This window comes from Bombina bombina, unplaced genomic scaffold (genome assembly GCF_027579735.1).
Source record: "Bombina bombina isolate aBomBom1 unplaced genomic scaffold, aBomBom1.pri scaffold_368, whole genome shotgun sequence".
NCBI classification, from domain to species: Eukaryota; Metazoa; Chordata; class Amphibia; order Anura; family Bombinatoridae; genus Bombina; species Bombina bombina.
Window position 1 is genome coordinate 23,382 of NW_026511248.1, and position 144,179 is coordinate 167,560.

At 39.1% G+C, this 144,179-nt stretch overlaps 2 protein-coding genes across 9 annotated transcripts in view; both read right to left on the reverse strand.

Annotated features, from left to right (window-relative positions):
- Positions 1 to 12,783: 12,783 nt before the first annotated feature.
- Positions 12,784 to 80,449, reverse strand: LOC128643666 (SPRY domain-containing SOCS box protein 3). 2 transcript variants are annotated; one of them, XM_053696494.1, is made up of 7 exons: positions 79,994 to 80,449; positions 73,879 to 73,967; positions 72,941 to 73,094; positions 66,421 to 66,590; positions 65,570 to 65,701; positions 25,500 to 25,690; positions 12,784 to 15,868 (listed from the first exon to the last, which is right to left on the reverse strand). In XM_053696494.1, exons 3-7 carry the CDS (start codon positions 72,964 to 72,966, stop codon positions 15,638 to 15,640), a joined length of 750 nt encoding a protein of 249 aa, XP_053552469.1. In that variant the 5' UTR covers positions 72,967 to 73,094; positions 73,879 to 73,967; positions 79,994 to 80,449; the 3' UTR covers positions 12,784 to 15,637. The 2 variants fall into 2 exon arrangements, with proteins under 2 accessions (XP_053552469.1, XP_053552470.1); XM_053696495.1 differs by lacking the exon at positions 73,879 to 73,967.
- A 57,652-nt stretch (positions 80,450 to 138,101) lies between these two features.
- Positions 138,102 to 144,179, reverse strand: part of ATG13 (autophagy related 13) — a 177,307-nt gene continuing 171,229 nt past the window's right edge. For all 7 annotated transcript variants that reach the window (XM_053696497.1, XM_053696500.1, XM_053696498.1 and 4 more), the window contains one exon: positions 138,102 to 142,348. In XM_053696497.1, the coding sequence (XP_053552472.1) occupies positions 142,271 to 142,348 (78 nt within the window). In that variant the 3' untranslated portion in view covers positions 138,102 to 142,270. The remainder of the gene's footprint in view (positions 142,349 to 144,179) is intronic.

The following is a 144,179-nucleotide window of genomic DNA, read 5'->3' on the forward strand; positions in this document are numbered from 1 at the left end:
TCCCCTGATCTGAAGTTTACCTCTCCTCAGATGGCCGAGAAACAGCAATATGATCTTAACTACGCCGGCTAAAATCATAGTAAAAACTCAGGTAGATTCTTCTTCAAATTCTACCAGAGAAGGAATAACACACTCCGGTGCTATTATAAAATAACAAACTTTTGATTGAAGGTATAAAACTAAATATAATCACCATAGTCCTCTCACACATCCTATCTAGTCGTTGGGTGCAAGAGAATGACTGGTAATGGCAGTTAGGGGAGGAGCTATATAGCATCTCTGCTGGGTGAATCCTCTTGCACTTCCTGTTGGGGAGGAGTTAATATCCCATAAGTAATGGATGATCCGTGGACTGGATACACTTAACAAGAGAAATCTTAGATTTCTGGGGGGCCGGGCAACTCTGTTTAGGTGAAAGTCTATCTAGTATGGAATTTGGTGTAAGATTAAGATCGCCAGCTAATATTATATTTTGTTGTGTACAAAGACACAATTTAGCAATGATATTTTCCCAAAAGACGTGGTCTGTCCTATTAGGGCCATATATATTACACATTATATAATTAACTTTCGCGACTTCAATTGAGAGAATTATCCATCTATCATTTACATCTATGCGAGATTCCAATATATTATACTCAAAATTTTTATTAAATAAAAACGCAACACCTCTTTTCCTTTTAGAACAGTCTGAGGCTATAACTTGGCCAACCCAATTACACTTAAGCTTGTCTGCTTCTGTTTTTTTCAGATGTGTCTCTTGTAATAATACAATGTCTGGACGAAACTTCGCTAAGTGTTTAATAATCTGTTTTCTTTTTTTTGGTGATGTAATTCCCCCTATGTTCCAAGAGATAAACTTAATTTTCTTCATAGTCTATGTATAGTCAACTACCGACCATTAAAGTGGAGGGTGAGGGAGAGAAGAAGGCGAGAGGGTGGGGAGAAAAAAAAAAAAAAAAAGCACATTTCTCGTCTTCACTCCCACCAATAATAAATATAATAAGTGTACATTTTGACCTTTACATAAAATTCTATTTTAACATGATCCAACACTTCATGAATGGAAAAAGAAAAACAAGAGGGAAGAGGCGAAAACAAATGAAAAAAAAAACAAACATAAAACATTCAGATCCATAAAGCATTAATACTTATAAAATCAAAGATGTGTTCTCCCGATAGCAGACTAGAATGCCCTTATTTTTTTGCAATATTCTCTTGCCTCTGCCTCATTGGTTATATTTACATTGCCCTCTGCTTCCTCAACAACAATTTTTGCTGGATATAATAATTTAGCTTTGAAACCTGCATTAATTAATCTTGTACAAAACGGGGCCAGCTCTTTCCTTCTGTAAGTGGTTTCGCTAGAGTAATCTTGAAAGATTAATATTTTGGTTTGGCCTATATAGAGGCTTCCCATTTTCCTGTAAGATCTTAATATATTTATCTTATCTTGGTAATTTAGGTATTTAACCATCACTGGTCTATTATAATTTTGGTCTTTTTTGTCGTCGCTACTTCTGCCCAGCCTATGTGCCCTTTCCACTAAGATTGGGGAGTTGTTTGGTAGTATACCTAACGCTGTGGGAAGTGTAACACTGGCAAAGATTATCAAATCCGTGAACTCACCGTTATCCGGGAGGCCAACAATTTTCAAGTTATTTCGGCGTGAACGGTCTTCCAGTTCAAAGATTTTATCTTGCAATCTTTTTAATGTTTTATTACTATCCTCTATGTTTTGCTCTTGTTTGTATATTAAATCCTCATTAGTTGACACTCTATTTTCAAGTTCCGTCAGCCTACTAGAAAATTGTTTAAACTCTGTCATTATGTTAGACATTTGTGACTTAAGTAATTCAAATTGTGGAAGAAAAATTTCAGAAATCTGAGCTATAAGTGGTCGTGTATCTATTTTATGCATTAGTGTTTCACTGGGATTTTCTAATTGAGTTTCAGATATACGTGCCTTTCTATCCTTCTGTTTGGGTGGCATGGCCGGAGAACTAGCTTTAGTATTAGTGATATATCTATCCATGTGGCATAGGATATTACCCCCACCTCTTTTTTTTTTTTTTTTTGAGTTCTAAGTGAATCTATACAGAATTTTACAAAACCCATTTAGTGAGTATTGTGCGCTATGAGACAACTAAGAATCTATCTACGTTGTCTAATCTATTTATCAGAAATAAAAGAAAGAAAAAAAAAGGAAAAAAAAACAGAGCAAACGGCTCTAATAGAGTGTAGTAAAAGAAAAAAAAAGAAAAAAAAACTTTGTGCAACTTTATAGTGTATATTGTGAAACATAAGACAACTAGGAATCTGTCTATGTTGTCTAATTTATTTATCCAAGGCAAATAGAGAGCCAACGGCTCTAATGACGTGTATCAAAAATAGAAAACTTAGTGCAGCTTATTCCACCGTGGCATGCCACTCTAAACTCTTTTAATTTGAGAAAATCCAGGACACCTGTGCTAGGTACACACCCCTAGCACAGTAACTTTCTGCAACAGCGTGCAGAGAATAATACCCTGCTTAAAAAAGGTGAAATAACATACAGAAGCTTATAATGTGCTTAGAGTATTTACTTCTGCAATTAAAGAGCACACTTTTATTTTGTTTCACCCATCTTATGACTTTTTTACCTTTACAAAGCATTTATTAATAGATGACAACTCCTTTGTAGATCTTTGTACTCATATAAATTCAGCAGATCTTATGCTTCACAGTTAATTATACTAGATAACAAAAATCCTAACACTGCTACTCAATATTAAACATCAACACTCTCAGATCATAGAGGTAAATGGTATCAGAGGAAGAGGCCATACAGCGTTAATCATAACCTAATCATAGTAATAGAAAAAGCTGTTGATTTCTAAAATCCATTTTTCCTCGGCCTGATACACATAGTTCTTGGGCATCTGTCATTAAATATAGAGGCCTTCTGGCTGTAACTTGTCAGGTCTGTGTTGGAGTACCATATAAGGGAGAGAGGGCCTGAAATTCACAGTACCGTAGGATACTACAATTTTACACACAGTCAAATCCCCTCACAGCCAGAACGATATGACATAATGACAAATGGGTATACTTGCAATAACAGTGGCAGACTTCTTGCTTCTTTGCCGTCGCATACACTTTCGCAAACACTTTCTCCCCGCTTACTCTGTATTGAATGGAGTGTATAGGGCAGGATGGCAAGACCAGCCGTAGGATGAAGAAAAAGGAAACTGGGGTAACAAACCAGCGGGCGTAGTAGAGACCTCCTCCAGATGTTTTCTTAAGGTAACTGCATACAGGTACTTCAATTCCAGTGGCAGCGATATTCAAAATGCCCAGCGTACCCCAGAGAAAATAAGGCCATAGCAGCCCTCCTGGCGGTAGTGGGTTGCAGCTTTATCTTTCTCGTGCAATCCGGCAGTACTCAGGGTCTCGGCATCTCAGCTCATAATACCCGATTAACTTCTGATATCCTTTGTTCCAGCCACTACAGGCTTCCTGCGGGCAACTCTCCGTCAACGGTCAGGAACTATGCTCCTCTTTGCTTTACTCGTCTGGCTCAAGTATCCGAGCCACCAGACCTGTTCCAAGGTTCCCATCCATGTGCACCTAACAGCAGATGCAGTCGCCCTAGGAAGGTAGGAGACCTTCAGCAACGGGCAATTCGGCTGGGGAAGTTTTTTCTGCGAGCTACTCCAGCACCGGCGTTCACCATCCACGAGTGCTGCTCACTCCTCCCACAGGAACCGGAACCCAGCTCTCTCTCGCGCGCAGAGAGCAGTTTAAAAGACCCTGTGGGTTTTAAAATTCGCCTGCCTATTGAAGTCAATCGTGGTTCGCCCGTTCGCGAACAGTTGCGGAAGTTCAAGTCCGCCATTCGCGATTTTAAGTTTGCCACAACACTAATGAGTACATGTCCTTTTGTAATACCAGTATCTGTATAATAAACATTAAGGGCTAGATATCAAGTGGTGCGCTTAAGTATTGCGCTCCCGCAAATGGGAAACATGATAATTAACCAGCCTTTACAAGTGGCTGGTTATTGCTACCGCAAGCTTGCGGTAGCAATTAGCGTTTAAAAAATTAACCAGAGGTCAGACCTCTGGTTAATTTTCTAAAAGTGCCCCAAATGCCCTCAAAATAGGACGGAATTATAGTTTTTTTATTTAAAAAAATAGCTTTTTTTTATTTATATATAGAGAAGTTACAGCTGGTATATTTTCTTTTTATATATATATAATCATTTTAAGATATGTACTCCTCATCCATTAGTGATTGCCACGGTGCTAACAAATTTAGATCCAATTCTCATTATGCATTTTTTCTTGTATCATTTGACAAAGGGTCCGGTCCGGTACCCGAAACGTTATGACAACTTTGGAATAAAAGTTTTTTGGATTATATCTTTACAAGTCCATTGAGTGCTTTCTTTACATGAGAATTATATATATATATACACACACACAGAGTATATATATATATATATATACATATACATACACACAGTATATATATATATATATATATATATATATATATATATATATATATATATATATAATTTCAAAGGTCAAATAAGCAGTCACTGGGCTTCAGTCATCTGTGACAACAAGCTTTATTCTGTGACGTTTCGGGACAACACACAGTCCCTTCTTCTGACAAACAACAAACAAAAATGGCAGCCTAATAAAGGCTAGTAAGACCCTCCCCCAATTGGTGAACCAATGAAACAAATGAAAGTGTGAGGACAGAAGAGACAAGACTTCTGATAGGTCTGTGATGCTGTTAAAACCCGCCTGATAGGCTAAGGGCAAAAGTGTTTGTAGTGATGAAATAATGTGACTATGTGTAACTAGAATGTGCATACAGATAAAATCAACTCCACATTCTGGGTCCACCCAGTGTCAATAGGTAGTGTATAGAACTAAAAATAGAAGTACCAACACGGAACATAAACTTATATATATGGAAAGCCTCATTGGCCTATCAGATCCGTGTATACAAAATCCATAATAAAGTCACCAATCAAAAAAAGCCAACCTAAGACCGGTTATTAGTCCAGCCCCCTTTGAATAGCAACAGCCTGTAGCGCTTCATGGCCCATGTCATAAAATAACATCATCGGCCCACATCGCAAAATAAAATAACATACCCAAATCGTGAACAATATGCAATTATCAAGTATACCAAATGATGACATTTAGCGTGATCAAATCTAATACGTCTATATGAAAACAAAACTAAACCTAATCTGACAGCGGCATCCACGGCCAATAGAAAATCACTGCAGTGACACACCCCCTCAGGGACCAATCATGGTGTGTATAGGGAGAACCCACCCATGTATCAGATAGGCAGGATGTCTCAGCCAACCAACCAATAAGGTCATCACTAAACCGGCCGGTAAACTCGTCCAATCAAATGGCAATGTGGAGCCACATACCACTAATTCACCAATCGCGTGTCACCCTCCTTGCAAAGAAAACAACCAAACGTAAGCTGTTGTATACCACTCGGGCTATAAATATCCGAACACATCCGCATATGGCTTATCCTGTCACAAATAAACAACAACAACATATAAAAATAAATATAAATGTAAACCAATCAGAACACCGCATCACCCGATGACAGGTTCAGTACAACACCGTGAAATACAGTCAAACCATATCTCCGCAAATAACGGTACCAAAATAGCAGTTTCAATCCACATCTATGTGTGTACACAGGCATTATCTCTCAGAAGTGTGCATATGTCGAAGAGCATGTACAAATACCTACTCAAATCAGCCCCAACAAAATAAGTACACAGTCAAAGTAGTAAAATTATATCCCAGAGCTTCATTACAATACAGCGCTACTCAGAAACAAATACCTGTCACATGCATAAAGCAACACATCCAAACAGCAAACAAGCAACCTAACCAGTGAATAGATCGCATCTGCAAGAGCAACCTGTCAAAAAGACTCAAAGACAGGAACATCACCCATAGCGGAGACAGCTAAAGACCCCCAAATATAAACCCTCAAAAATAAATGTATTGAAATCTAAACTATCTATAGCTCACTATCAGGCTAAATATGTCATCTGAAGCTACCCTATTGAGAAAGGAAAAACCTTTCTCAAGTCACACAAGGTGTCAAAGCTTCAAACAAAGGGTGGACCACCAATAATGGATAAGGAACTCCAAAAATGGAAAGGAAAACATCTCTCGACCATGTTGATCACAAAACCTGTCCAAGTCATAATGACAGGTAATAAAAAGAGAATTTATGCTTACCTGATAAATTACTTTCTCCAACGGTGTGTCCGGTCCACGGCGTCATCCTTACTTGTGGGATATTCTCTTCCCCAACAGGAAATGGCAAAGAGTCCCAGCAAAGCTGGTCACATGATCCCTCCTAGGCTCCGCCCACCCCAGTCATTCGACCGACGGACAGGAGGAAATATATATAGGAGAAACCATATGATACCGTGGTGACTGTAGTTAGAGAAAATAATTCATCAGACCTGATTAAAAAACCAGGGCGGGCCGTGGACCGGACACACCGTTGGAGAAAGTAATTTATCAGGTAAGCATAAATTCTGTTTTCTCCAACATTGGTGTGTCCGGTCCACGGCGTCATCCTTACTTGTGGGAACCAATACCAAAGCTTTAGGACACGGATGAAGGGAGGGAGCAAATCAGGTCACCTAAATGGAAGGCACCACGGCTTGCAAAACCTTTCTCCCAAAAATAGCCTCCGAAGAAGCAAAAGTATCAAATTTGTAAAATTTGGCAAAAGTGTGCAGTGAAGACCAAGTCGCTGCCTTACATATCTGGTCAACAGAAGCCTCGTTCTTGAAGGCCCATGTGGAAGCCACAGCCCTAGTGGAGTGAGCTGTGATTCTTTCAGGAGGCTGCCGTCCGGCAGTCTCATAAGCCAATCGGATAATGCTTTTAAGCCAAAAGGAAAGAGAGGTAGAAGTCGCTTTTTGACCTCTCCTTTTACCAGAATAAACAACAAACAAGGAAGATGTTTGTCTGAAATCTTTAGTAGCCTCTAAATAGAATTTTAGAGCACGGACTACGTCCAAATTGTGTAACAAACGTTCCTTCTTTGAAACTGGATTCGGACACAAAGAAGGTACAACTATCTCCTGGTTAATATTTTTGTTGGAAACAACTTTTGGAAGAAAACCAGGCTTAGTACGCAAAACCACCTTATCTGCATGGAACACCAGATAGGGCGGAGAACACTGCAGAGCAGATAACTCTGAAACTCTTCTAGCAGAAGAAATTGCAACCAAAAACAAAACTTTCCAAGATAATAACTTAATATCTACGGAATGTAAGGGTTCAAACGGAACCCCTTGAAGAACTGAAAGAACTAGATTTAGACTCCAGGGAGGAGTCAAAGGTCTGTAAACAGGCTTGATCCTAACCAGAGCCTGAACAAATGCTTGAACATCTGGCACAGCTGCCAGTCTTTTGTGAAGTAAAACAGATAAAGCAGAGATCTGTCCCTTCAGAGAACTTGCAGATAATCCTTTCTCCAAACCTTCTTGTAGAAAGGATAGAATCTTAGGAATGTTTATCTTGTTCCATGGGAATCCTTTAGATTCACACCAACAGATATATTTTTTCCATATTTTATGGTAAATTTTTCTAGTTACAGGCTTTCTAGCCTGAATCAGAGTATCTATTACAGAATCTGAAAACCCACGCTTTGATAAAATCAAGCGTTCAATCTCCAAGCCGTCAGTTGGAGGGAAACCAGATTCGGATGTTCGAATGGACCCTGAACAAGAAGGTCCTGTCTCAAAGGTAGCTTCCATGGTGGAGCCGATGACATATTCACCAGGTCTGCATACCAAGTCCTGCGTGGCCACGCAGGAGCTATCAAGATCACCGAGGCCCTCTCCTGATTGATCCTGGCTACCAGCCTGGGGATGAGAGGAAACGGTGGGAATACATAAGCTAGGTTGAAGGTCCAAGGTGCTACTAGTGCATCTACTAGGGTCGCCTTGGGATCCCTGGATCTGGACCCGTAGCAAGGAACCTTGAAGTTCTGACGAGACGCCATCAGATCCATGTCTGGAATGCCCCATAATTGAGTTATTTGGGCAAAGATTTCCGGATGGAGTTCCCACTCCCCCGGATGGAATGTCTGACGACTCAGAAAATCCGCTTCCCAATTTTCCACTCCTGGGATGTGGATCGCAGACAAGTGGCAGGAGTGATCCTCCGCCCATTGAATTATCTTGGTCACTTCTTTCATCGCCAGGGAAGTCCTTGTTCCCCCCTGATGATTGATATATGCAACGGTCGTCATGTTGTCTGACTGAAACCTTATGAATTTGGCCTTTGCTAGTTGAGGCCAAGCTCTGAGAGCATTGAATATCGCTCTCAGTTCCAGAATGTTTATCGGGAGAAGAGACTCTTCCCGAGACCATAGACCCTGAGCTTTCAGGGATTCCCAGACGGCGCCCCAGCCCACTAGGCTGGCGTCGGTCGTGACAATGACCCACTCTGGTCTGCGGAAGCTCATTCCCTGTGACAGATTGTCCAGGGTCAGCCACCAACGGAGTGAATCTCTGGTCTTTTGATCTACTTGAATCGTCGGAGACAAGTCTGCATAATCCCCATTCCACTGTCTGAGCATGCACAGTTGTAATGGTCTTAGATGAATTCGTGCAAAAGGAACTATGTCCATTGTTGCAACCATCAATCCTATTACTTCCATGCACTGCGCTATGGAAGGACGAGGAACAGAATGAAGTACTTGACAAGAGCTTAGAAGTTTTGATTTTCTGACCTCTGTCAGAAAAATCCTCATTTCTAAGGAATCTATTATTGTTCCCAAGAAGGGAACTCTTGTTGACGGGGACAGAGAACTTTTTTCTTTGTTCACCTTCCATCCGTGAGATCTGAGAAAGGCTAGGACGATGTCCGTATGAGCCTTTGCTTTTGACAGGGACGACGCTTGATTCAGGATGTCGTCCAAGTAAGGTACTACTGCAATGCCCCTTGGTCTTAGAACCGCTAGAAGGGACCCTAGTACCTTTGTGAAAATCCTTGGAGCAGTGGCTAATCCAAATGGAAGTGCCATAAACTGGTAATGCTTGTCCAGAAAAGCGAACCTTAGGAACTGATGATGTTCCTTGTGGATAGGAATATGTAGGTACGCATCCTTTAAATCCACGGTAGTCATAAATTGATTTTCCTGGATAGTAGGTAGGATCGTTCGAATAGTTTCCATTTTGAACGATGGTACCCTGAGAAATTTGTTTAGGATCTTTAGATCCAAAATTGGTCTGAATGTTCCCTCTTTTTTGGGAACTATGAACAGATTGGAATAAAATCCCATTCCTTGTTCTCTTATTGGAACTGGATGTATCACTCCCATCTTTAACAGGTCTTCTACACAATGTAAGAATGCCTGTCTCTTTATTTGGTTTGAAGATAATTGAGACCTGTGGAACCTTCCCCTTGGGGGTAGTTCCTTGAATTCCAGGAGATAACCTTGAGAAACTATTTCTAGCGCCCAAGGATCCTGAACATCTCTTGCCCAAGCCTGAGCAAAGAGAGAAAGTCTGCCCCCCACTAGATCCGGTCCCGGATCGGGGGCTATCCCTTTATGCTGTTTTGGTAGCAGTGGTAGGCTTCTTGGCCTGCTTACCCTTGTTCCAGCCTTGCATTGGTTTCCAGGCTGGTTTGGGTTGTGAAGTATTACCCTCTTGCTTAGAGGATACAGAATTAGAGACTGGTCCGTTTCTGCGAAAGGGACGAAAATTAGGCTTATTATTAGCCTTAAAAGACCTATCCTGTGGGAGGGCGTGGCCCTTTCCCCCAGTGATGTCTGAAATAATCTCTTTCAAATCAGGTCCAAATAATGTTTTACCTTTGAAAGGAATGTTAAGCAATTTTGTCTTGGAAGACACATCCGCTGACCAAGACTTTAGCCAAAGCACTCTGTGGCCCACGACAGCAAACCCTGAATTTTTCGCCGCTAATCTAGCTAATTGCAAAGCGGCATCTAAAACAAAAGAGTTAGCCAATTTAAGTGCTTGAACTCTGTCCATAACCTCCTCATACGAAGATTCTTTACTGAGCGATTTTTCTAGTTCCTCGAACCAGAAACACGCTGCCGTAGTGACAGGGACAATGCATGAAATTGGTTGTAGAAGGTAACCTTGCTGTACAAAAATCTTTTTAAGCAAACCCTCTAATTTCTTATCCATAGGATCTTTGAAAGCACAACTATCTTCGATAGGAATAGTAGTGCGTTTGTTTAGAGTAGAAACCGCCCCCTCGACCTTGGGGACTGTCTGCCATAAGTCCTTTCTGGGGTCGACTATAGGAAATAATTTCTTAAATATAGGGGGGGGGAACAAAAGGTATGCCGGGCCTTTCCCACTGTTTATTTACTATGTCCGCCACCCGCTTGGGTATAGGAAAAGCGTCGGGGGGCACCGGAACCTCTAGGAACTTGTCCATCTTACATAATTTCTCTGGAATGACCAAATTGTCACAATCATCCAGAGTAGATAACACCTCCTTAAGCAGTGCGCGGAGATGTTCTAATTTAAATTTAAATGTCACAACATCAGGTTCAGCTTGATGAGAAATTTTTCCTGAATCTGAAATTTCTCCATCAGACAAAACCTCCCTCATGGCCCCTTGAGATTGGTGTGAGGGTATGTCAGAACAGTTATCATCAGCGTCCTCTTGCTCTTCAGTGTTTAAAACAGAGCAATCGCGCTTTCTCTGATAAGTAGGCATTTTGGATAAAAGATTTGCTATGGAGTTATCCATTATAGCCGTTAATTGTTGCATGGTAATAAGTATTGGCGCACTAGATGTACTAGGGGCCTCCTGTGTGGGCATAACTGGTGTAGACACAGTAGGGGATGATGTAGTATCATGTTTACTCCCCTCATTTGAGGAATCATCTTGGGCAATATCATTATCTGTTGCATTACTGTCCTTACTTTGTTTGGACACTATGGCACAATTATCACATAAATTTAAATGGGGAGACACATTGGCTTTCATACATATAGAACATAGCTTATCTGATGGTACAGACATGTTAAACATGCTTAAACTTGTCAACAAAGCACAAAAAACGTTTTAAAATAAAACCGTTACTGTCACTTTAAATTTCAAACTGAAAACATTTTATTACTGAATATGTGAAAAAGTATGAAGGAATTGTTCAAAATTCACCAAAATTTCACCACAGTATCTTAAAGCATTAAAAGTATTGCACACCAAATTTCAGAGCTTTAACCCTTGAATTAACGGAACCGGAGCCGTTTTTACATTTAACCCCTATACAGTCCCAGAATGAGGCTCTGTCTATAACTAGAAAGGCCCCCATCTGAAAAAGGTGTCCAACACAGTGCCTGCCGTTTTTCTAAACGTTCCCCAAGATTATAATACCAATAATTAGTTAGAATCTGCATAATATGCCTAGTAAAGCAATTGTTTTAGCCCAGAAAAATGTCTACCAGTTTTTAAGCCCTTTTTGAAGCCCTTTATTCTTTTATGTTTAACTAAGAAAATGGCTTACCGGTCCCCATGAGGGGAAATGACAGCCTTCCAGCATTACATGGTCTTGTTAGAAATATGGCTAGTCATACCTTAAGCAGAAAAGACTGCTAACTGTTTCCCCCAACTGAAGTTACTTCATCTCAACAGTCCTGTGTGGAAACAGCAATCGATTTTAGTTACTGTCTGCTAAAAATCATCTTCCTCTTACAAACAGAAATCTTCATCCTTTTCTGTTTCAGAGTAAATAGTACATACCAGCACTATTTTAAAATAACAAACACTTGATAGAAGAATAAAACTACAAAAAACTCTTAACCATCTCCGTGGAGATGTTGCCTGTGCAACGGCAAAGAGAATGACTAGGGTGGGCGGAGCCTAGGAGGGATCATGTGACCAGCTTTGCTGGGACTCTTTGCCATTTCCTGTTGGGGAAGAGAATATCCCACAAGTAAGGATGACGCCGTGGACCGGACACACCAATGTTGGAGAAACTATACACCCAAGTTGACAGTGGACCCAAAAGTGTGAAGAATCTAAAATTAACTTAAATTTAACAACAACAACATACATCTATATACATACATACATATATATATATATATATATATATATATATATATATATATATAAACTGCACTAGGCAGTTTTGGGGCTTTAAATTTGGTGGGAGTTGGGCACTGAAAAGTGCCTTTACATTGCGGTCTAGGGGAAATGTGTGTTCCCATAGACCGCAATGTAAATATATATGTATATGCTTAGATACATATATATTTATGTGTATATACACATTAATACACACACATATATATATATATATATATATATATATATGTATTCATACATATATATTTAAAAATGCTGCCCATCGTTGCGCTACTTAACCCCTTCGCTGCGCAAGGTTCTGAGGCCGTCTCTGACGGTATCAGAACAAGGCTCTCATAGGAACCTATGGAAGCCCGCTCTCGTGAGCGCAATGCTTCCTAGCAATGCAAACTCAAGCTCCTGTTCGCATTAACTTGTAATACCATCGCACATTATTGTGCGATAGTATTACAAAGTGGAACGCTAGTGATATTTAGCGCTCCACTTGTAATCTAGCCCTAAGCATGCAGGTTGTCGGTTAAAGATGTTGGATTATTTATATAATTATTTTTAATATATTATTCTTGATTTTGTTAATGTTTCTTCGGACACGCACTTTTCATATTGGATGCAAACAAAAAAAATTGTTTTATAATCATGCTTAAGTAAGACAATGTATTTATAATTTTATTACATTTTCCAGTATGATACAAAAAAGTACAAAAGCGATATATATGATTCACAGTGTTATGAAGAAACAACAATAATACCTTAGACCATACAGCATATGTTAGACAACTGTTAGACCCACATCTGTGCAAATCAGAGAATAGTATGTTGACATTTTACTCTAATACATCTGGCACCAAAATGAGCCAAAAGCAACATAGTAGTGCATATGCTGCTGAAAAACAGAGTTTACTAGAAGCATTTTCTTTCTAATAGAATAATTTTTACAATATATTTAAATTTAAAATTCAAATGCACCCATGCACGTTTCAATTTTGACCTTTCTATCCCTTTAAAATATTCTTGATTATTTCTTAGGATATTCATTGTGTGGAATACATTACTATACCTAGCATTTATTTAGTCTTTAATATCCTAAATTTTGTTGGATTAAAGTGATGGTAAATGTCAGTGTACAAGCAAAACTGCATAATTATATATATATATATATATATATATATATATATATATACACACACAAAACATTTTGAGATGTGACATAGGAGCAGTCCCTCCCACTCTCTACATACATAGGCTTCCTAAAGGGCTTTCAAAGGGCTGGGTTTCAAGAGTGTCGTATGACACACGCACTGATTGGATGTTCATTGGAATACTTTATACATTATATATATGTATATATATATTCTATAGGCATGGATTTAACCCTTTTCACTTATAGATTAAAAAACAAAAAAAGGTACACATATACTTTTTTTAATGGCAAAGATTAGCTAAAATTTACCATCACTTTAAGCTTCCTTCCCAGTCATAGGTTGTGTCATGCAACTGGGGAGGGGGATGTGTTTTAGCCTTAAAAATAGAGAGGTCCAAACTGAAATGTTCATGGGTACATTTAAATTATAAATAGAAGCATTTTCCCGACAAGCATTTATTTGCACTCACAATTATACATGGAAAAACATTTTCCCAGTTCCTTAAATCTGAATCTTTTGAACGGAAAACATAGCATATGTAAATATGCTATTTAAATGTACAACACATAAATTAAAGGCACCCTAAGCAGTTACATATAAATTGTTTTTGCTTTTCCCATGTTAACCTTTTAAGGCCTTTATGGCGTTCTATTCCATCCTAACCGCGCCAGGCTTCAGCCAACAGCGCTTCCTGGATGCATCATAGGGACACCCCCTGACCTGATCCCATCATTGAAATCTCACAATCGCGAGATTATAATTTGTTTACATCGGAACGTTGTTCCGATGTAGACAAAGTAACCCGGTCATCAAAGGGTTAAACAAAAAATTCTGTCTTTATTTATAAACTAAATTCCTTTTTTCACAATTTTGCTAAAGTTCTGCTTATACGCATTTCGGTCCCTAAACAGAACACAGCTGATGAGCCAATCAGCAGTATCATTTCTCTGCATTCACAAAAATCACATTTTGTGTTCTTTTCAGATGCAGTGGAACATGTGTGAGATGGTTTGAAAATGCTCTTATTAATGGGGGGAAAACAACACATTTTCAAAGCTTAAAAGCCACTGAAGTGGAAAATAATTATTTAAAGGGACAGTCTACTTTATTTTTTTTATTTCTTAAAGGGAAAAGCCTCTACTACCCATTCTCCAGCTTTGCAAAACCAAGATTGTTATATTAATATACTTTATACCCTCTAAGTTTGTCTGTTTCTAAGCCCCAGCAGGCCGTCCTTTATTCCAGTGCTTTTTCAATCTTTCACAGCAGCTAGATAGTGCTAGTTTATGTGTGTCATATAGATAACATTGTGTTCACTTTTGTGGAGAATGATAATGGTTATGCAAGAACCAGCTCAGATTGACTAAAATGCAAGATTGTAAAAAGCACTGAGATAAGAGGCAGTCTGCAGAGGCTTAGATACAAGGTAATCACAAAGGTAAAAAGTGTATTAGTATAACTGTGTTGGTTATGCAAATCTGGGGAATGAAGGGATCATCTATCTTTTTAAACAATAAACATTTTCAACTAGACTGTCCCTTTAAGTGCTATTAGCATCCAACTGAGCAATATTACCAATGGGTGACAAATGAGTTCAATTCTTTCTATCTGCATTTTATCTGAATAAAGAGACCTTGAGATTTTAATATATAATATTTGGCTATATGCAATAAAACAAATTTGCATTATACTTTCATTATTTATTTTTCCCTTTTTCATGTAACTTAGGTCTGAAAAAATTTGGATTTTCTAATTCTCAAAACTGGAAATGCACACTACAAACTTCTCAAGGCTACCACTGCTATATAGCGTTCCATAATTGGCTTTAATTGATAATACAGTATATATATATATATATATATATATATATATATATATATATATATATATATATACATACATACACACACATATACATACACATACTGTACCTATATATAAAATTGGTCCTGATGTTGTGACTTAGCTGCAGGCACAGAAGTTTATTATTCCCTGGATAGAGGTAGCTGTATAATGCTCCAAGTGTTAATAAAAATAAAGACCAAAATAACTAATTTAGCTAAGTGTGCTGCCTCTGCGGACTCCAGTGCAAACATGGAGCATATCACACTCATACAGGATACCAATGCCCTGAGTGTAAAAACACACACAGCAGACAGTGCAATAGCTGATAAAGCACATCAGTGTCCTACAGTGTCTTCTGTCTACTGTGCCTATCTGGCTACTAATTCCTCAGAATTTACTGCTTGTGATTCCTGTTGACTTGCAGGAATATTCCGTGCTCTAGTTATTCTCTGTGCCATCAGTGTGGCATTTGGACGGATGATCATTACAATAGTAAGGTCCATGTTACTACTTGCACCCTAGTACACTTTGTGTTTTGTCATAATTCCAGCTTTTTAGCTTCCATTTGACTACTGGTGGTAGAGGGAGGAAGTCAGCCAAGTCCTTTTGTGCCAAACTGTGAGCCAAAGTGTCAAGGCACCTCTCCTGCAGAGATGGTAAACTGCAGCAACGCAAGCCCAGCTCCAGTTCAGTACCAGGTGAGGTGGAGGAAACCATAGGATATAGAGGTGATTGGACCTGGAAAATAAAAAGACATTTACACAATATAAATATTTATCTCAACACAATGGTGATTATGGGAACACTAATAAAACGTCCGCTCTCCATGCAAACACAATGAGAGCAAAGAGCGTTTCCGCCCATTAAAGTTTATAAAATTGGAACTTTGAACCAAACGTTTATCACTAAGGATTTTCAGTTGCCCCATTTCATTGTGGTCTTCTCATTTATATATACAGACAGCAATTGTTATGCTTCAGCAGCTGTGTATTTATTTTGATGAAGTTTTCTTTCTGTTATTCATAATTATTTAAGGTGCCGCTGTATATAAAAAAAATTAAATCTTTGTTAATTAAAACCTGATTTGCAAGACAGCATTTTATTTCTTATGATGACAGTGTACTCAAATTGTTACTATATATAGTAGTTAAACATACTACATTTGTATGTCCCTATCAGCCAGTGAACATTAGAAAACTACTTAGCAGTTGTACACAAACATGTATTTCCTGTTTTGTTTATATAATCTTCATTTTTGAGTATATGCTTACAAAAAACTAATGAAAAACAATCTTTAGCAGTAGCTTACAAATAAAACACTCGGTGCATGACTTTTCACTGGAAAGCCAAGCTTATCAGTCTTATAACAAATGTACCTTATAGTAGTAAAGGACATTACAAATAGCACACAAGAATCCAAGATAAACTGACAACAAATTAGAAACAAAAACAAGAAAAACAGAACCTAACAAAAGACTGTTGTCGCACCATCTGATGGGCATTTCCTTTTTGTTTGTTTTTACTGTAAAGAGCTTTACTTTTTTTCTGTTGAAAAAAAAAAAAGTAATCTGATCCACAAAGGCATTTCCACTTCCTATTCAAATCAAATTGTTTAAATACTGTACTTTTGTGATGCATGTTTTCAATAAAGTTTTCTAGGCTACACAGCATTCATTTGTCATATAAATAATATAAACTTATTAAAGTTTATCTGTTGGCGCTCTACAAATACCTGATAATAATAATAACAATAAAGTGACAGTCCAGTCAAAATTAAACTTTGATGAGTCAGATATTGCATGTAATTTTAAACAACTTTCCAATTCACTTTTATCATCAAATTTTCTTTGTGCCCTTGGCATTCTCTGTAGAAAGCTAAACCTAGGTAAGCTCATATGCTAATTTCTAAGCCCTTGAAGGCCGCCTCTTTTCGCAATGCATTTGAAAGGTTTTTACAGCTAGTGGGCGCTAGTTCATATGTGCCATATAGATAACATTATGCTCATGCCTGTGGAGTTACTTATGAGAGGGCACTAACTGGCTAAAATGCAAGTCTGTCAAAAGAACTGAAATAAGGGGGAAGTCTGCAGAGGCTTAGATACAAGGTAATCACAGAGGTAAAAAGTATATTAATATAACAGTGTTGGTTATGCAAAACTAGGGAATGCTTAATAAAGGGATTATCTATCTTTTTAAACAATACAAATTCTGGAGTAGACTGTTCTTTTAAATAATGAGTGGCTTCTATGCCCATTGTTTGTCATATTAATTTTTAAAGCAAAATTACTTTTAAACCAGCATCATCTAATTATAAAAAAAAAAGTATGGATAAAAATGAATTAACTAACTTGCTAGCGAAATTCATCAATGGCTGAAAACAATGATTATATTATTTGCATATTTTTGATGAAGACAAATCTATTTTGCAGACTTAGATGCAGCCAATGAAAAGCTGTATCACTTAAGCTCCTCCTTCTTCTAAGCACTTATAGTAAGGTTGGTTCTGAAAATATGCAACAGTGCAAGGATGATAGATTCATAACTGGAATCTAAACAGTGCAACGGCACATGAGAAGTAGCAATTTATTTTACACCATATGAAAGCAGCTGACTAAAAATCCTTTAGCACACACGCCGAGTAAATATAACGGTTTATAAAATGTAAGCAGCTGACTAAAAATCCTTTAGCACACACGCCTAGTAAATATAACGGTTTATAAAATGTAAGCAGCTGACTAAAAATCCTTTAGCACACACGCCTAGTAAATATAACGGTTTATAAAATGTAAGCAGCTGACTAAAAATCCTTTAGCACACGCGCCTAGTAAATATAACGGTTTATAAAATGTAAGCAGCTGACTAAAAATCCTTTAGCACACGCGCCTAGTAAATATAACGGTTTATAAAATGTAAGCAGCTGACTAAAAATCCTTTAGCACACGCGCCTAGTCAATATAACGGTTTATAAAATGTAAGCAGCTGACTAAAAATCCTTTAGCACACACGCCTAGTAAATATAACGGTTTATAAAATGTAAGCAGCTGACTAAAAATCCTTTAGCACACGCGCCTAGTCAATATAACGGTTTATAAAATGCAAGCAGCTGACTAAAAATCCTTTAGCACACGCGCCTAGTAAATATAACGGTTTATAAAATGTAAGCAGCTGACTAAAAATCCTTTAGCACGCCTAGTCAATATAACGGTTTATAAAATGTAAGCAGCTGACTAAAAATCCTTTAGCACACACGCCTAGTAAATATAACGGTTTATAAAATGTAAGCAGCTGACTAAAAATACTTTAGCACACACGCCTAGTAAATATAACGGTTTATAAAATGTAAGCAGCTGACTAAAAATCCTTTAGCACACGCGCCTAGTCAATATAACGGTTTATAAAATGCAAGCAGCTGACTAAAAATCCTTTAGCACACGCGCCTAGTAAATATAACGGTATATAAAATGTAAGCAGCTGACTAAAAATCCTTTAGCACACACGCCTAGTAAATATAACGGTTTATAAAATGTAAGCAGCTGACTAAAAATCCTTTAGCACACACGCCTAGTAAATATAACGGTTTATAAAATGTAAGCAGCTGACTAAAAATCCTTTAGCACACGCGCCTAGTCAATATAACGGTTTATAAAATGTAAGCAGCTGACTAAAAATCCTTTAGCACACACACCGAGTAAATATAACGGTTTATAAAATGTAAGCAGCTGACTAAAAATCCTTTAGCACACACGCCTAGTCAATATAACGGTTTATAAAATGTAAGCAGCTGACTAAAAATCCTTTAGCACACACGCCTAGTAAATATAACGGTTTATAAAATGTAAGCAGCTGACTAAAAATCCTTTAGCACACACGCCTAGTAAATATAACGGTTTATAAAATGTAAGCAGCTGACTAAAAATCCTTTAGCACGCCTAGTCAATATAACGGTTTATAAAATGTAAGCAGCTGACTAAAAATCCTTTAGCACACACGCCTAGTAAATATAACGGTTTATAAAATGTAAGCAGCTGACTAAAAATCCTTTAGCACACACGCCTAGTAAATATAACGGTTTATAAAATGTAAGCAGCTGACTAAAAATCCTTTAGCACACGCGCCTAGTAAATATAACGGTTTATAAAATGTAAGCAGCTGACTAAAAATCCTTTAGCACGCCTAGTCAATATAACGGTTTATAAAATGTAAGCAGCTGACTAAAAATCCTTTAGCACACGTGCCTAGTCAATATAACGGTTTATAAAATGTAAGCGGCTGACTAAAAATCCTTTAGCACACGCGCCTAGTCAATATAACGGTTTATAAAATGTAAGCAGCTGACTAAAAATCCTTTAGCACACGTGCCTAGTCAATATAACGGTTTATAAAATGTAAGCAGCTGACTAAAAATCCTTTAGCACACACGCCTAGTAAATATAACGGTTTATAAAATGTAAGCAGCTGACTAAAAATCCTTTAGCACGCCTAGTCAATATAACGGTTTATAAAATGTAAGCAGCTGACTAAAAATCCTTTAGCACACACGCCTAGTAAATATAACGGTTTATAAAATGTAAGCAGCTGACTAAAAATCCTTTAGCACACACGCCTAGTAAATATAACGGTTTATAAAATGTAAGCAGCTGACTAAAAATCCTTTAGCACACGCGCCTAGTAAATATAACGGTTTATAAAATGTAAGCAGCTGACTAAAAATCCTTTAGCACGCCTAGTCAATATAACGGTTTATAAAATGTAAGCAGCTGACTAAAAATCCTTTAGCACACGTGCCTAGTCAATATAACGGTTTATAAAATGTAAGCGGCTGACTAAAAATCCTTTAGCACACGCGCCTAGTCAATATAACGGTTTATAAAATGTAAGCAGCTGACTAAAAATCCTTTAGCACACGTGCCTAGTCAATATAACGGTTTATAAAATGTAAGCAGCTGACTAAAAATCCTTTAGCACGCCTAGTCAATATAACGGTTTATAAAATGTAAGCAGCTGACTAAAAATCCTTTAGCACACGCGCCTAGTAAATATAACGGTTTATAAAATGTAAGCAGCTGACTAAAAATCCTTTAGCACACGCGCCTAGTAAATATAACGGTTTATAAAATGTAAGCAGCTGACTAAAAATCCTTTAGCACGCCTAGTCAATATAACGGTTTATAAAATGTAAGCGGCTGACTAAAAATCCTTTAGCACACGCACCTAGTCAATATAACGGTTTATAAAATGTAAGCAGCTGACTAAAAATCCTTTAGCACACGCGCCTAGTCAATATAACGGTTTATAAAATGTAAGCAGCTGACTAAAAATCCTTTAGCACACGCGCCTAGTCAATATAACGGTTTATAAAATGTAAGCAGCTGACTAAAAATCCTTTAGCACACGCGCCTAGTCAATATAACGGTTTATAAAATGTAAGCAGCTGACTAAAATTCCTTTAGCACACACGCCTAGTAAATATAACGGTTTATAAAATGTAAGTGGCTGACTAAAAATCCTTTAGCACGCCTAGTCAATATAACGGTTTATAAAATGTAAGCAGCTGACTAAAAATCCTTTAGCACGCCTAGTCAATATAACGGTTTATAAAATGTAAGTGGCTGACTAAAAATCCTTTAGCACGCCTAGTCAATATAACGGTTTATAAAATGTAAGCAGCTGACTAAAAATCCTTTAGCACGCCTAGTCAATATAACGGTTTATAAAATGTAAGCAGCTGGGGGGAACTTCCGGGCGGCGGCCATGATAGGACGCAAGACTGACTACTTCTTCAGGTCCTGGTGCTAATCTGTACACAATCCTTTCTCTATCACCCCATCAAATGGTAATTTTCACTTATCATTATACAGAAGAGAGAGCTTTTGTGAGGGATATCGGTACTCTTGGACTTGACGCTGAATTCAGCCTACCGGAGAACTTTTAAGGTTGCGGCCTGATACTCAACCCCCCGGCAGGGCACTTGCCTCTGTCGTTACAGTGCAGTGTAAATTCCGCAAGACACTGCAGGACCTTTTAAAACTGATATTTTGGGGTAAAATGTCTGCTAAAATGGAGAAAGCAGCGGAGGGGACACTATTAAATATCCTAGAAGAACATTTCCAAAATTTACATACGCTATGTAAAAACTGCTTTGATGGGATATACCAAAAACGTGAGCTACATAGGGAGAGATATGGCGACCTGGGGAAATCTCCTACTGCTGCCGCTGACACTACTAAAGAAGATGGGCGCTGTGAAGGGGCACATCCACCGATCAACATTAGTCCGACTCCCCACATACTTGTAGCTCATTCAATACCAGAGTTGCCGACTACCTATAGCGGAGAGAGCGAGGGGCGCTTGGTGGTGTCCTCATTGCCCTCGCCGGTGGAAGTGAGTATGCCTGATGTGGGCCTGATAGTCCCACCGCTTCTGGACCAGGATGAGCCCTCAACTATGGGGGTTAATTCTAGCCCTGCTCCATCAGCAATAGTGGAGACCGGACACCTGATTGAAGTTGGAAGCCTAAATAGACAACAGCCGAAGTGGATGAGGGAGCTGTCGTTGATACAAGCAGATCACCGAGACTCCGTTTCCCGACAGCGTGTGATGCTGCAGCCGCAGGGAGAGAATGCCGTTATAGTCACGCTGCAGCTTCAACCCACAGAGTCTCTTAGCCTGCTATGCTTACTACCGGAGTCCGGACATTCACTGGCTGGTGGAGCGACTATTAGCAAAGCTACCGTTGCAATTACGGATCCCCACTCTTGCCCCTTTAGGCTAAAAGATATGATATGGAGAGGTGGACTCTCAGAGGACTTCACCGTCTGTGTCAGTTCAAAAAGGCAAGATGGCATAGGTTATACGCTTCTAGAGACTGCCACTTTGCTACTGTAGTTGTGAAGCAGTATACTGTGCAGAGACCTTTGCAGACGCTCACTTCCCTAAATAAACTCTGAGATGCGACTACTTTACCTACTGTGTAACCTACATGCCGTTATGTGAAGGGTAACCAGACATAGAACATGGGTACATACATATCCTAGTGACGCCAGATGGCTGATGATACCTTTTTAGGTTGTAAGCTTGCTTGTGCCCAGAACCTAGATATTTATAAATTAGTTAATCACTGACTCTAATGTCTTTGCTAGTATATAAAATGATGTGGTACATTAGGGGCGACATAGTAGATTCTGTATGTTATCTTAACCCGTTTAATTTGCAAGCCCTGTTAGAGCTGTAGCAAGCAGACCCCATTGCTCTTTATTATAGCACTGATGGGTGGAGTATGAACCCTGACAGACTAATGTATGACATGGATACAAGATGAGGGGTGGGTTATGTGTTCAATAGCCTCATTATATATGCTCTTTGCTGCAAATATGCTTTCTTGTTATGTTTCTTGTTATATTAGAATTCAGTTATGCAGGCATTTCCCCCTCTAGAGAAATTAGGATGATTATCATTTATGCTATTGCATTTTAATGTGCACCTACATACTTGATTGATGTGTTAGCCCTAAGGCTTCTTTACAGATACTAGGAGACTTTATTAAAGCTATAAAAAAGAGGTTCTCATTAGGAGACCCAAAAGTGGTCTCTCTTACTAGGATCAGCCTCCTATCCAAGGTTTATGAGTTTACAACTGAGGCCCAAGAGTGACCTCTTGTGTCACATGGGAGGCATATGGAATATCAGGCATTTTATCTACATACTGTGCTTTTGAACACGTTATAGTACCTGTGTAATATTATGTTTTGTTCTGCTCTTTTACTGCATGTATGCCTTACAATGAACCTCAATAAAATAAAATTAAAAAAAAAAAAAAAATGTAAGCAGCTGACTAAAAATCCTTTAGCACGCCTAGTCAATATAACGGTTTATAAAATGTAAGCAGCTGACTAAAAATCCTTTAGCACACGCGCCTAGTCAATATAACGGTTTATAAAATGTAAGCAGCTGACTAAAAATCCTTTAGCACACGCGCCTAGTCAATATAACGGTTTATAAAATGTAAGCAGCTGACTAAAAATCCTTTAGCACACGCGCCTAGTCAATATAACGGTTTATAAAATGTAAGCAGCTGACTAAAAATCCTTTAGCACGCCTAGTCAATATAACGGTTTATAAAATGTAAGCAGCTGACTAAAAATCCTTTAGCACACGCGCCTAGTCAATATAACGGTTTATAAAATGTAAGCAGCTGACTTAAAATCCTTTAGCACACGCGCCTAGTCAATATAACGGTTTATAAAATGTAAGCGGCTGACTAAAAATCCTTTAGCACACGCGACTAGTCAATATAACGGTTTATAAAATGTAAGCAGCTGACTAAAAATCCTTTAGCACACGCGCCTAGTAAATATAACGGTTTATAAAATGTAAGCAGCTGTCTAAAAATCCTTTAGCACACACGCCTAGTCAATATAACGGTTCATAAAATGTAAGCAGCTGACTAAAAATCCTTTAGCACACACGCCTAGTAAATATAACGGTTTATAAAATGTAAGCAGCTGACTAAAAATCCTTTAGCACACGCGCCTAGTCAATATAACGGTTTATAAAATGTAAGCAGCTGACTAAAAATCCTTTAGCACACGCGCCTAGTAAATATAACGGTTTATAAAATGTAAGCAGCTAACTAAAAATCCTTTAGCACACGCACCTAGTAAATATAAAGGTTTATAAAATGTAAGCAGCTGACTTAAAATCCTTTAGCACACATGTCTAGTAAATATAACGGTTTATAAAATGTAAGCAGCTGACTAAACATCCTTTAGGACAAGCGACTAGTAAATATAACGTTTTATAAAATGTAAGCAGCTGACTAAACGTCCTTTAGCACACGCGCCTAGTCAATATAAAGGTTTATAAAATGTAAGCAGCTGACTAAAAATCCTTTAGCACACGCGACTAGTAAATATAACGGTTTATAAAATGTAAGCAGCTGACTAAAAATCCTTTAGCACACGCGACTAGTAAATATAACGGTTTATAAAATGTAAGCAGCTGACTAAAAATCCTTTAGCACACGCGACTAGTAAATATAACGGTTTATAAAATGTAAGCAGCTGACTAAAAATCCTTTAGCACACGCGCCTAGTCAATATAAAGGTTTATAAAATGTAAGCAGCTGACTAAAAATCCTTTAGCACACGCGCCTAGTAAATATAACGGTTTATAAAATGTAAGCAGCTGACTAAAAATCCTTCAGCACATGCGCCTAGTCAATATAAAGGTTTATAAAATGTAAGCAGCTGACTAAAAATCCTTTAGCACACCCGCCTAGTCAATATAACGGTTTATAAAATGTAAGCAGCTGACTAAAAATCCTTTAGCACACACGCCTAGTAAATATAACGGTTTATAAAATGCAAGCAGCTGACTAAAAATCCTTTAGCACACGCGCCTAGTAAATATAACGGTATATAAAATGTAAGCAGCTGACTAAAAATCCTTTAGCACACGCGCCTAGTAAATATAACGGTTTATAAAATGTAAGCAGCTGACTAAAAATCCTTTAGCACACGCGCCTAGTAAATATAACGGTATATAAAATGTAAGCAGCTGACTAAAAATCCTTTAGCACACGCGCCTAGTAAATATAACGGTTTATAAAATGTAAGCAGCTGACTAAAAATCCTTTAGCACACGCGCCTAGTAAATATAACGGCTTATAAAATGTAAGCAGCTGACTAAAAATCCTTTAGCACACGCGCCTAGTAAATATAACGGTTTATAAAATGTAAGCAGCTGACTAAAAATCCTTTAGCACACGCGCCTAGTAAATATAACGGTTTATCAAATGTAAGCAGCTGACTAAAAATCCTTTAGCACACGCGCCTAGTCAATATAAAGTTTTATAAAATGTAAGCAGCTGACTAAAAATCCTTTAGCACACGCGACTAGTAAATATAACGGTTTATAAAATGTAAGCAGCTGACTAAAAATCCTTTAGCACACGCGCCTAGTCAATATAAAGTTTTATAAAATGTAAGCAGCTGACTAAAAATCCTTTAGCACACGCGACTAGTAAATATAACGGTTTATAAAATGTAAGCAGCTGACTAAAAATCCTTTAGCACACGCGCCTAGTCAATATAATAAGCATTTTTATTACATCTCTTTCATATGCACCCATTATCCTCCTATTAGTTACACTGAGGTGAGGCAGCTGAAGAATCCCAGATTCACACAAGTGGTTTACTGATGAGCATCCTGTGCTGGTTGTATCTCTGATCTCCCCATGCTTGTAACTTTTACATCAACCTATTAGCACTTTTCTCAAATAGAATAATCACATGGTATTGATAACAAGCAGGACCATACACTCCCTTATAAACGGACTTCCATTCACACTATAGTTATTCCAGAGCCCGTACCTTATGCAGTCCAGTAAATGCCACGCCTAAACTCTTCCCATCCCTATAGAAACTAAGGGTCCCCTCTTCCAGATTCAGGTGCACACCGATTACTGTTCCCTGGCTGTAGAATGGCTCTGTGTACCTTTGGCTGTGGCCCCCATGCCAGACTGTGCCTTTATAAGACAGACCCCAGCTTTCTGAATCCATCCCTTGAAAAGAAGACACAGGAGAGGAAAATAAATAAGTGCTAGACAAAGAACAGAAGTCAAATTAATGCATTCCAAATAAAGTTTTTTTTATTAAATATTTGTATTGAATTTTTAAATCACAACATTAAAGTGATGGTAAACTTTAGACTATAAGAATGTTGCAATAAAAAATATAACTGTTTGCAAGTAAAACCATATCATTTTTTTTAAGTGTATATATATTTTATAATAAAAGATTTATAATCCTACTCGGTATTGTCTGTTCCTCCACCCCCTTCATTTCCTCTTTTAGCTGGGCTGTAATGTATAGAGCAGTCCTATCCACTCTCTACATAGGCTTTCTAAAGGCTTTCAAGGGGCTGGACTTCAAGATTGTCAAATGACACACATGTTGATTGGACGTTCATCCATGTGGGCCAGCAAAACATTGTAATAGAAGCATTATTATATGAACTAATTTAACCCTTTCACAGATGGATTAAAAAAAAAAAAAGTACACATATACTTTTTTAATGGCAAATATCACATTTATGGCATTTGGTTATTTAAAGTTTACCATCACTTTAAATGAAAAAGAATAAACTGTTTGCATTGAGATATACTTCTGAGACCAATTCCCTCAAAGGGAGGAAGAAAAGAGAACAGGGAAAAAGAAAGGTTCAACGTATAAGGATTTGAGTCTTCCAAACAGAGCACATTTGTAAATAGCTTATTTGATTTAAAAAGTTGTACAATGAATAATAAGATGTAGCATTAGCTATGGTTTTATGTGTGAGTATTGAATGAGTGTACTTTTTAGCTGTAGCCTCCTGTTCTCTTGTTTGGAATACATATAAACAATTGTATACTACAGCTATATGAGGTTGTACCGTATGCTTTTTTTTTTTGTAAATATTTTTTTATTGAGGTTTACCAAAATAAGTACAGACATTATACACCAGTAGAAGACACCGGGTCTGCACAATGTCAGAAGAGTCACACACATACACAAGTGCAAAAGCATCCTGTTCTGCAGCAGTTTAAATCTTTATAACAGACCATACATATTAACTGTGTCAAAAACATCAGTGTGATCATATGCAGAACTAGAGAGAAAAAAGGCAAACAAATTTAAAACCTCATTTTTTCCCTATTTATCCGAGATTTCTATATTCCATCCAAGCGCCCCCTAACATAAACAAAAATAATAGAGATAGGTATACCCCAATTAGTTATTAATGACCCCTCTTGGTACACAATTATTAACTATGTATGAGGGGTGAAGCTTGGGGAATATCAACAGGGCCGCTCTTGGACCCATTCCAAACAGGAAGACAAAATAGAAGGTATATAGGCCACTATTGGGCCTTGATATATATATATAATGCAAAGCACCTTATTTATCCAAGAATATCAGTGTATTTTGTCATTTAATCATATGTGATTCATCCTTTTTGATGTCAGAAGCCTATCTTGGACCTCATGAACACATTACATAATTACAGTTAAAAGGACATAATACTCATTTACTGTGATCTCATGAGATTTCACTTAACTCATGAGATTTCATTGTAAACTTCCTTAAGCTGAATAGGGAAATAAGATGAGAGTGCACGAGGCTCAATCCTTCGGCTGATAGAGTGAAAAAGGTTAGACTGCTAATTGGTAGGGAATATAGCTCACATTTAAAACTTATCCCAAAAAGTTTCTATAATTAAATGTTGAATAAGGTGGCGCAAATAAAATTGCTATTCCTAGTAAAAAAGAATTTGTGGTTGTTGACGGTCTTTATAAGTACCTCTGATTTGTGTATTCTTTTTTTGAAAAGATGATAAGGAAATAGATATTATGTTTAAAAATACTTTATTTGTATACGTACATGTGGTTGTCACAAACTAAAAATATATATGTAAACACCGGTGTTTCTAATGTTAAAATCATACAGTTGTATCTAAAAATGTATACATTGTATCTTGACATCTGTTCTATATAGATTGTATCTGTTTTATACATTCATATATTGAAAAGCAATTAAAAGGCAATTTCTACGATATTGTGCATACAGTTTATCAGAAAAAACAGTTAAAACATTAAAAGCAACTGAAAAAACTTGATTGGCTGATATGTAAAAAGTTTCTTTCTATTTCTTGTTTTGTACAGTACTGTGCTGAAAGGGTATATAAGATACGATATTGCGATGTGTGGTACTTATGCTGAAATGTTCTTTTTAGTTGGTTACCTTATGGTGTGTCTGGCTGATCACACTGATTTGACTGAGTCTGTATCGTAAGAATTTCAACTGGTATAATGATCAGTGCTGAAGTGTGTTTCCGTTGTTTCAGTGTTTTGAATCCGTCTTCTCGAGGTGTTGTCCTCTTATAATGGTATTTGGTTTATGATCTGTGGTTATTGGTTGATGATTTGAGGCTCCAAGATTCTGGGTTTGGTAGTGACCAGGCACTTGTTATAATCCTTTCTTTCAAGTGTGTGCGTTGGGGAGCCGGGTTTTCTTTCGGTCAGTGACCGATTCCTTAGTGTTGGTAATCGCTCTTTTTGGGGAATCCTTTGTGGCTTCTTGTTACCCTTTGTGGCTTCTTGTTACCCTTGGCAGTCAGGATGCGGGTATCTGTGATGTGCCATGTTCTTGGCACAAATAGTATAGATTCTTTTCGGGGCTTCAGCTCACAATCTCCTCAGCTCAGCAGAGTAAGTTCTGTGTAAAAAGTTACACACACAAATTCTTTTTTACTAGGAATAGCAATTTTATTTGCGCCACCTTATTCAACATTCAAGGTTAGGCAGTGGCTACCTAACTCTGCCGAATATTACGGAGGGTTACAGTAACCCCTATCCGTAATAATATGGGGGGGTTAAAACCTTTATAGAGCTTTTAATTTGGTCATGAGAGTGTGATGTATGTAGTGCAGAACAACATATAGAATTGTGGCTTTACTGTATTGTGAAGTCAAACATTAGAGCCCATCTTGAACCCTTGCACAATAATCTCAACCTAAGGAATAGTTATTTGACTTTTGATAGGTGCTCCTAAGCAATGGATTACAACATAGCAAAGTGTTAGGAATAATAGTTATATTCCCTAAGCAACTCAGAATCACCAGTATACTATCTTGCATATGCAATAGACACTCTATAACATTTAACATGTCAAATTAGAAAACATAGTACACAGTTATTATGACTTATTGTTCTAACGCTGAAAACAAAATTGAGTGATGCTTAATTCAGCACATAGCTGCACATAAAGTATTCTAGACTTATGAGAGGATTACATTAAAAATACCATCCATAGTAACTGATGCGTTGAAACATGCAAATATAGGACTGCACCTTAAGAGTAAGCATAGTGACACGTTTATACGGTGCTTTGTACCATGAAGCATAATATAAGACTCAGAAAGTTGAATGTTAAACTGCTAAACAGCTACACATCATCCCAGAAAATTAAAAGCTTGCAGCCCACAGTCCAAATATATCTATATGTCCCATGGAACAGTTCATCATGCCCAAAGATTGACACTTATGTAAATTCTCTGGGCACACTGTAGTGCTTAATATACCAAGTTGCAGGACAGATTACAAAATTATTGAGAAAAATATCAAAGCCAGAGCTTTACAGGTATATAGAACATGCACATATAAAACAATCAAGTAATGCGAGCAGAACACGTATAGGAACACATAGAAACATTCATATATGGGGTCTATATGAACACCACTAAACATATCAAAACCTTACATTGCTCCTTCATTAAGGTTAGTGCTGGGAATGAAAGCAGAGGGAATTGCCTCAACATACTAATATGACTGCACACAGCGCATGGATGCTTAAGGCTTCCAGATATCTGAGCGCTATCCCATACAGCACCCCATGAAAATAGAATTTACACCATCAGACAATAGAGTCCTCATGAAGCAAAAAGAAAAAGAAAAGCACATAACAGTCCACACTGTGAGATTATAATATGGTGTTTAAAAACAAAATTATAAAAATAAACTGCACGTCAGATGGGAACAGTCTCACATATATTAAACTGTCCACAGCTATGCAGAAGGTGAGGAAAAATCAGCCAACTCCGGTTTTAATGCGAGGTCTTGAGTGAAAATGGTCCAACAGTACTTTCCTTGTCGTTGGACAGCTGTCACTGACATATGTGATGCGGCAAGACTATGCCCGAGGCATAAGGACAGTAGAAGAAATAAGAAGATTGCTGAGGAGAGTAGTTCCCCTCCCAAGTTGTGATATTGCAATCCCCTGGAGACCCAGCACCAGTAACATCCACACTGGCTTCAGGAGAGTCGGCTGCTTCTCCCCCAATAGCCAGCGGGGAATATCCCAAGTCAGGACTCCAAAAGGTACCCGTCAAATGGTAAGGCTTATACTTGCTGTTACTGTGTGCTGATCGATCCACTAAGGTTATCATGCTGCTTGCTGTGATGTGTAGCGTTAGCTAAGCGTATCGCCTCATGGTCTCAAAGATGGCCACCACACCCTTCTGTCACAGCCTAATCCTGAAGCCTTTCTGTTTAACGTTCTCTCAGAGTCGGCTTAGCAGTCAATCGATTTATGCGGTATGGCTCTTACACAGTTTCCCTTGGGATTCAGATCAGATTCAGACTATTTTAAAGGGGTATGAGGTGTTATCAGAGTCCTCTATGTCGGAGCTCTATGCAAAGGCGACCATTTTCTACCGCCACCAGGCTCCGCCCCCATGCGGTTTATATATATATATATATATATATATATATATATATATATATACACACACACACACACTGTATATGTATATATATATATATATATATATATATATATATATATATTAACAAACATACACAGAAATACATCTGTCAGACTGCATAATCACCAAATTATATAAAACTTTATACATTATCAGCACTCACTGGGCTTTCTGAAAACAAGTTTAACAATTTTGTATTTTGTTTTCCAAAGCCCAGTGAGTGATGGTGTACTGTATATGAAATGATGTACAGAATTATCACAATGCTCCTCTTGGTATCTATCGGGCAATGATTTAATCAAGGGCACAAGGGGAATTACACAGATTTAGGGCTGGTGGAGGAAATATCACAAATGACTTGTTGAAAGGGCAGCGAACCTTTCTGAGAGCATGTGCATAAAATGTTAATAATCACCTGACAAATTATCTTGCAGGCTGTATGGTGATAGAGGCGGGCAGCGTGGTAGCAGACAAAGTAGCACTGCATGACGATTGCTAGCAATATTTTGCCACAAGACATAATTGTGCACCACAAGATGAAAGAAAAAATGACTTAACCGATATATTTGCAGTATACTCACTCCATATATAATGGATGATCAGCCGATTTGGACAAAATTGGACCCACTTGTGTAGTTTCAACCAAAACTGGGAGAAAGAAATAAAGACTCCAATCAGAGTATGATAGTTCACTTGCTAATGTATTCAGTAGTAACTTACTCCAGTAAAAAACGGAATCCAGCGATGTCACAGCAACAAAGTAGAAAAGCATATCACCAGTTTTTAATTTGCTCTTGAGAAAGACGTTTTAAACATTGAAACGCGTTGAGCTGAGCTTAACAATAAAGTTTTCTTCACTTTTTATCTGACACATAGTGTCTTTTCTACTTTTTTGCTGTGACATCGCTGGATTCCGGTTTTTACTGGAGTACGTTACTACTAAATACATTAGCAAGTGAATTATCTTACTCTGATTGGAGTCTTTCTTTCTCCCAGTTTTGGTTTAAACTTAAACTACACAAGTGGGTCCAATTTTGTCCAAATCGGCTGATCATCCATAATATATGGAGTGAGTATACTGCATATATAACAGTTGGCTTAAATATATGAGTTAAGTCATTTTTTCTTTCATCTAGTGGAAATTTCCACGTTGATTGTTATATCTGTATCAAGACCAGCGCCATCTATATATTCAACAATCTACATTGTTCAGTCTTTTAGGAGAGATTGTAAGAGGGCAGCGGTCTGCATCATTAGGTGTCATACTCTGCAAGGGAGCAGGTTCAGGAGTAAGGAGCTGTTGTGCAGGTGTCAGGTTTTGGGGTTAATGTTGTGTTTTGTCTGCGTGAGTCTTTCCTTTTAGGCATAATTAAACAGGTACAAGGTTTTAGGAAATAAAGGAGATGGTTTTATTTATAGGATAAAGCAATGTAGAGATATGCAATTAGATAAGACAGTGTCTATAGGTTGTAGTATTAGGCAGGAATACAGTTCTTTGTAATAACAGGCAGGAATCCAGGCTTTGTAATAACAAACAGGATATTTGAATATGCTGTAGACAGGAACTGTGTAATAACACTCAGGAATGCAGAACTTTGTAATAACAAACAGAATACTTGCATATGCTGCAGACTGGAACTGTGTAATAACACGCAGGAATGCAGGCCTTGTAATAACAAACAGGATATTTGCATATGCAGTAGACTGGAACTGTGTAATAACACTCAGGAATGCAGCACGTTGTAATAACAAACAGAATACTTGCAAATGCTGTAGACTGGAACTGTGTAATAACACGCAGGAATGCAGAGCCTTGTAATAACAAACAGGATAATTGCATATGCTGTAGAACTGGTACTTTAAGGAAACTTGCATAAACTGCAAACTGGTACTTTGTAGAAACAAACAGGAAACTTGCATAGACTGCAATTTGGAACTTTGTAGAAACAAACAGGATATTTGTTTCTACAAAGTTCCAATTGCAGTCTATGCAAACAGGATATTTGCATAAACTGCAATTTGGAACTTTGTAGAAACAAACAGGATATTTGCATAGACTGCAATTTGGAACTTTGTAGAAACAAACAGGATATTTGCATAGACTGCAATTTGAAACTTTGTAGAAACACACAGGATATTTGCATAGACTGCAATTTGGAACTTTGTAGAAACAAACAGGATATTTGCAAAGAACGTTTTAGGCAAGCTCAATTGCCAGGAAATCAGTCCAAAAATGAAACACAGTGCCAAGGGATTATCCAGAAGAGTAGTCAGTAATTGTAGCAGAAATCAGGAACAAGGAAATCCAACAAATCTGTATTTCAACCAGGATACAGGAGCAGAGAGTCTTTCAGAGTATCACTCTTAATGTGAAGGCACAGAATTGCAAACAAACCTCCCAGATAAAGTAGGCTGCTGATTAAATTATTTCTTTCAGCTGGCAGAAAAACACAATATACCTTTCCTATGATCAAGCCATCTGGTGGCATAGTGGTAAAACAACAGGCTGGGAAAGAAGAACAGAAGAAAGAAGAATAATAATAATAATCATAAAGCTAATAAAGCTGCCACCGTAACCACAGCAATACCAGAGCTGGTAACCAGAGTCAGCTTACCCATCGTGTCACGGTGTTTCCCAATGGGGGCTCAAAGTTAATCAAAAATAGCCCAATGTATCCAAAGAATTTTAATAGATGTAATTAATTAGTAGTTATTCCATATAATGAAATTATTTTACATCATCGTAATTCGCACACCTAGCAGGACAGATGACAACTGGCTAGTCAAGTCGGCCATAGGTCTGATATTTGATCAGTATGCTCTAAATAATAGACAGGATTGATAAGCATAATAAATGACTAATTATATTAAACAACAGTAGGCTATCAAGTATAATCAAATAAACCTACAAAGGACTAAATCAGCACAACTCATTATACAACAATGTATCTAGATAATATTAAAAATTGGTCTACAGTCAACATGATCAGCTCAAATTCAGGAGGCAGGATAAGGTGAGGTGCCAATCGAAAAAAAGCAGGTAGTCATCCGTATCCAATGTGACAATAGTTTCATAGCATGAGGCATTTTCAAATGGAGTACGACGTTAATAATCACCTATGCATACCATTAAGAAGAGACCCATAATATCCCAATAGACTCAGGTCTATATATATATACCCATACATATAAGATACATACATACATATATACACACAACCTTATATCGAATACAGACCTAGACAAGTGTAAAATGCATAAGTACAACATGCTATAATGGGCAGGGAACAATTGGACTTCCTTAATGCCCATAAGAAAAATATAACCAGATAAAGTAATACAGCCACTATATATAATATAGCAAGGAGATATTAACAAAAACAAAGAACTAGTAAGATCCCATCCTAACTTAAAAGAGAGGGTTGACACTCATAAATCAAATGCTGCTAGATCAACACATTCGTTGAGGCCATCAGGGGCCAGAGTATGTAGTTTATGGATCCAGTAGGTCTCCAGTAGACCAAAGCTAGTTGAGGCCAAGCTATTAAAGCATAGAAAATTGCTCTCAACGCCAAGATGTTTATTGGAAGAGACAACTCCTCTTGAGTCCACAGACCCTGTGCTTTTAGGAAATCCCAAACTGCTCCCTAGCCTAACAGGCTGGCGTCCGTGGTCACAATCACCCAGGAAGGCCTCAGGAAGCATGTGCTTGAGACAGATGGTCCTGTGAAATCCACCACGAGAGAGATTCTTGTTGGGGAATACAAATGTATCTTCTGCGAGAAATCTGAGTGGTCCCTGTTCCATTGACTGAGCATGCATAGTTGCAGAGGTCTCAGATGGAACCGAGTAAAAGGAATGATGTCCATGGAGGCAACCATCAGTCAAATCACCTCCATGCATTGAGCCACAGATGGACGAATAGCAGACTGGAGAGACAGGCAAGAAACATGAAGTTTTGATTTTCTGACGTTCATCAGAAATATCTTCATGGACAGGGAATCTATGATTGTTCCCAAGAAACACACCCTTGTATCTGGAACAAGGAACTCTTTCCCAGATTCACTTTCCACCCGTGGGAACGTATAATAGAAAACAACATCTGAAATTTTGCTAGATGAAAAGATGGCGCTTGAACTAGAATGTCGTCTAGATAAGGCACCACAGCAATACCCTGGGACCTCACCACTGCCAGAAGAGTCCCCAGAACCTTTGTATAAATTCTGGGAGCTTAGCAAGGCTAAAAGGAAGGGCAACAAAGTGGACATGTTTGTCCTGGAAGGCAAATCTTAGATACTGGTAATGATCCCTGCAAATAGGAACATGAAGATACACATCCTTCAGATCTATGGTCATCATGAACTGACCCTTTTGGACCAAAGGAAGAATAGAACGAATGGTCTCCATCTTGAAGGACGGAACCCTGAGGAATTGGTTGAGATACTTTACGTCCAGAATGGGACGAAAAGTGCCCTCCTTTTTGGGAACTACAAATAGATTTGAATAGAATCCTAGACCCTGCTCCTCTAGAGGAACTGGAACAATCACTCCCAGGGATGATAGGTACTTTACGCAGTTTAAGAAGGTCTCTCTTTTTATCAGGTTCGCTGATAACCTTGACAGGTGGAATCTGCCCCTGGGAGGACAAGATTTGAATTCTATTCTGTAACCGTGGGATACTATATCTATGAAGCACAAAAAGAATAGGAGCACCAGCCGGAAGTGATAAAACTTACATATTTATTTAGACATGTTAAAAGCCTGAGGCACAGACTACATGCAAAAGTGTGGATGGGAAGTCAGCAAAAAAGCTACAGCTGACGCGTTTCGGCGGATGCCGTATTCGTAGCTGCTTGCTCTGTGATCTAAAACAGTCTACTTAAAACCACAATCTATAAAGAGAAGAAAAAACAGAAGCGCCACATGGCCCAATATTGTTTGGTCCAATTTTGTAGATCTTGAGATAAGAAACAAACTCACATTTAGAAGAGCACCTCAGTTAGTGCTATAGGGGCAGTCTGGGGTCTATTCGGTCACCCAGAAGACCAACTTCCTGCACAGGAACTGATGTCTATGTGGACAGAGAAGAGACACAAGTGCCTATATGGCCTAGTATTGTTGGTACAAGTGAACAAACTCAGATAATGATAAGAGTGGTACTCACAATGTATAAAGCACCTCTTTTGATGCTATGGGAGCATGAAGGGATCAATTTGGTCACCCAACAGACTTATGGCAAGGCATCCAGGAAAAGTTGATGGTTCACAGGATCCCAGGATGGTCAAAGTGATGAATATCCTCAGATAAAAAGGCAAAAAAATTCCCAAAAAAGGAGCAGCAAGTGTTCAAATACTAAAACTGACTTTATTAAAACTAAATAAAATAGCAGGCAACGCATTTCTCAGCCAATGGCTGTTTCATCAGGCTTCATAAAATGTTTACTGAACACTTGCTAGATATACCTTAAAATCAATTAGGGTGATAATGAACAGGTGGTGATAGGAGGGGTCAGCTTAATTGTTCATACCCTCATAACCAATCAGATAATACAAAATATAACTTAACTTCATAGCCAATCAGATAATACAGAATGTCATAAATTATACAATATACATAAAACCATACAACACATATATAAAAATTCATCTGCAACTTACTAGTTAATGTTATTCATATTAGATTTCATAATGGCCTATACATAATATCATTATCATATAAACAAAAATTATAAATAATAATTTCATACCTTGTTATAGGCCAAATTGTACTAAGTCTTTGGGTGGCATACATGAGAGAATAATAGAGACTATAATAAATCCCAATGTTCAAGAGGAGATGAATATATGTGATAAAATGTTGCAAATTGATTGCTAAGTGTAGCTGAAATTAAGCACTGTCGAGGACGGCGTCCTAGGACGCTTAGTGCGCATGACTGGACACGATGTGTCAATACTAAAGGTTGCTTGGCAACTAGTTAGGTTACTGAATGTGACAGTAACCAATAGGCAGAAAGAAAGATAGAGATAGGATCATCGGATATTTCAACACAATATCAGTCGTATAACTTATTTCTTATGGGAATGAATATCGAGCAAATTGTACACTACAATGGTAACAGATTAAGCAGAACTTGTTCAATAAGAGTGCATTTCCAATTTAGTAATGAATCACAAATACGCTCAATGTTAGACACTTGTGTCCTGAGATACGCTATAGCTGTGCGTGCTCGTTAAATGTCTATAGCAAGATGAGATCGCGGTAAACGTCACTAGAGCACATGACTCACTACGACCTATCAGAAGTGAGAGTCATCTAGTGATAATTGGATAAGCTACACGTCAATCAAACAATGACTGTTTGATGATAGGATAAGGAATCGTATGTAAAATCCATTAATAAATATATAATATACAAGAGTATGATAACTTAAGTTTTTTTGAGGATGGAATATCAAGTCATACCTATGCCCAACAAGATGTAACAAGATAAAAATAATAATAATCATAAAGCTAATAAAGCTGCCACCGTAACCACAGCAATACCAGAGCTGGTAACCAGAGTCAGCTTACCCATCGTGTCACGGTGTTTCCCAATGGGGGCTCAAAGTTAATCAAAAATAGCCCAATGTATCCAAAGAATTTTAATAGATGTAATTAATTAGTAGTTATTCCATATAATGAAATTATTTTACATCATCGTAATTCGCACACCTAGCAGGACAGATGACAACTGGCTAGTCAAGTCGGCCATAGGTCTGATATTTGATCAGTATGCTCTAAATAATAGACAGGATTGATAAGCATAATAAATGACTAATTATATTAAACAACAGTAGGCTATCAAGTATAATCAAATAAACCTACAAAGGACTAAATCAGCACAACTCATTATACAACAATGTATCTAGATAATATTAAAAATTGGTCTACAGTCAACATGATCAGCTCAAATTCAGGAGGCAGGATAAGGTGAGGTGCCAATCGAAAAAAAGCAGGTAGTCATCCGTATCCAATGTGACAATAGTTTCATAGCATGAGGCATTTTCAAATGGAGTACGACGTTAATAATCACCTATGCATACCATTAAGAAGAGACCCATAATATCCCAATAGACTCAGGTCTATATATATATACCCATACATATAAGATACATACATACACACAACCTTATATCGAATACAGACCTAGACAAGTGTAAAATGCATAAGTACAACATGCTATAATGGGCAGGGAACAATTGGACTTCCTTAATGCCCATAAGAAAAATATAACCAGATAAAGTAATACAGCCACTATATATAATATAGCAAGGAGATATTAACAAAAACAAAGAACTAGTAAGATCCCATCCTAACTTAAAAGAGAGGGTTGACACTCATAATCAAATGCTGCTAGATCAACACATTCGTTGAGGCCATCAGGGGCCAGAGTATGTAGTTTATGGATCCAGTAGGTCTCTCTACGCCGTAGGGTAAGCATAGCATTATGACTATTCCGAGGTATCTGTTCGATAGGTATTATAGAGAGTGTTTTAGCACTACCTCTGTGTGCATAAGCACAATGCCTAGAGAGACTGTGTTTCAAGAATTTCTTTTTTATATTGTAAGTATGTTCACTCCATCTATTCTTGATGGTACGTCCAGTGCGCCCTACATACTGGACACCACAAACGCAACTCACGAGATATACAACAAAAGTGGATTCACAAGACAACCTTTTTGTGATTTTAAATATTTCCCCTGTCTGATTGGACGAAAAAGTATTAGTTCCGCTTTTCACGATCTTGCACATATTGCACCTCGATTTCATACATTTAAATAATCCATATCTTGGTAAAAAATTACAAAGATAAGTCCTACTGGTCCCTATACTAGAGTTCTGGCTACAAATCTTATCTCTAACAACTTTACTAGGGGCTAGTTTGTTCTTCAGCGTGGGAGCTCTCCTATACACTACCCTCGGTTTGATGGAAGTAAATTCCTTAAGATAAGGATCGTTGCAAATAATAGGCCAATGTTTGTGGATTATTTGCTTAATTTGTCGATATTGATTACTATAGCCAGTCACAAATAGAGGTATTTCTAAGGTGTCACTTGGTTGTTGTTTGTTAGCAGATTTTTTAATATTTTTCTTTTTATCAAATGATAAATATTTGTTTCTATCATCTTCTAGGGCTCTGAGGTATCCCTTGAGTACCAAATCCAGAGGATAACCCTTCTCTAGAAACCTATCCTTTAATATCTGAGATTGTGCTATATAGCTATCAACCGTACTGCAGTTCCGCCTAATGCGTCTGAACTGTCTGTATGGTACGTTCTTTTTCCAACTATGGTAGTGGTTGCTATTGTAATTGAGAAAGCTGTTACAATCTACCTTTTTAAAAAAGGTTTCAGACATGATGGTTCCAGCCTCTGAAAAATATAATGACAGATCAAGATATTCTATCCTAGTGGACTGGATGTTACTGGTAAATACTAGACCAAATTCATTATTATTTAAAGATGATGAATAAAGAAGGGCTTCTTCATGTGAGCCCTTAAATATGAATATCAAATCGTCAATATAGCGGCCATAGAACACCAGACCCGCACTCATAGGAGACCCAAAGACATGGGTCTCCTCAAATTTGCCCATATAAAGATTGGCAAAAACTGGGTGCGAATCTGGTGCCCATGGCCGTACCCTTGACTTGAAGATGATGTTTACCTTGATAGATGAAATAATTATGGTGCAATATAAACCGTATCATTTCTAAGATGAATGTTTGCTGTTTTGGGGGCATATATATGTCAGTTTTCAAATATGCTTCAACAGCTAACAAACCTTTGTCATGGGGGATGTTGGAATATAAGGAACTGACATCACTTGTTATCCACCAGATGTTAAATTCAGTTTTTGTGATACCCAGACTCGTTAATTTATTGAGTAAGTCGGTAGAATCTCTAATAAATGAAGGAAGTGTCACTACATATTTTTGTAGAAATGAATCTACAAACGCAGATAGATGGTCGGTAAGGCTGTCAATGCCAGCCACTATAGGGCGTCCAGGGGGGTTGGACGCATCCTTATGCACTTTCGGAAGGTGGTAATAGAATGCTACGCTAGGATTTTTGGGATACAAGTAGTCTTTCTCTTTTTTAGTTAGAATTCCCTCTTCGAAACCCTCTAATAGAAGGGAGAATAGCTGTTTCTGAAATAAAGGAGTAGGGTCTCCCGGTAATACCCTATAATAGGTGGTATCATTAAGAATCCTATCAGCCTCCTGAATGTAATCTCGGATATTCTGAATCACAATACCCCCTCCTTGCGGATCACTAACTCTTTGTTGGCACTGAGAGAATCAAGGGCCTGGCGTTCCCCAGGACTAAGGTTATTCTTGTATTTTGATTTCTTAGGAAGCTTTTCTAAGTCCTTGAGAACCATTGACTGATATATGCTGATGTGTGAATTTTTTGTCCTTGGCGGATTGAAATTAGATCTAGGTCTAAAGTCGGTATGTATATACTTCTCAGTCAATTGCTCCAATAGGGTATCCGGTTCATACATAATCAAACCATTTTTTAGACATTCATTCATGGTATCAACAATGATGGGCATATTTGTTGTATTCTTTAATCGTTTCTCAGCAAAATATTTCTGGAGAGAGAGCTTTCTAGTAAAGTTGTTGACATCAACGAATAGCTGAAACATATTGGAGTTGTTAGAGGGGGAGAAAGATAACCCCTTCCCTAAGACTCTAATCTCATCATTTGATAAATTGTGGTCCGATAAGTTGAAAATACCCTTCCTATACTTCAATAATTTCTCTTTTTTAGCGGTTGAGGATCTTCCTCTGCTTCCCCGTTTACGTATGCTCTTTTTTGTCTTGGAGGTCTTGGGGATAGTGACCACTGTTCTGGAGGGTGATTGTGACCTATCTCTAAAAAAGGAGTGTGACAGTGATTTTCCTCATATGAGGTAGAAGGTTTGTTAGTGGATTCTATTCCCTCATGGTTAAGTGCTGAATATCTATTAGTAGACTCAAATGGTTTGTAGATATTCTTAGCTTGGAAAGTGTGATCTTGGGGTCTGTGTTGATTATTTCTCTCTTGATTATTAGATCTCTCCACAGGAGCAGAGATCAATGTATGTCGTGGTTCGTTGTTGTGTTGATTTGCTGATCTATGAGCATGATAGTTGGGAGAATTGGAAGTGTGATAGTGGTGGGGAGTATATTGATTGCGTCTATTCGCAAAATTCTGTTCTCCCGATCTGTTCCATGTGTTAGAATGCTCAAAAGCATGATAATCAATCCCATTGTTATATGATCTATTAGGATATGTATTATGATATGGTTGTCGATATCCATTATTATGATGATTTCTTGTGTCAGATGAATTGTATTGTCTAGGTTTATTGTAAATATGTGGTTTGTAATTCCTATATGTGTTGTATACTGGCTGTTGATACCCAGATTGTGTATTTGTATCAACACAGTGGTTGTGATAATTATTCATATGTCTGTTTTCAAAATTGTTTCTATTATGTCTCTCATGTATATGTCCAGATGGGTTATTCCCAGTCTTCTCATGTGTGGAGTGATAATTATTACTCCTGTTATTGGTGCGGTTGAAAGAGTAAACCTCCCCCCTGGAATAGTCCCCCTCATCCCTGGTCAATTTTTTATTTTTCTTTCTAATAATATCATTCTGATAGTCTTCTGCACGATCATATGCTAACTTCCTGTCTTTTTCAAAATCATTGTGGGTAATATATTTCTCAAGCTCTTTTTGGGTTTTGTCTATTTTCATACCTACTTCATTATACAATTTATGTCTATGTTTCATTAAAATGTCAATGAAGGTGAGACCACAGACATTGAGGGCATCCTCCCATTCTTTTTGTACCCCAGAGTCTTCCTTAAAAGAACAATTCTAGAAGACTGAGTCTTCACTGTATATTATTTATCACTTAGTTTTTGTAATAGAGCGCCCCCTCACTTTTTTGTTTTTTTGTTTTTTTTTGTTACTTAAAACCACAAGCGGCTTCCCATTGGGCTACTGGTTAATTGCGTAATTAGTAACACTCGTATATACAATTTGGCATCAACGTGTCTAAGCTAGTATATTGAAAACAAGCTTGAGGTAATATCCTGCTTCATGACAATAATGAGATATCTGATCAAACAGTAGGGTTCCAATCTTACACCATAAAGTTGAAGAACAATAAATTTAACATAAAATTGAATTTAACATGATGATAAATTTACACTTTTGTATTTTGTTTGGAATATTGCTGCACCAAAATTTCACCAGATGATATTAATAAAAGGACACTAAGACTATCACTATGTTCCTTTGAAATCATAACCAGCAATACTTATATTATTGTGACTGGTGTGGTTAGTATTGTTTGACTAGCCATACTTCAAGTATGACACTCCTGGTTATCTAATCTAACCTAACCTGTCTAAACAGGACACAGATTACTTAAGACTCAAGGGTTGGGATACAAACCATGTACCCATTGCCAAAAATTTATAAGGTCGTAGTCGGAATTCAAACCCAGGTATCTGGACTGTAACTTAAAAATCCAGAACACCTCTCTCTTGCCTAGAAGTGCCTCCCGATCCCCTGCCCTATAGGGTGTAGTGATTCTCCCTATGCATGTCCATTTAAAGGATTCAGCACTTTTATTATGTATTTGGGTAAAGTGTTGTACCAGGGGTGTACTGGCCGTGCCAATTTTGATGCTGGATAAATGTTCTCTGATCCTCGATCTTATCTCTGGTCGTAAGACCTACAAACTGCTTCTCACATGTCTTGCAAGTGATAAGATACACCACAAAGGTAGATCTACAATTTAGACAAGAACATTTCTCATAGGAACAGCCGGTTACAGTTGATACAAATCTTTCTCCTGTTTCAACTTTTTCACATGCCACACAGGTTCTGTTGTGGCATTTAAACATTCTATTTGTAGTTAGCCAAGAAGAATCATTTCTTGCCCTCAAAGGTAACTTCGTGGGAGTCATTATATTACAGTTTGTAGCCAAATTTACAATTCTTAACTGTAACATTAGCAAGACCATCATCAGCTCTCAGGAGAGGAAAATGCATTTTAACAATATTACAAATACTACTGTATTGTTCTGAATAATCCGTGATAAATAGAATTTTCTCCTCTCCTAAAGTCTGAGCTTGTGAGTTGTTTTTTTTTTCCTTCTTCCTCAGCAGATCGGTTCTGTTAAGTTGTTCAACTGTATTAAATGCCTCACTGATAAACTTTTTGCTATACCCTCTTTCTTTCAAACGTTCAATAAGGCCAAAAGATTGTTTTTGATAACAGGCCAAATCTGAACAATTCCTTTTTAAGCGTATGAATTGGCACTTAGCTATCCCCTTAAATACACTCTTGGGGTGACAGCTAGTGGCATGTAGGAGGGTATTGCCCGATATGGGCTTCCTATAGACACTGGTGGAGATTATTTCCCCATTTACCCCTGTGAGGGTCATGTCCAAATAGTTAATTTGGGACAGGTTCCATTAATGGGTAAAACCAATCTCCAAGTCATTTGTATTCAAATATTGTGCAAAAGTCTGTATTTCATTCTGGTCCCCCTTCCAAATAAACAAAAGATCTTCTATGAATCTCTTATATAGAACGATATTTGAGTCGAAGGGGTTCCCATCTCCATAGATGTGGCACTGCTCCCACCCCCCCATGAAGAGGTTGGCGTAGGAGGGGGCAAACCTTGCCCCTATAGCAGTACTACAAATCTGGAGATAGAATGAGCAAGTTCATTAGTTTATATGAGCAGTCAGAGAGTGTATTATTCCAAAGATTTATAAAAGCTTGATCCTCAGTGGTAAACGTAGGATATTTATCCAGCCTTAAACCCTTTGGAATCAGTTGGAGTTTGAAATAACTCTCCAATGTCCAAATATCCCATTTAAACTTATTTTCTTTCAATACTAGGTATTCCATTTCATCAAATAATGCTGATAGCGAATATTTAGAGCGATCCAGTGTAAAAACAAAATTTACATCCTGGTTAAAAGTTTCTCTTTCATGTGCATTCCTTAATGAGAAAAAGGGTTGTGTAGGTTTAGATACTGGGGTAGCCTGTGCATCCATAATCCCCTCTATTGTTCCACTCTGTTGAGACTTAGTAGAAATACCTCCACAACTGTTACTTGCGGAGAGATGAGGCGTGACCTAATGCCTGTTATTACAATACAGCACAACAATAGAATATCTCCCCACTCGTATACAATGTCCAGAGGTGTGGGCTTGGGCAAACACAGTGAGAAGGTAAGTGTAAGTTGAAATAAACGTGCTTACCCTTTTGTTTTCCTCTGCTCAAAGTTCCAGTCGTACCTATAGTGCGTGTAGGGCTTACTCAGGTTCAACCTCTGATGGTGTCGCACCAACTCTGAATGCCCTCGCTTGGCTCCCCAACAAGCTACTCTTGATTTGATTTATCCCGCTCCGAGGATGGTAGGAGCTGTTTCACTGAGACCTATTACCATTGGTAGAAAGCTCACACACCCCCTGGAGGGATGGTGGAGCTCTCTGGCTACCCAATCAAAAGAAGGAGGACGGACCCGTGGATATTTCCGGGTTTACCCTGAGGGATGCGCCGGAACTCTCTGTGGGCTGGAGCCAAGTGTACCGTAAAGGAAGCGTAGCTTGTTGTGGAGCCAAGCGAGGGCATTCAGAGTTGGTGCGACACCATCAGAGGTTGAACCTGAGTGAGCCCTACATGCACTATAGGTATGACTGGAACTTTGAGAAGAGGAAAACTAAAGGATAAGCACATTTATTTCAACTTACACTTGCCTGCTCACTGTGTTTGCCTAAGCCCACCCCTTTGGACATTGTATACAAGTGGGGAGATATTCTATTGTTGCCTGCCGAAAAAAGAAAGCCTGCCCCCCACTTGATCCACTACAAGGTTTTACCCTTATAAGGCAGAGATAAAAGCTTGGACTTGGATGTAACATCTGCAGACCAAGATTTTAATCACAGAGCTCTGAAAAACTAAAACAGTAAAACCAGAAATCTTAGCACCCAGCCTAAGAACTTGCATGTTGGCATCACAAATAAAGGTATTGGCTAGCTTGAGAGCCTTGATCCTGTCTTGAATCGCCTCTATAGTAGTCTCTTCTAGGATAAGATTAGATAAGTCATTGCACCAATAAGATGCTGCCCCCACAACTGTAGCAATACTAGCAACAGGTTGCCACTGTAATCCCTGATGAATGTACATCTTCTTCAAAAAAGCCTCAAGCTTCTTATTCATTGGATCCTTGAAAGAACACCTATCTTCAATAGGAATAGTAGTTCTCTTAGCCAGAGTAGAGATAGCTCCCTCCACCTTGGGCACAGTGCGCCACAAATCACTAATAGCATTAGCAACAGGAAACACCTTTTTAAAGACAGGGGACGGGGAAAAAGAAATCCCTGGTTTATCCCATTCCTGAGTTATAATATCTGCCATACGGTCTGGAACTGTAAATACTTCCACAGATGAGGGTACATCATATACCCTTTTAAGCTTACTAGACCTCTTTGGATTCTCTGCAACAGATGGTTGGATTCTTCCAAAGTAGCAAGAACCTCCTTCAAAAGAACTCAAAGGTGTTCTAACTTAAATCTGAAATTAATCTCCTCTGAATCTGTAGAATTGGTCACTACAGTATCAGAATTCAATATCAATTCCCCCTCAGAAGCCACTGAAGAATCATCCTCATCAGATAATTAAGACAAACTGACTAGTGCAGCCTTAGCAGAGTCAGCCTTACTAACATCAGTATGTTTAGATTTCCACTTATGCTTACCAGAAACCTTTGGAATAGATGATAAAGCTGCAGAAACAGCAGGAGTAACCTGCACAGCGAAATCCCCAGGTTAAAAAAAAAAAACACCCCCAGGAGGTTGAGAGGAACCGCAGGGCACTGCATGTGAAGCTTGAGGGGAAATCTGAGGCATAGCTATGATAACACTATCCTGAGAGACAGGAGGCTCAGGGAGAGACATCTTATCTTTAAACATTAAAGTTTTATTTAGACATGAAGAGCAAAACTGTACAGGAGGAATTATCTTAGCCTCCAAACACAATAAGCATTTTTCAAATGAATCAACTTCAGTATTAGTATCCATAATTTGGTATCAGTTCACAATTAACAAAAAAATGTAAATGCCAAATCAAGTTTATTTATATGAAGACCCTCAGTTCTGCTGAGGTCTTACCCCTCCAGAAGTTGCTATCCCACTAGCACAGAAAACCGGACACCCCCGGTAGCAAAAAACACCTCCCTATTACCGTAACAGCCCAAATCTACTTTCTACTGTAGATAGAAGAAAATGCAGCCTCCACACTTGCCGCGGCAAACTCCGATCTGAACAGAGAAGCCGAAAACCGGAAGTGCAGAGAAGCGGTCACGTGACTGCAATAAAAAATAAACTTTTTTTTAAAATTGCGCCAAACAAAAACGTTGTGAAAACCAACAGCAGCACAGCAAAGGTGATTGGGCCAATAAGCTGAGATGAAAAGCGATTGCAACAAGTTAAAAGTAGAACAAACACTTCATACACTCTCTCTCTCTCTGAGCCCCAATAAAATATGATGCCTCCTTTCACATATAAGCAGTGCCCCTAAAACAGATTCAAATACTTTCCACAAAGATTTAACCCCTATAGTGCCGGTACCTTCCAATCTAGAAGGGAAAGCACTTACCTGTGGATCCTGCTCTGTCAGGCAGGAGCTGTTTTCTGAGGTGTGGCAGCTTCTCCATTTCTACCAGGGACCTATAGAAAAGAAAGAACAGAGTAACCAACCCTGGATTTCTATAACAGCGGTAGAAATAATGTTAGCCGTTTAAGCAAAGACCACCTTGCCGTCTTCAAACTGCTAATAGCCACCATTACTCTTACTAAAGAGATTGACATGGACACAGCTAGACCCCAATCATTGCATGCAGGGAAAAGTACCCATAAAAGGATTAATAGATATCTTTAGACACCATATTCACCATCCTCCCGTGATCAAAGCAAAGAGAATGACTGGGGGTTATGGGTAAGGGAAGTGATACTTAACAGCTTTGCTGGAGTGCTCTTTGCCTCTTCCTGCTGGCCAGGAGTGAATATCCCACTAGTAATTAGAATGTGGACTCTCCTAGCCATAGGAAAGAAATATTAATTCTGAGCGCCTGATCTATTGCAAGTACAGCTGTAGTTTGTGTGCACGGACATTTGCCTCTTGCTGTAATGACCGGAAACGCATCAAATATAATCACAGTGCCTGAGCAGGATAAAAGATAGGTAACACAGACACAACCTACAGCCCTATCAGGAGCCAGTATAATGATTAAACTACCATTTAACAAAAATGTCATGGACAATTTTCAAAGAAACCATGAAGTCTATTGTTTGTGTCCTACCGAGGTTTGTATGGTGCCTTACATGCATTTTGTAAGCAAGAGCATTTAAGTAGAATGTTAAAGAGATTTTAGAATAGGGCTCGACAAAGCCAGGAGCCAGTCAGCCACTGGCTCCTAGAATATTACCTGCGGCTCCTTTTGGGTTATTCTCCATATATCTATATACAAACACCACTGTCTGGCTCCTAAAAGTATGTCAGGCTCCTAAATATTCTTACCGGCTCCTAAATTTTAAACAGATTCGTCGACCCCTGCATTAGAGAGAAATATCCATGTATTCTTCTTCACTTATGTTCATGAATTATGAGCATTATGGTTTATAAGCATTCATAGCTTTCTGTTTCTAATGGTGCTGAAATTTGAAAATCATGCAAGTATTTGAATTTAAACCACCAGTTTTTTTCATGGGATATTGAGGATGATGATGAGTCCATGTTATTTGAGTTCAGGGTTATAAAATAGTTATTTTGTTCACATATACAAGATAAAAACCCAGATAGCAAATTTTGTTCTGGGAAAATAAAAGGAGTTACCAATTTTGGAATTGTATTATATAATCCAATATAAAAAGAAAATATATTTATATATACCAAAATGATAAAAAAAATATATTTTAAAACTGGAAAATAGGACTCTCTCACATTATTGACAGCTCCTGCCTGCAAGTGGTTGGTTGTGGTGTGTACATATTCACCCCTGTCCGCCAGTGGATGATAAATGCACCCCATAGTGTAAAATACACATTTCCACTAAGCCTTCTCATTTACAAACTACTTTACACAGACATTTGAGCATTTATCATTTTGTTTAATAAAACCATTGCAAATACGCTCTCTCTTTTTCTTTTGCAAGTATATGAGAATTATAGTTATTGATCTAATATCTGTTATTATGAAATAGGTTTGCCAATGGAATAATCACACTTGTTGCCTTATTATGACGCATAACATAAGTTAGCTAAACACCGATTTATCACCACAATTTTATTTTACTATCACTTATATTGGGTTCTCTATTACTAATAAACTGCATTATAACTATTACACACGTAAGAGAGCTTGGTACAACCTTTAGCCAAAGTGCCAACATACGTGTTACTTCTAACCAATACCATTACACATCATTCCCATTTTGTAGGAACTACATCACTACAATACCAAGTACATTTGTAAATAAGTAAATCTGATAATAACACCAAACTGAAAAGTTTTTATAAACTGGAAAAATCTGAATCATGAAAGTTTACGTTTGATTTCAACTACCTTTACATTTACCACAAAAGGGCAATGGGGAAAAAGAAAGGATTGCTTTATCAGACTTAAAAGATTGATTTATTCCAGTTGAAAAATCAATTGAACATTCTTTTTTATTAATTCTGCAATAAAGTGTATTGTGTTTTTAATATAAAAAATAATGTTGAAAACCTTTGCTTCTTTACATCTGGAATATAATCTACTTTATTGATTTATGGCTCTATATTGTCCCATTAATTTGCAAATAAATAATAGTGTGCAAATAGGTTTCTCAAGGTGAATTCTTATAACCAAAGGAGAAGAGATTAAAATGTGTCTCTTTCTTATTTGAGAAAGTAGTTGTAAGTGAATTCCTATATTTGGTTAAGTGAAATATCCAATCAAAGATGATATATTTTTTAGCACATTTAAAAAAATAAAATAATTAAAAAACATACAGTGCAGCACTGATTATATATATATATATATATATACATATACATACACATACACACACATATACACACACACATATACACACACACACACATACAGAAAGAGAAGCTCTCTGCCAGGAACAAACAACATCTCATTAGCTTGTTTAATGGCAAGTTACCACCTAGGAGCAGTCTCTTTTACCCCAGTAATGCTTTTCACAGAGGACAACTTTCCAGAAGTGTATCGGTGTGATCCCACCTAGTAAGGTCAGTCAGTCTAGCCCTGAAATACTAGACAATTCTCCTCTGAACAAGGAACATGACAACCCGCTTTGCTTTCTATTTTTTATTTGCATAATGACCCTGGCGATGTCTCCCTAAGGGTGATGGGGGAAACTAGACGTGCGCAATGAGTAGAGACCAGCAGTGTCAACTGGTTAATGCAAATGCAGGTGCAAACAAGAGCTCACTGCTTGCTCTCAACAATATTCATCAAACAATATGTCCACAGCACTTGCTTAATAATTCTCACATTAATTCAGGGGTAATTTTCCAAGGTGAAAACAAGCAACGTTTCGGGCAGTATACCCTTAGTCATGCCAAAACGTTGCTTGTTTGTACCCTGGAAAATTACCCCTGAATACATGTGAGAATTATTAAGCAAGTGCTGTGGACATATTGTTTGATGGAAACCAGACGTGGACACGTTGCCCAATGTGCTAAGAAGAATGAGGCTGCACCTCACTGACGAGGTCCAAGGAAGATTGAAACAATCGTCTGGAGTTGCCATGTTCCGAGGAGAATTGCCTGGTATTTCGGGGCTGGGCTGACCTTGTTAGGCGGAATCAGACTGATATACTCTGTGAGAAGCACAATTGGGCTAAAAGAGGCTGCTCCTAGAGCTGTAGAGCGCTTCTGTTTTCTATAATATATATATATATGTTATCAAAAAAGATTGAGAAAATATAGGAAGAAAGATTACAGAGAAGAAGAAAAAAAGCCAATCTTATCCAGCACTAGGGCAGAATGTAACAATTATAATCACATTCCTAAGGGTCTAAGTGTTTCATTAAAACAAAGTCAACATTCTGAAGATAAATACAATTGTTTCAAACCAGCAAGATTAACATTTAATTCATCATCATTAAGTTAATATATCAGATATGTCCTACTTACAATACACACATCATAAAGTATATTGCACAAAAATATGTTGCACACAAATATAGAGTCCCAGTTTATTGGGGATCCCCTATAACACCTATATTTTATACAATCCTGAAGTTACATAAGGAGAAAGTACCAATTCCTGGGAGACCAATAATCTTGGGGATTGGCTCCGGAAATGATTTTGGAATATATTGATTACTGTTTAAGACCTCTCCTAATATCTGTTCATTCCTATGTCCAAGACTCTCCAGATATCTTAAAAAAAACTAGATGGTATAACATTAAATGACAATACTTTACTAGTAACTATTGATGTCGAGGCCCTGTATTCCTCAATACCCCATGAGAAAGGAATAAAAATAATTGAAAAGTATTTGGAGCAAAGACGTACAAAATATGAAGCACACACAACATTTGTAATACAATTGTTAGAATTCCTCTTAAAACATAATTATTTTCTGTTTAATTAAAAGGAATACAAAAAATTTTGGGAACAGCAATGGGGACATGTTGTGCCCAAACGTATGCATGCCTTTTTATGGGGTCTTGGGAGAATGACAGGGTCTTTGACACAGAGGAAAGTATATTCAGCTTATGGATTCACTATATAGACGATATCCTGATGTTATGGGAAGGCACTAGTGATGAACTAAAAGAATTTATGAAAAAATTAAATCAGAAAGACTAGAATTTAAAATTCACTTACAATTATAGTGATACTGAAATATCCTTCCTGGATCTCAGGATATTAAAAAGGGGAAACAAACTAAATACGGCAACTCATAGGAAAAAGACAGCAGGTAACACTCTAATAAGAGCTGATAGCCATCATCCCCCCTATTAGTTGAATAATATCCCTCAAGGTCAATATTTGAGACACAAAAGACATTTAAAATTGAAGCAAGAATGCTTCAAGACAGATTCAAAGAAAGAGGCTATACACAAGGTCCCCTTAACAGGCATAAAATAGAGCAATTAATACAAACAGGGAAATGTTGTTGTATAAAAATCAAATGAAAGATGAAGATAAGGATTAAAGATTTGTAACAACTTATAATAATAAATAGAATTAACTAAGAACAATTGTAAGCAAACATTGGCATGTACTAACAATAGATTCAGTTCTAGACAATATAATAGGGGAAGTACCGAAATTGACTGCCAGGAAAGCACCAAACTTAAGAGATAAATTAGTCTCAAGTCACTACATTAAAAAAAAGAGAATGATTGGTTGCATACACTCCACTACAGAAGCTGACATTTTAAATGCAAAAGATGCTCTGTATGTAAAAATATCTTGGTTGAGGAAAGTTTCACTGACAAATCTGGAAAGAGAAGAATAGTAAATTGACATATAACATGTAGATCTGAAGGGGTAGTATAAATGGTAACATGTAGTTGCCAAATGTAAATGTAAAATATTCCTCCAAAAAGAATGCAAATGGATTTTTAATTTGCAATCGTTAAACCCAGATGGGTTAAACAAAGAAATAAATTATGCTCCTTTCTTAAATGACTAAATGGTCATATCCAAAATGTAAAGTACACATCCAAAATGTAAGTGAAAACATAATTTATGTAAGAACTTACCTGATAAATTAATTTATTTCATATTGGCAAGAGTCCATGAGCTAGTGACGTATAGGATATACAATCCTACCAGGAGGGGCAAAGTTTCCCAAACCTCAAAATGCCTATAAATACACGCCTCACCACACCCACAATTAAGTATAACGATTAGCCAAGTAGTGGGGTGATAAAGAAAGGAGTAAAAAGCATCAACAAAGGAATTTGGAAATAATTGTGCTTAAAAAAACAATCATAACCACCATAAAAAGGGTGGGTCTCATGGACTCTTGCCAATATGAAAGAAATACATTTATCAGGTAAGTTCTTACATAAATTATGTTTTCTTTCATGTAATTGGCAAGAGTCCATGAGATAGTGTCGTATGGGATAGTAATACCCAAGATGTGGAACTCGAAGAGTCACTAAAGAGGGAGGGATAAAATAATAACAGCCATTTTCTGCTGAAAAAAATTAATCCACAACCCAAAATATAAGTTTATTCTCATAATGAAAAAAGAAAAAACTTAAACATAAGCAGAGGAATCAAACTGAAACAGCTGCCTGAAGAACTTTTCTACCAAAAACTGCTTCAGAGGAAGCAAATACATCAAAACGGTATAATTTAGTAAATGTACGCAAAGAAGACCAAGTTGCATTTGCAAATCTAATTAACTGAAGCTTCATTCTTAAAAGCCCACAAAGTGGAGACTGATCTAGTAGAATGAGCTGTAATTCTCTGAGGCGGGGCCTGACCCGACTCCAAATAAGCCTGATGAATCAAAAGCTTTAACCAAGAGTCCAAGGAAATGGCAGAAGCCTTATAACCTTTCCTAGGACCAGAAAAGATAACAAATAGACTAGAAGTCTTCTTGAAATCTTTAGTAGCTTCAACATAATATTTCAAAGCTCCTACCACATCTAAAGAATGTAAGGATCTCTCCAAAGAATTCTTAGGATTAGGACACAAAGAAAGGACAACAATTTTTCTATTAATGTGGTTAGAGTTCACAACCTTAGGTAGAAATTTAAATGAAGTCCGCAAAACTGCCTTATCCTGTTAGAAAATCAGAAAAGGAGATTCACAAGAAAGAGCAGATAAATTCGGAAACTCTTCTAGCAAAACAGATGGCCAAACGGAACAACACTTTCCAAGAAAGTGGTTTAATGTCCAAAGAATGCATAGGCTCAAACGGAGGAGCCTGTAAAGCCTTCAAAACCAAATTAATACTCAAAGGAGGAGAGATTGATTTTATGACAGGCTTGATACGGACCAAAGCCTGTACAAAATAGTGAATATCAGGAAGCTTAGCAATCTTCCTGTGAAATAAAACAGAAAGAGCAGAGATTTGTCCCTTCAAGGAACTTGCAGACAAACCCTTATCCAAACCATCCTCAAGAAACTGTAAAATTTAGGAATTCTAAAAGAATGCCAAGAGAATTTATGAGAAGAACACCATGAAATACAAATCTTCCAAACTCGATAATAAATCTTCCTAGAAACAGATTTACGAGCCTGTATTAATCACTGAGTCAGAGAAACCTCTATGACTAAGCACTAGGCGTTCAATTTCCATACCTTCAAATTTAATGATTTGAGATCCTGATGGAAAAACGGACCTTGAGATAGAAGGTCTGGCTTTAATGGAAGTGGCCAAGATTGGCAACTGGACATCCGAACAAGATCCGCATACCAAAACCTGTGAGGCCATGCTGGAGCTACCAGCAACACAAACAATTGTTCCATGATGATTTTGAAGATCACTCTTGGAAGAAGAACTAGAGGTCGGGAAAGCATAAGCAGGTTGATAACACCAAGGAACTGTTAACGTATCCACCGCTTCTGCCTGAGGATCCCTGGACCTGGACAGGTACCTGGGTAGTTTCTTGTCTAGATGGGAAGCCATCAGATCTATTTCTGGAAGACCCCACATCTGAACAATCTGAGAAAACACATCTGGATGGAGCGACCACTCCCCCGGATGTAAAGTCTGATGGCTGAGATAATCCACTTCCCAATTGTCTATACCTGGGATATGAACCACAGAAACTAGACAGGAGCTGGATTCCACCCAAGCAAGCAAGTATCCGAAATACTTCTTTCATAGCTTGGGGACTGAGTCCCACCCTGATGATTGACATATGCCACAGTTGTGATATTATCTGTCTGAAAACAAATAAACGGTTCTCTCTTCAGCAGAGGCCAAACCTAAAGAGCCCTGATAATAGCACGGAGTTCTAAAATATTGATTTGTAACCTCGCCTCTTGAGATTTCCAAACGTTGTGCTGTCAGAGATCCCCAGACAGCTCCCCAACCTGAAAGACTTGCATCTGTTGTTATCACAATCCAGGCTGGATGAACAAAAGAGGCCCCTTGAACTATACGATGGTGATCTAAACACCAAGTCAGAAAGTCGAACATTGGGATTTAAGGAAATTAATTGTGATATCTTTGTATAATCCCTGCACCATTGGTTCAGCATACAAAGCTGGAGAGGTCTCATATGAAAATGAGCAAAGGGGGTCGTGTCCGATGCTGCAGTCATGAGACCTAAAACTTCCATGCACATAGCTACTGAAGGGAATGATTGAGACTGAAGGTTCCGACAAGCTGAAACCAATTTTAATCGTCTCTTGTCTGTTAGAGACAGAGTCATGGACACTGAATCTATCTGGAAACCTAAAAAGGTGACCCTTGTCTGAGGAATCAAGGAACTTTTTGGTAAATTGATCCTCCAACCATGTCTTTGAAGAAACAACACTAGTTGATTCGTGTGAGATTCTGCATAATGTAAAGACTGAGCTAGTACCAAGATATCGTCCAAATAAGGAAACACCGCAATACCCCGTTCTCTGATTACAGAGAGTAGGGCACCAAGAACCTTTGAAAAGATTCTTGGAGCTGTCGCAACGCCAAATGGAAGAGCGACAAATTGGTAATGTTGGTCTAGAAAAGAGAATCTCAGAAACTGATAGTGGCCTGGATGAATCGGAATATGAAGATATGCATCCTGTAAGTCTATTGTGGACATATAATGCCCTTGCTGAACGAAAGGCAGAATAGTCCTTATAGTCACCATTTTAAAGCTGCAAAGGATATGATTTTTTTAAACCTCGAAGAAGGAATAAAAGAAGAACCAGGCCTATTCCATTCCTTAGAAATCATATCAGAAATAGTATCAGGAACTGGAAAAACCTCTGGAGCAACTACAGGAGGTTTATAAACAGAATTTAAACGTTTACTAGTTTTAATATCAAGAGGACTAGTTTCCTCAATATCCAATGTAATCAACACCTCTTTTAACAAGGAACGAATATACTCCATTTTAAATAAATAAGTAGATTTGTCAGTGTCATTATCTGAGGAAGGATCTTCTGAATCAGATAGATCCTCATCAGAGGATGATAATTCAGTATGCTGTCGGTCATTTGAAATGTCATCAACTTTATGAAAAGTTTTTAAAGACCTTTTACGTTTATTAGAAGGCGAGATGGCAGACAAAGCCTTCTGAATCGCATCAGCAATAAAATATTTTATATTTACAGGTATATCATGTACATTAGATGTTGAAGGAACAACAAGCATTGTACTATTACTGATGGACACATTCTCTGCAAGTAAAAGCTTATCATGACAACAATTACATACCACAGCTAGAGATATAATCTCCACAAATTTACAACAAATGCACTTAGCTTTGGTAGAACTGTTATGTCAGGAATTGTGGTTATGCTGTACCTTTAAGGAATTCAACCAATAGGATTCTTCCTCCTCTCATTTAAACACCTGCTCAGGTTACAAACGTTGCTTAGTATTTTGTTATTTTCACTAGTAACACTGAGCCTTGCTACAGCTGAAGTACTGCCTTCTCTCTGCATTTGTTTATCCTCTTGGTCTTTTGTGTTTGCAAATAGGAACTACAGTCACTGGAATCAATTCCTTTTATCTAGGAACTTTCTGTTTGCACATTCCTGCACAGCCAGTGACTGCAACTAAATATTCATCTACCTTATCAACACCCTCCAACTGCCTTCCTCCAGACTCACCATTGTCTACTTAACAAAGGTACTCTGCAGATGTACATATTTAATTTTACCTTATATTTCTTGTGAATTGCATAATATCAGTTTAAGCTCTCCACTCTGTCCTGTGACATCACAAGCTCTGCAAAGACTCATCTGTGCACACAGAACAGGAAGTCTCCTCCCCTCCAGATCAGATACCAACATTCAGAGACTCTAGTCACTGCTGAGAGCTTCACAAGAGATTCTGTGAGTACACAATGTTTTATTGAACAGACTTAGCATTTAAGAAACTGCTACTTAATTGTGGATTGCATAAAACATATAAGGTTGTCTAAACTGCTACTGAATTGTGGACTGCATAAAACATATAAGACTGTCTTACTTCTCATGCCTGATTAACTCACTCACTGCAGCTTTGCATAAAACATATAAGACTGTCTTACTTCTCTTGCCTGATTAACTCACTCACTGCAGCTTAACTGTTAAAGCAACTCTCAAGTATATTCTAAGGAAAAGACAAAGTAAATCCACCTTATTTTTATTTTTCTTACTACTCAGTTAATTTATCTTTAAAGTTCCATCATCTATAAATAATAGATTGAATGGATACCAAAGTTATATCTTGTTTGTACATTCTCCATACCAAATTAACCTTTGCAAACTAAATGACACTATACTACTTGGTTTCACTTTGAAGCTAGTGTTACCATATCAATTAGTGTTACATTCAAATATTTCTAAATCTTACATAATACTAAGCCTAATAAGAAGAAAAAAAAAAAAATAAAAAAAAAATAAATAAATAAGAATTTAGTGATTTATATTCAGCTAGTATGGATCCTGCTGAAATACCTCAATTTGTATATAATTTAAATCAAAAGGTGGATAAAATGGGACAAGCCATTTTAGATTTGCAACTTGAAACTCAGGTACTTAGAGAACTAATTAAAGATCTCAAAGATCAAAACACACCAAGTACTGAGCCACAAGTAAGCCTACCAGAACCTTTCACTGGTGATAGGAGGTTATACAGGCAATTCAAAAATGCATGCCATTTGTTATTTAACCTAAAACCCAAAACGTACCCTACAGACAGGGTCAGGGTTCTTTCAACAATTTCATTTCTTAGGTCAGAACCCAGGGTGTGGGCTGACCACTTATGTGAAACAAATGATCCTTTGCTGAATTCTTTCTCAGGATTTTTTTCTGCTATGGATGAGCTGTACAGGGATGCAGATATACAACTCACCGCTGAACAAAAAATGAGGAGTCTCAAGCAAGGAAAAAAAACAGTAGAAGACTACATCACCGAATTTAAATTATATGCATCAGATTCTGCCTGGAGTTCGGTTTCCCTAAGAAATCAGTTCAGACTGGGATTGTCTGACTCAGTTAAAGATGAACTTGCTCGAATAGAAATGCCAAGTACCTTAGAAGCACTTATGAAACTGGCAACACAAATTGACCGAAGACTCAGGGAACGCAAGGCAGAACGCAGCTATTCTGAAACTACATCTAAGCCATCTTCATCTACTTACTCACCCCAGAGACCTATAACTACAGAACAAGCAACACCCATGGAGATTGGAGTTATTAGAGGACCCCTTACCGCAGATGAAAGAATGAGACGTAAAACCAACCATCTCTGTATGTATTGTGGCAATTCCAACCATATGGTCACAGATTGCCCCATCTTACGCAAGAACAAAAGGAGTAAGTTTTTAACTATAAATAACACTAGTCATGTAGAAAAAACACTTTCTTATTGCAATTTATCTCTTACTCTGCAGTGGGACCTTAGAAGACTCACAACCAATGCCATAGTGGACTCCGGAGCTTTTGGCAATTTCATAGATATCAGCACTGTTCAAAAAAATAAAATACCTACCGTATTAAAAAAAAACTCCAGTCTCTCTCAAGGTTATTGATGGTTCTGATCTAAAATATGGTCCAATCACACATAACACAATTCCAATATTAGTTACTATTGATGGGGCACATACAGAATATCTTACATTTGACATCATACCATCACCACATTTTCAGGTTGTTTTGGGTCTGTATTGGTTACAGTTACACAACCCTAGCATCAATTGGTCTAGTTTCTCAGTAAACTTTACTTCACCCTATTGTGAAAGCACTTGTTACCCACAGCCTGTAATACTTCAAGCAACTACTGAAGAAGTAAAAATACCTGAACCCTATCAAGATTTTGTTGAAGTCTTCAGTAAGTCTGAGGCCGAATCATTACCCCCGCACCGGGTTTATGACTGCCCGATAGAACTAATCCCTGGAGCAACATTACCAGTTGGTCACTTATACCCATTAAGTCAACCGGAATTGGATCATTTAAAGCAATACCTACAGGACAACCTAAGGAAAGGTTTCATACGCCCCTCTTCCTCTCCTGCCGCAGCTGGTATGTTCTTCGTGACCAACAAAGACTCTACTCTCAGACCTATAATAGATTATAGGGAGCTCAACAAACGTACAGTAAAAAACCGGTACCCACTTCCATTGATACCGGAACTGATCGAACGCCTAACCAATGCATCCATTTTCACAAAGCTTGATTTAAGGGGGGCTTACAACCTAATCCGTATAAGGGAAGGCGACGAATGGCTCACTGCATTCAGAACGAGGTATGGCCTCTATGAATACCTAGTGATGCCATTCGGCCTTTGTAATGCCCCCGCAACCTTCCAACACTTCATAAATGACATATTCCGTGATTTACTAGATGTCTGTTTGGTTGTATATCTTGATGATATTCTAATTTATTCTAATAACATATCAGACCACATAAAACATGTACGTTGGGTGTTAGCTCGTTTAAAAATACATAAGTTATATGCAAAATTAGAGAAGTGTTCTTTCCACAACACTTCCATTTCATTTCTAGGATACACCATTTCCTCAGCTGGCATTCAGATGCAGTCAGAAAAGGTCGAAGCAGTTAAACATTGGCCACAGCCTACTGATCGGAAATCTTTGCAAAGATTTCTTGGTTTCGCTAACTATTATCGAAAATTTATAAAGAATTTTTCGACGGCTGTAAAACCACTCACTCAACTCACTGGAACTACACATCCATTCCTATGGGAAGAGAAGCATACTCATGTTTTTGAAAATTTAAAAAGATTATTTACAGAAGCTCCTATACTAATGTTGCCAAATGTTGAACTACAATACATACTGGAGGTAGACTCTTCAGATTATGCTATAGGTGCTGTATTATCCCAACAAAAAGCTCCTAACGAACCTATGCACCCAATCTCTTTCTTTTCTAAGACCATGACATCAGCAGAAAGAAACTATGCAATTGGGGATAAAGAATTGCTAGCCATTCGTCGATCTTTGGAATTCTGGAGACACCTTCTTGAAGGTGCAAAGAAAACTTTCATAATCTACACTGACCATAAGAACCTACAATATCTCCAAAATAATAAAACCTTGTCAGCCAGACAGGTTAGATGGAGTCTTTATTTTGCTAGATTCGATTTCCAAATCATATATCGACCTGCTTGCAAAAATGGAAAAGCGGATGCACTTTCCCGTCAACTATCAATACCTCCAACATTTTCAAAACCCTCAAATATCATACCAACGGAAAGATTCATTGGGTTGACCTCAGATTTCATCTCGGATGTTAAGAAGTTTTCAAATACTCCACCCCCTGACTCCAAATTTGACTTGATCATCAAGGATGGAATATATTACTATAAAGATAGAATCTACTTACCTGAACCCCTCAGACTAGAAATAATCAAAGAACACCATGATACTCCATTATCTGGACACCCAGGAGAAACTCGTACATTACAGCTGTTAACTAGATTATACTGGTGGCCGAACATGAAAAGGTCTATCTCTGAATACATCAAGGGCTGTATTACCTGTCAAACTTGTAAAACTGAAAAGAAAACACCATATGGCTTATTAATGCCCATTCCAGTTTCAGACAGACCATGGAAACAAATCGGAATCGATTTCATCGTTGATTTACCTCCCTCTAAAACTCACACCACTATAATGGTAGTCGTTGATAGCTTTTCAAAAATGGCACATTTTATACCATTCCATAAGCTGCCAAGTTCAGCTGAAACTGCCACTCTCTTTATCGAACAAATAGTCAGGTTACATGGAGTACCATCCATTGTGATCTCAGATAGGGGTTCCCAATTCACTTCCAGATTCTGGAAAAGCCTATGTCTTTCCCTTGGTATCAAACACCAATATACAACATCATTCCACCCTCAAGCTAACGGACAAGTAGAAAGAATAAATCAATGGTTGGATGAATACCTACGTTGTTTCTGTTCCTATCAACAACATAACTGGATAACATTTCTACCATTTGCAGAATTTGCGTACAATAATCTAACTAATTCTTCAACTAAACTTACTCCGTTTTTCGCGAATTATGGATATCATCCTTCTTTCACTCAAGTTTCCTCTACTCCTTCAGATTCTCCCCTGGTGGATGAATTCAATAATTCACTACAGGATAATTTCAATTTTATTAAAGACAATATTATAAAGGCACAAAATTCACAGAAGTACTACTATGATTTAAGACGCCGGGAACCACCTCGCTATCAAATTGGAGACCAAGTTTGGTTATCAACCAAAAACTTAAGGATACAAGTGCCCAGTAGGAAATTGACTCAAAAGTATTGTGGACCATTCACAATTGTGAAAGTTGTTAATCAGAATGCGGTTACACTTAAATTACCACCTTGTATGAAAATACACGCTACTTTTCATGTTTCCCTCCTTAAGCCTTATACTCCAACGAGATCTAAAGCACCTATACTCCCATCCTCACTCAGCATGCAAGACTCGGATGTGTATGAGGTTAAGGAACTCCTTGATTCACGTTATTCTAGAGGAATGTTACAATACCTTGTGAGGTGGAAGAATTATTCGGAAGAAGAAGATAATTGGGAGCCTGCTTCTAATATTTACGCACCTAGGTTGGTGGCACAATTTCACAGGAGATTTCCGGACCGTCCCAGGCCTCAAGCTGAGGATCAGCTTGCTTGAGGGGGGAGTCATGTCAGGAATTGTGGTTATGCTGTACCTTTAAGGAATTCAACCAATAGGATTCTTCCTCCTCTCATTTAAACACCTGCTCAGGTTACAAACGTTGCTTAGTATTTTGTTATTTTCACTAGTAACACTGAGCCTTGCTACAGCTGAAGTACTGCCTTCTCTCTGCATTTGTTTATCCTCTTGGTCTTTTGTGTTTGCAAATAGGAACTACAGTCACTGGAATCAATTCCTTTTATCTAGGAACTTTCTGTTTGCACATTCCTGCACAGCCAGTGACTGCAACTAAATATTCATCTACCTTATCAACACCCTCCAACTGCCTTCCTCCAGACTCACCATTGTCTACTTAACAAAGGTACTCTGCAGATGTACATATTTAATTTTACCTTATATTTCTTGTGAATTGCATAATATCAGTTTAAGCTCTCCACTCTGTCCTGTGACATCACAAGCTCTGCAAAGACTCATCTGTGCACACAGAACAGGAAGTCTCCTCCCCTCCAGATCAGATACCAACATTCAGAGACTCTAGTCACTGCTGAGAGCTTCACAAGAGATTCTGTGAGTACACAATGTTTTATTGAACAGACTTAGCATTTAAGAAACTGCTACTTAATTGTGGATTGCATAAAACATATAAGGTTGTCTAAACTGCTACTGAATTGTGGACTGCATAAAACATATAAGACTGTCTTACTTCTCATGCCTGATTAACTCACTCACTGCAGCTTTGCATAAAACATATAAGACTGTCTTACTTCTCTTGCCTGATTAACTCACTCACTGCAGCTTAACTGTTAAAGCAACTCTCAAGTATATTCTAAGGAAAAGACAAAGTAAATCCACCTTATTTTTATTTTTCTTACTACTCAGTTAATTTATCTTTAAAGTTCCATCATCTATAAATAATAGATTGAATGGATACCAAAGTTATATCTTGTTTGTACATTCTCCATACCAAATTAACCTTTGCAAACTAAATGACACTATACTACTTGGTTTCACTTTGAAGCTAGTGTTACCATATCAATTAGTGTTACATTCAAATATTTCTAAATCTTACATGTTATCAGGCAGCAGGGTTCCAACAGTGGTTTCTGAGACAGGATCAGATTGAGACATCTTGCAAATGTAAGAGAAAAAAAAAATATAAAGAAAAATTATCAATTTCCTTAAATGGCAGTTTCAGGAATGGGAAAAAAATGCAAACAGCATAGCCCTCTGACATAGAAAAAGGCAAGAGGCATATAGGAATGGGGTTTTAAATAATGAAATTGTTTGGCGCCAAGTATGATGCACAGCGCTAACAACATCTGGAAATGACACACTCGCGTCATTGTAGACGCAACCTTGTGCAAGGAACTCTGCGTCAACTAAGACGCCGGAAATGAAAAATTTGCATCATCGGACGTACCTTCGCGCCAAAAAATTCTCGCATCAAGAATGACACAATAAACTTTGGCATTTTGCGCCCTCGCAAGCCTAATTTTGCCCACGAAATTAAATGAAAAAGCAGTCAATTAAGAAAAGACTATACCCCAGGTAAGATTTTTTTTTCCTAAATATGTTTTTTCCCAAATATGAAACCGATAGTCTGCAAAAGGAAATATACATAAACCTGACTCATGGCAAATATAAGTACAATACATATATTTAGAACTTTATATTAATGAATAAAGTGCCAAACCATAGCTGAGAGTGTCTTAAGTAATGAAAACATACTTACCGAAAGACACCCATCCACATATAGCAGATAACCAAACCAGTACTGAAACAGTTATCAGTAGAGGTAATGGAATACGAGAGTATATTGTCGATCTGAATAAGGGAGGTAGGAGATTAATCTCTATGACCGATAACAGAGAACCTATGAAATAGATCTCCTGCGAGGAAAACCATTGCATTCAATAGGTGATACTCCCTTCACATCCCTCTGACATTCACTGTACTCTGAGAGGAATCGGGCTTCAAAATGCTGAGAAGCGCATATCAACGTAGAATCTAAGCACAAACTTAGTTCACCACCTCCATAGGAGGCAAAGTTTGTAAAACTGAATTGTGGGTGTGGTGAGGAGTGTATTTATAGGCATTTTGAGGTTTGGGAAACTTTGCCCCTCCTGGTAGGATTGTATATCCCATACGTCACTAGCTCATGGACTCTTGCCAATTACATGAAAGAAATAGAATTACAGCAAACCTGATGATAGCGCAAATTTAAATTAAATATAGTTTATTCATGATACTCTTTGCCTCTTCTTTTTTCTGTATCTTAATTTCTTTCTCCTTCATGGCAATTAACCTACAAAAAGCATTACATAAAGATATATAAATACATAAATGTTTTGCAATAAATGTTTATTTCTACATTATGTCCTAAAAAATATCTAGTTTTCCATAAAAGTTGAGAAACCTAAGCAATCGCTTACAAAATATTACACCTGGCTGAACTTTTTAAAAAAATTACGTAAAGTAACAGGACGAGTTACAATTACAAAAAAAAAAAAAAGACACCTTCTTGATGACATCACTACAATGTCTGCCGGAAGAAGCCCTTAGCCAAAGAGGGTGAAACGCGCATAGCTTGGCATTGCTCCAGTTGCGGACACTTGCATACGACCATGATGTGTTTGCTCCTACTAACACATTAAGGAAACCAGTTTATCCCAAGAAATAAGCATTAAAAGTGGGATCCTTTCAATAAGGAAAAAGCGGCCACCCAGGAAGCTGAAGTTAAAGAGCTCCGTGGTGAAATAGGACTCGATCAACCCCTAGAGCAATAGCGGTGTGCGGCGATTCGCATAGTGAAATGGAAGGAAGGATGACATCACACGCTGAGTGAGTACTCTCCCTGTAGTCAATTTTTTTTTGCTGGGTTTTGCATGGTGAAAATCCGTTGAGTGAATCACTCTCTCTGTAACCGACTCTGCTTTTTGCCCATATACTCTTTTGGGGATATCTACCCTACACCCTGCATAATACCCACATGCTTATATGGGGATACCAATCCAAAGATTTGAACTGTAAAGTAATGATACAAGAAAGTGCACTATAATTTGTAAACAATTGTCTTCTAATGGGACAGTAAAATATAGACACCGCCAATTGACTTTCTAAGGATCTCTTTCTTAACTATATCAGTCCTGGGGATCCCCAATAAACTGGGACTCTATATTTATGTGAACATATATTTGTGTGCAATATACTTTATGATGTGTGTATTGTAAGTAGGGCATATCTGTTACATTAAGTTAATAATGATGAATTAAATGTTAATATTGCTGGTTTGAAACAATTGTATTTATCTTCAGCATGACTGTTTTATTGAAACACTTAAACCCTTAGGAATGTGATTATAATTGTTATATTCTGCCCTAGTGCTGGATAAGATTGGCTTTTTTTCTTGGCTTCTGCTTCTCTATAACCTTTCTTCCTATATTCTTTATTATCTTTTTTGATAATATTTAACAATCTCTGTGCACCTTCTTTCTCCCTATAATTATTTGCGAGTGGCAGCAAAAAGAGGAAATGAAAATTACTAAATCTTTGGTGCTGTTAGTATGTATATATATATATATATATATATATATATAGGTGGCCCTCGTTTTACAACGGTTCAATTTACACCGTTTCAGAATAACAACCTTTTTTCCAGTCATGTGACTGCTATTGAAAAGCATTGAGAAGCAGTGCATTTATTAAAATAGCCAGTAGGTGGAGCTGTCCGCTTGTGTTGCAGCAAAGCCAAGCAAGCTGAAATTAATCAGTTTAACCATATCTGAGCTATCGAGCAGATTTCAAAGGAACAAGATGCTCCTGTCTATAAATCAGTCCAGATTGGAATGCATAGAAATAACTGTTTGCAGAAAAATGCAAGTGAAGTCTGTGTTGTGTGATTATTTTATTAGGTTTATAATGCTGTTTAGCATTTAAAGTTTTCATTTCAAAGCTTTAAAAATAATGTATTAGGTGTTACTTATGACAATTTTGAGAGGGGCCTGGAACCTATCTCCCTCACTTCCCATTGACTTACATTATAAACTGGGTTTCAATTTACAATGGTTTCGATTTACAACCATTCCTTCTGGAACCTAATCCCGGCGTAAACTGAGGGCTACCTGTATATATATATATATATATATATATATATATATATATATATATATACAAAATAAACAAATAGAGTCCAGCACTATTTAACTTTTTTACCTGGCTGTGTGCTCGTTACAATGGGGTATCAGCAAAAACCCAAATAGATACAGTCCATATGTAGAAAGTAACAGCACCACTGTATCAATATTCTTAAAGGTGATATCACCAATAAAGAAATAATTCACCTTTAAGAATATTGATGCAGTGGTGCTGTTACTTTCTACATATGGAATATACAGGTAGCCCTCAGTTTACGCCGGGGTTAGGTTCCAGAAGGAATGGTTGTAAATCGAAACTGTTGTAAATTGAAACCCAGTTTATAATGTAAGTCAATGGGAAGTGAGGGAGGTTCCAGGCCCCTCTCAAAATTGTCATAAGTAACACCTAATACATTATTTTTAAAGCTTTGAAATGAAGACTTTAAATGCTAAACAGCATTATAAACCTAATAAAATAATCACACAACACAGACTTAACTTGCATTTTTCTGCAAACAGTTCTTTCTATGCATTCCAATCTGGACTGATTTATAGACAGGAAGATCTTGTTCCTTTAAAATCTGCTCGATAGCTCAGGTCTGGTTAAACTGATTAATTTCAGCTTGCTTGGCTTTGCTGCAACACAAGCGGACAGCTCCACCTACTGGCTATTTTAAGAAATGCACTGCTTCTTAATGCTTTTCAATAGCAGTCACATGACTGGAAAAAAGGTTGTTATTCTAAAACGGTGTAAATTGAACCATTGTAAAACGAGGGCCATATATATATATATATATATATATATATATATATATATATATATATATATATACATACATACATACACACACACACATATATATACACACACATACATATACACACACGGTACATTTTTATATTTAAAAAAATGCAAAAAAAACCCCAGCAGACATTTGGTTTTAAAACAGCACCAGTTACTTAAAGGGGCTGAACTGGAAGTGATGCACTAAACTTTATGAATCACTTTCATGTCCTATAATTACTTAGTCTGCATGTGTATGGTTTATGCAGAACCTACTTACGTTGGTGTCAATATGCAACCAAGTAGCAAGTCACTCACCTAACAAGTCAATGTACCGAAATTTCCCAGCATGCAGTGCAGCTTTGCTCGTTCCAACACCAACCATTACCGACATTCCGGCAGGAGGCTCCAGAAACTCTATTTCCCAGTAATGTTCACCATATACAAACCCTGTAAGACGTCAGAGATTATAATGAGAAACAGCACACAAAAGCAGAGATAAGAGAGGACAGTGCGACTCTCATAGCAGGAGGTATACTGGGGCACTGTGATAAAAAAAGAGCTACAATGCTGTAGATTTTAGAATAGTCAGTTAATAACTTAGCAGGTGACATCACAACACCTTTTTGTACCACCTTGTTCTATACCAGTGATTTTCAACCTTTTTTTGCCGTGGCACACTTTTTTACATTAAAAAATCCTGCGGCACACCACCATCCCAAAATTTTACAAAATCACACATTGTAGCCTAATACAGCATATATATATATATATATATATATATATATATATATATATATATACTGTATATATACACACACACATACTGTACAGTGCTGTCATGCCATGCCTTCTACAAACTATACGTGACATATTGACATTCATTCACAAACAATCATAATGATTGTCTGTGAATGAATGTCAATATGTCATGGCTGTAAATGATGCCTGCCTGTCTGCCTGATGAGCCTGTCACATCAAAACAAGCAAAATTTAAAAAATATCTCACACTGTTGTCAGTCTGCCGCGGCACACTTGAGGATCTCTCACGGCACACTAGTGTGCCGCGGCACACTGGTTGAAAAACACTGTTCTATACAAATAATTACTATGCACAACCTGTTTGCCAGTCAAGTATTCAGTAGCTTTTGATGCTTCTGTTGACTTACCTCTGTCACCTCGAACCCCAGCAGTACCACCGTCTATGACTGGGTCTATATGGAAGTAGACAGCTCTCTTGCATGGTGAAAGCACTGTGTCTGGAGACTGAATATTCACATCCCAGGCCCAGCTTGCCTCTACATACCCCCTTGGCATTGGAGGGTCCAGGGATACCACTCTTAAAATTTAGAGAAAAAAAATACATATGGCCAAAGTCAAACACACTGATGTGCCGCTATATAAATATTGCCTGTTATTAGGAATGTTGGGGGGATATACCATTACCAAATGCATTTTATAACATTTAATGATACAACTATGTGATTAGTATATCTGCTTTCTCGCATTTTTAAACAATAAGTTGCAATAAAACTGCTTATTACATGCTGGTAAATATGCAAAAACGATATAGACTCAGATTGGTAAACCAATGTTACTGAATACATGCCAACGAATTTACTCTAATGAGAAATACCTAATGTGTCCGATTATTATTAATTTTTTTTTACCACGAGCATCAATTACTGATGTGTGTAATTAACTGTTCAATATAATTTTGCATAATTTTATAATTAACAGAAGCTGCAGGTGGGAAACCTACTACACCTCTCATTAACTCTAACAACAACCTCTTAAAGGGGATAGTAAAGTCTAAATTAAATATGCAAGATTCTTATAGAGTGTTCGATTGTAAACAACTTCCCTAATTACTTATACTGTCAAATTTGCTTCATTCTCTTGGTATCCTTTGTTGAAAGAGAAACAATGAACTACTAGGAGCTACCTGAACATATCTGATGAGCCAATAACACAAGGCATTTATGTGCAGCCAATCAGCATCTAGCTCCAATTAGTACACTACTGTTCCTGAGCCTCCCTAGGTATTCTCTTTAACAAAGAGAACAAAACAAATTGCATATTAGGCATGCTCTATACGAATAATTACATTTTAACTTTATTATCCATTTAAAGTGTAAGCTCTCTCGGGTGCATGGCCCTCTCTTACTTCTGTCTCAGTTTGCCCATCCCATTTTATCTTTTTTTAGCACTGCACAATATATTGATGTATAATAAAAAATAATATAACATTTGAAGATTTTTTAAATAATAGGATAGAAAAGAAAATCCTTAATAGTAAACTTGTTTGTGTTATTTCAATAAAAATATATACTACAACTGACTTAAAATGTTGGAGAGTAAAGCACCTCCGCACTAGTCTACAACAAAAACAAGCAATTGCACATTGTCTTCAGATGATAAATAGCCCTGTCTGCTATGTAATAAATATAAGAGCACTGAATGTAGAACAGGATAAGAACTAGGATGTGGTCAAACTACCAGTGTAATGAGGATGTTATATAAAGTATAATATTTATATGGATAATCTAGCGTAAAAAACAAGTGAACATACAGACTCATACATAAATGCAAACCAACATACTAATACAGGTTTAAAGGGACACTGAACCCAAATTTTGTCTTTCGCAATTCAGATAGAGCATGCAATTTTAAGCAACTTTCTAATTTACTTCTATTATCAAGTTTTCTTCGTTCTCTTGCTATCTTTATTTGAAAAGAAGGCATCTAAGATTTTTTTGGGTTTCAGAACTCTGGACAGCACTTTTTTATTGGTGGATTAATTTATCCACCAATCAGCAAGGACAACCCAGGTTGTTCACCAATAATGGGCCGGCATCTAAACTTACATTCTTGCATTTCAAATAAATATACCACGAGAATGAAGAAAATTTGATAATAGGAGTAAATTATTAAGTTGATTAAAATATCATGCTCTATCTGAATCTTGAAAGAAAAAAATTTGGGTTCAGTGTCCCTTTAAGTATAGATAGGTTTATATGTACAAATATATATATATATATATATATATATATATATATAAAATTATTTTTTTTCAGTGTGTGTCTAGATAAATAAATAGATAGATAGATAGATAGACTGCATCATTAGATCTTCTGCTTTGATTCATAAAGGTTGTTGCAGTAACCTGATAGTTTGGTTAAGAAACATGACATAAAAGTCTTTGTTGGTGAATGCTAATAATGGTGAACCAGGATAATACTTTATAAGACTTAATTTGGCCTCTGAATCAAAGAAAATATAGGGTCTTATTGTTTACTGCTGTGATTTCCAATGTTTTCATGAACACATAAACTTCAACATAGCAAAATGCCATCTAGGATTAAAACCATTAAAACAATACTTTGCTGAAAGGTATAAATGGAGATGATTTCAAGCAGGAAAAGTAGGGATCATGAAATACAAATAATGAAATACAAGAATGTCTGGGATTTACCTAGAGACCAGTTAGCATTAAACTTTAGACAAGTTAACTAACATACAAGAAAACACAACCATAAATGTAAAACCATACTAGATGTGTAGTTGTGATGAGGTATTTGTGGTTGTCTATCTGTGCTGCATACATGCATGTTACTTGGTATGCTTTAGCTGTGGTGATGTGTGTAGGTGTGCTGTTGGGTAGTTCTAGCTGTATGTAGGCATGCTGTAGTGTAGGTGTAGCTGCGGTGTTGTGTACAGGTGTGCTGTAGAGTAGATGTAGCTGTATGTTGGCATGCTGTAGTGTAGGTTTAACTGCAGTGTTGTGTGCAGGTGTGCTGTAGGGTAGTTGTATGTAGGTGTGCTGTAGTGTAGGTGTGCTGTAGGGTAGTTGTAGCTGTGTGTATATGCTATATTGTAGGTGTAGCTGCAGTGTTCTGTGCAGGTCTGCTGTAGGGTAGTTCTAGCTGTGTGTATGTGCTGTATTGTAGGTGTAGCTGCAGTGTTGTGTGCAGGTGTGCTGTAGTGTAGGTGTAGCTGCAGTGTTCTGTGCAGGTGTGCTGTAGGGTAGTTGTAGCTGTGTGTATGTGCTGTATTGTAGGTGTAGCTGCGGTGTTGTGTGCAGGTGTGCTGTAGGGTAGTTGTAGCTGTATGTAGGTGTGCTGTAGTGTAGGTGTAGCTGCAGTGTTGTGTGCAGATGTACTGTAGGGTAGTAGTAGAAGTGACTGTGGTGTTGTGTGCAGCTGTGCTGTAGGGTAGTAGTAGAAATAGCTGTGGTGTTGTGTGTAGGTATGCTGTAGGGTTGTAGTAGAAATAGCTGTGGTGTTGTGTGTAGGTATGCTGTAGGGTTGTAGTAGAAGTGGCTGTGGTGTTGTGTGTAGGTATGCTGTAGGGTAGTAGTAGAAATAGCTGTGGTGTTGTGTGTAGGTATGTTGTAGGGTAGTAGTAGAAATAGCTGTGGTGTTGTGTATAGGTATGCTGTAGGGTAGTAGTAGAAATAGCTGTGGTGTTGTGTGCAGGTGTGCTGTAGGGTAGTAGTAGAAATAGCTGTGGTGTTGTGTGTAGGTATGCTGTAGGTTAGTAGTAGAAATAGCTGTGGTGTTGTGTGTAGGTATGCTGTAGGGTAGTAGTAGAAATAGCTGTGATGTTGTATGTAGGTGTGCTGTAGGGTAGTAGTAAAAGTGGCTGTGGTGTTGTGTGCTGTAGGGTAGTAGTAGAAATAGCTGTGGTGTTGTGTGTAGGTATGCTGTAGGGTAGTAGTAGAAATAGATGTGGTGTTGTGTGTAGGTGTGCTGTAGGGTAGTAGTAGAAATAGCTGTGGTGTTGTGTGTAGGTATGCTGTAGGGTAGTAGTAGAAATAGCTGTGGTGTCGTATGTAGCTGTGCTATAGGGTAGTAGTAGAAGTGGCTGTGGTGTTGTGTGCAGGTGTGCTGTAAAGTAGTAGTAGAAATAGCTGTGGTGTTGTGTGCAGGTGTGCTATAGTGTAGGTGTAGCTGCAGTGTTCTGTGCAGGTGTGCTGTAGGGTAGTTGTAGCTGTATGTAGGTGTGCTGTAGTGTAGGTGTAGCTGCAGTGTTGTGTGCAGATGTGCTGTAGGGTAGTAGTAGAAGTGACTGTGGTGTTGTGTGCAACCGTGCTGTAGGGTAGTAGTAGAAATAGCTGTGGTGTTGTGTGTAGGTATGCTGTAGGGTTGTAGTAGAAATAGCTGTGGTGTTGTGTGTAGGTATGCTGTAGGGTTGTAGTAGAAGTGGCTGTGGTGTTGTGTGTAGGTATGCTGTAGGGTAGTAGTAGAAATAGCTGTGGTGTTGTGTGCAGGTGTGCTGTAGGGTAGTAGTAGAAATAGCTGTGGTGTTGTGTGTAGGTATGCTGTAGGGTAGTAGTAGAAATAGCTGTGGTGTTGTGTGTAGGTATGCTGTAGGGTAGTAGTAGAAATAGCTGTGGTGTTGTATGTAGGTATGCTGTAGGGTAGTAGTAGAAATAGCTGTGGTGTTGTGTGCAGGTATGCTGTAGGGTAGTAGTAGAAATAGCTGTGGTGTTGTATGTAGGTGTGCTGTAGGGTAGTAGTAGAAGTGGCTGTGGTGTTGTGTGCAGGTGTGCTGTAGGGTAGTAGTTGAAATAGCTGTGGTGTTGCGTGCAGGTGTGCTGTAGGGTAGTAGTAGAAATAGCTGTGGTGGTGTGTGCAGGTGTGCTGTAGGGTAGTAGTAGAAATATCTGTGGTGTTGTGTGTAGGTATGCTGTAGGGTAGTAGTAGAAATAGCTGTGGTGTTGTAGGTAGGTGTGCTGTAGGGTAGTAGTAGAAGTGGCTGTGGTGTTGTGTGCAGGTGTGCTGTAAAGTAGTAGTAGAAATAGCTGTGGTGTTGTGTGCAGGTGTGCTGTAGGGTAGTAGTAGAAATAGCTGTGGTGTTGTGTGCAAGTGTGCTGTAGGGTAGTAGTAGAAATAGCTGTGGTGTTGTGTGTAGGTATGCTGTAGGGTAGTAGTAGAAATAGCTGTGGTGTTGTGTGCAGATGTGCTGTAGGGTAGTAGTAGAAGTGACTGTGGTGTTGTGTGCAGGTGTGCTGTAGGGTAGTAGTAGAAATAGCTGTAGTGTTGTGTGTAGGTATGCTGTAGGGTAGTAGTAGAAATAGCTGTGGTGTTGTGTGTAGGTATGCTGTAGGGTAGTAGCAGAAATAGCTGTGGTGTTGTGTGTAGGTATGCTGTAAGGTAGTAGTAGAAATAGCTGGGGTGTTGTGTGTAGGTATGCTGTAGGGTAGTAGTAGAAATAGCTGTGGTGTTGTATGTAGGTGTGCTGTAGGGTAGTAGTAGAAGTGGCTGTGGTGTTGTGTGCAGGCGTGCTGTAGGGTAGTAGTAGAAGTGGCTGTGGAGTTGTGTGTAGGTATGCTGTAGGGTAGTAGTAGAAGTGGCTGTGGTGTTGTGTGCAGGTGTGCTGTAGGGTAGTAGTAGAAATAGCTGTGGTGTTATGTGTAGGTATGCTGTAGGGTAGTAGTAGAAATAGCTGTGGTGTTGTGTGTAGGTTTACTGTAGGCTAGTAGTAGAAATAGCTGTGGTGTTGTGTGTACGTATGCTGTAGGGTAGTAGTAGAAGTGGCTGTGGTGTTGTGTGTAGGTATTCTGCAGGGTAGTAGTAGAAATAGCTGTGGTGTTGTGTGTAGGTATGCTGTAGGGTAGTAGTAGAAATAGCTGTGGTGTTGTGTGCAGGTGTGCTGTAGGGTAGTAGTAGAAATAGCTGTGGTGTTGTGTGCAGGTGTGCTGTAGGGAAGTAGTAGAAATAGCTGTGGTGTTTTGCAGGTGTGCTGTAGGGTAGTAGTAGAAATAGCTGTGGTGTTGTGTGCAGGTGTGCTGTAGGGAAGTAGTAGAAATAGCTGGGGTGTTGTGTGTAGGTATGCTGTAGGGTAGTAGTAGAAATAGCTGTGGTGTTGTATGTAGGTGTGCTGTAGGGTAGTAGTAGAAGTGGCTGTGGAGTTGTGTGTATGTATGCTGTAGGGTAGTAGTAGTAGAAGTGGCTGTGGTGTTGTGTGCAGGTGTGCTGTAGGGTAGTAGTAGAAATAGCTGTGGTGTTATGTGTAGGTATGCTGTAGGGTAGTAGTAGAAATAGCTGTGGTGTTGTGTGTAGGTTTACTGTAGGCTAGTAGTAGAAATAGCTGTGGTGTTGTGTGTACGTATGCTGTAGGGTAGTAGTAGAAGTGGCTGTGGTGTTGTGTGTAGGTATTCTGCAGGGTAGTAGTAGAAATAGCTGTGGTGTTGTGTGTAGGTATGCTGTAGGGTAGTAGTAGAAATAGCTGTGGTGTTGTGTGCAGGTGTGCTGTAGGGTAGTAGTAGAAATAGCTGTGGTGTTGTGTGCAGGTGTGCTGTAGGGAAGTAATAGAAATAGCTGGGGTGTTGTGTGTAGGTATGCTGTAGGGTAGTAGTAGAAATAGCTATGGTGTTGTGTGTAGGTATGCTGTAGGGTAGTAGTAGAAATAGCTATGGTGTTGTGTGTAGGTATGCTGTAGGATAGTAGTAGAAATTATAGTGTTGTGTGTAGATATGCTGTAGGGTAGTAGTAGAAATAGTTGTGGTGTTGTGTGTAGGTGTGCTGTAGGATAGTTGTAGTTGTGTGTTGTAGGGTAGGTATAGCTATGATTAAGTGTGTAGTTGTGCTATAAAGTAGTCAGTTACTGTGGCACAGGTAAATTGTAGTGTAAGAGCAATGAGATTAACTTCTGTATTAGTTTTCTAAGCTCTTGAGCTGTTACCTCTGGTTTCGGCTCTTGTTTTTCATTGGTCGCCTCTTATTCTTACTCTGCTTCACTCTCCAACTGGGTCTGTGTTGTTCTTATGAATGGGAGGTTCTCATTGGTGGAGGCGTTTCTGCAGGCAGCCAATATGAAGTGGCAAATGACCCAGCCCCTGGAGAAAGAGCTGCAATTGGCTAAAAACGTCTCCAAGAACAAATAAACAACACGTACTGTATACCTCGTAAAGCAGCTGCAGCCTGCAGTGCATTGCGCAATTAACCCTTCCTGTTTTGTAGTATGTGGCTCCACCAGACTCTTAGTCATACGGAGTTTGTTTTTTTTCTTCAAAAACCACTAGTGCTGCAATTTTTAATTTATCCCGTTTTAATGATATCGCCCTTTAAGCGCACAGCAATGCTCATTTAACCCTTTCAGTGCTACAGATAGCCTTGCTCAATTAAAACATCTTCACCCATTTACAGCGCTTGGATCTGTTGCCTACATCTATTTACACTGCAGAAATCCTATTGCCTAAATAGAGCCGTCATTTTAACGCCTGATCTGTGGCATACAATTCCATCTAACTTTAATCTGTAGGTATTTCTCTCTAAACCATTACTTACTTATAAAATTAAATGAATCACTGAATCATATATAGCCCCCGCCCTGGTGACCCTAGAAAGCCTTTCAGTGGGAATCAAACGACTCCTATTTCACCACATGTTTCCAGTGACACAAGATCATAATGAGATGCATCATTTTATATTACATTTAGTATAAGTGCTGCTTTCCCAAACATCACGTCTTGTATTATGTAGAACTAGATCATTAATATTTAATAGTAAAATACAATATGTATGCACCACATGGTTTATACAGTGTACCTAGTGTGTAGTAATGTCTACATTTGTGTAAGCACAGCACATTCACTGACTGAATATAGAAAACAAACTCACTAGAACTTTCTTTGTCATAAGGAAACAGAGATAACAGTCCCAGGGACAGATTGTTTTTAAGTTGTGTGACTCAGCTGTTATTTCTCTGCCTGTAGAAAAACATAATTTATGCTTACCTGATAAATTCCTTTCTTCTGTTGTGTGATCAGTCCACGGGTCATCATTACTTCTGGGATATAACTCCTCCCCAACAGGAAATGCAAGAGGATTCACCCAGCAAAGCTGCATATAGCTCCTCCCCTCTACGTCAGTCCCAGTCATTCGACCAAGAAACAACGAGAAAGGAGTAACCAAGGGTGAAGTGGTGACTGGAGTATAATTTAAAAGATATTTACCTGCCTTAAAACAGGGCGGGCCGTGGACTGATCACACAACAGAAGAAAGGAATTTATCAGGTAAGCATAAATTATGTTTTCTTCTGTTATGTGTGATCAGTCCACGGGTCATCATTACTTCTGGGATACCAATACCAAAGCAAAAGTACACGGATGACGGGAGGGATAGGCAGGCTCATTATACAGAAGGAACCACTGCCTGAAGAACCTTTCTCCCAAAAATAGCCTCCGAAGAAGCAAAAGTGTCAAATTTGTAAAATTTGGAAAAAGTATGAAGCGAAGACCAAGTTGCAGCCTTGCAAATCTGTTCAACAGAGGCCTCATTCTTAAAGGCCCAAGTGGAAGCCACAGCTCTAGTGGAGTGAGCTGTAATTCTTTCAGGAGGCTGCTGTCCAGCAGTCTCATAGGCTAAACGTATTATGCTACGAAGCCAAAAAGAGAGAGAGGTAGCAGAAGCTTTTTGACCTCTCCTCTGTCCAGAGTAAACGACAAACAAGGAAGAAGTTTGGCGAAAATCTTTAGTTGCCTGCAAGTAGAACTTGAGGGCACGAACTACATCCAGATTGTGTAAAAGACGTTCCTTCTTTGAAGAAGGATTTGGACACAAGGATGGGACAACAATCTCTTGATTGATGTTCCTGTTAGTGACTACCTTAGGTAAGAACCCAGGTTTAGTACGCAGAACTACCTTGTCTGAGTGAAAAATCAGATAAGGGGAATCACAATGTAAGGCTGATAACTCAGAGACTCTTCGAGCCGAGGAAATAGCCATTAAAAACAGAACTTTCCAAGATAACATTTTTATATCGATGGAATGAAGGGGTTCAAACGGAACACCCTGTAAAACGTTAAGAACTAAGTTTAAACTCCATGGTGGAGCAACAGCTTTAAACACAGGCTTGATCCTAGCTAAAGCCTGACAAAAGGACTGGACGTCTGGATTTTCTGACAGACGTCTGTGTAACAAGATGGACAGAGCTGAAATCTGTCCCTTTAATGAACTAGCTGATAAACCCTTTTCTAAACCTTCTTGTAGAAAAGACAATATCCTAGCGATCCTAACCTTACTCCAGGAGTAACCTTTGGATTCGCACCAGTATAGGTATTTCCGCCATATTTTATGGTAAATCCTTCTGGTAACAGGCTTCCTAGCCTGAATCAGGGTATCAATAACCGACTCAGAAAAACCACGTTTTGATAAAATCAAGCGTTCAATTTCCAAGCAGTCAGCTTCAGAGAAGTTAGATTTTGATGTTTGAATGGACCCTGTATCAGAAGGTCCTGTCTTAGAGGTAGAGACCAAGGCGGACAGGATGACATGTCCACTAGATCTGCATACCAAGTCCTGCGTGGCCAAGCAGGTGCTATTAGAATTACTGATGCTCTCTCCTGTTTGATTTTGGCAATCAATCGAGGAAGCAGCGGGAAGGGTGGAAACACATAAGCCATCCTGAAGTTCCAAGGTGCTGTCAAAGCATCTATCAGAACTGCTCCCGGATCCCTGGATCTGGACCCGTAGCGAGGAAGTTTGGCGTTCTGGCGAGACGCCATGAGATCTATCTCTGGTTTGCCCCAACGTCGAAGTATTTGGGCAAAGACCTCCGGATGAAGTTCCCACTCCCCCGGATGAAGAGTCTGGCGACTCAAGAAATCCGCCTCCCAGTTCTCCACTCCCGGGATGTGGATTGCTGACAGGTGGCAAGAGTGAGACTCTGCCCAGCGAATTATCTTTGATACTTCCATCATTGCTAGGGAGCTTCTTGTCCCTCCCTGATGGTTGATGTAAGCTACAGTCGTGATGTTGTCCGACTGAAACCTGATGAACCCCCGAGTTATTAACTGGGGCCAAGCCAGAAGGGCATTGAGAACTGCTCTCAATTCCAGAATGTTTATTGGAAGGAGACTCTCCTCCTGATTCCATAGTCCCTGAGCCTTCAGAGAATTCCAGACAGCGCCCCAACCTAGTAGGCTGGCGTCTGTTGTTACAATTGTCCAGTCTGGCCTGCTGAATGGCATCCCCCTGGACAGGTGTGGCCGATGAAGCCACCATAGAAGAGAATTTCTGGTCTCTTGATTCAGATTCAGAGTAGGGGACAAATCTGAGTAATCCCCATTCCACTGACTCAGCATGCATAATTGCAGCGGTCTGAGGTGTAGGCGTGCAAAAGGTACTATGTCCATTGCCGCTACCATTAAGCCGATCACCTCCATGCATTGAGCTACTGACGGGTGTTGAATGGAATGAAGGACGCGGCATGCATTTTGAAGTTTTGTTAACCTGTCTTCTGTCAGGTAAATCTTCATTTCTACAGAATCTATAAGAGTCCCCAAGAATGGAACTCTTGTGAGAGGAAAGAGAGAACTCTTCTTTTCGTTCACTTTCCATCCATGCGACCTTAGAAATGCCAGAACTAACTCTGTATGAGACTTGGCAGTTTGAAAGCTTGAAGCTTGTATTAGAATGTCGTCTAGGTACGGAGCTACCGAAATCCCTCGCGGTCTTAGTACCGCTAGAAGGGCACCCAGAACCTTTGTGAAGATTCTTGGAGCCGTAGCCAATCCGAATGGAAGAGCTACAAACTGGTAGTGCCTGTCTAAGAAGGCAAACCTTAGATACCGGTGATGATCTTTGTGGATCGGTATGTGAAGGTAAGCATCCTTTAAATCCACTGTGGTCATGTACTGACCCTCTTGGATCATGGGTAAGATTGTCCGAATAGTTTCCATTTTGAACGATGGAACTCTTAGGAATTTGTTTAGAGTCTTTAAATCTAAGATTGGCCTGAAAGTTCCCTCTTTTTTGGGAACCACAAACAGGTTTGAGTAGAACCCTTGTCCTTGTTCCGACCACGGAACCGGATGGATCACTCCCATTGTTAACAGATCTTGTACGCAGCGTAGAAACGCTTCTTTCTTTATCTGGTTTGTTGACAACCTTGACAGATGAAATCTCCCTCTTGGGGGAGATAATTTGAAGTCTAGAAGGTATCCCTGAGATATGATCTCTAGTGCCCAGGGATCCTGAACATCTCTTGCCCAGGCCTGGGCGAAGAGAGAGAGTCTGCCCCCTACTAGATCCGGTCCCGGATCGGGGGCTCTCGGTTCATGCTGTCTTTGGGGCAGCAGCAGGTTTCCTGGCCTGCTTGCTTTTGTTCCAGGACTGGTTAGGCTTCCAGCCTTGCCTGTAACGAGCAACAGCTCCTTCCTGTTTTGGTGCAGTGGAGGTTGATGCTGCTCCTGTTTTGAAATTCCGAAAGGGACGAAAATTAGACTGTCTAGCCTTAGCTTTGGCCTTGTCTTGAGGTAGGGCGTGGCCCTTACCTCCCGTAATGTCAGCGATAATTTCTTTCAAACCGGGCCCGAATAAGGACTGCCCCTTGAAAGGTATATTAAGTAATTTGGACTTAGAAGTAACATCAGCTGACCAGGATTTTAGCCACAGTGCCCTGCGTGCCTGTATGGCGAATCCTGAGTTCTTAGCCGTAAGTTTGGTTAAATGTACTACGGCCTCCGAAATGAAAGAATTAGCTAGTTTAAGGACTCTAAGCCTGTCCGTAATGTCGTCTAGCGTAGAGGAACTAAGGTTCTCTTCAAGCGACTCAATCCAAAATGCTGCCGCAGCCGTAATCGGCGCGATACAAGCAAGGGGTTGCAATATAAAACCTTGTTGAACAAACATTTTCTTAAGGTAACCCTCTAATTTTTTATCCATTGGATCTGAGAAAGCACAGCTATCCTCCACCGGGATAGTGGTACGCTTAGCTAAAGTAGAAACTGCTCCCTCCACCTTGGGGACCGTTTGCCATAAGTCCCGAGTGGTGGCGTCTATTGGAAACATCTTTCTAAATATTGGAGGGGGTGAGAACGGCACACCGGGTCTATCCCACTCCTTAGTAACAATTTCAGTTAGTCTCTTAGGTATAGGAAAAACGTCAGTACTCGCCGGTACCGCAAAGTATTTATCCAACCTACACAGTTTCTCTGGTATTGCAACAGTGTTACAATCGTTGAGAGCTGCTAAGACCTCCCCTAGTAGTACACGGAGGTTCTCCAATTTAAATTTAAAATTTGAAATATCTGAGTCCAATCTGTTTGGATCAGAACCGTCACCCACAGAATGAAGCTCTCCGTCCTCATGCTCTGCGAGCTGTGACGCAGTATCAGACATGGCCCTAGCATTGTCAGCGCACTCTGTTCTCACCCCAGAGTGATCACGCTTGCCTCTTAGTTCAGGTAATTTAGACAAAACTTCAGTCATAACAGTAGCCATATCTTGTAATGTTATCTGTAATGGCCGCCCAGATGTACTAGGCGCCAAAATATCACGCACCTCCCGGGCGGGAGATGCAGGTACTGTCGCGTGAGGCGAGTTAGTCGGCATAACTCTCCCCTCGCTGTTTGGTGAAATTTGTTCACATTGTACAGATTGACTTTTATTTAAAGTAGCATCAATACAGTTAGTACATAAATTTCTATTGGGCTCCACCTTGGCATTGGAACAAATGACACAGATATCTTCCTCTGAGTCAGACATGTTTAACACACTAGCAAAAAAACTTACAACTTGGTTATAATCTTTTTTAGCAAAAAAACGCACTGTGCCTCAAAGAGGTACTAACGATTAAATGACAGTTGAAATAATGAACTGAAAAACAGTTATTGCATCAAACTTTAAAACAACACAACTTTTAGCAAAGGTTTGTTCCCATTAGTAAAAAACAACACTAATTAAATTTGTACATAAGAAAACAAAACAACGTTTTTTATACACAGTCACTATAAGAATTCTCACAGCTCTGCTGAGAGAATTTACCTCCCTTCAAAGAAGTTTGAAGACCCCTGAGATCTGTCAGAGATGAACCGGATCATGCAGGAAATATAAAAGTAGCTGACTGGAATTTTTTGATGCGTAGCAAAGAGCGCCAAAAACGGCCCCTCCCTCTCCCACACAGCAGTGAAGAGAAACGAAACTGTCACAATTAAAGCAAAAAACTGCCAAGTGGAAAATAATGCCCAAACATTTATTCACACAGTACCTCAGCAATGTAAACGATTCTACATTCCAGCAAAAACGTTTAACATGAGAATAGTTATTAAAAAGGATTAGTGACCTTTAACACAGTAGTTCCGGTGAAATACCATCCCCAGAATACTGAAGTGTATACATACATGTCATTTTAACGGTATGGCAGGCTTTTCTCATCAATTCCATTCAGAAAATAAAAACTGCCACATACCTCAATGCAGATTCATCTGCCCGCTGTCCCCTGATCTGAAGCCTTTACCTCCCTCAGATGGTCGAGAACAGCAATATGGTCTTAACGACTCCGGTTAAAATCATAGTAAAAAAATCTCTGTCAGATTCTTCCTCAAACTCTGCCAGAGAAGTAATAACACGCTCCGGTGCTATTTTAAAATAACAAACTTTTGATTGAAGTCATAAAAACTAAGTATAATCACCATAGTCCTCTCACACATCCTATCTAGTCGTTGGGTGCAAGAGAATGACTGGGACTGACGTAGAGGGGAGGAGCTATATGCAGCTTTGCTGGGTGAATCCTCTTGCATTTCCTGTTGGGGAGGAGTTATATCCCAGAAGTAATGATGACCCGTGGACTGATCACACATAACAGAAGAAAACAAAGATGCACTTTTGTCAAAGCTCAACTGTGGAGTCAGCAACTGGTTATTACACATTCTAGTAATTTCTGACATTTTCTATGACTTACTTAAAATGTTAAAATTAGTTTTTTTTCACCATTTAAAACATGTAAACTTACCGTTAGTGTAGATGGACAGAAATCCTACTTCACCCTCTCATATTTAGGGTTGTCAGGGTTTCACGGTTTAACTGGACATTCAGGTATTTCAACCACCAGTTAGCTATATTTAAAAAAACTTAAAGAATTTGTCCTCTGAAGTCTGATAGGAAAACTGCTGACAGGGGCTGCACTTCCATGGGTCGGTTGTGAGGTCTAATTTTAGTGACACTTAAGGGCTGATTGATAAAAATAAGCATATGACTAACAGGGGCTTTAGGGGAATGAAGTGTAGTTTGTGGTCCATGATTGCAGGCATATGACTGGCAATGCAGGTCTTTGGGGTCTGTAAAGTTTGATTATAAAAAAGTACAAAAATATGCTATAATATGTTATAGCCCTTTAATATTGCAATGTTGCTTTCATATAACTATTTTACACTTGCAAATGGATTAAACACACAGTTGAAGGGACAGTAAAGTCAAAATTAAACTAATGGAGAGAGTGCTATATTTTAAACAACTTTCCAAATTAGTTTTTCAATGTTGCTAAGTTCTCTTTGTGAGCTTAGGAGTGTGTATGTTTATAACAATGTTATACATTGTTGCAAATACTACTTTGTGTGTAGGTGTGCTCTAAGTTGTGCTATAAGACACCCCCGCTCCTAAGCACCTATCAGGCCTTACTCTTCAGCACAGGATACCAAGAACACAATGCAAATTTGATAACAGAAGTAAAGTGTGATGCTTAAAATTGCAAGCTTTTTGGGCAAGATAGTATTATAATTTCAAGTTACCCAGCTTGCTAAATAACTTTAAAGTGTTGCAGCATATTTGTAAAAAACACGACCAGAAAATATCCCATGAAGATCTCCATTGAAAAAGGGAATATATTATACCTCAAAATATTCTCAGTAGCCACAATCAGGATGCTTGCCCCAAGACTTGCAGGGAGTGAGAATCTCTCATGTACAGTCACTTTATTTCCCTCATAAGTTGAAGGAAGTTTGCTATGAAAGTATGAAGTATCATGAGAGTTTGGTGAAACCCCACAAGATCACATTAAAGCCAAATGTAAACTCAGCACTAATGATGCGGATTGGCTGATTTTTTCCCCCACCATGCAGATGACAGTAAAAAGAGTAGCTGAAGATAGCTGCTCACAAAGCACTTAATCTGTTGAGAAATTTTGAGGTAAAATATCTTCCATTTTTACATAGAGACATTCATGTGATATTGTCAGCTTTTTACAGATATGCTGCAGCACTGTCAAGTCCCTTTAAAGGAACATAAAAGGTACAGCCCTGGCATACTACCAAGCAGAAGCGGCTATAAAACAGTTTTGAAGAAAAATTCTGTTATAACTTTCTTTAAATATGCAACGTTGAGGTTGGCCTGTGCATTGCCGATTTCAGCTCTAACACTGGCACTGATTGTTATTCTGTGCACCAATATAGCATACAAAAGAGGATACAGAGGAGAGAAAATGCAAGGTTGACTGACCCTATAGAAACCAGTAACACTATAGAAAGTATTTGGGGGACTGCAGAAGTCCCCCCACTACTACTAAAAGAAATAACTAAAATGACCTAGAAGCATAAGGTTATAGTAATGGGGGACTTCAATATGCCTGACAATTGCTAGAATGTACCCGTTGCTAATAAAGTATGAATATTTCTAAATCTTTGCAAGGGGGGGGGGGGGTCAATTGAGCAAATGGTTATTGCTAACAGAAGGTAATAAATTATAAGATGTGACTTAGTTTCCAGCGATCATCAATTATTATGGATTATTACTTAGGTACAGTTAAAGGGACACTAAACCTAAATGTTTTCTTTCATGATTCAGATAGAGCATGCAATTTTAAGCAACTTTCTAATTTACTCCTATTATCAATATTTCTTCATTCTCTTGCTATCTTTATTTGAAAAGCAAGAATGTAAGTTTAGAGGCCGGCCCATTTTTGGTTTACAACCTGGGTTGTCCTTCCTGATTGGACAACACCAATAAACAAGTGCTGTCCAAGGTCTGAACCAAAAATTGTCTGGCTCCTTAGATTAGATGCCTTCTTTTTCAAATAAAGATAGCAAGAGAAAAATTGATTATAGGAGTAAATTAGAAAGTTACTTAAAGTGAATGTCAATTTTGATGCTAAAGTGCCCAGTTTTTAAAAATGTGATGAAAATCAGGGGCACTTTAATTCATCAAAATTTACATTTCACTCCTGTTGAGAAAAAAAAAAAAAACTTACCTTTTAATCTTCACAGCAGCTCCAGCTTCCTCCACCCGTCGCAAATCCTCTTCCTGGGTCTAAAATGAGGAATCCGGCTTCCTCCAATCACAGCGTTGAATCAGACACTGATTCCCCCGGGGGGAAGCCGTGATTGGAGGATGGCCTATCCATCATTTCTGACGTCAGAAATGGCTTGCAATGACCGGAGGAAGCTGAAGCTGCTGTGAAGATTAAAAACATAATTTATGCTTACCTGATAAATTTATTTCTCTTGTAGTGTATCCAGTCCACGGATCATCCATTACTTATGGGATATATTCTCCTTCCCAACAGGAAGCTGCAAGAGTCCACCCACAGCAAAGCTGCTATATAGCTCCTCCCCTAACTGCCATTACCAGTCATTCGACCGAAAACATGCAGAGAAAGGAAAACCATAGGGTGCAGTGGTGACTGTAGTTTAATGGAAAAATTACCTGCCTTAAAGTGACAGGGCGGGCCGTGGACTGGATACACTACAAGAGAAATAAATTTATCAGGTAAGCATAAATTATGTTTTCTCTTGTTAAGTGTATCCAGTCCACGGATCATCCATTACTTATGGGATACCAATACCAAAGCTAAAGTACACGGATGATGGGAGGGACAAGGCAGGTACTTAAACGGAAGTTACCACTGCCTGTAAAAAACCCTTTCTCCCAAAAATAGCCTCCGAAGAAGCAAGGTATCAAATTTGTTAAATTTGAAAAAGTATGAAACGAAGACCAAGACTCTGTCTTGTAATCTGTTCAACAGAAGCCACATTTAAAAAAGGCCTAAGTGAAAACCACAGCTCTAGTAGAATGAGCTGTAATCCCTTCAGGAGGCTGCTGTCCAGCAGTCTCATAAGCTAAATGAATTATGCTTTTTAACCAAAAAGACAGAGAGGTTGCTGAAGTCCTTTGACCTCTCCTCTGTCCAGAATAGACAACAAACAAGGTGAATGTTTGATGAAAATCTGTAGTAGCTTGTAAGTAAAACTTTAAAACACGAACCACGTCCAAATTGTGTAATAGACGTTCCTTCTTTGAAGAAGGATTAGGATACAAGAATGGAACAACAATCTCTTGAGTGATATTCTTGTTAGATACCACCTTAGGTAAAAACCCAGGTTGGTACACAGGACTACCTTATCCGTACGGAGAACCAGATAAGGAGAATCACATTGCAACCCAGATAACTCGGAGACTCTATGAGCCGAGGAAATAGCTACCAAAAAGGAACTTTCCAAGATAGAAGTTTGATATCTATGGAATGAAAAGGTTCAAATGGAACTCCTTGAAGAACCTTAAGAACCAGCTTTAAGCTCCATGGCGGAGCAACATTTTTAACCACAGGCTTGGTTCTAACCAAAGCCTGACCAAATGCCTGAACGTCTAGAATACCTGCCAGACGCTTGTGCAAAAGAATAGACAGAGTAGAAATCTGTCCTTTTAAAGAACTAGCTGACAACCCTTTTCTCAAAATCATCTTGGAGAAAAGATAATATCCTGGGAATCCAGACTTTACTCCATGAGTAACCCTTGGATTCATAACAATAAGATATTTACACCATATCTTATGTTAAATTTTCCTAGAGACAGGCTTTTATGCCTGTATTAAGGTATCAATTACTGACTCGGAGAAGCCATGCTTTGATAACATCAAGCGTTCTGTCTCCAGGCAGTCCATCTCAGATTAGTTATATTTAGATGGTTGAAAAGACCCTGAGGTAGAGGGTCCTGTCTCAGAAGCAGAGACCGTGGTGGAAAGGATGACATGTCCACCAGATCTGCATACCAGGTCCTGCGTGGCCACGCAGGCGCTGTCAAAAGCACCAAAGCACTCTCCTGCTTGATCTTGTGCAAACCCCTCCGGAGGGAATTCCCACTCCCCCGGATGAAAAGTCTGACGACTTAGAAAATCTGCCTCCCAGTTCTCAACACCTGGGATAGGGATAGCTTTTAGACAAGAGTGAGTCTCTGTCCAGTGAATTATTTTAAGACTTCTAACATTGCTAGGGAACTTCTGTTCCCCCTTGATGGTTGATGTAAGCCACAGTCGTGATATTGTCCGACTGAAATATGATGTACCTTAGAGTTGCTAACTGAGGCCAAGTCTGAAAAGCATGGAATATCGCTCCCAGTTCCAGAATATTCATTAGAAGGAGGGTCTCCTCCTGAGTCCACTATCCCTGAGCCTTCAGGGAGTTCCAGACTGTATCCCAACCTAAAAGGCTGGCATCTGTTGTAACAATTGTCCCATCTGACCTGCGGAAGGTCATACCCTTGGACAGATGGACCCGAGATAGTCACCAGAGAAGAGAATCTCTGGTTTCTTGGTCCGGATTTAACAGGAGAACAAATCTGTGTAATCCCCGTTCCTCTGGCTGAGCATGCATAGTTGCAGTGGTCTGAAATGTAGGCGTGCAAACGGTACTATGTCCCTTGCCGCTACCATTAAGCCGATTACATTCATGTACTGAGCCACCAAAGGGCGCGGATGGAATGAAGAACACGGCAGAAATTTAGAAACTTTGACAACCTGGACTCCGTCAGGTAAATTTTAATTTCTACAAAATCTATCAGAATCCCTAGGAGGGAAACCCTTGATATTGGGGATAGAGAACTCTTTCCTTGTTCACTTTCCACCCATGCGATCTCAGAAATGCCAGTACTACGTCCGTATGAGACTTGGCAACTTGGATGTTTGACGCCTGTATCAGGATGTCGTCTAAATAAGGGGCCACTTCTATGCCCCGCGGCCTAAGGACCGCCAAAGTGACCCCAGAACCTCCATAAAGATTCTAGGGGCTGTAGTTAACCCAAAGGAAAGAGCTACAAACTGGTAATGCCTGTCTAGAAAGGCAAACCTGAAAAACCGATGGTGATCTTTATGCATCGTAATGTGAGGATAAGCATCCTTCAAATCCATTGTAGTCCTCTATTGACTCTCCTGGATCATAGTTAAGATGGTACGAATAGTTTCCATCTTAAATGATAGAATTCTAAAGAATTTGTTTAAGATCTTTTAGATCCAAAATAGGTCTGAAGGTTTCCTTTCCTTGGGAACCACAAACCGATTTGAGGAAAACTGTGTCCCTGTTCCTCTATTGGAACTGAATGGGTCACGTACACAATGCAAGAATGTCTCTTTCTTTATCTGGTTTGCAGATAAATGTGAAAGGCAAAAACTCCCCTTTTTTGGGGGGGAAAGCTTTGAAATCCAGAAGATATCTCTGGGGTATAATTTCCAATGCCCAGGGATCCTGGGCATCTCTTGCCCACGCCTGGGCGAAGAATGAAGTCTTCCCCCTATAGGATCCGTTACCAGATAGGGGTCCGTTCCTCATGCTGTTTTAGAGGCAGCAGCAGGCTCCTTGACCTGCTTATCTTTGTTCCAGGTCCGGTTGTCTGCCTTAGAGGAAGTTGATGCCACACCTGCCTTGAATTTTTGAAAGGCACGAAAATTAGGCCTTTTTTGTCCCTTGATTTGGACCTGTCCTGAGGAAGGGCATGATCTTTTCCTCCAGTGATATAAGTAATAATCTCCTTCAAACTAGGCCTGAATAGGGTCTGCCCCTTGAAGGGAAGTTAAGTAGCTTATTTATTAAAGTCACGACAGCTGACCATGATATAAGCCATAGCGCTCTGCGCGCCAGTATAGTAAAAAACAGAATTCTTAGCCGTTAGTCTAGTCAATGCAAATGGATGATTAACCCCTTAATGCAAAAAACAGATAAAAAAAAAAAAAAAAAAAGACATTTTTTTAAACAGACACCAAACATATGTTAAAAAACGATTAAACATGCCAGCAAACGTTTTAAAACACATTCTTATAAGAGTATGTATGTCTATTAATAAGCCTGATCCAGTCGCTATCACTGCATTTAAGGCTTTACTTACATTACTTCGGTATCAGCAGTATTTTCTTAGTCAATTCCATTCCTTAGAAAAATATATTACTGCACATACCTTAGCATATATCTCTATCAATCAGCCTGGTACCAGTCGCTTTCACTGCATTTAAAGGCTGTACTTACATTACTTCGGTATCAGCAGTATTTTCTTAGTCAATTCCATTCCTTAGAAAAATATTTTACTGCACATACCTTATTTGCAGGAAAACCTGCACGCCATTCCCCCTCTGAAGTACCTTACTCCTCAGAATGTGTGAGAACAGCAACTGGATCTTAGTTACGTCTGCTAAGATCATAGAAAAAACGCAGGCAGATTCTTCTTCCAAATACTGCCTGAGATAAACAGCACACTCCGGTGCCATTTAAAAATAACAAACTTTTGATTGAAGAAATAAACTAAGTATAAAAAACCACAGACTCTCACGACCTCCTATCTATGTTGAGACTTGCAAGAGAATGACTGGTAATGGCAGTTAGGGGAGGAGCTATATAGCAGCTTTGCTGTGGGTGGACTCTTGCAGCTTCCTGTTGGGAAGGAGAATATATCCCATAAGTAATGGATGATCCGTGGACTGGATACACTTAACAAGAGAAAGATGGGTTTTTTTTTCTCAATAGGAGTGAAATGTAAATTTTGATGAATTAAAGTGCCCCTGGTTTTAATAAAAAATTTTAAAAACCGGGCACTTTAGCATCAAAATTGACATTCACTTTAAAATTGCACGCTCTATCTGAATCATGAAAGAAAATATTTGGGTTTAGTGTCCCTTTAATATACAACTACAACAAAATGTGACATTTTTGAAAGATTTTTTTTATTATTATTATATTTTTACTTGGGGAAATACCTTGGCAGTTTTTAGAATGCTGGATATTTAATATGAGAGCTCAAGAATAGATGGAATATTTGAAGAATTTTAGATTCAACTGAACATGTTTTAGACTTGCTTTTTGCAGTAAAATATTAAACTGTTTCTTCAAATTATATGGGAATGCAGACGCCAGCACCATTATCTGATACATTTAAAACTTACTGCTGACAGAAGGTGCTCTGGATAACTATGGTATTGCTGATCTTAAAAAAACTGCAGTAGGGAAGACTCTAATACCTATAAGCCTGTAAGTTTAACTTCAGTGGTAATAAAATGAAAGTGACATAAAACCCAGATTTTTATGTGATATTAAACAACTTTCTAAGTTACTTTTATTATCTAATTTGTTTTGTAATCTTGTTATCCTTTGTTGAAAAGAAGCATAGCATCTGCTGATTGGTGGATGCACATATATGCCTCAAGCTTTTGGCTCACAAAATGCATTCAGCTAGCTCCCAGTAGTTCATTGCTGCTTCTTTAACAAAGGATATCAAGAAAATGAAGCAAATTAGATAATATGAATAAATTGGAAAGTTGTTTAAAATTGTATTCTTTATCTGAATCACGAAAGAAAAAAATTTCATGTCACTTTAATAAATAACTGTTTGAATGTGGAAGATGACACTGTGTCATACTTTGTTTTCTTTCTTCTGCAATGAAAGGGGGTAAGACTGTCATGGAACTCAAATGTCCCAGCACCGGTCAGCGGGATATGAGGTTTCACTTTTGGAAGAGGGGAGTACTTTCAAATACAAATGGTGATTGCCTGTGCAAAGCAGTTTGATTCCACAATATTGAAAGTAGAAATGTGTATCAACCGTAGCAGAATGCTTAAAGGGACATTATACACAACATGCTTCTTTGCATAAATGTTTTGTAGATGATCCATTCATATAGCCCATCTGGATGTGTTTTTATAAAAATGTATAGTTTCGCTTATTTTTAAATAACATTGTGCTGATTTTTAGAGCCCCAAAGTTTTAGATGTACATTGTACTGATGTATATAGACTTCAGACTGCTTCTTTTTGTATAATGAATCTTTTTCATATGCAGGGGAGAGGGGGGGGGGTGGTTCGACTATCAGCCCCTTTCAGTGGGTGTCCCAGGCTAATCACATCAACACTGCTAAATTTGTAGCATCTATGTACGTTTTTAAAAGGTTTTATACTGGATTTTATGTGCATATTATTCTTTATAGTAGTGTTTATTATATGCAGTTAGATTAAAATTGGTGTATACTGCCCCTTTAAAGTGCCATAAAACATTTTGAGTTATGTGCATATTATAAAAGGGTCAACTGAGGTAAAACAGTGTGTGAGCAAAAAGTGTAAAAAAAGCTTATAAGTATTTTAATAAAATTTCCAAAAATTTGCAAAATTACTTACATTTTAGTGTTGCCAAGTGTAGCCTGATCCACCTCTCTTATTAGTGTCCTACTCCAAACCTTGTGGTATCATAAAACAAAGTGTGCATGTGAGGATAATTACTTATGCAAGCAAGAGGGGGTTGAGGAGGGACAGCAGGTACTGCTATCGTTTGTTGCCAAGAGGCTTGCTAGTTTCCAAGGAGATAATGTCACATGCTTTGTGAAAGGTTCAGCATTATACTGTGCACTGCTTTAATCATGTGTCATATGACTCTGTCCCCTACCATGAACGTGCACAAGTGCATTCTGCAGAAGCTATGTCTTGTACCTTTCATATATGGAAACGCCCAGGGGGGAGCTTGCAGCAAACAAAACTATGCCTGAATTAAAGGGGTTAATGGGGGGTTAAAACATAAACCTTTTTGCAGGTAAGCTTTGACTGCATTATATATTTAGAAACTTATGTTAGTTCATACTGTTTTATGTCCCTTTAAATCTGGATTCATGAGGGGCAGAGCCTGGAGCTGATGGAAGATGGAGGAGTAATCTAGGAGCTCCGTGTAAAAACTGCTGCAAGATCTGGCAGAATCTAAGCAAGAGCTGCAAATTAGCCAAATTGAGGGGCATGGAGAAGGGGTAACCCCCCAGGAATAATTTAACTGGCAAGTCCGGAACCGTAGGCTGAGTTACAGCCGTTTGTATATACTTGACTCGGCGGTGCCGCCCGCCATCTTGCCCCTACGCAACACCTACCGAGGTCTTGGACCCTCCAGCTACCGCAACAACGCTATTATCAGACCAGGACCCGATACGCAATAGATCTGATCGAGGGGCGCAGCACTCACATTAAGCACCGAAGACAGCCAGAGAATCAGAGGGCCTGACACAAAGCCGCAAAGCGGTGATTGCGACCTGCGGAAGAGATAATACGGATCACAAAAAGATAAGTAATGGGGCTGTAGCAGGGACGCAACTAGGCAACAACTGACAGATACACTGTCATGATGGTAGCGGCAGGACAAAGACAAGACAGATTATGAGCCGCGTAATGACATTGATAAGAGAGAGGCGAGGGGCCATAATGTGTTTAATATAGTGCTGCACCTTGCAAACATTAAGGGTTGAAAAGTGTACACATAGTGGATGCCCCCATAGGCAGTGACATGATTTAGCTGGTTGATCATCATAAAGGCCCAACTGCTATATGGGGCTATATTAATGTGCAGATCAACATGAGGGATCATTAGTCTACTTAAGGGCCACAGCAGCTACGTTAAGCTGAGTTAATTTTGAAGAGACCCTAGGCCCAAAGATTACAGCAACTAATCTACTTGTGAAAGGGTACTGAAGTCAGGCCTGCAAACTTCTTTTGAGACACAGCTTCAAGATATTTAGAGAAACCCGATTAAGAATTAGGCCCTATTGATATAAAGGACAGTATAATCCCTCACAGACCATTTTTACCATGTCGGCCAAAAGCAGAACAAACCTCCACAAGGGCCCAAGCCTCCAGTAGCTAGTTTGTTTTTTTAAATCTGCGAGAGGGGACAAACTACCAGAATCCCAGAATCCTACAATAGGAGAAGAGGCTGATTTGGATGGTGACTCTCAGATTGCAGATGGGGATTCTATACCAGCTACTAAAGCCGATCTTAAGTCTCTGGTTTCTAAGCAGGACATAAACATGAACTTTGAAAAGATGTGGGAGAAATTTGATATGCTGCAGAACACGGTGACCAGTAGTCTGACAGATATAAAGCAAGACATCCTTGAGCTGGGAACCAGAGTGGCCACGTTAGAAGACTCAGAAACCACTACCTCAGCAGATTTATCTACCTTAACGCAACAGGTGGCCTCTCAACAATCAGTGATTGATGATATTCAAGACAAGTTGGAGGACCTGGAGAATAGGAGCTGCAGATGCAACTTGCGTTTAAAAGGAGTACCGGAAGCTGTCTCCCCTGCTAAGTTACCTATCTATCTTCACCAATTGTTCCAAGCGATAACTGGGGAGGTAGAAGATGGGAAATTTCAACTCGAGAGGGCACATAGAGCCTTGCGAGCCAAACCTAGAGATGATGCACCACCCAGGGATGTCATCATTAAGATGTCTAGATTCCCAGATAAGGAAGCCATTCTGCTAGCAGCAAAGAAACATCCAACATTTAAGTTCCAGGGAACGATCATACAGGTCTACCAGTACTTATGCGTCAGAACGCTTCAGAGAAGAGGCCAATTGAGGCCTTTGACAACACTTCTGAGGAAACATCAGATAAAATATCGATGGGGCTTCCCGTTTGGGCTACACATACTGCACGAAGGAAGAACAATAAGTTTAAGAGAGGTCACAGAGATCCCAGATACATGCTGTAAGCTTCAACTAGAACCCCTGGAATTGCCGCAGATATCACCAGCAGCAGACAGACCTCTCCAGAGTTCAAGACCATCTTCACAACAGAAACAACGTTGGACCAAGGTGGCGAAGAAAAAGGCTAAATCATGACACCCTGTTCCAGTTCAATCCTTTAATTTCTGGCCACCTCTGGTTTGGGAGTTGTAGAGCTCGAAAAGATCCATCACGCTGCCATTCCACGTACATGTGTCACAAAAAGGTTTAGTGAATAATTAAACAGGGGCAGACCACCCCCTGGCTACAGGATTTTACATGAAAAAATTGAGGTTTCGGCCTCACAGTCTGGGACATTGAGGATTAAATTTCTAAGCCATGGGTAAATGTAAGGTAGGAAGTAGCCCTTAGTGGGTGAGGTATTACAGGCCCATATGGCCCAAGATAAAAAGTGACGCTTGCTTATAAAAAGTAAAGAGACACTAACTCATAATATGCCAGTAGTAAGAATAGCTATAGTTAATTGAATAGTAGTTGCACTAAAAGGTGCGGTTAGATTTACTAACTTTGGTAAGTTACTAAAAATGTACTTGTTGAATTATGGTTTTTGGTTTTCATACTGTTATTGTTTTTATTTTTATGTTATTGTGTATTTATGCCTGTTCTCGCTTTTTTGTTCAAGCTCAAAACTACGTACAGCAACTTTGCAAGATAATCACAATGCTAGAACAGAGGGCGGTTCCGAGAGAGAGAGACTCCAAGTGACATCTTGTAAGTAATGACTAACAACATCAGACTGATTTCACACAATGTTAGAGGCCTTAATACCGATCATAAAAGAAGGACAGCTTTAAGGCAATATACTAGGTTGAAGGCCAATATCATCTTCTTGCAGGAAACATTTTACTAGAGAGATAATTCCAAGGTATTCGACAAAACAGTTCACTCAGCACTTTCATTCATTCTACCACAGACAACAAAAAGAGAGGGGTCTCAATCTTACTACACCACTCCTTGAATTTTGTGGTTGAGGAGACAGTGGAAGATGCAGAGGGTAGATTTTTAATAATTCGAGGGAGACAGAAAGATAAGCATATCACGTTATGTAATGTTTATGCCCCCAATGACAAACAACTAGCCTTCTTTAAAAATATATCTCACATGTTGACTCAATGGTCGCACTCACAGATTTTTCTGGGAGGCGACTTTAATGTATCAATGTATGCCCATCAAAGCAAAGATGGAATAAAGTTAACACCAAAACAAATACGACACAATTCTGCGGTAAAACAGATAAAAGAGGTTTTAGCAGCACATAATATCCTTATATTTAAGTCAAGTACTGCTCCCGGATCTCTCCTCCTCCAGTATACAGGCGTGTGCGTGGTCAGATCACCCTATAATCCAAATAGATATACAGGGGTCTTTCCAAATCAGTGCCACGCGCTCTTGGGATTACGATCCTTATGTACTTAAACACCCAAACACAAAAGACTCTATTTTCAGGGCTCTTTCGGAGTATTGGGACTTAAATGTGGGAACGACTAACAACCCTTCCTTTATATGGGCGGCACACAAACCATACATTAGAGGTCTACTCATTAAGGCGAAAGCTGATTTAACTAAAGAGACCAGATCCTTGATAGACACTTTGCAGTGCCAGATTGATGCGCTTACCAGACGGCATCAGAGGACCTTGTCCCCGGGAGCCTTCTCACAATTACAAAGTAAGCGACAAGAACTAGCCACATTGATGAATAGGGCTTCCATTAGGGCAGCTCATAGACTTAAAACCCAATATTTTTTATATTCTAATAATCCTGATAAATATTTGGCCCACAAATTGAGGGAGCATACCAAAACGTTCGTAATACCTTCCCTGCAAAAACTAGACGGGACGCATACATCGAATCCCCAAGAAATAGCGGATAGCTTTGCCCTTTACTATGCAGAATGGGATGGGAAAAAAATAAACCATGATTCACACACATTGCAGTTAAGGACGACCTTTCTGGACAGCACTGAGTTGCAGTCCCTAGATGAGAAGACCAGTGAAGAGCTTAGTGCTGAGATTTCTACAGGAGAGGTATTAAATGCTATTAAGGAACTTAAATTGGGGAAGGCAGCGGTGCCAGACGGGTTCCCAAGGGAATATTAGCAACTTTTTAAATCACACTTAGTCCCACATTTGGTAAAATTTTGCAATAATATTCTAAATGGAGAGGAAATCCCTAGAGAGATTTTACAAGCCAAAATAGTGGTGATCCCTAAAGCGGGACGAAACCCGAAATTGTTCCAAAATTATAGACCCATCTCCCTGATCAACCAGGACATTAAGATCTTCACCAAGATCCTAGCTAATAGACTTCAAAAATATTTGCCGTCTCTGATTCACTCAGATCAGGTAGAGTTCATTGTGGGACGCGAGGCCCCTGACAATACCAGACGCACAATCTCCCTGATAGATTATCTTACTAAAACAGGAATGCCTTCACTGGTCCTATCTTTGGACGCAGAGAAGGTGTTCGATAGAATAGACTGGGACTTATTGTTGGCAGTTCTGGAGAGGATGGGCTTTCGGGGGCGGTTCATTCAGGCCATTAGAAGTATTTATTCCCACCCAACAGCTACGATCAGAGCAGCAGGTTTTCAATCAAGACCCATAGACATATTAAACAGAACCAGGCAAGGTTGCCCCCTGTCGCCGCTTCTATTTGCGCTCTGCATAGAGCCCTTGGCGGCAAAAATACGCTTATCCCAAGATGTTCATGGGGTGCAGATTGCACAGCATGAGTTTAAATTGTCCCTATTTGCAGACAATGTGCTACTCACATTGACCAAACCGCTGATCTCCCTCCCTAATTTATACCAAATTCTGCAAGAATATTCTAGTATCTCGGGATATAAAGTAAACCTAGAAAAGTGTGAGGCCCTGGCCGTTGCTCTCCCAAATCACACTAAAAAGATAATAGAAACCAACTTTGAATTCTCATGGGCAAAGGAGGCGATTAAATATTTGGGGATAAAATTGCCACCCAATGTCAAAGAGCTGTATAGATTGAATTACGTCCCCTTATTTAGGACCATCAGAAAGGATTTGGGGAAATGGAAGACTGGCGGTTTCTCCTGGTATGGCCGATTTTCAGCCATAAAAATGAACATACTCCCTAAACTACTATATCTGTTTCAAGCCCTGCCAGTCAAAATCCCCATATTAGAGCTAAATAAGTTGCAGTCAGATTTGTTGCAATTTTTAAGAGGTAACAAAACTGCTAGGATAGCTTCCCATATATTGCAATTACATAGGAGGTTAGGCGGGGTAGGTGTACCTAACCTTATAGACTATTATCAAGCAGCCAGGTTAGCTCAGACTACTCTAATGGGCAAGAAAGTGTACGAGAAAAGGTGGGTGGGAGTGGAGACGGAGATGGCTACTTATAAATCATCAGAGGATATTCTGTGGGAACGAAGGGGTAAGTCCATTAAGGACTCTCCTGCCTCATCGGTTACTATAGAAATGATGCACACTTGGACAACTTTGACCAAGTCCTTGCAGCTGGTTCCACTAAATTTGATGATGAGACTGGTCAAAACCCTTTTGAATACAGACTTTCGGGTCCAGGTTGAGAAATAGGAGAATAAGGTTCTATATAGGGTCGCAGACTTCTTACAAAATGGAAAAATCGCTACATTTGCACATATTCAAGAATAAATAAGGCCTGATAAACTACATTGGTTTCTATATCTGCAGGTAATCTCTGCCATTACAAAATACATCCCGCACTTCGAAAAACAACACCTGACAATATTAGAGCGCCTTAGCGGTACTACTCTAAGAAGTAAGAAATTAATCTCTCAAATCTATCTAACCTTACAAAAAGCTAAAAATACCTCCAAAACATTATTATCAAGTAAATGGGAATTGGACATTAATGAGGAATATTCTAGGGAGGAGTGGGACATGATTTTTGCGAACTCTAGTAAAGGTTTAGTCGGTGCTGACTTTAGAGAAAATTGTATAAAAACGGCCTTTAGGTGGTACCTCACGCATATCATAACATCTCACTACTCCCCAAGGGGTAGCAGGAACTGCAACAGAGGGTGTTCAGAGTTAGGGACGTATATCCACATGTGATGGGACTGCCCTCAGGTTCAGCATATCTGGTCTAAGTTGTCCAATCTGTTGAGTTCGGTGTTAACTGAAAATATCACTTTAAAGGCTCCTCAGGCACTCCTAAACGACCACATACCAACATTCAACGCAGCCACAAATACATTCATCCATACGTTATGTACAGCTACCAGAATTTGCATTGCAAGGTATTGGAAGACCGGGGTGCCTTCCTGGGGGGAGGTTAGGGAGAAGATTCAATCAGTGTATAACATGTCGGAAACAGCCGCCTAAATACAAGGTAACCAAGACCAATCCCTTAAGATCTGGTACTACTGGATATTGAAAGGTTATTAAGGAAATAATATATAAGGGGATAATTTAGACAAAAGAGTTAGTTTAGCCGATGAGTTAGACGTGCCTTCTGAGACATGAAACAGACGAGACTGAAACATGAGGGTACTGCTCAATCACACAAGAGATTGGAGCTCCTCTCTCGGACCTGGCAATAAGGTATTAATGATACAGGCAAGTTGATTTTAGTTATGTGTTTATTTTTTGGTTATGTAGTTCATACAGTGTTATTTTTTTTTAGTAATATAAAATACGTAAGGACAGGGGGTGAGGGAGGTTCAGAGTTCTTCTGTCCCACCCTTCAGCTTTCTACATGAGCTTCTGTCAGACTTTCAGATGCCAAGAAAAACAGAACTTATGGCCACTCTCGTACTAGTATCTGACGTTCAGCTAAAGAAACCCTCGATCTCTGGGTTACATCCAGGAAGAGAGGAGAGATAACTTGACTTAGGCAACCAGAGACACTGGAGTGGGAGGAGGGAGTTATATATCTTTGAACAAAGAATTCTGTGACCTGTATCTGAATTACAATAAAAAAATTATTTCAACTAAATCCAAAACATTAGATATGACTTTATGTATTGAATTTTAAATGTAGAGCCAATTATTTTATCTTGTCTTTGTAATACTCTACTGATAATATGATAATTTCCACAAGATTATTAAGTTACTTTACTCAAAAGGTAACTTTCAACTTATAGGAGATATCACGCTTCTCTCTTTTCCTCTCTCATTGGACAGAGTATTTCAAAATGGTCGCAACTTTACCAAGTTTATACTATATTGTACTGTATATCTTTTTCTCTTATGTTACGGATTTTTTAAAAGTGATTTTCATTTATGTACGTCATAGAATCATGTACATCCTGTAGTGGGCGTTTGAGTTCTACTCTTATTTATATATTTTTTTGTTGAAATGCTTTATAAAAAATATACAAAAAGATGCAAGTTTCCTGCAATGGAGCCCCTGATATACTCCTGTTTAACCTGGAGAGATTAATAAACCCTTCTTGAAAGGGAACACAGTCCTTTCAGTTGAGGCATCACTCGTTTCCCTTGGATTCCAGGGGATCACTGTGAGAAATGGTGTTGATCAGTGATGTTTCTATAAAGGGGAACTGAGATATAACAAAGCACCTATTTCCCCCTCTGAATTATGTACAGAGGAGTAACATAGGTATATAATCCTTAATTCTGGTATATTAGGAAGATAAACTAATGCTAAATGTGAAAACAGAAAATTATGTTTGAATTATTTAAGAAATAATGACTCCCATTCTGCTTACCATATATACTATAAACAATGACACAACAACATACCTTTTTTGTATTTCACATTATGGATTTTCCCCATATTTGGGTATTTCTGCAAACTATTTTTTAAAAGTACTTGGTCTGCTAAAAAAATAAAATAAAACATAATTTATATCTTACCTTATAAATTCCTTTCTTTCATGGTGATAAGAGTCCACGATCCATTACTCCTGGGAATTACCTTTCCTGCCACTAGGAGGAGGCAAAGATTCCCAAACCTCAGAGCTCTATAAAAACCCTCCCACCTCTATAGTAATCAGTCTGACGTATAGCCAAGAGGTGAGAATGAAAAAGAGAAAAATAAATGAGAAAATGGGAAAAAGTATGTGCCAAAAATAGAACAAAAAATAATATAAAAAAAATAATAGTTGGAACTCGTGGACTCTTTTTTATTTTTATTTAACTTTTTATTTATTCATAAAATAAAATAGAAATATTTTTTTATTTTTTTTTAAATCACAGTTTTTATTGATGAATTGCATAAAACAAGTAAGATAATGGCATAAAAGGAAATGCTTTTAGTGAGAATACAGATATTGCATCAAAGACTTGTACATAAATCTTAGACTACAATCCTCATTTTTGTCCCAATTAGCAGTAGCTTGGGCCACTCTTGGGTCCTTAATTTCAAAAGATACAGGAAATATAGGGATGATATAGAGTTAAAACAAAACCCCTTAAACTGTTATGAGACATGCAGATTAAAGGCCAAGACTGGACCCTCTGGTATTAACTTAAAGGGACATTAAACCCAATTTTTTTCTTTCATGGTTCAGATAGAGAATACCATTTTAAACAACTTTCTAATTTACTTCTCTTGTTTAATTTGCTTCATTCTCTTGATATGCTTTCCTGAAAAGCATATCTAGATAGGCTCAGTAGCTTCTGCTAGGTGGCTGCACATAGATGTCTCATGTGATTGGCTCACCAATGTGCATTGCTATTGCTTTAACAAAGGATATCTAAAGATTAAAGCAAATTAGGTGATAGAATTAATTTGGAATGCTGTTTAAAATTGTATTCTCTATCTGAATCATGAAAGACAATTTTTGGGTTTAATGGCCCTTTAAAACAAAAATAAATAGCACCCTGCACAGGCAAGTTTTGTATATGAAGAAGGGGCTTATTTGCAATGAGAGATGGGTGTGTATATTTGGGAATAAGAATGTGTACTGTGTTGAGTTATGTGAGGGGGGATGTATGCCATATTAAGTTTTTTAGGGGGGTTTCCTGATTCAGAGTACAGGGCAGAGCAAAAAAAATTTAAGCAGTGTAAGCTATTAGGCTAAATAAATTGTGGCCAGAAACATTTACAAGTTCCTCTCAAAAATTTTAAAGTGTGCTGGTGGTCTCCATCTCTTGGGGGCATATATCATCAGGTAATGCTCTAGTTTTTATCTATACATATTATTTTTGTGTTTGGTTTCTCCCACGGCTCCGGCCGCTAGCCACAAGAGGAGGACTAATAATGCACTGAGCATATATATATAATAAATAGCAGCAATGTGCTGGGGATGAAATCTGCCGCGTTGGCATCATGGGTATCACAATGATGTATACCACGAGTGCAGAGCAATATAACTTGGGAACGCTAATAAATCTAATGCCACATTTCTATTACTTTATCTATATCACAGTCAAAAATATATGTAACAGATACACGTTTGTAAAAGAAGATATAAAAACTAAGAGTAAGAATACAAAGCTAACGTTGCAAACCACAATTGAATTACTTAACATATTGATGCCAGCCCCATAGTGCAGATGGCAATAAGGGCAGGTTAGTTCTTTTTTATCAGCCCCAGGATTTTGTGTACATGAAGGGCAGAATCTTACTACAAATGGAAGAATTTATTTGTAAAGAGTTGCCGAGATAGCCCTATCTGTTGTCCCTGCAAGAGAGCTTGAGGGCCATATGTTACTGTGCAATTTGTAGAAGTTTCCTGGTTGGAGAATATTTTCTTTTGAGTAGTCGGTTGAAGTTATGATAGTGGTCATGGAGTGTGCCTGCTTCCCCGACCGCAGCCTCCCCGGAGTCCCCCACAAACTCCCATAAGGCCCCATTTAATGATGAGTGTCCTCCGTTTCTAGTGATTCGCTCAGTATGCCAGTAGATTCCGTGAACATTATGTTTTAGATACATTTTTCTCCTATGACGCGCCTCCCTGTAGAGATCTGGGCGATAATGTGATGAAACTCCTCCTGTCTGCATTCTATAACGGGTATGTTTAGTTCCGGTGCTTCATTGATGGTTGCCATTGCTGAGCTCCCAGTGGAGCAGTAGCTCAAAAGAAAGTCCAATGGGGCTCTGTCAATAAGATTTTGGCAGATTTCCTCAAACCTGGCCATGTGGTTATATAAGCCATCTTGCGAATCAACTTCCCATACGGCTGCAATTTTGGTTGTGCTGTGCTGAAGGCCCTTCACATATGTGTTGTACACTTCTGTCCCCTTGCGTCAGATCTCACCGAAGTATGGTGTAGTTAAAGTCTGTGCAGATTAGTCAGGGTGCTCAGAGATGGCAGAATACCTCAGTGAACTGAGGGGGGTAGCGTCGCCTATTGTGAGCCTCCGCTCTAGGCCTCTGTTGTCTGATCCCGGGCTCCAGTGTAAAAAAATACAACATAGTTCTGGTAATATGGAGCACTACTATGTGAGTAATCACAGCAGTAATCAAGGAAAGTGTGATTGCTGTAGAATTTCTCCTATAATCGGCGGTATATTAGAGATTCAGCTGGAACTCAAGGAGAGTACGACCACTCAGGATCGCCCCCAAAATACAAATATTACATGAAATGTACATTACATATTGTAACATTTGAAAAATTGTTTCTAGTACATAATAATAATTCTAAGAGCATGGATTACTATGACAAAAACAATCATTCACAGACAGAATCCGAAAGCTTCATGAATAGTGTATAATGTTAGAGCTACTGTATGCACCTTAAGTGTAAAGATTTGAATATAATAGACATAGGATTAGATTTATATATAGAATAACGCGGGTATCCTCTCTATTATAGGCCTAAAGTTAGTATTTGAAGCTTTGTTTGCCATAGAAATTTCATGTTATGATAAAAGTCTAGTCTGTTTGTTAACATATTATAAATATTTTTCTAGGGAGATTTAGGGATCTTGTATAGTAGGGGTGTTTTTCTACTTCCACAGTCTTGGAATCCGCTGCTTCAAGCCATTTAAAAGTATTTATTATTATTATCATCGGTTATAGATTCTGCAGCGCTATAAACGAATGCGGAGTACAACAAAACAATTATAGGGCTAAAATGGGTAGAGGGTCACTGGATTACGTGGGTCTGATGTGCTCAGCCACCCTTTATCTAATGAAATTTCTTAATAAATGTAGCGTAGGACACTATGCGTACAGATGATCAGTCAGGTTAAGTATAATTTCTGGTAGATTCGACTACCCCCTGTTTGTTTGTTTGATTATTTGTGTTTTATGTTCTGTCTAAAATAGTTAGGGATGTTGCTATAGTTAGTACTTTAAGAAGGGGTAACAAACCATATCTATACTGAAGATCTACTATCATACGATCTTATCATACATACTACATCCTTTAATTGGGTTACCACCCCGATTGGTCAGGAACAGAAGCTACAAATTTTTTAGTTAGGTTAGGTTTAGACTGACTGTGTTAGATTAAAAATAAAACCCCAACAATATGGTAATAGCGAATATATAAACTAGAACATGCTCTACCTATATAAGTCTGATGTTGTTCTCAATACAAGTGTAAACATTGCATACTGCCGTATCTGTCAGACCTATGTTGTCATATACTATTGTATCACACTGTCTTATCAGATTTGAATTGTTCCATTGCACCCTGCGCGGTGTGTCTTTGATCTGTTGCATACAGCTGTACCATTTGCTGGTTATAAATAAAATTAAAAAAAATTAAAAAAAAAATGGGTAGAGGGCCCTGCCAAGAGTTGCACTGTTGTAGTCAGCTCTTAAGAAGGTGATCTACAAACAGCTGGACTCTTAGGCTTACATGCTAAGGGGGGTTCAGGGGATAGCAATGGAGGAGTGGAACTGGTATAAAGTAAGGTTAGCATAGGTTGTATGCATCCCTGAACAGTAGAGTCTTTAGGGAGCGCTTGAAGCTTTCAAAACTAGGGGAGTTCCACAAGATGGGAGCCAGTCTGGAGAAGTCCTGTAAATGGGAGTGCGATGAACTAACCAGAGAGGAGGAGAGTAGGAGGTCTTAGCAGAGCAAAGGGGACAGGAGGGAGAGTATCTGGAGACAAGGTCTTAGATATAGGGGGGAGCAGTGCAATTGAGGGCTTTGTATGTCAGAGCGAGAATGTTGTGTTTGATCCTAGAGGCAAGAGGAAGCCAGTGAAGGGATTGGCAGAGAGGTGCAGTAGATGTAAGAGCTACGTGTAAGGAAGATGAGTCTGGCAGAGGCCTTCATTATGGATTGTAAAGGAGCTAGGCGGCAGGTGGGGAGACCTGAGAGGACAGAGTTGCAGTAATCGAGGTGGGAAAGAATGAGAGAGTGGATTAAAATCTTAGTTGTGTCTTGTGTAAGGAAGTGTCTAATTTTAGAGATGTTTTTAAGGTGGAAGTGGCAGGCTTTAGCCAAGCACTGAATGTGAGGAGTGAAAGAAAGATCTGAGTCAAATATGACCCAGAGACATTGGGCATGCGGGGTAGGGGTAATGATGGAGTTGTCAACAGTTATAGAGAGTTTGGGGGTGGACATTTTGGAAGAAGGGGGAAAATGAGGCGCTCGGTTTTGGAGAGATTTAGCTTGAGGTAGTGAGAGGACATCCAGGAAGATATGTGAGAAAGACAGTTAGTGACACGGGTTAGCAAGGAAGGAGATAGGTCTGGTGCAGAGAAGTAGATTTGGGTGTCGGTATACAAATGATATTGGAAACCATGGGACTTTATTAGGTAACCTAGTGATGACGTGTAGATTGAGAAGAGAAGGGGACCGAGGACAGAGCCTTGCAGTACTCCGACAGGATGTGGTGACGGGGCAGAGGAGGCCCCAGAGAAGGCTACACTAAAGGTATGGTTTGACAGGTAGGCAGAGAGCCACGAAAGGGCTGTGTCATAGATGCCGAAGGATTGGAGGGTTTGGAGCAAAAGAGGGTGGTCAACAGTGTCAAAGGCTGCGGACAGATCAAGGAGGATAAGCAGAGAGAAGTGCCCTTTTGATTTTGCTGTAAGTAGGTCGTTGGTAACCTTAACAATTGATGTCTCTGTGGAGTGATGGGGATGAAATCCAGATTGCAGTGGGTCAAGAAGGGAGTTTAACATAAGGAAATGGGATAGGCATGCATATACTAGTTTTTTGAGAAGCTTTGAGGCAAGGGGGAGGAGGGAAATAGGGCGGTAGTTGGATGGGGAGGTAGGATCAAGGGAAGGTTTTTTTTAGGATAAGTTTGACAAGTGCATGTTTCAGTAATGAGGGAAATATACTGGTGCTGAGGGAGAGGTTGAAAATGTGTATTAGTATAGGGGTAAGGGTAGCAGAGAGGGAGGGGAGTAGCTGTGAGGGGATAGGGTCAAGGGGAGAGGTAGTGAGGGGAAAGCGCAGTATAAGTGCCAAAACTTCTTCCTCAGTAATGGAGAATGAGCTAAGTTTAACATCTGCGTAGGTACTGTGTCAGAGGAGTATACCAGGGCTGCGGATGAGTTTGTGATTTCCGAGCTATGGTAAGAGGGGCGAGATTGTCAAGGACGGATATAAGGGTGGAATTATAGTGGCAGATAGATTGTTCAGGGCAGGAAAAGGAGGAGAAGGATGAGAGGAGAGGTTTGAGGGAATTAGCAAGCTGTTGCTGATCTAATGACATAATGCTTCTGTGAAGTTTTATGTGAGGAGTAGAAGGAGGGAGAGTTGTAGGGAGGGATGATGTTGCAAGTAAGGAGATGGTGGTCAGAAAGAGGAAAGGGGGAGTTTGTGAAGTTTGAGAGAGTGCATCGATAGCTAAAGATCAGGTCAAGAGAGTGACCGTCTTTGTGAGTGGTAGTATATCAAAGTCTTTGTGAGTGGGAGAATCAGTCCATTGTGACAGACCGAAAGAGGAAGTGAGTTGCAGAAGTTGTTTTGCAGATAAGGCAGTGGGATTGTCAAGAGGAATGTTGAAGTCGCCAAGAATGAGGGCAGGGGTGTCTGAGGAAAGGAAATAAGGTAGCAATGCAGCCAAGTGATCTAGAAATTGAGTTGAGGAGCCAGGGGGTCGGTATATGACTGCAACACATACAGAGAGAGGAGAGAATAAGCGAATCATGTGGGTTTCGAATGAGGGAAATGTGAGGGAAGAGATGGGATGTATTTGTTGAAAGGTGCAACGAGAGGAAAGTAAAATACCTACACCACCTCCTTGTCTATTACCAGACCTAGGAGTGTGGCTGAAGTGGAGACCCCCATGTGACAGAGCAGCAGTGGATGCTGTGTCTAGGGGAGAGAGCCAGGTTTCTGTTAGGGCCAGAAGGTTGAGGGAGCAGGAGCTAAAGAGTTCATGTATAGAAGTGAGCTTGTTGCAAACAGAACGAGAGTTACAGAGTGCGCAAGTGAAAGGGGTAGTGGCTTTTGATGCAAGAGGAATGTGAGTAAGGTTTGCAGAGTTTTGTTTTCTAAGTCTATGGGACGGTACACATGGATGTGCATGGCTAGGCAGTCGTTGGGGACCAGGATTAGGGGAGATGTCACCAGCAGTAAGTAAAAGCAAGAGGGAGAGTGACATGAGATGAGATACAGATTTGCAGTAGTGAGACTGCTTTTGAGACAAAGTGCAGGGGGGAGAGAGAGTGTTTAGGAATAGGTAAAGTTCATGAGTACAAAAGTAAGATGAGTTTAAGAGAGATGGGCTAATGAACAGTGCAGGTGGAGAGGGAGAAGGAGTAATTGAATAATGTAGTTTGTTATAGAGACAAGAGGTAGCAAAAATGATTATGAATATATTGAGCATTTTTACAAAAGTGGGAACCAGTTAAACACATAAGACAGTATTACAGTAGCAATTGCATAAGAAAACAATAAGGTATATGAAACATAATTTTACAAAAGTAATTGTCTTACGTCTTGCCCCTTGCCCAATCCTTGTTCAATTCTTCTATAATGCTATTGTTAATGCCTCACTTATAAAATGTTCACTTAATTCTTGTATAATTCTATTGTTAATGCTTCACTTATAAAATGTTCACATAATTCTTGTATAAGTCTATTGTTAATGCCTCACTTATAAAATGTTCACTTAATTCTTGTATAATTCTATTGTTAATGCCTCACTTATAAAATGTTCACTTTGAAAATGTGAACATATGTTGTTATAGCAATGCACATCCCAAACTAGTGTGAAATATATGCAGGCAGGGCAGTCAGCTAAGTCCACTAAATGTAGTTGATTGCTAATCAAAGACAATTGGAAAGTTACAGGAGAGGAAAAACACCAGAGTGCAGTGAATACTTTGCAGACTGACAAGGAATATATTCACATACCAAAATAGAGTTACAGGAGAGGAAAAACACCAGAGTGCAGTGAATACTTTGCAGATTTACAAGGAATATATTCGCATACCAAAATAGAGTTACAGGAGAGGAAAAACACCAGAGTGCAGTGAATACTTTGCAGATTTACAAGGAATATATTCACATACTTATAAAATGTTCACTTTGAAAATGTGAACATATGTTGTTATAGCAATGCACTGTCCATTGCAATGCACATCCCAAACTAAAAGTATGTGGAATAGTTTGGTGTGAATTGTTGATTTAGACTGTGGGAAAATGATAAATAAAAATACTGTGGGATCAAGTGGCCAGTAACAGCTAAATAAATAATATATATAAATCCTAATAGCCTGATGATTTAGATATAGTAGTAAAGATAGTGGTCCATTCCGTAAGCGATAATTGATAAGGTATACTTTTATTTATTTTTATTTTTTTATTTATAAGTTTTTATTAAGTTTTGAAGGCCACAAATAATAAAAAAAGAAACAATTCAAACAATAAAATAATCAGAGAGAAATGAAAATTGTTCTTACAATAAATGACATGCTTAAGATCTATACATTCTTCCATTGTCCTTAATCATAGTAAACAGTAATTTGAAAGTGTTGAATTCTTATTGGTGCGCAAAATACCCCTTGCACAAACACCTATCTGCTCCTAAAAACAGATAGAAAAATGGACATGGAAAAAATGTTATAGTTTGGTGTAAGTGCGCTGTCAGCAACAGGGGGTTAATACGTTACTAGAAAAGGCATATGTTAGCTAGAATCAAAGTAAAAAGTCAATCTATCAAACAACGATTAAAATGTAAACATTTATTATACTAAACACAAATTGCTCAATTATATAGATGTCTGACCGGTCAAATTTGTATATATAAAAAATCCTTATATAAAGATAAGCAACCTATAATATATAAATGCAATAAAAAATCCTTTTAAAATAAGCAAACCTATGATATATAAATGCAATGGGTTAAAAAATGTAATGTTACTACATCTAATAACATCAATATGATATAGTGACAGATATAAGCGGTGCACCAATGAGGGATTATTGGAATCCTGATATGATATATCACCAATCCACCTTATACATAAATTTTAACATTGGTATCATGTGCGTTATTAGTTGCACAAAAGTCCTAACAAAGTCAAGATATGGGATAGATTTTCGTTTTTATAAATATATCGTATTGTCAAAACGTATTCTAAACGTGTTATAAACAGTAATTTGAGACTTAAGCCGCTGTTAAAGAGATAAGAGAAAGTAAAGAAAGGGGGGGGAGAGAATGAAAAAAGAAAAAGAGAATATAGGGGGAGGGGGGAAGGGGGGATTTCCCATTCTCCTACCAGATCGTGTCTACATCTGTCTTAGTAATCAATTCCCAGTAAAACTTAACGTTTTGTATTATGTCTATTCTATTTGTTTTGATATAAAAATTTTCCTCTAACAAAATCAGTTCGTGAGTCTGAATTTTCCACTCAGCCACCGTGGGAATCACTGCTGATTTCCACCTTCTGGCTATAAGAGATTTTGCTCCATTAAGGCAAATCTGGAAAAGAAGCAATCTAATTTTACACCTACTTTTAGGCCTATCGTTAAACAACACCGAGGAGGGAGAGAGTTTAAATGTAGGTTCCATCAATTTAGTCAAAATTTCCTCAATCGATGTCCAAAAACTTGCCAAGCAAGAGCAGGACCACCAAATATGCGAAAGAGTTCCAGGCTCCCCGCAACCTCTCCAGCAAAGGCAGGATGCTGAGCCATAGATCATCTGCAACCTCACAGGTGTGAGGTACCACCTGGACAAAATTTTGTAATTCATTTCTAGAATTTGTGTAGATGTAGAAGATTTGTATGTGAATTCAAAGAGATTGGCCCACTTGTCTGGGTGTAACTCCGCTGATAACTCCTTGTGCCAACCCTTGATGTAACTAGGTAATGCTTTATATATCAGGCCATCCATTGTCCTCCTGGCTAAAGATAAGGAGCCTCTTAGAGCTGTATTCTGTTTACATAGGCCTTTCGAATCGTGTTAGGGGTCTTAGTAAAGAGGACCTGTGTGGGGAGAATTGCAATAGATTCTGGAGCTGTCGATATTTTAGCCAATTGGGTATACTTTTATTTATTAGTTACATTTAGTAACCACCCTGTCCGAAGTGTCAAGAGTTTCTTTAATAATCCGGAATGATTTAAGTATTTGGGGTCTATGGTTAGAGGGCATCCAACAGATGCTGCCTAGCAGGGGAAATCTGATTATTGGTCTTGTGGACTCTTATCACCATGAAAGAAAGGAATTTATCAGGTAAGATATAAATGATATTTTCTTTCATATAGGTGATAAGAGTCCACAATCCATTACTTCTGGGAACTAATACCCAAGCTGTGGCAGAGGCCACAAGTAATGGATGAAAAAAAAACGGAGGGATTAGACATCCTTTAACCATAACAAAAAACACCCACAAACAGAAAAATCATTATATCATTTTATAAATGCAGAAACAACTCCCTGAAGCATTTTCCTACCAAGAGCAGCTTCAGATGAAGCAAAAACATAAAAATGGTAGATTTTAGTTAAAGTATGCAGGAATGACCAAGTAGCTGCCTTGCAACTTCGTTCCACAGAAGCCTCATTCTTGAATGCCCAAGAAGAGGCTACAGAATAAGAAAAATGAGCTGAGATACACTTAGGAGGAATTCGACCCACTTCTACAAAAGCCATATGAATTGCTTAATCAAAGAAGCCAGATCAACAGAAGACGTCTTCTGCCCCTTGTGCTTATCTAAAAAATGAATAATGAAATTAGGAGTTTGTACAAAATCTTTAGAAACCTCAAGATAATATTTCAGAGCCCAGACAACATCAAAATTATTAAGAAGTCTTTCAGAAGGATACTTAGAATCAGGACAAAGGAAAGAAACTACAAGTTCCCTACTGATATTGTCAGAAGAAGCAACGTTAGGCAGAAAATCAAAAGTTCTTAAAACAGCTTTATCCTTATGAAAAAAAACAAATAAGGAGGATCAAAAGAAAGTGCAGACAACTCAGACATTCTTCTAGCAGATTAAATAGCCAAAAGAAATAACGCTTACCAGAAAATACGTTGTATTTCTACCTTATGCATAGGTACAAAAGGAGTAAACTGCAACACTTTCAGAACCAAAACAGAATTTATGCTTACCTGATAAATTACTTTCTCCAACGGTGTGTCCGGTCCACGGCGTCATCCTTACTTGTGGGATATTCTCTTCCCCAACAGGAAATGGCAAAGAGTCCCAGCAAAGCTGGTCACATGATCCCTCATAGGCTCCGCCCACCCCAGTCATTCGACCGACGGACAGGAGGAATATATATAGGAGAAATCATATGATACCGTGGTGACTGTAGTTAGAGAAAATAATTCATCAGACCTGATTAAAAAAACCAGGGCGGGCCGTGGACCGGACACACCGTTGGAGAAAGTAATTTATCAGGTAACCATAAATTCTGTTTTCTCCAACATAGGTGTGTCCGGTCCACGGCGTCATCCTTACTTGTGGGAACCAATACCAAAGCTTTAGGACACGGATGAAGGGAGGGAGCAAATCAGGTCACCTAAACGGAAGGCACCACAGCTTGCAAAACCTTTCTCCCAAAAATAGCCTCCGAAGAAGCAAAAGTATCAAATTTATAAAATTTGGCAAAAGTGTGCAGTGAAGACCAAGTCGCTGCCTTACATATCTGGTCAACAGAAGCCTCGTTCTTGAAGGCCCATGTGGAAGCCACAGCCCTAGTGGAGTGAGCTGTGATTCTTTCAGGAGGCTGCCGTCCGGCAGTCTCATAAGCCAATCGGATAATGCTTTTAAGCCAAAAGGAAAGAGAGGTAGAAGTCGCTTTTTGACCTCTCCTTTTACCAGAATAAACAACAAACAAGGAAGATGTTTGTCTGAAATCTTTAGTAGCCTCTAAATAGAATTTTAGAGCACGGACTACGTCCAAATTGTGTAACAAACGTTCCTTCTTTGAAACTGGATTCGGACACAAAGAAGGTACAACTATCTCCTGGTTAATATTTTTGTTGGAAACAACTTTCAGAAGAAAACCAGGCTTAGTACGCAAAACCACCTTATCTGCATGGAACACCAGATAGGGCGGAGAACACTGCAGAGCAGATAACTCTGAAACTCTTCTAGCAGAAGAAATTGCAACCAAAAACAAAACTTTCCAAGATAATAACTTAATATCTACGGAATGTAAGGGTTCAAACGGAACCCCTTGAAGAACTGAAAGAACTAGATTTAGACTCCAGGGAGGAGTCAAAGGTCTGTAAACAGGCTTGATTCTAACCAGAGACTGAACAAATGCTTGAACATCTGGCACAGCTGCCAGCCTTTTGTGAAGTAAAACAGATAAAGCAGAGATCTGTCCCTTCAGAGAACTTGCAGATAATCCTTTCTCCAAACCTTCTTGTAGAAAGGATAGAATCTTAGGAATTTTTATCTTGTTCCATGGGAATCCTTTAGATTCACACCAACAGATATATTTTTTCCATATTTTATGGTAAATTTTTCTAGTTACAGGCTTTCTAGCCTGAATCAGAGTATCTATTACAGAATCTGAAAACCCACGCTTTGATAAAATCAAGCGTTCAATCTCCAAGCCGTCAGTTGGAGGGAAACCAGATTCGGATGTTCGAATGGACCTTGAACAAGAAGGTCCTGTCTCAAAGGTAGCTTCCATGGTGGAGCCGATGACATATTCACCAGGTCTGCATACCAAGTCCTGCGTGGCCACGCAGGAGCTATCAAGATCACCGAAGCCCTCTCCTGATTGATCCTGGCTACCAGCCTGGGAATGAGAGGAAACGGTGGGAATACATAAGCTAGGTTGAAGGTCCAAGGTGCTACTAGTGCATCTACTAGAGTCGCCTTGGGATCCCTGGATCTGGACCCGTAGCAAGGAACCTTGAAGTTCTGACGAGACGCCATCAGATCCATGTCTGGAATGCCCCATAATTGAGTTATTTGGGCAAAGATTTCCGGATGGAGTTCCCACTCCCCCGGATGGAAAGTCTGACGACTCAGAAAATCCGCTTCCCAATTTTCCACTCCTGGGATGTGGATTGCAGACAAGTGGCAGGAGTGATCCTCCGCCCATTGAATTATTTTGGTCACTTCTTCCATCGCCAGGGAACTCCTTGTTCCCCCCTGATGATTGATATATGCAACAGTCGTCATGTTGTCTGATTGAAACCTTATGAATTTGGCCTTTGCTAGTTGAGGCCAAGCTTTGAGAGCATTGAATATCGCTCTCAGTTCCAGAATGTTTATCGGGAGAAGAGATTCTTCCCGAGACCATAGACCCTGAGCTTTCAGGGGTTCCCAGACCGCGCCCCAGCCCACCAGACTGGCGTCGGTCGTGACAATGACCCACTCTGGTCTGCGGAAGCTCATTCCCTGTGACAGATTGTCCAGGGTCAGCCACCAACGGAGTGAATCTCTGGTCTTTTGATCTACTTGAATCGTCGGAGACAAGTCTGTATAATCCCCATTCCACTGTCTGAGCATGCACAGTTGTAATGGTCTTAGATGAATTCGTGCAAAAGGAACTATGTCTATTGCTGCAACCATCAATCCTATTACTTCCATGCACTGCGCTATGGAAGGACGAAGAACAGAATGAAGTACTTGACAAGAGCTTAGAAGTTTTGATTTTCTGACCTCTGTCAGAAAAATCCTCATTTCTAAGGAATCTATTATTGTTCCCAAGAAGGGAACTCTTGTTGACGGGGACAGAGAACTTTTTTCTTTGTTCACCTTCCATCCGTGAGATCTGAGAAAGGCTAGGACGATGTCCGTATGAGCCTTTGCTTTTGACAGAGACGATGCTTGAATCAGGATGTCGTCCAAGTAAGGTACTACTGCAATGCCCCTTGGTCTTAGAACCGCTAGAAGGGACCCTAGTACCTTTGTGAAAATCCTTGGAGCAGTGGCTAATCCGAATGGAAGTGCCACAAACTGGTAATGCTTGTCCAGAAAAGCGAACCTTAGGAACTGATGATGTTCCTTGTGGATAGGAATATGTAGGTACGCATCCTTTAAATCCACGGTAGTCATAAATTGATTTTCCTGGATAGTAGGTAGGATCGTTCGAATAGTTTCCATTTTGAACGATGGAACCTTGAGAAATTTGTTTAGGATCTTGAGATCCAAAATTGGTCTGAATGTTCCCTCTTTTTTGGGAACTATGAACAGGTTGGAATAAAAACCCATCCCTTGTTCTCTTATTGGAACAGGATGAATCACTCCCATCTTTAACAGGTCTTCTACACAATGTAAGAATGCCTGTCTTTTTATTTGGTTTGAAGATAATTGAGACCTGTGGAACCTTCCCCTTGGGGGTAGTTCCTTGAACTCCAGGAGATAACCTTGAGAAACTATTTCTAGCGCCCAAGGATCCTGAACATCTCTTGCCCAAGCCTGAGCAAAGAGAGAAAGTCTGCCCCCACCAGATCCGGTCCCGGATCGGGGGACATCCCTTCATGCTGTTTTGGTAGCAGTGGTAGGCTTCTTGGCCTGCTTACCCTTGTTCCAGCCTTGCATTGGTCTCCAGGCTGGTTTGGGTTGTGAAGTATTACCCTCTTGCTTAGAGGATGTAGAATTAGAGGCTGATCCGTTTCTGCGAAAGGGACGAAAATTAGGCTTATTTTTAGCCTTAAAAGACCTATCCTGTGGGAGGGCGTGGCCCTTTCCCCCAGTGATGTCTGAAATAATCTCTTTCAAATCAGGTCCAAATAATGTTTTACCCTTGAAAGGGATGTTAAGCAATTTTGTCTTGGAAGACACATCCGCTGACCAAGACTTTAGCCAAAGCGCTCTGCGCGCCACGATAGCAAACCCTGAATTTTTCGCCGCTAATCTAGCTAATTGCAAAGCGGCATCTAAAATAAAAGAGTTAGCCAATTTAAGTGCTTGAACTCTGTCCATAACCTCCTCATACGAAGATTCTTTATTGAGCGACTTTTCTAGTTCCTCGAACCAGAAACACGCTGCCGTAGTGACAGGAACAATGCATGAAATTGGTTGTAGAAGGTAACCTTGCTGAACAAAAATATTTTTAAGCAAACCCTCTAATTTTTTATCCATAGGATCTTTCAAAGCACAACTATCTTCGATAGGAATAGTAGTGCGTTTGTTTAGAGTAGAAACCGCCCCCTCGACCTTGGGGACTGTCTGCCATAAGTCCTTTCTGGGGTCGACTATAGGAAATAATTTCTTAAATATAGGGGGGGGGACAAAAGGTATGCCGGGCCTTTCCCACTCTTTATTTACTATGTCCGCCACCCGCTTGGGTATAGGAAAAGCGTTGGGGGGCACCGGAACCTCTAGGAACTTGTCCATCTTACATAATTTCTCTGGAATGACCAAATTGTCACAATCATCCAGAGTAGATAATACCTCCTTAAGCAGTGCGCGGAGATGTTCTAATTTAAATTTAAATGTCACAACATCAGGTTCAGCTTGTTGAGAAATTTTTCCTGAATCTGAAATTTCTCCCTCAGACAAAACCTCCCTCATGGCCCCTCCAGATTGGTGTGAGGGTATGTCAGAACAGTTATCATCAGCGTCCTCTTGCTCTTCAGTGTTTAAAACAGAGCAATCGCGCTTTCTCTGATAAGTAGGCATTTTGGATAAAATGTTTGCTATAGAGTTATCCATTACAGCCGTTAATTGTTGCATGGTAATAAGAATTGGCGCACTAGATGTACTAGGGGCCTCTTGTGTGGGCAAAACTGGTGTAGACACAGAAGGGGATGATGTAGTATCATGTTTACTCCCCTCATTTGAGGAATCATCTTGGGCAATATTATCTGTGGCATTACTGTCCTTACTTTGTTTGGACACTATGGCACAATTATCACATAAATTTAAATGGGGAGACACCTTGGCTTTCATACATATAGAACATAGCTTATCTGATGGTACAGACATGTTAAACAGGCTTAAACTTGTCAACAAAGCACAAAAAACTTTTAAAATAAAACCGTTACTGTCACTTTAAATTTCAAACTGAAAACACTTTATTACTGAATAAGTGAAAAAGTATGAAGGAATTGTTCACCAAAATTTCACCACAGTGTCTTAAAGCATTAAAAGTATTGCACACCAAATTTCAGAGCTTTAACCCTTAAATTAACGGAACCGGAGCCGTTTTTACATTTAACCCCTATACAGTCCCAGCTATATGCTTTGCTGAGACCCAACCAAGCCCAGAGGGGACTACGATACCAAATGATGCCTTCTATAAGCTTTTTCAGTGATTCTTAGCTCCTCACACATGCATCTGCATGCCTTGCTCTCCAAAAACAACTGCGCATTAGTGGCGCGAAAATGAGGCTCTGTCTATAACTAGAAAAGGCCCCCATCTGAAAAAGGTGTCCAACACAGTGCCTGCCGTTTTTCTAAACAATCCCCAAGATTATAATAACCATTAATAGTTAGAATCTGCAAAATATGCCTAGCAAAGCAATCGTTTTAGCCCAGAAAAATGTCTACCAGTTTTTTAAGCCCTTATGAAGCCCTTTATTCTTTTATTTAACTAAGAAAATGGCTTACCGGTCCCCATAAGGGGAAATGACAGCCTTCCAGCATTACATAGTCTTGTTAGAAATATGGCCAGTCATACCTTAAGCAGAAAAGTCTGCCAACTGTTTCCCCCAACTGAAGTTACTTCATCTCAACAGTCCTGTGTGGAAACAGCAATCGATTTTAGTAACTTCTGCTAAAATCATCTTCCTCTTACAAACAGAAATCTTCATCTTTTTTCTGTTTCAGAGTAAATAGTACATACCAGCACTATTTTAAAATAACAAACACTTGATTGAAGAATAAAAACTACATTTAAACACCAAAAAACTCTTAACCATCTCCGTGGAGATGTTGCCTGTGCAACGGCAAAGAGAATGACTGGGGTGGGCGGAGCCTATGAGGGATCATGTGACCAGCTTTGCTGGGACTCTTTGCCATTTCCTGTTGGGGAAGAGAATATCCCACAAGTAAGGATGACGCCGTGGACCGGACACACCTATGTTGGAGAAATGGTAGATTTTAGTTAAAGTATGCAGGAATGACCAAGTAGCTGCCTTGCAACTTCGTTCCACAGAAGCCTCATTCTTGAATGCCCAAGAAGAGGCTACAGAATAAGAAAAATGAGCTGAGATACACTTAGGAGGAATTCGACCCACTTCTACAAAAGCCATATGAATTGCTTAATCAAAGAAGCCAGATCAACAGAAGACGTCTTCTGCCCCTTGTGCTTATCTAAAAAATGAATAATGAAATTAGGAGTTTGTACAAAATCTTTAGAAACCTCAAGATAATATTTCAGAGCCCAGACAACATCAAAATTATTAAGAAGTCTTTCAGAAGGATACTTAGAATCAGGACAAAGGAAAGAAACTACAAGTTCCCTACTGATATTGTCAGAAGAAGCAACGTTAGGCAGAAAATCAAAAGTTCTTAAAACAGCTTTATCCTTATGAAAAAAAACAAATAAGGAGGATCAAAAGAAAGTGCAGACAACTCAGACATTCTTCTAGCAGATTAAATAGCCAAAAGAAATAACGCTTACCAGAAAATACGTTTTATTTCTACCTTATGCATAGGTACAAAAGGAGTAAACTGCAACACTTTCAGAACCAAAACAGAATTTATGCTTACCTGATAAATTACTTTCTCCAACGGTGTGTCCGGTCCACGGCGTCATCTTACTTGTGGGATATTCTCTTCCCCAACAGGAAATGGCAAAGAGTCCCAGCAAAGCTGGTCACATGATCCCTCATAGGCTCCGCCCACCCCAGTCATTCGACCGACGGACAGGAGGAATATATATAGGAGAAATCATATGATACCGTGGTGACTGTAGTTAGAGAAAATAATTCATCAGACCTGATTAAAAAAACCAGGGCGGGCCGTGGACCGGACACACCGTTGGAGAAAGTAATTTATCAGGTAAGCATAAATTCTGTTTTCTCCAACATAGGTGTGTCCGGTCCACGGCGTCATCCTTACTTGTGGGAACCAATACCAAAGCTTTAGGACACGGATGAAGGGAGGGAGCAAATCAGGTCACCTAAACGGAAGGCACCACAGGCTTGCAAAACCTTTCTCCCAAAAATAGCCTCCGAAGAAGCAAAAGTATCAAATTTATAAAATTTGGCAAAAGTGTGCAGTGAAGACCAAGTCGCTGCCTTACATATCTGGTCAACAGAAGCCTCGTTCTTGAAGGCCCATGTGGAAGCCACAGCCCTAGTGGAGTGAGCTGTGATTCTTTCAGGGAGGCTGCCGTCCGGCAGTCTCATAAGCCAATCTGATGATGCTTTTAAGCCAAAAGAAAGAGAGGTAGAAGTTCGCTTTTTGACCTCTCCTTTTACCAGAATAAACAACAAACAAGGAAGATGTTTGTCTGAAACCCTTTAGTAGCCTCTAAATAGAATTTTAGAGCACGGACTACGTCCAAATTGTGTAACAAACGTTCCTTCTTTGAAACTGGATTCGGACACAAAGAAGGTACAACTATCTCCTGGTTAATATTTTTGTTGGAAACAACTTTCGGAAGAAAACCAGGCTTAGTACGCAAAACCACCTTATCTGCATGGAACACCAGATAGGGCGGAGAACACTGCAGAGCAGATAACTCTGAAACTCTTCTAGCAGAAGAAATTGCAACCAAAAACAAAACTTTCCAAGATAATAACTTAATATCTACGGAATGTAAGGGTTCAAACGGAACCCCTTGAAGAACTGAAAGAACTAGATTTAGACTCCAGGGAGGAGTCAAAGGTCTGTAAACAGGCTTGATTCTAACCAGAGACTGAACAAATGCTTGAACATCTGGCACAGCTGCCAGCCTTTTGTGAAGTAAAACAGATAAAGCAGAGATCTGTCCCTTCAGAGAACTTGCAGATAATCCTTTCTCCAATCCTTCTTGTAGGAAGGATAGAATCTAGGAATCTTAACCTTGTCCAAGCGAATCCTTTAGATTCACACCAACAGATATATTTTTTCCAAATTTTGTGGTAAATCTTTCTAGTTACAGGCTTTCTGGCCTGAACAGAGTATCGATAACAGAATCTGAGAACCCTCGCTTCGATAAGATCAAGCGTTCAATCTCCAAGCAGTCAGCTGGAGTGAAACCAGATTCGGATGTTCGAATGGACCTTGAACAAGAAGGTCTCGTCTCAAAGGTAGCTTCCAAGGTGGAGCCGATGACATATTCACCAGATCTGCATACCAAGTCCTGCGTGGCCACGCAGGAGCTATCAAGATCACCGAAGCCCTCTCCTGATTGATCCTGGCTACCAGCCTGGGGATGAGAGGAAACGGCGGGAACACATAAGCTAGGTTGAAGGTCCAAGGTGCTACTAGTGCATCTACTAGAGTCAGCCTTGGGATCCCTGGATCTGGACCCGTAGCAAGGAACCTTGAAGTTCTGACGAGACGCCATCAGATCCATGTCTGGAATGCCCCATAAGTGAGTGATTTGGGCAAAGATTTCCGGATGGAGTTCCCACTCCCCCGGATGGAAAGTCTGACGACTCAGAAAATCCGCTTCCCAATTTTCCACTCCTGGGATGTGGATTGCAGACAAGTGGCAGGAGTGATCCTCCGCCCATTGAATTATTTTGGTCACTTCTTCCATCGCCAGGGAACTCCTTGTTCCCCCCTGATGATTGATATATGCAACAGTCGTCATGTTGTCTGATTGAAACCGTATGAATTTGGCCTTGCTAGTTGAGGCCAAGCTTTGAGAGCATTGAATATCGCTCTCAGTTCCAGAATGTTTATCAGGAGAAGAGATTCTTCCCGAGACCATAGACCCTGAGCTTTCAGGGGTTCCCAGACCGCGCCCCAGCCCACCAGACTGGCGTCGGTCGTGACAATGACCCACTCTGGTCTGCGGAATGCTCATTCCCTGTGACAGATTGTCCAGGGTCAGCCACCAACGGAGTGAATCTCTGGTCTTTTGATCTAGTTGAATCGTCGGAGACAAGTCTGTATAATCCCCATTCCACTGTCTGAGCATGCACAGTTGTAATGGTCTTAGATGAATTCGTGCAAAAGGAACTATGTCCATTGCTGCAACCATCAATCCTATTACTTCCATGCACTGCGCTATGGAAGGACGAAGAACAGAATGAAGTACTTGACAAGAGCTTAGAATTTTTGATTTTCTGACCTCTGTCAGAAAAATCCTCATTTCTAAGGAATCTATTATTGTTCCCAAGAAGGGAACTCTTGTTGACGGGGACAGAGAACTTTTTTCTTTGTTCACCTTCCATCCGTGAGATCTGAGAAAGGCTAGGACGATGTCCGTATGAGCCTTTGCTTTTGACAGAGACGACGCTTGAATCAGGATGTCGTCCAAGTAAGGTACTACTGCAATGCCCCTTGGTCTTAGAACCGCTAGAAGGGACCCTAGTACCTTTGTGAAAATCCTTGGAGCAGTGGCTAATCCGAATGGAAGTGCCACAAACTGGTAATGCTTGTCCAGAAAAGCGAACCTTAGGAACTGATGATGTTCCTTGTGGATAGGAATATGTAGGTACGCATCCTTTAAATCCACGGTAGTCATAAATTGACTTTCCTGGATAGTAGGTAGAATCGTTCGAATAGTTTCCATTTTGAACGATGGAACCTTGAGAAATTTGTTTAGGATCTTGAGATCCAAAATTGGTCTGAATGTTCCCTCTTTTTTGGGAACTATGAACAGGTTGGAATAAAAACCCATCCCTTGTTCTCTTATTGGAACAGGATGAATCACTCCCATCTTTAACAGGTCTTCTACACAATGTAAGAATGCCTGTCTTTTTATTTGGTTTGAAGATAATTGAGACCTGTGGAACCTTCCCCTTGGGGGTAGTTCCTTGAACTCCAGGAGATAACCTTGAGAACTATTTCTAACGCCCAAGGATCCTGAACATCTCTTGCCCAAGCCTGAGCAAAGAGAGAAAGTCTGCCCCCCACCAGATCCGGTCCCGGATCGGGGGACATCCCTTCATGCTGTTTTGGTAGCAGTGGTAGGCTTCTTGGCCTGCTTACCCTTGTTCCAGCCTTGCATTGGTCTCCAGGCTGGTTTGGGTTGTGAAGTATTACCCTCTTGCTTAGAGGATGTAGAATTAGAGGCTGGTCCGTTTCTGCGAAAGGGACGAAAATTAGGCTTATTTTTAGCCTTAAAAGACCTATCCTGTGGGAGGGCGTGGCCCTTTCCCCCAGTGATGTCTGAAATAATCTCTTTCAAATCAGGTCCAAATAATGTTTTACCCTTGAAAGGGATGTTAAGCAATTTTGTCTTGGAAGACACATCCGCTGACCAAGACTTTAGCCAAAGCGCTCTGCGCGCCACGATAGCAAACCCTGAATTTTTCGCCGCTAATCTAGCTAATTGCAAAGCGGCATCTAAAATAAAAGAGTTAGCCAATTTGAGAGCATTGATTCTGTCCATAATCTCCTCATAAGGAGGAGAATCCCTATCGACCGCCTTTATCAGCTCATCGAACCAGAAACATGCGGCTGTAGTGACAGGGACAATGCATGAAATTGGTTGTAGAAGGTAACCCTGCTGAACAAACATTTTCTTAAGCAAACCTTCTAATTTTTTATCCATAGGATCTTTGAAAGCACAACTATCCTCTATGGGTATAGTGGTGCGTTTGTTTAAAGTAGAAACCGCTCCCTCGACCTTGGGGACTGACTGCCATAAGTCCTTTCTGGGGTCGACCATAGGAAACAATTTTTTAAATATGGGGGGAGGGACGAAAGGAATACCGGGCCTTTCCCATTCTTTATTAACAATGTCCGCCACCCGCTTGGGTATAGGAAAAGCTTCTGGGAGCCCCGGCACCTCTAGGAACTTGTCCATTTTACATAGTTTCTCTGGGATGACCAAATTTTCACAATCATCCAGAGTGGATAATACCTCCTTAAGCAAAATGCGGAGATGTTCCAATTTAAATTTAAAAGTAATCACATCAGATTCAGCCTGCTGAGAAATGTTCCCTAAATCAGTAATTTCTCCCTCAGACAAAACCTCCCTGGCTCCCTCAGATTGGGTTAGGGGCCCTTCAGAGATATTAATATCAGCGTCGTCATGCTCTTCAGTAACTAAAACAGAGCATCCACGCTTACGCTGACAAGGGTTCATTTTGGCTAAAATGTTTTTGACAGAATTATCCATTACAGCCGTTAATTGTTGCATAGTAAGGAGTATTGGCGCGCTAGATGTACTAGGGGCCTCCTGAGTGGGCAAGACTCGTGTAGACGAAGGAGGGAATGATGCAGTACCATGCTTACTCCCCTCACTTGAGGAATCAACTTGGGCATCATTGTCATTATCACATAAATCACATTTATTTAAATGAATAGGAATTCTGGCTTCCCCACATTCAGAACACAGTCTATCTGGTAGTTCAGACATGTTAAACAGGCTTAAACTTGTCAACAAAGCACAAAAAACGTTTTAAAATAAAACCGTTACTGTCACTTTAAATTTCAAACTGAAAACACTTTATTACTGAATAAGTGAAAAAGTATGAAGGAATTGTTCACCAAAATTTCACCACAGTGTCTTAAAGCATTAAAAGTATTGCACACCAAATTTCAGAGCTTTAACCCTTAAATTAACGGAACCGGAGCCGTTTTTACATTTAACCCCTATACAGTCCCAGCTATATGCTTTGCTGAGACCCAACCAAGCCCAGAGGGGAATACGATACCAAATGATGCCTTCTATAAGCTTTTTCAGTGATTCTTAGCTCCTCACACATGCATCTGCATGCCTTGCTCTCCAAAAACAACTGCGCATTAGTGGCGCGAAAATGAGGCTCTGTCTATAACTAGAAAAGGCCCCCATCTGAAAAAGGTGTCCAACACAGTGCCTGCCGTTTTTCTAAACAATCCCCAAGATTATAATAACCATTAATAGTTAGAATCTGCAAAATATGCCTAGCAAAGCAATCGTTTTAGCCCAGAAAAATGTCTACCAGTTTTTTAAGCCCTTATGAAGCCCTTTATTCTTTTATTTAACTAAGAAAATGGCTTACCGGTCCCCATAAGGGGAAATGACAGCCTTCCAGCATTACATAGTCTTGTTAGAAATATGGCCAGTCATACCTTAAGCAGAAAAGTCTGCCAACTGTTTCCCCCAACTGAAGTTACTTCATCTCAACAGTCCTGTGTGGAAACAGCAATCGATTTTAGTAACTTCTGCTAAAATCATCTTCCTCTTACAAACAGAAATCTTCATCTTTTTTCTGTTTCAGAGTAAATAGTACATACCAGCACTATTTTAAAATAACAAACACTTGATTGAAGAATAAAAACTACATTTAAACACCAAAAAACTCTTAACCATCTCCGTGGAGATGTTGCCTGTGCAACGGCAAAGAGAATGACTGGGGTGGGCGGAGCCTATGAGGGATCATGTGACCAGCTTTGCTGGGACTCTTTGCCATTTCCTGTTGGGGAAGAGAATATCCCACAAGTAAGGATGACGCCGTGGACCGGACACACCTATGTTGGAGAAATTAAGGTTTCAAGGAAGAGAGAAAGTTAGATTACAGGCTTTATTCTAGATAATGCCTGAACAAAACAATGCACTTCAGGAAAATTAGCAATTTTACTGTGAAAAAGAAAAGAGGGCAGAAAACATAATTTATGTAAGAAATTACCTGATAAATTCATTTCTTTCATATTGGCAAGAGTCCATGAGCTAGTGACATATGGGATATACAATCCTACCAGGAGGGGCAAAGTTTCCCAAACCTCAAAATGCCTATAAATACACCCCTCAAGACACCCACAATTCAGTTTAACGAATAGCCAAGCAGTGGGGTGATAAAGAAAGGAGTAGAAAGCATCAACAAAGGAAATTTGGAAATAATTGTGTTTTATACAAAAAATCATAACCACCATAAAAGGGTGAGCCTCATGGACTCTTGCCAATATGAAAGAAATGAATTTATCAGGTAATTTCTTACATAAATTATGTTTTCTTTAATGTAATTGGCAAGAGTCCATGAGCTAGTGACATATGGGATATCAATACCCAAGATGTGGATCTTCCACTCAAGAGTCACTAGAGAGGGAGGGAATAAAAATAAAAACAGCCATGTTCCGCTGAAAAAATTAATCCACAACCCAAAAAAATAAGTTTATTTCCATTTTTGAAAGAAAAAAACTTAAATCAAAAAGCAGAAGAATCATACTGAAACAGCTGCCTGAAGAACTTTTCTACCAAAAACTGCTTCTGAAGAAGCAAATACATAAAAACGGTAGAATTTAGTAAATGTATGCAAAGAGGACCAAGTTGCTGCTTTGCAAATCTGATCAACTGAAGCTTCATTCTTAAAAGCCCACGAAGTGGAGACCGATCTAGTAGAATGAGCTGTAATTCTCTGAGGCGGGGCCTGACTGCGACTCCAAATAAGCTTGATGAATCAAAAGTTTCAACCAAGAAGCCAAGGAAATAGAAGAAGCCTTCTGACCTTTCCTAGGACCAGAAAATAAAACAAATAGACTGGAAGTCTTACTGAAATCTTTAGTAGCTTCCACATAATATTTCAAAGCTCTTACCACATCCAAAGAATGTAAGGATCTTTCCAAAGAATTCTTAGGATTAGGACATAAGGAAGGGACAACAATTTCTCTACTAATGTTGTTAGAATTCACAACCTTAGGTAAAAATTGAAAAGAAGTCCGCAAAACTGCCTTATCCTGATGAAAAATCAGAAAAGGAGACTCACAAGAAAGAGCAGATAGCTCAGAAAATCTTCTAGCAGAAGAGATAGCCAAAAGGAACAACACTTTCCAAGAAAGTAGTTTAATGTCCAAAGAATGCATAGGCTCAAATGGAGGAGCCTGTAAAGCCTTCAGAACCAAATTAAGACTCCAAGGAGGAGAAATTGATTTAATGACAGGCTTAATACGAACTAAAGCTTGTACAAAACAGTGAATATTAGGAAGTATAGCAATCTTTCTGTGAAATAAAACAGAAAGAGCGGAGATTTGACCTTTCAAGGAACTTGCAGACAAACCCTTATCCAAACCATCCTGAAGGAACTGTAAAATTCTAAAAGAATGCCAGGAGAATTTATGAGACGAACACCATGAAATGTAAGTCTTCCAAACTCTATAATAAATCTTTCTAGAGACAGATTTACGAGCTTGTAACATAGTATTAATCACTGAGTCAGAGAAACCTCTATGACTTAGAACTAAGTGTTCAATTTCCATACCTTCAAATTTAATGATTTGAGATCCTGATGGAAAAATGGACCTTGAGATAGTAGGTCCGGCCGTAACGGAAGTGGCCAAGGCGGGCAACTGGACATCCGAACCAGATCCGCATACCAAAACCTGTGTGGCCATGCTTGAGCCACCAGCAACACAAAAGACTGTTCCATGATGATTTTGGAGATCACTCTTGGAAGGAGAACTAGAGGCGGGAAGATGTAAGCAGGATGATAACACCAAGGAAGTGTCAGTGCATCCACTGCTTCTGCCTGAACATCCCTGGACCTGGACAGGTTTCTGGGAAGTTTCTTGTATAGATGAGAGGCCATGAGATCTATCTCTGGACCCCACATCTGAACAATCTGAGAAAACACATCTGGATGGAGAGACCACTCCCCTGGATGTAAAGTCTGGCGGCTGAGATAATCCGCTTCCCAATTGTCTACACCTGGGATATGCACCGCAGAGATTAGACAGGAGCTGGATTCCGCCCAAGCAAGTATCCAAGATACTTCTTTCATAGCTTGGGGACTGTGAGTCCCACCCTGATGATTGACATAAGCCACAGTTGTGATATTGTCTGTCTGAAAACAAATGAACGGTTCTCTCTTTAGCAGAGGCCAAGACTGAAGAGCCCTGAGAATTGCACGGAGTTCTAAAATATTTATTGGTAATCTCGCCTCTTGAGATTTCCAAACCCCTTGTGCTGTCAGAGATCCCCAAACAGCTCCCCAACCTGAAAGACTCGCATCTGTTGAGATCACAGTCCAGGCTGGCCGAAGAAAGGAAGCCCCTTGAACCAAACGATGGTGATCTATCCACCATGTCAGAGATTGTCGTACATTGGGATTCAAGGATATTAATTGTGATATCTTTGTATAATCCCTGCACCATTGATTCAGCATGCAAAGCTGTAGAGGTCTCATGTGAAAACAAGCAAAGGGGATCGCGTCCGATGCTGCAGTCATGAGACCTAAAACTTCCATGCACATAGCCACTGAAGGGAATGACTGAGACTGAAGGTGCCGGCATGCTGCGACCAATTTTAAACGTCTCTTGTCTGTTAGAGACAGAGTCATGGACACTGAATCTATCTGGAAGCCTAAAAAGGTGACCCTTGTCTGAGGAATCAAGAAACTTTTTGGTAAATTGATCCTCCAACCATGTTTCCGAAGAAACAACACTAGTTGATTTGTGTGAGATTCTGCAGTATGTAAAGACTGAGCTAGTACCAAGATATCGTCCAAATAAGGAAACACCGCAATACCCTGTTCTCTGATTAGAGATAGTAGGGCACCCAGAACCTTTGAAAAGATTCTTGGAGCTGTTGCTAGGCCAAATGGAAGAGCAACAATTTGGTAATGCTTGTCTAGAAAAGAGAATCTCAGAAACTGATAGTGTTCTGGATGAATCGGAATATGAAGGTATGCATCCTGCAAGTCTATTGTGGACATATAATGTCCTTGCTGAACAAAAGGCAGAAAGTTGGTACTCTTACATAACGATTCAAAATTTTTAGATCCAGAACTGGTCTGAATAAATTTTCTTTCTTTGGTACAATGAATAGGTTTGAATAAAACCCCAAACCTTGTTCCTGAGGAGGAACTGGCATGATTACCCCTGAAGACTCCAGATCTGAAACACACTTCAGAAAAGCCTGAGCTTTTACTGGATTTACAGGGATGTGTGAGAGAAAAAATCTTCTCACAGGAGGTCTTACTTTGAATCCTATTCGATACCCCTGAGAGACAATGCTCTGAATCCAATGATTTTGGACAGATTTTATCCAAAAATCCTTGAAAAACCTTAATCTGCCCCCTACCAGCTGAGCTGGAATGAGGGCCGCACCTTCATGCGGACTTAGGGGCAGACTTTGGTTTCCTAAATGACTTAGAGGAAGGCTTCCAACTGGAAGCAGATTCCTTGGGAGGAGGATTGAGTTTTTGTTCCTTATTTTTACGAAAGGAACGAAAACGGTTAGAAGCCTTAGATTTACCCTTAGGTTTTTTATAATGAGGCAGAAAAACTCCTTTTCCTCCACTGATAGTTGAAATAATAGAATCCAACTGAGAATCAAATAAATTATTACCTTGGAAAGAAAGAGATAGTAATCTAGATTTAGATGTCATATCAGCATTCCAAGATTTAAGCCACAAAGCTCTTCTAGCTAATACAGCTAAAGACATGGTTCTAACATCAATTTTGATAATATCAAAAATGGCATCACAAATAAAATGATTAGCATGTTGCAGTAAGCGAGTAATGCTAGATATGTCAGGATCCAAATCTTGTTGCGCTAAATTCTCCAACCAAAAAGTTGAGGCAGCCGCAACATCAGCCAAAGAAATAGCAGGTCTGAGAAGATGACCTGAATATAAATAGGCCTTCTTAGATAGGATTCAAGCTTCCTATCTAAAGGATCCTTAAAGGAAGTACTATCTTCCATAGGAATAATGGTACGTTTAGCAAGAGTAGAAATAGCCCCATCAACTTTAGGGATTTTTTCCCAAAACTCTATAGATTTTGCTGGTAAAGGATACAATTTTTTAAACATAGAAGAAGGAATAAAAGAAGTACCTGGCTTATTCCATTCCCTAGAAATCATATCAGAAATAGCCTCAGGAATAGGAAAAACCCCTGGGGAAACCACAGGAGGTTTAAAAACAGCATTTAAACGTTTATTAGACAACGTCAATAGGACTGGTTACCTCAATATCCAAAGTAATTAACACTTCTTTTAATAAAGAACGCATATACTCTATTTTAAATAAATAAGTAGATTTGTCAGTGTCAATGTCTGAGGAAGGATCTTCTGAATCAGATAAATCCTCATCAGAAGAGGATAAATTATTATGTTGCTGGTCATTTGAAATTTCATCAGCTAAATGAGAAGTTTTAAAAGACCTTTTACGTTTATTAGAAGGTGGAAATGCAGACAAAGCCTTCAGAATAGAATCAGATACAAATTATTTAAAATTTACAGGTATATCATGTACATTAGAAGTTGAAGGAACTGCAACTGGCAATGTACTATTACTGATGGAAACACTATCTGCATGTAAAAGTTTATCATGACAACTATTACAAATGACATTTGGTGGAATAATTTCTACACTTTTACAACAAATGCATTTAGCTTTGGTAGAACCGATGTCAGGCAGCAATGTTCCAGCAGAAACTTCTGAGGCAGGATCAGAATGGGACATCTTGCTCAATGTAAGAAATGAATGGGAAAAATGCAAAAGCATAGGCCTCTGATAGAGAAAAAAGCAAGAGGCAAACATCAATGGGATATTGAAATAATGCAAAAAATTTGGCGCCAAGTATGACGCACAACGTAACGTAAACTTTTTTGGCGCCAAAGATAACCGGAAATGACACACTCGCGTCACAAATGACGCCGCCGTGTGAAAGGTCTCGGCGTCACATATGACGCCGGAAATGACGAAGTTGCGTCATAAACGTCTTTTTCCGCGTCAAATAATTTTCGCACCAAGAATGACACAAAGTTTAGCATTTGACGCACCCGCGGGGCCTAATACCCGCAATAGCAAGAAAGTAGTCAATTGAAAAAAAAAAAAAGACTAAACCCCAGGTAAGAAATACATTTCTTAAAATGTTTAAATTCCCCAAATATGAAACTGACAGTCTGCTGAAGGAAATACAGGAACCTGACTCATGGCAAATATAAGTACAATACATATATTTAGAACTTTATATAAATGCATAAAGTGCCAAACCATAGCTGAGGTGTCTTAAGTAATAAAAAACATACTTACCAAAAGACACCCATCCACATATAGCAGATAGCCAAACCAGTACTAAAACAGTTATTAGTAGAGGTAATGGTAAATTGAGAGTATATCGTCAATCTGAAAAGGGAGGTAGGAGATGAATCTCTACGAGCGATAACAGAGAACCCATGAAAAAGACCCCGTTAGAGAAATCATTCAATAGGTGATACTCCCTTCACGTCCCTCTGACATTCGCTGTACTCTGAGAGGAATCGGGCTTCAACAATGCCGAGAAGCGCATATCAACGTAGAAATCTTAGCACAAACTTACTTCACCACCTCCATAGGAGGCAAAGTTTGTAAAACTGAATTGTGGGTGTGGTGAGGGGTGTATTTATAGGCATTTTGAGGTTTGGGAAACTTTGCCCCTCCTGGTAGGATTGTATATCCCATATGTCACTAGCTCATGGACTCTTGCCAATTACATGAAAGAAATCTGATTTATAATCACTGATTGCACCTAAACAGAAAAAAGGGTTGCAAATGCAGTGAGCTTCTGAAGTATATTCTGCATGAATCCACCAACAATAAACACATTAGGATATAATTGTAATGTCTCCTAGAAGAGACAACCTCTAAGCTGGAAATAGGCATAGCTAAAAGACCATAAATAAAAAACCCTGCACAAAAATAACAACCTGATAAGGGACAATTAAGACCCCATAAACACTGCATCCAAATGAAACAGAAAGACGACAACAAACAGTGAACGTCTAAGAATGCCAACCAGAGTATAGGAAATCCTAGTGGATAAGGATGTGCAGGTTAGATCCTAATACAAACTGCTTTCAATTTGAGACCAAGTACCCTTATAATACAGTCTAGAATTCTTAAGCCGAAAATAATAAAGAAACGACCCTTGTTTTTGGCATAAAGATCAAGATCCTTAAAAAAGATGGAATTATCCAGCGAAATGTACATTGGAGTTTTATCACTTAAACTGACTTGTCACAAAGAAGGGTGAAACAAGCAAACAGCTGCTACCTTGAACTCGCTGTGTATATATATGATCCTCTAGGACACTGACACAAAAGCGTGTGCATACCTGCAAAGCTGTTTTTAACACTTAGTGATTTATGTCCGTGTTTGTTTTTAATTAAACCTGTTTGTTGTGAACCAGGAGGTGTTTTAGGTTTAAGCGCTTACACTGAGAGCTAAGTTATAGCTCTCCTACACGTGAGTAGGATTATCTCAAGTGGGGAATTGTTACCCTACATATTCTGTGCTGTACTATGTTTGCCTTTCTCTTTTCCTTGAGGATTGCTTCTGAGGATTCATAAGAACAGGATTAAAGTTGGTCTTTATACCTTAATCAAGAGGACTCTGGCCTTTCTTATTTGATATCTGAAATTTTATTTTTTCTGTATCGGATTCTTTATTTTGACACATTTTATTTGGCATTATTTTGTATTTGTGGTTTTCACCAATGTGATACATTTTATTTTTATTATAAAGATCAAGTTCAGCTAAAAAAAACAAAAACAGGGACAACCAAAACAATGTCCTTCAGCCCTAGACACAAAAGATAAAAACAGCCACGTAACAGGAGTCTCCTTTTAAAACAATTAGTCATAGCTGGATTAAAAATTACAACCTCCAGCTTCCACACTTACTTGGATAATTCCTGCATCATGGAACTCTTCCCAAAGAGGCTCAGGGCGGCTGATTAATTAGGAGGAATCTGCTTCTTATGAAAAGAAAAACTCCCAATCTCCTGAAAGACAAAGGAACGAATCTGGAAATCCGGATTTACTTCATACTTCAATATATAAATTTATGCAAAAAATTATATCACTTTTTATATAACCAGAAACAGCCTACACAAAACACCTGCATATACTATACAATATGTAAAAATTCAGTATGGACTGTTTAGACAAGCACTATATAAAAAGATATACTGCAGTCACTGATAAAAACCTGATCAAAAAAAGCAGAGCCTGTATTTACTAAAATACTTACAAAATGAAAAACACTTAGTATGTAGCAATTAAAAATATATATATGGTAAAAAATTCAGTATCTACAGAGAGATTTCCACTAAAGGATCTCCTTGCTACACTGAAAACTGTAAAAGTCCTGTAAGACTGTGTTTAGGGATTTAAAGTGATTGTAAAGTTTAATAAATAAGTGCCCGGTAACTAAAAGTAATCTTAAAAACAGGGGCACTTTCATAAAGACGCTTATTTTTTAAAATACTTACCTTTGCGTTCTGGTAAACATAACGCAGATCCTCCGCCTGCAGCTCCTGCTTTTATTAGCATATTGATGCCGATCCGGCTTCCTCCAGTCGTTGCATGCCTCAAGAGCTGGATGCCAAACGGGGCACACAATGATTGGAGGAAGTTGGATTAGTCATCCATATGCTAAAGAAAGCAGGAAATGCAGGCGGAGGTGGCTACATTTAACCATCAATCAGCAGGAGCTACCCAGGTGCTGAACCAAAAGTGGGCCGGCTCCTAATAAAATGAAGAAAAAGTTATGAGTAAATTAGAAAGTTGCTTAAAAGTGCATGCTCTATCTGAATCATTATATTAAAAAAAATTGGGTTTTGTGTCCCTTTAATGTGGAAATGACCTAACTCACATTAACAGTATAATAACCACATCAGGTTATCAGGTCGATTTATTAAGGGCCGAACGGCCCTGAATGCCCCTGTTTCCAAGCAAGCCTTCAGGCTCACCGGAAACAGGAGTTAAGAAGCAGTGGTCTTAAGACCGCTGCTCCTTAACTCGTCCACTGGCTCTGAGGCTGCGGACATCAATCCGCCCAATCTCATATGATTGGGTTGATTGACAACTCCTGCTAGAAGCCAATTGGTCACGAATCTGCATGGGGTGGCATTGCACAAACAGTTCACCAGAACTGCTTGTGAAATGATAAATGCCAACAGTGTATGCTGTCGGCATTTATCGATGTGTGGCAGACAGTGGATCATATCTGTCCACACAATGATTAATCTATCCCTATGTATGAGATTGCTAAACAGAGTTTCTGTGCTGGATTAGAATGTGTGTCACCTGCTCCTTAGTCCAAAGTATGCTACCTACTGAGCTATTCAGAACCTTATACACACTGAATTATATACAGGAAAAACAACATTTTTAGGCTCCCTGTATAAAATTTCTAATAGAAAAAGACTATGGATGATTGCATAAAGAAATACACAGCTTTATTTGTATAGTAAAAAGTTAGTATGCTCTTTAAGCTTAGTGTTAAATACACAAAAAAACAGACTGCAGATTTAAAATGCTAAATAACCCCCCCTTGGCAGCATTTTGTATGAGTACTCACCACTTTCTAGCAACCACATTCATGATTAGATACATACAACTAGATGAATTACAGACCCAGAACACTGCACTGATTATCTAGACTGTTAGACGTCCTCAGAAAATTTGAAAAAGACTGGAAAGTTAAGGGGGTGTGTGGGGGGTACTCTAACTGCCAGAGAGTGGGCAAAAAGAAAATGGCAAAATAACCAAACATTTTCTGTACTGAGCAAAAAAAAAAAAAACCATAAAAAAAAATCTACCTACAAACTAGAGTACACATCCAAACTGTTGATTGAACAAAAACGTCAAAAAAAGGGCCAAAGCACCTATTACAGAAAGGTGCTAAAAAAGTCTCAACAGAGCTGCCAGAGAGTTAATAAAGCCATTCAGTATAGTCTGGAATGTCTATAAACAGTATAAAGAATGCATGTAGTATAAAGAATAGGCAAAAAGTCATCTGGCTATGTTGTACCTGACTGAGTACCTACAAATAGCCTCTGAGCAGTGTGTGTGCTAAAGGTAAAGCACTTACCTGCAAAAAAACCCTATCCACCGGCTATACAGATGCAGCAGTATCCAGAGGAGAGGTCATCCAGTGCAGATACAGGTACTGGATTGGAAATTTAGTAGGATTAGGCCCAGCTAGCAAGGAATCAGCATGCTCCATGATTAATATAGAGCTCAGAGGAGAGGAGAACCCACACCAACCACCCAGCAGCCGAACATCTACTAAAAGGCAAGGAAAACAAACCCCCTTACAATAAAAAAATATTTATATACCTCTGAGCTCTCTCAGCCTACTTGCTTAGCAAACTGAATAAGATAGCACAAAGCTGGTTAAGGGCATTCCTAAAGATGCCCCCAAACATAAATTACCTCAATAAGCTTTTAACCTAGTACTAAAAGTTAGCATGGCGGTTTTTCACTACCGAATATTTGCTACTACAATATAGTCACACTTGCTAAATTTGGAATAGATTGGATATTGGAGGCTAATTATGTTACTTATTATAAAACGGAATCTTCATTAATAGTACCGTTCGACCTCAAAGCAATATTGCATTGCCCATATAGAAAGCTTCCTAGTAATGTAAGTAGTTTATTAACTTTCTCCAATGTTGTCCAGGCATGGCAAAAATATTGCTACCTTATGGGACAAGATTTCCAGCTATCGCAATACTTGCCTATTGTAGGCACGCCAGATTTTACACCAGGATTAAATAATGTATGTAGTGACTGGAGGCAAAAAGGGATAACTAATTTTATACAGTTAATGCAGGGGGTTAATTCAATCATATGAGGAATTAGCAGGGTATTTTCAGCTTCCAACAAATAACTTCTTTGCAAGCTAGGAGTTATTTACTAAAACAGTTGCAAACATACAGATTTGTTTGGGATCCAGGGATTGATACAGGACAAACTATACAAGGCTGGCATACGAGCAATATCATATTGCTATAAGACCCTACAGACAGTATCAGGACAAATACATGCCAATAAAATAAAAGATGCATTTGTGAAATATTTTAGCACAATACAGAGAGTGGAGATTTTAAAGAAGCTTTAAACTGGAAGACACAGCAACATTATTGGTCAGCTGGAAAGAATCTCAAACTAAATTGTTGAATTATTATTATTTTACCCCAGACAGGATTATTAAGTGGGCACAAGATGTGAAAAAAATTTAATAAAGAAAGGGCAGAATTGATGCATTGTCTTTGTGCATGCTTAAAAATCAGACAATTTTGGGGAAAAACATAATTTATGCTTACCTGATAAATTTATTTCTCTTGTAGTGTATCCAGTCCACAGGTCATCCATTACTTGTGGGATATTCTCCTTCCCAACAGGAAGTTGCAAGAGGATCAGCCACAGCAGAGCTGCTATATAGCTCCTCCCCTCACTGCCATACCCAGTCATTCAACCGAAACAAGCCGAGAAAGGAGAAACCATAGGGTGCAGTGGTGACTGTAGTTTAATTAAAATTTAGACCTGCCTGAAAAGGACAGGGCTGGCCGTGGACTGGATACACTACAAAATAAATAAATTTATCAGGTAAGCATAAATTATGTTTTCTCTTGTTAAGTGTATCCAGTCCACGGATCATCCATTACTTGTGGGATACCAATACCAAAGCTAAAGTACACGGATGATGGGAGGGACAAGGCAGGAACTTAAACGGAAGGAACCACTGCCTGTAGAACCTTTCTCCCAAAAACAGCCTCCGAAGAAGCAAAAGTATAAAATTTGTAAAATTTGTAAAAAGTATGAAGGGAAGACCAAGTTGCAGCCTTGCAAATCTGTTCAACAGAGGCCTCATTTTTAAAGGCCCAGGTGGAAGCCACAGCTCTAGTAGAATGAGCTGTAATCCTTTCAGGAGGCTGCTGTCCAGCAGTCTCATAGGCTAAACGGATTATACTCCGAAGCCAAAAAGAAAGAGGTTGCCGAGGCCTTCTGACCTCTCCTCTGTCCAGAGTAAACAACAAACAGGTTAGATGTTTGGCGAAAATCTTTAGTAGCCTGTAAGTAAAACTTCAAGGCACGGACTACGTCTAGATTATGCAAAAGACGTTCCTTCTTTGAAGAAGGATTAGGACATAATGATGGAACAACAATCTCTTGATTGATATTCTTGTTAGAAACCACCTTAGGTAAAAACCCAGGTTTTGTACGCAGAACAACTTTATCTGAATGAAAGATCAGATAAGGAGAATCACAATGTAAGGCAGATAACTCCAAGACTCTTCGAGCCGAGGAAATAGCCATCAGAAAAAGAACTTTCCATGAAAGAAGTTTGATATCAATAGAATGAAGGGGTTCAAAAGGAACCCCTTGAAGAACTTTAAGAACCAAGTTTAAGCTCCATGGAGGAGCAACAGGTTTAAACACAGGCTTAATTCTAACTAAAGCCTGACAAAATGCCTGAACGTCTGGAACTTCTGCCAGACGTTTGTGTAAAAGAATAGACAGAGCAGAAATCTGTCCCTTTAATGAACTAGCTGATAATCCTTTGTCCAAACCCTCTTGGAGGAAGGACAATATCCTAGGAATCCTAACCCTACTCCATGAGTAATTCTTGGATTCACACCAATGAAGATATTTACGCCATATCTTGTGGTAAATTTTCCTGGTGACAGGCTTTCGTGCCTGTATTAAGGTATCAATTACTGACTCGGAGAAGCCACGCTTTGATAGGATCAAGCGTTCAATCTCCATGCAGTCAGTCTCAGAGAAAGTAGATTCGGATGATTGAAAGGACCTTGTATTAGAAGGTCATGTCTCAGAGGCAGAGTCCATGGTGGAAAGGATGACATGTCCACTAGGTCTGCATACCAGGTCCTGCGTGGCCACGCAGGCGCTATCAATATCACTGATGCTCTTTCCTGTTTGATTTTGGCAATCAGACGAGGGAGCAGAGGAAACGATGGAAACACATAAGCCAGGTTGAAGAACCAAGGCGCTGCTAGAGCATCTATCAGTGCCGCTTCTGGGTCCCTGGACCTGGATCCGTAACAAGGAAGCTTGGCGTTCTGGCGAGACGCCATGAGATCCAATTCTGGTTTGCCCCAACGGAGAACCAATTGAGCAAACACCTCCGGATGGAGTTCCCATTCCCACGGATGAAAAGTCTGACGACTTAGAAAATCCGGCTCCCAGTTCTCTACACCTGGGATATGGATCACTGACAGGTGGCAAGAGTGAGTCTATGCCCAGCGAATTATCTTGGAGACTTCTGACATCGCTAGGGAACTCCTGGTTCCCCCTTGATGGTTGATGTAAGCCACAGTCGTGATGTTGTCCGACTGAAATCTGATGAACCTCAGTGTTGCTAGCTGAGGCCAAGCCAGAAGAGCATTGAATATTGCTCTTAACTCCAGAATATTTATTGGGAGGAATTTCTCCTCCTGAGTCCATGAACCCTGAGCCTTCAGGGAGTTCCAGACTGCACCCCAACCTAGAAGGCTGGCATCTGTTGTTACAATTGTCCAATCTGGTCTGCGAAATGTCATACCCTTGGACAGATGGGCCCGAGATAACCACCAGAGAAGAGAATCTCTGGTTTCCTGATCCAGATTTAGTAGAGGGGACAAATCTGTGTAATCCCCATTCCACTGACTGAGCATGCATAATTGCAGCGGTCTGAGATGCAGGCGCGCGAATGGCACTATGTCCATCGCCGCTACCATTAAGCCGATTACTTCCATGCACTGAGCCACCGTGGGGCGCGGAATGGAGTGAAGAACACGGCAAGCATTTAGAAGTTTTGATAACCTGGACTCCGTCAGGTAAATTTTCATTTCTACAGAATCTATTAGAGTCCCTAGGAAGGAAACCCTCGTGAGAGGAGATAGAGAACTCTTTTCTTTATTCACTTTCCACCCATGCGACCTCAGGAATGTCAGAACTATCGCTGTATGAGATTTGGCAATTTGAAAGCTTGACGCCTGTATCAGGATATCGTCCAGGTAAGGAGCCACCGCTATGCCTCGCGGTCTTAGGACCACCAGAAGTGAGCCCAGAACCTTTGTAAAAATTCTTGGGGCTGTAGCCAACCCGAATGGAAGAGCTACAAATTGGTAATGCCTGCCTAGAAAGGCAAACCTCAGGAACTGATGATGATTCTTGTGAATAGGAATGTGAAGGTAGGCATCCTTTAAGTCCACTGTGGTCATGTACTGACCCTCTTGGATCATGGGTAAAATGGTTTGAATAGTTTCCATCTTGAATGACGGAACTCTGAGGAATTTGTTTAGGATCTTTAAATCCAAAATTGGTCTGAAGGTTCCCTCTCTTTTGGGAACCACAAACAGGTTTGAATAAAACCCTGTCCTTGTTCCGTCCGCGGAACTGGATGGATCACTCCCATTACAAGGAGATCTTGTACGCAGCTTAGGAATGCCTCTTTCTTTATCTGGTTTGCAGATAATCTTGAAAGGTGAAATCTCCCTTGTGGAGGAGAAGCTTTGAAGTCCAGAAGATATCCCTGAGATATGATCTCCAACGCCCAGGGATCCTGAACATCTCTTGCCCACGCCTGGGCGAAGAGAGAGAGTCTGCCCCTACTAGATCCGTTGTCGGATAGGGGGCCGCTCCTTCATGCTGTTTTAGAGGCAGCAGCAGGCTTTCTGGCCTGCTTGCCCTTGTTCTAGGACTGGTTAGGTTTCCAGGCCTGCTTGGATTGAGCAAAAGTTCCCTCTTGTTTTGAAGCAGAGGAAGAGTATGCTGCACCTGCCTTGAAATTTCGAAAGGCACGAAAATTAGACTGTTTGGCCTTTGATTTGGCCCTGTCCTGAGGAAGGGTATGACCCTTACCTCCAGTAATGTCAGCAATAATTTCTTTCAAACCAGGCCCGAATAAGGTCTGCCCCTTGAAAGGAATGTTAAGTAATTTAGACTTTGAAGTCACATCAGCTGACCAGGATTTGAGCCATAGCGCCCTACGCGCCTGGATGGCGAATCCGGAATTCTTAGCCGTTAGTTTAGTCAAATGAACAATGGCATCAGAAACAAATGAGTTAGCTAGCTTAAGATTTTTAAGTTTGTCAACAATTTCAGTCAATGGAGCTGTATGGATGGCCTCTTCCAGGGCCTCAAACCAGAATGCCGCCGCAGCAGTGACAGGCGCAATGCATGCAAGGGGCTGTAAAATAAAACCTTGTTGAATAAACATTTTCTTAAGGTAACCCTCCAATTTTTTATCCATTGGATCTGAAAAAGCACAACTGTCCTCAACCGGGATAGTGGTACGATTTGCTAAAGTAGAAACTGCTCCCTCCACCTTAGGGACAGTCTGCCATAAGTCCCGTGTAGTGGCATCTATTGGAAACATTTTTGTAAATATAGGAGGTGGGGAAAAGGGCACACCAGGCCTATCCCACTCCTTACTAATAATTTCTGTAAGCCTTTTAGGTATTGGAAAAACATCAGTACACACCGGCACTGCATAGTATTTATCCAGCCTACACAATTTCTCTGGCACTGCAATTGTGTCACAGTCATTCAGAGCAGCTAATACCTCCCCAAGCAATACACGGAGGTTCTCAAGCTTAAATTTAAAATTAGAAATCTCTGAATCAGGTCTCCCCGATTCAGAGACGTCACCCACAGACTGAAGCTCTCCGTCCTCAGGTTCTGCATATTGTGACGCAGTATCAGACATGGCTCTTACAGCATCTACGCGCTCTGTATCTCGTCTAACCCCAGAGCTATCGCGCTTGCCTCTCAATTCAGGCAATCTGGATAATACCTCTGACAGGGTATTATTCATGATTGCAGCCATGTCCTGCAAAGTAATCGCAATGGGCGTCCCTGATGTACTTGGCGCCATATTAGCATGCGTCCCTTGAGCGGGAGGCGAAGGGTCCGACACGTGGGGAGAGTTAGTCGGCATAACTTCCCCCTCGACAGACCCCTCTGGTGACAATTCTTTTATAGATAAAGACTGATTTTTACTGTTTAAGGTGAAATCAATACATTTAGTACACATTCTCCTATGGGGCTCCACCATGGCTTTTAAACATAATGAACAAGTATCCTCTGTTTCAGACATGTTTGTACAGACTAGCAATGAGACTAGCAAGCTTGGAAAACACTTTAAAGCAAGTTAACAAGCAATATAAAAAACGTTACTGTGCCTTTAAGACAAACAAATTTTGACAAAATTTGAAATAACAGTGAAAAAAGGCAGTTACACTAACAACAATTTTTACAGTGTATGTAACAAGTCAGCAGAGCATTGCACCCACTTGCAAATGGATGATTAACCCCTTAATAACAAAAACAGAATAATAAATGACAAAAACGTTTTTTAAACACAGTCACAACTGCCACAGTCTACTGTGATTGTTACCCTCCTCAAACACGACTTTGAAGCCTTTTGAGCCCTTCAGAGATGTCCTGTATCATGCAGAGGGAAGCTGAATGTCTCTGTCAGTATTTTTATCTGCACAGAAAAGCACTAAAATAGGCCCTTACCACTCATATTGCAACAGTGGAAAGCTTCAGGAAACTGTTTTTAGGCAAAAATCAAACCAGCCATGTGGAAAAAAACTAGGCCCCAATAAGTTTTGTCAACAAACACATATAAAAACAATTAACATGCCAGCAAACATTTTATATTACACTTTTATAAGAGTATGTATCTCTATTAATAAGCCTGATACCAGTCGCTATCACTGCATTTAAGGCTTAACTTACATTAATCCGGTATCAGCAGCATTTTTCTAGCAAATTCCATCCCTAGAAATATATTAACTGCACATACCTTATTGCAGGAAAACCTGCACGCCATTCCCTCTCTGAAGTTACCTCACTCCTCAGAATATGTGAGAACAGCCATGGATCTTAGTTACTTCTGCTAAGATCATAGAAAACGCAGGCAGATTCTTCTTCTAAATACTGCCTGAGATAAACAATACACTCCGGTACCATTTAAAAATAACAAACTTTTGATTGAAGTTAAAAAACTAACTATAATACACCACTCTCCTCTTACTACGTCCATCTTTGTTGAGAGTTGCAAGAGAATGACTGGGTATGGCAGTGAGGGGAGGAGCTATATAGCAGCTCTGCTGTGGGTGGTCCTCTTGCAACTTCCTGTTGGGAAGGAGAATATCCCACAAGTAATGGATGATCCGTGGACTGGATACACTTAACAAGAGAAAATTAAATATCGGTTGAACAAATATCTGCAGAACAAATGTATGGTTGGGTCGTTTCATATTTTTTTTTATATGATGATCGCATACAGTCAGGAGATAGACATTTAATAAATATGGCCATTTCGGCTGCACGTAATTTAATATTTAAAAAGTGGAGATCCCCTAATGCCCCAAGTCTGGCTGAATTTGTAAATAACATGAAACTGCAAATGACCATTGAACTAAAAAGTTTAATATTAGCCACTGAAAATCAATTTAGAGCGTTTTTCAATAAATATTTCTTGGCCCTTTGCTATGCAGAGTCCGTTCACCACCCCGTTGAAAAATTCCGTTTTTTTGTGATGCTTATTGTGGAAGTATCGCTTCCCCTGCAGTTGTTATGAGAGTACCTGATGGAGGTTGTGGATAGGCTGGCCTGTGGGTGATGGGAGGTATTATTATTATTATATTATTTAAAAAACAAATATATATATATTTTTTTCTTCTCCCTTATCAAATTGTCAGAGTAAGCCAGTAGGTCTGGGACAAAAGGTGGTTGCCCCAGACTTTAAGGTATAGTTGTATAATATGACAGCTAAAGATAATTGTTCCAGTTTTGGGAATTAAGGATTAAATAGTTTGGTGATACAGGCATAAAGTATTCCCCACTATAAACTATGATGGTATGTGTTATCTTAAGTTTAAAGAAAAAGAGAATGGGAAAAAGAGAGGATGAGAGGGAAAGGAAAGATGGTTCAGAGCTTACGCACGTTAATTAACGGACAATTCGGTAATTATGGAATGTATGATTTATGATGTATAGGCTGATATAGGGCAAAGGGCTTGCCCCTATAATCATTCAGGTGAATGTATTTAGACATACATATGTTCTTTCTTTAGGGATATCTCTCTGTGTGTGAACACTGATCCCTCAATAACACACTGCATAATAATTTTATAAAAAGGAAAAAGGAGGTTACTGTGTGTAAAATACACAATATGACTTCTCACTTTCTATAAAATGATAGTTCAGTGAGATACATCTGATAAAAGATGGGATTTAATTTAAACTTAGGGTTAAGATACAGTTTGAGTTGTTCTATTTGAAATGCTGAATATGATTGTGGTAACTGTTGGTATACTGCATAGCAACGTTAGACAGAAATTTTAGGGCATGGATGCTACAAACCGTTTAGATTGTAGCTCTGGAATCTTGTTTTTCAAGGAGTCGAACTTAATTGTTGTATGCTTCTTCGTATATTTTGAATTACTAACTCTGCACATGGTTTTGTTACCGTGACCTTATGCTATATATTTGTCTTTTATGTATTATTGTAACCTTAATAAAAAATTTTTAAAAAGTTATTCATTAATCTTATATGAGATTCCTTACAATTTACTGCAGCCAAAGCTTTACCAATCAAAAGAAAACTTTGTCTTACCGTTGAGCCTTCCAATGATTCAAGTAAAGGTTTCCACTTCTGTACAAGTATGTTTATATGTAATTGTCCTTGTCTTGTCAGCATTATGCTAAAGAGCATAGCTATAGAATGTCTACCAGCATAATACACTTGAATATAATTATCTATATCTCACAGCTACCAATCTATCTCAGAATTATTAATCATGGTTGACAAGAAATGACGTAGTTAAAGATATGTAAAAAACTTCTTTCTAGGTATATTAAACTCTGAACTCACTTTATCAAAGGAATTGAAAATATTTGTTCCTTAACAGGTTTGAACCAAATATTTTAGTCCTTTCTGGGCCCAACTAAGATTCCTGAATCAAGGCTAGGGCTAAACTCTGGATTCATTTGTATAGGAAGGAAATAATCTATAATCTATCTCTGATTCAAAACAATATTTTTGCCAGGCTATAATAATATTTTTTATAACAACCAAACTGTCAACATTTGAAGGTACTTTTACGCTTGGGCAATAAAGAATCGCCTTTAGAGAAAATGGAGAGATTATTTTTTCCTCCAGATCAAAAAATGTAACATAAATCTCTTACGTAAACCAATGAATTGCAAATTTTATAATAGTCACACGATTATAAATCTTAATATTAGGACAAGACAATACTGCATAATCATTGGCATATAAATCCAAATAAAATTTGAACTAGCTTTATTGAATGAGACAATATCTCGTTTTAAGATAATTAAAGGAATCTTTTGCATTAAATACAGAATTTGCGGAAAAATTATAGACTTGATCAGCATAATCCTGGCTGAGAATGAAATGGTTAAAGATAACAATTTCTTCAGATCCTGCAAACACTTGTGATAATTTTACTCATATCATTTTTTAGTATTTCTATGAAGATAGATACCCAGGTAATTAATATTTTCTGTAACTTTAAACGGTTGATGCTGGAGATTTTTATCTTTTTACAAATCCAAAGAATTTCAGTTTCAGCTAAATTGATTTTATAACCTGAAAAAGAACTGAAAACTGAAATTAAAACGGAGAAAGTTAGGAATGCTATATTTTGAATCACTAAGAAATAGCAAGACATCATAGGCATATAAAAAGAGAACTAAATCCAGTCTCAAAAATATACCTAGAGGCTCTATAACTAGATTAAAAAGGAGAGGGGAAAGGAGACATCCCTGTCTAATCCCTTTATATAATGCCATGTTAGATGACAGTCACCATTAATTAACAAACAAGACAGTTTGTTATAGATTGGGTGAACAAATCAATTAAATTAAAATGCCCCTCAATTCCAAAATTTTCCATGGAGCAAAATAAATGATCCCAGATTATTGAGTCGAACTCTTTCTCAGCATCGGCTGTAAATTTAAGCAATCTTGCTATTTTTTCTAAAACTTGCTTGTTGCCTTAGTGTCCCCAATATCCCATATAGCATGACAATCCTGTTCATTTATAGTATATCTTCATTGTTCAGTTAATATGGATCACATTATCATATATACAGTACATAGATTAAAAACAATCATACAATAATAAAATACATAGATTTCATTTTAAAATAAAAAGAAAAGAAAAGTGCTACAGTTCTTCCCAGACTAAAGCCTGATACTTTGCAACATATTACTTTTTCACTTATCATGGTAATGTAACTGCTACGTAGAATACTCACATGATCTAATCACAGAACAGCAGCATTTGGTAATGCCATAGATTCTACCGGGTCTCATCTATTTGTCCTTAGTGTTATCCTTACTATATACATCTAATATTCTACAAATGCTGGTTGGTAGTTGGGACAGTATGTACTGGGAGAATAAAAACTGTGGAATATTCTTATTGGTGAAAGTTCCTGTTCTGTATAAAGGAAAATGTAATGTGCCAAGTGCAGTTGGGAAATAAGCAGTCTAACAGAAGCATCACCCAACAGCAAATAGGCCAGAGGTATTAAGAGGATATCCCATAACCTTCAAATATTCATGGCTGTAGCATTCACAGTATCATCAATAATACAAATTATGATTGATCATTATGAAACTTTCACCTGAGATGTGAGAAAAATAATAAGCTTTGGAAAGTTAACATGGAGTTTGCTGCAGAATACAACAACACTGCTAGGGAAGTGTATGTGACAATTATTGCCCATTGAGCCTGCTTTATTAGAAGAAGACATGGAATAAAGCTTTATATTTACAGCATACAATAGACACATAGAAAGGGTTATAGACAGCAGGCAGCTGTAGGTTTAGAAGTGTGCTTCTAGGTTATACGGACATTCTCCAGGTTTAGTGTACAATAGATATTATCCTAGTTTATGACAGAATAGTCATGATTTTATTAAAATGAAAATGATGAATAATTTATTTATTGCTGAAATGGCAGCTATTGAAATCAAATCATAGAACAGAAAAATATGACCAAAACAAGTTAGATCAGGTTTACCCAAGTCTCCTCTTTTCACAGCCCTATCGAACAGGCAATTTGAGTATAAGATTTTACTGATGTCAAGTATCACTTTGCAGCTTTCAGTTGGCCAAGATCATTAATATTGGCAATAGCTATGTCTGGAAATGTAAAGTTTTTAATAACTGGCCCAATGCATGAAGCAGTTTATCTTTTCTTTTCAGGAACAAACCACCCGATGCATTTAAGATTATGGAGATAGGAACTAGGGTTTTCAGCTCTTAACTTATTGTGGATATTATGTCTGAGAAGTCTTATCTTGATTAAATATTCAGCACTATGCTTAGTGGGTTACTATTCAGAATCTAGGGTAATGTATATCCTTGGGATTAAAAAGTGAATCAAATGGGATAGACAGACCAAAATTGAAATGTGCATGGATGCATTTCAATTTTAAATATACACATGTTCCCTATATACTTCCATGAGCAAAAATGCTCATGTAAAAATATGTTTCTGCGGCATACGCATATATGCTGTGAGGGCCCGTGCACCAGTATTCAAATAGCAAACCTTCTCAGAGTCATCAGTGGCTCAAATGACACAGATGAAGTCTACACAGACACAATACGAAGCGTAGGATTTTGTGGGTTAGAGACCCAAGTAAGGGGATGTGGATCAGTTCCCAGAACCATAGGAATAAGAGTGCCTACACATATATTTGGTTATTTTATGAGGATTTGTGTCTTTTGAGTATTTTGTGTGAAATGTATTTTGTTTTTTGAACAAAAGTAATTTAATTCTCAAATTATAAACCAACCATGAAAAAAATGGCAGCCTGCTAAATCTAAAATGTGGCATGATGTTGCTAAATTATCTATCATATATTGTACTGAGAATAGTAAGTTCATTTAATAGATATACATTTCTATATTATTATTATTATTATCAGTTATTTAGAGTGCCAACAGATTCCGTAGCACTATAAACATAGGCATTATATGCAAAGTAACATTATAGGGATCAAGTGATTCATTTTAAGTAGTGCTCTAACAAGATATAGCATGTAAATAGATTTAAAAAAAAAAAGAAGACAACGTTAGTCTGAAAACAGTGCTAATTTGCCAGCAGCCAAAATCTCAGTAAAATAAAGTTATCTTAATTACAGGTTGAAACTAATCAATATATACACAAAAGCAGCAAGAGGCTGCTGGTAGGGAAGGCACTGTTGCAGACATCTACGAGGAGAAATAACTAGCAGGTTAGCTAAGAAGCTAAGTGAGGCAGACAAAATGGATGCCAAAGTATGCATGAGTCAGAAAGGGAGGAGCCGACGAGAGAAAATGATGGCTGGTAACTGTCAAAACGGAGCTCGGCGGCATGCGTTAACGCAGACATAGATGAGGTAAGATGAAAAAACACTAGCTAGAGCAAAAACGGAGGTGAGAGAGGGGGAATATAAAGAAAGGTTATAGAAAGAATAAACCCTAGGAAAGTGGACTTAAAGTGATGGTTAACTTTCCCCATTGTATAAACAGATCTGGAAAGTTAGCATTGTTATGAAGATACGCTGTAACTTAATTAAGTGCTGAAATTAAATGTACCCCGTGCTCCTGTAGCTAGAGCACTGATTGCAGAACAGTTCAAACCATTAGCTCACCAAAAAAAAAAAAAATACTTTTGAATTGGGTGGCCAGAGCGTGGGGTATTTGAATATCAGTGCTATATTAAAAGTAAGTTAAAGTGCATCTTCATTACAACTGATGAATTAAACTCCATCTAAAATATCGCTAACATTCTGGATCTGTTTATACAAAGGGGAAAGTTTACCATCCCTTTATCTCAATGTGAGCAGCACAAAATAAATATATATATATATATAGCTATAGAGAGAGAGAGAGGCTGTGGGTCACTATATGGACACTATGAAGATTTTAACTGGAAACAGTCTTCAGCTTCTGGAAAATGTCTGCTCTCATTGGCAATCATTTGCATTTGTTGTTTATTCCTGTTATGTTTTCTAACTTGTTTTTTTCTGTTATTTATGTAATGTTATGGGCAGCCATTTGAGCAGTAAAAGAAGGAAAGCAAAATATCAGTCTCTGGTCTAGTAATAAAATCCCACAATTCCATCTTCTCATCTTCACCAAGTCTTGAGCGTAGTTTTGAAAGCCTGTGCACACAGTCATTAGTATATATTGTCCTTCATTACTACTATAGAGAAAAAAAAAAACCCAAGAGTCCAGTGCAAGAGAAGAGTGCAGTTCATAAACGTGTCCTGGAGGTGTAGCAGCTGTGCCATTTGAATGTAATAAAAGATAGTACAAACTATTCCTGAAATAGGAAGAGCAGCCAGGGGCACCCAAAATGGAGAAGCTGCTGGGAGTTTCGGTTAAACAGATACAGTCGCTCCAGACCTTTTCATGTTGGAAGAGATCTCATTTACTGCAAAGAATCGACAAATGCATCAAACTCCTCCATGTTTTTTTCGTGGATTGCTAATTTCTCCGGCAAAGAGTCCTGTATAAATGAAAAAAAGGGCAACACTAAGCGAATTTGTCGCCTTAATTCCATGATGTACAAATCTATCAAATACAAACTTGTATATGCCTATTAAACATCTAAAAAAAAGAAAATGTATGATTACCTGATAAATTTGTTTCTTTTTAGACACGATGAGTCCACGGATCATCATCCTATATTCACCTCCTGGTTAGCAGGAGGAGGCAAAGAGCACCACAGCAGAGCTGTTAAATAGCTCCTCCCTTCCCTCCCACTCCAGTCATTCGACCGAAGTTAGGAAGAGAAAGGAAAAGCCAAGGTGCAGAGGTGTCTGAAATTTACAAAAATTAACAACCTGTCTTAAAAGAACAGGGCGGGCCGTGGACTCATCGTGTCTAAAAAGAAACAAATTTATCAGGTAAGCATAAATTTTCTTTTCTTTTTAAAGACACGACGAGTCCACGGATCATCATCCTTACTTGTGGGATACAATACCAAAGCTAGAGTATCACAGATGATAAGGGAGGGACAAGACAGGGAACCTAAATGGAAGGAACCACTGCTTGAAGAACCTTTCTCCCAAAAGCAGCCTCAGCCGAGGCAAAGGTATCAAATTTATAAAATTTAGAAAAAGTGTGAAGAGAAGACCAAGTTGCAGCCTTGCAAATCTGTTCTACAGAAGCTTCATTTTTGAATGCCCATGAGGAAGCAACAGTACTAGTGGAATGAGCTTTAACTCTTTCAGGAGGCTGCTGTCCAGCAGTCTCATATGCAAAATGGATGATACTCTTCAACCAAAAAGAAAGAGAGGTAGCCGTAGCTTTCTGATCCTTACGTTTTCCAGAGAAAATTACAAACAGAGAAGACAGACGAAAGTCCTTAGTTGCTTGTAAGTAAAACTTTAAAGCACGGACTACGTCCAAATTGTGCAGAAGACGTTCCTTCTGAGAAGGAGGATTAGGACACAAGGAAGGAATAACAATCTCCTGATTAATGTTCCTGTCTGAAACAACCTTAGAAAAAAACCTAGTTTAGTACGCAGAACTACCTTATCTGAATGGAAAATAAGGTAAGGCGAATTGTATTGCAACGCTGAAAGCTCAGACACTCTTCGAGCTGAAGAAATAGCAACAAGAAATACAACTTTCCAAGATAACAACTTAATATCTAAGGAATGCATAGGCTCAAACGGAGCCCCTTGAAGAACTTTGAGAACTAAATTCAGATTCCATAGAGGAGTAACTGGTTTGAACACAGGCCTGATCCTAACCAAGGCCTTGTCGATAAACCCTTCTCCAAACCTTCTTGGAGAAAAGACAAAATTCTGGGAATCCTAACTCTACTCCATGAGTAGCCCTTGGATTCACACCAATAGAAATATTTACGCCATATCTTATGGTAAATCTTTCTAGTTACAGGCTTACGCGCCTGACTCAAGGTCTCTATGACCGAATCAGAAACCCCCCGCTTGGATAGGATTAAGCTCTCAATCTCCAAGCAGTCAGCTTCAGAGAAACTAGATTTGGGTGAAGGAAGGGCCCTTGAATGAGAATATCCTTCCTTCCTCAATGGAAGTCTCCAAGGTGGCAGGGATGACATGTCCACCAGATCGGCATACCAAATCCTGCGAGGCTACGCAGGGGCAATGAGGATCACTGATGCCTTCTTCTGTTTGATTCGAGCAATGACCCAAGGAAGAAGTGCAAACGGGGTAAATAGATATGCTAGGCTGAAGGACCAAGGAACTGCCAGAGCATCTATCAGTTCCGCCTGGGGATCCCTGGAACTTTACCCGTATCTCGGGAGCTTGGCATTCTGATGAGATGCCATGAGATCTAACTCCGGCCGA

Bases quoted from the DNA above. Each gene is read 5' to 3' on its own strand.
- LOC128643666 (XM_053696495.1), bottom strand. From the start codon at position 72,966: ATGAAAAACAAGAGCCGAAACCAGAG. The intron at 66,591-72,940 runs GTAACAGCTCAA...CTAAATTTTAAG, and splicing joins AACAAGAGCCGAAACCAGAG to AGTGGTATCCCTGGACCCTC. The intron at 15,869-25,499 runs GTACGGGCTCTG...TTTATTTTCCAG, and splicing joins CATTTACTGGACTGCATAAG to GTCCAATCACCTCTATATCC.